The sequence below is a fragment of the Melanaphis sacchari genome, unplaced genomic scaffold (assembly GCF_002803265.2).
Source record: "Melanaphis sacchari strain LSU unplaced genomic scaffold, SCAv2.0 Contig4_pilon_pilon, whole genome shotgun sequence".
NCBI classification, from domain to species: domain Eukaryota; kingdom Metazoa; phylum Arthropoda; class Insecta; order Hemiptera; family Aphididae; genus Melanaphis; species Melanaphis sacchari.
The window spans coordinates 4,924,405-5,068,583 of NW_020271335.1; the positions used below are offsets into that span (position 1 = coordinate 4,924,405).

The following is a 144,179-nucleotide window of genomic DNA, read 5'->3' on the forward strand; positions in this document are numbered from 1 at the left end:
TCGGTCACAATATGAAAAGGGAACTAGAAATATCGATCTACCATTCTTTTGTAGCCTCTTTGATATACTTTATAGACGTCTCAACTAGCTACAGATGTTTACCCAAGAAAATACCGTATTTTTCATTGCGATTAATATAATTTTAATCAACCTATCAACTAACTTATCTTACCCTATGAAAATATTCAATATATAACTTATAAAATTATAAAACTAATATTATCCTGAATATAATTTATATATTAAGCCCGATTGAGAAAACATAATTTTATTTGGTCATTGCTGCCTGCAGTTAATTGAATTATTTATAGTAATTAATATTGCTGGTATGAAAATGTTAACTTCCATTCTATTGTCATCCAATATCAATATAAAACTATTCGAGATAACGAAGGTTTTAAGAAAATATTTTATATGCTATATAGTAAATAGGTATTATTTTTAATTTTTTAAGTAGTAATACTATGAGACTTTAAGGGGATTTTCTAAATACTATATAATATATTGTGTACATACCTTCTTTATGTATACAATTTTGTACCATAAGGTAAATGTGGATATGTAATAAATGCATTAAAATAATACATGCATAAACGACCCCCACGACATATGTTACATTATATATGATGTTTAACAGATATACGGTTCATTGGTTTTTAAAAGTATTAAAATGTATTCCAGTAATTTATTTATTATAAGTAGCTAAAATTGGTTTATTTTCATGGATAATAGATTTAACTATATTACTATAGAACATTACATATTATACACAAATGTTTAATATGTTCTGTATAAGCTTGTCAGCCTTCTATATGTATATATATATATATATACAATTAATTATATAATTAATAATATAATTATTAATACAATTATATAATTGTATATATAATAAAAATATCAAGGAAATTACAGTGTCCATTTTTAATTTTGAAAAAAAGAAGAAAGCGGTCACCATTTTTTTTTTTTTTTTTTAACTAAAACTTTTAAAATATGTTGAGCTACGTACATATTCTGTACAATTTCTCATAACTCGTAAGGGTTAAAATATAAAATATAAAAAACTTTTGATGTAATAACATATTTTTTTACGTTTTTGACATACTCCAAACACTTTCAGTCCGAAAAAATCGTTCACTATATTGAACATCATATTTCTATTTGAAGTTAGTTTATCTATATAATATAGGCACACAGAATAAAAAAAAAGATTCATGTTGCTATGGTCAATGTTACGAACGAATTTAAAAAGTAGTTAGTAAACCCAAGAGTTAATATTTTTATCAATCCCTAGATACATGTTAGGACCAAGTATTTTTGGTATATATTAAGCACGAAAAAAAGTGAAGTGAGTGATCTAAAAAATTACAATTCACATGTCATCCGAAGTTCAGTTAGGTACGTGTGAATTGTGACGCAGCATTCTCAGCTATAGGCAAGCAATCACGTCGTCGAAATTTTTTTATTTTAAAAACTATTATGCAAAAAATTTAGTTTGCTATTTATTGTGAATTGATAATTTTTATTTAGATAAATCTATGATAACTTTTTAATCATTTTTAAATCATAACAAAATTAAATTAATCAGTAAAATTAAACAGGCTGCGTGAATTATAACTAATTTCTCTTTTCTATTACCTATATCTATATTAACAACAAAAACCAAATAATATAATAATTAAGACATTATAACATTATACAAATTCGAGTTTCTTGAATTTCTGTATTTTAATTTATTAATATTTAGTATTGAATTAAAAATGAAATTATAAAATAAAATTTGCTGTGTGGCTGTATATATTATAGTGTATCCGTTATATTATCTTATAGATTTATTCGTAAAAACTCGAATGTTTAAATCAAAATGCACCGCCAAAATTCTACATGGTTTATTATATATAAATATATATAATACACATGCCGATCAATACAAATTATTTGAGTCTAGACGCAAATATTACCAAATAACTGCAAGTATAAGTATCCTTTCCAATAATGTAGACAAACATTTATTTTACAGTAGAAAATAATTCTATACCTCACCCCATATACACGCGAGTGTATAACGGTAACTACATTATGATTTTGTTTTTAAGAAGTTTTGGAAATACGGGGCCAGGATATCCGATAGTGCACGCAGTTTATTGTATCAAAAGCCTTCGTCAGCATTTAGTTCACGCCTTTTCCAGTCGACCGAACAGCTCGACGGATTTCCCAGAGCTGGTTGATTCAATTTGCCGTGCGATTTGCTCAGAATACGGGATTGCCAGCACACAAACTCTGGGGTTGTTCTCTTTCTCATCCCTTTTCACGGGGTTTTCAAACGGGGCACAAAACTTTACGTGCGCGCGCTCCAGTGTGTGTCTATATATATATGTACACTATATACGTATAATACATGCTCACTGAAGAAAACAACGCAGCAAGAAAAAAAAGAATCGAGAGAGGGAAAAATGGTGACTAAAAATTTCACAAACAACCTCACGACGTACAAAGGATACATTATATTATATATACGTGTATAGCGTATAAAGTGTGAGTGTGCAGCAAGATTGTTTTTTTTTTTTTTTATCTCGGAAAATATACAAACAAAGACAAAAATAAGTGAAATTACATAAATCTGTAGTTTTTAAAATTATCCCAACAACATTTAAACAATTTACTATTAAATTTAACATTTAAATGACAATTAAAAATAAAAACTTAAAAGAATGATACTATTAATTATGTTTTACTTTATTCTTATCCGTATAAATAACTCGAATCAATTCATAATATATTCGTAGTGCTACACGTGCTCTACATTGATATATTAAAAGTTTTAAATATATCATAATACACATATTACCTATAATATTAAAACACATTTTTAATCAATAAATTGCTTATGTTTATAAATTTCCAAGTATTTTCTAAAAATAAATTTTATTATAAAGTATCTATAATATAGGGTTGTATTAGAAGTTTTTAAATTTATAATAGATATTATAGATACTTATATTATTTATAACTATGTACCTGACTTTTGATATGTTTAATTTTGTATTTATAAATAAGTAAGTTCAAGTACCTATTCTTATTTCATCACTAAGACAAACAAATTTTCAAATTATTAAACTAATATTAAGTTTTTGTTTTTACATATATTACATATACTTAAAGGTAAATAAATTTTAAATACATACAAAATTTATTAGATGATCAATTTTTTCCAAATGATTATATATTCGAATTTTAAATTTCACTAATAGCTAGGACGTCACATTTTAATATTATCTCCGTCTTACAAATATACAATGTAGTAAATTTATCTTCTAAATTCTCGACAATTAAAATTTTGTGTGGTTTAGTAATAAAATTACCTATCACTAAACTTAAAATGAAGATAACAATTTGTGTTTTCACGTGGATTTTCACAATATTTTAATATTAAAATTAGTTATAAGAATTTTCAAATTGTAAAATTTTACATATCTATTACTTACTTAAAAATTAAAATATAAAAAAAATTGGAACTAATAAGCAAAAATTTGTTGTTGTACTTTTTTAAAACGAAAAAGACACTCACTAAAGAAGTCCACTAAAGGTTTTATTTTAGGATTGTACACTTATACCTAATCAGCTATACGTATAATATATATTATATAACAAAATAAATACAAGAAATAACAGTAGCGCACATATACTCAAAACTGTAAGTTTATACCTTTATCTAAGTTTATAGTCAAGTCTATACCTATATAACAACCAAAATACATTTTATTTGCTGTCTAAATAGACTAAATTTATTTTCTATGATAAACACGTTTGTTCTGGCAACAAAACTGAATAACAAACATCCATCCTAAATAATTGAGTTTAAAATTGGCGAGTCTCTAGGACAACTTTAAATTCGTTTCTAGTAAATTGTATATCCAAGACCTCGTTTGCACAATAATAAAACGTGACAGGAAAATTTAAAATTTAATAAAATATCAATAATATACCTATACGTAGTTCAACTATAATAATAGTGTGTTACCTATATTATAAGTATAAAAATTGATAATTAACTAACAAGTTTATATACCTAGCAGTTTTTATCAATAAAATTTTATTTTCAGTTTTTTACGTCATAAATTATTATAAAATACAAATGAATATTTAAGATATAAATGCTATAACAAAACTCAGTTTTTAATCATTAATAATTTATAAAAGAAAATTAAAGTTATACAGCTATTTATAAAAAAAATGTCAATATCATTAAAGATTTTGAGTAAAACGATTAATAAATTCGTTTTATAGTGAATAATTAAATTTATATATATTCACTCATACTTAAAAAAATTGTTAAAAATGTATTCAGACAAAATTGCAAGAGGAATACTCTAAAATGTCCATATAGTTAAAAATTAAAGTAAAGAGGAACTTAAAAAAAAAAATATTTATTAATAAACCATTGACTAAAATACTTAATTCTCGACGTTTTTGGTAGTTTCTTTTCAACAAATATACAACAAGAAAATTAATTAATTTCATCAACCACAATCTTATTAGTTGCTTTTTAATATTACAACACTTATGTTATGAGTCTATCTTAAGTCTATTCAGTTTTTAAATTAATACCTACTTTACTTTAAAAACTATAATATTATTGTCCTAAAACATACCTATATTATTTAAGTAAATCGAAAAAAAAATTAAAAATATAAATATACCTAGTTAAAGAAAACCATTATTATAATTATAAAATAATATAAATAGTGTTCATAATAATATTTACTTTAACTTAACTAAACTATATATTATAAAAAAGTAATTTTGATTATGAATAGAAAGAAATTATTTAAATTTAAAAAAAAACATGGACACATATTGCTATAATACGTATTTTCTAATACTTTAGATTCAAAACCGAGCGATGAATGTATTGATATTACAATTATGTGTGTTTTTTTCTGACTATAATCACCTTTTAGAATAGTAAAAATGCTTCAATTTCCAAAAATAGAATTGGTTTCTTGTAGCAAAATAGTTTTGATTGGTACTTAGGGAATAGTTAAAAGTAAAAATTCCTAATACTTTTCATATAATCGAGGAATTTTCACATAAATCTAATTTTTAATAAAATGTATTCTATTTTTTTGGTATTGAATTCAAAAACAAATTACCTTAGATATATTTCAATATTTAATTTTAAGATTAAATTTTCACCAAATTTTTATCTGTATTACATTTACTAATTTCAATTTAATACAAGATCCCACGTAAGTTATTTTTAAATTTACACAAAAATATTAGCCATATAAAATAATAAATTTAAATGTTAAAAATACATAAGCACAATTCTTTGTTTGTTTACATATTTTAAATTGAGATTTTTTACGAAATACGTCAAAATCACGAGAGATTGTAAACTATTTTGTAGTTGGGAATTAGTTAAAACTTTACAATATCTAAGTTATGAAAATTAAACACAAGATTCCTCAAAAGAAGTCCATAGTAAATCCATAAAATATAAAAATATATATGAAGGCAATTATTTTTTATTGATATGTTAAATTCAAATTTAAATTAAATTACTTATTTAAAGATCAATAACAATAGTAATTTATAATTTTATTATAATTTATAAACATTCGTGTGACCTAAAACATTTACACATATTTTTATTACAGTTATAAATTCTACTATACGCAATAGACATTTTTAATTTATTTTAAGATATTATTTATTTATACTATGAAGCTATTTTACTATTTTACGATATTTACAGAAATATTTTGTTAAGTTTTGAGTTTTATTAATAGTATATAGATAATTAATGGTATAGATATATATTATTATTGTATTTAAACACTAATAATAAAATAAATACAATATTTTCAGAAAAAGTTATATAAACCTACCACAATACTAAAATTAAAATGAATGACTAATAGCTACCTATATCAAAAAAACATATCACGAAATATACTTAGTTATGTTGACCAACACAGACCATTTCCATTCAAGATCGTTTTTCAGCTACAATGATACACCACTGAGTTCAAATTTAACACATCCATAATAGTAACCCACTCATCATGTAATATACAGCAGAAAAGTATTCACTTGTCAACCTATTTTCTTTTGTTTCAAACCATATTAATAATTAATAATTATATTGTTTAGTAGGTGTATTATGCTTATTTCAGATAAATTCGAGATTTATTTTACAACAAAACATTTTATTTACTAAAAATTTTAAGTTAGTAAAAAACATTATGCTTGTAAAAGCAGTTTTTAGTCGCTATATCATTGTTTTAATTTATATTCAAGTGTATATAATTATGCGGTTTATAGTCTGATTACTGCTGCAATGGCAAAAAAATTCCATGATGTGCGTTTATAGGTACTAATATAATTATAACATCAAGCGTACGATAAGCACCTTTATGGTTTGGGGTGGACGCCGAACGGGATGGTGTGTAAAAGATAAGCAGACTAAATTATAATACATGCATTATACTCATATTCAGTGTACATTAATAAATTATACATACATTGTAACATTTACGGCATTATTGTGACGTGCCTTTTGAAGAGAATAAAAAACCAAGCGCGTATTATTATTAATCGTCATATTATTATTGTAACTCCTGTTACTCCTGTTATATTATTATTATATATATATATATATATTGTATACGGCGATTGCGTGGCGCACGTGTCCGTTCGTGCCGGGAAGCGCTCATCGAAAGACTCAGGTCAGGTGGAAAAAGTCTCTTTTTTTCTCCTCCTTCTCCCTGCTCTGTCCACTGAATATGTATAACATGCACACACATTTATAATATTATACGTATAGTGTGTGTGTGTGATGTCACCGTACTGGGAAACTGTCAGCGGACTGGAATGATCGCGTTATACGCGCGCGCGCAAAGGATACAGCCAACAAGGACAACGGCGGCGGCGGCTATATACGACGTGTGCTGGCCGCCGACTGTGGAGTCTACGTCTCCCGCACGCGACTCCTCGGGGCACAGCAAGAGATCGCCTGCGGAGTCTATAGAATATAATATAATATTATTATGCAATAGTCAAAATAATACGTTCCCACGCGCATTGCAATGCGTCACGCGCGCAAAAACGACACAGAAATAAAATTATAATATAAATCTCCGATCGATGTGAACGCTATATAAAAAATATTATAGGTACTTATCATACTAAAATATATACGTATATATAGTGGTTATTATGATTCTGGCTACCGTGCGCGCGTAATCCAAGTCCGAAATCGAGGTTAGATATATTTTTTTCCCAATTTTTATTGCCGCGTGTGTGTCCGATCAAAGTATTTATGTATATTCTTATTTAGCGTTTAACATCGTAAAAACTTCTTCGTATATACAATATACATCTATAATCATACACACAGGTGCACGTTTACCGTATACATTATGTTATATTTTCGACACGCAAAATTTAAACGATTGTGTAAGAGTATAATTTATATTCTATTAAATTGTAATTATGCTCGTACGTGCTTATCAGAGTAACTTACCGAGCATAATTACCCCCTCCCCCATTTTTCATGTGATGATGCATTTATTCAAATTCTAATTTTTATAACTTTTAAATATACTTTAACTTTGTATTTTTGAATTCTTAAGAATTTGGTACTAATTGAAGAGTGTTTTCTGGCAATACTAACTTCTATTTTTCAAATAAGAACCCTGTTTTTTTTTAATGTGAATTATTTAGTGAATACATTTTTAAAATTTTGATTTACGTAAATTAAATTTTAAACTAATTACTTTTCAGTTATTAAAATATATTTTATACTATTGATAATAGTCTTTAAAAATGGTTTTAATGCAAAAATATAAAAATAGATGTAATACTGGATCTAATAACTATTATACTTTGACCGTTTTTATAGATTATAAATGTCATAGATTAATATTAGTTATTTAAATCCCCATAACCCCCATACCTTCCAAATCCATTATCATGAACTTACTAGCCTTAGAGAACTAAGTTAAATAACTCAAAACTAATCGAGTTTGATTTTGTAACGTAAAAATTTCCTGAAAAAATATCCACTAAATAATTTACAGAAAAAAAGACGAGCTCTCATTTCAAAAATAGAAGTTTTTATCTTCTTAGGATCCTTAGGTAGTACAGAAACTTCAAAAAAAATTAAAATATAGTCTTAGATTATATTAAAAATTCAAAAAATTAAATTTTGAACATCTATTTTATTAAAAAACAAAAAAGGAATAAGCGTACTTAATGACAATCATTCTGTATATAAATGCAGTATAAATAATTGTATTCCACTTCACATCAATGAATACGTTTTAGACAACTATCTTTTTTTTTAAGTTTACTTAGTTTGTACAAATACTACTGGTTGTTTAGACACAAAGTTGAAAAGATAATATCAATGCATGCAAGCCGCATCAAGAAAAGTTATAAAACAATAACTAGTAGGCATACTCGTCAAGTTGGGTGGCGTATTATATGGTATGATTAATCATTTGGGATCGATAACTCTAATAGAATAAATAAATAAGTATTTTTTCGTGATTTTGCAATTTAATTTTTCCCACATCCAACCTTGTACCTTATTACTATTTACGTATGTATATATTATATAGCCTATACATACCCGAGACGATTCAGCTTGCATTATTCGGTGATCATATCGAAATAATAATTTTATGCTCACTAATTTTATTTACCTCGCCATCTAAACATGCGTATTTTTAGAAAAGTCATGACATATATTTCTTTATATAGCTATTACCATACGTGTGCTCACTCTGACTACACCGCATAATGCATATACTTATATAGCCTCTTCAAATTTATCAAAATATTATAATCGTACATTATACGTTCTACGGTTTCTGATGACCACATACAAACGCGTAATTATTACTGTATGTGGTGCAAGAACGATAAATTTCGATCTATAAAAATTGATGATTCGTCTCTATATAATATAATCAACCCGTCGAAGCTAATGAAAAAGTGTGACCGCAGGGTCAATCGAAGCACCATGATTGCGCTCCCTCTCGTGTATATATGTATATATATTTTGTCTGTGGGGTCGATCGCTATACATATATATATATATATATATAACGCACACGTCGTCCGAAACTCACACCCTAATATGCACATAATATATAATATTGTATTTACTATACCTACAGCCTATACACATCAGTACGCAGTCGGATATATTATATTATTATGTACATTACACTCATTTGGGAATACCAATTACACCACAGGTTTTCAGTTTGTTTTCGGGACCCTGCGTGTTTTTCAACCCATTCGCTGAGGTGCCATCACGTATAATATAGATATACAACTTTATAATATGTACATATTAGCAATCACGTTTTATCGTAATTGAAACTTATATAAACGAATCTATGTTGGTGACAATCCGAAAAGGCACGTCTTTGTAATAAATATATCATCGTTAGCAACCCCAATGCGTATAAGAATATAAATAATGTTTGTACATATAATATAGTAATGTTTCACCATTATTCTATTCATAGCAGAATCGGTATAGCGGTATAGAGAATGATTCTGTAGACTATCACAAAAACGTGAAGATTTTAATCACTGCTAATATACATGCACTATGGATGATTTCGCATGGTTTTGTATGAAACTTTATCATTACATTTGTTTGTTATAGTTTTATAAATTATATGATTTATATTATAATTTAAAAATAAAAAGTACAAAAAATCACAAGAGCCCGTGTCGAGTATATTTATTAGCTATGCATAACATTAAAACAATAATTTAAAAATAGATATTTTAAGTTATTCATTATAATTAAAGCCTATAATATTTTTTAAATAAATCTCTAATCTAATTTGATAAGCATAATCATTTTTAAAAATAACTTATGACATTAAACAATAATTTTAGAAATTTTATTACTCATTTTCTGTGATGAAATGTTTATTATTATTTTTATATAAACAAATACTAATTTATACATATAAGTAATACTAATAAATAAGTAATGGTTTTAATCATTAATTCTATGTGATATAATAATATTGAAAAAAATATTTATTCAAGTGAAAATTTACTATATAATAAATATTATTATAATGTACTATATTTTACTACTTTTCTCAAAAAAAATATAGATATATAACCGAATTTGATTTTTTTTTTTTAATATACTCTGGTGTCTGAATGGCTAATTTATATGGTCAAAATTATTTAAAAAAAACTCCAAATAAATGTACAAATGTATTATACTTGCATATATTATGTAGAATTTATATTCATATTTTCCTGCGATTTTATGATGTAAAATAATGTTTTCTATTTCTTGAAAAGCAAAAATGTATATTTTGTTATTGTATGTCATTTTAAAATTACGAAGGAGTGCTTGCTCTTAATTTTATGTAATAATATGTAATTTAGCATATTTTTCCTACAGATTATAAAACGGTTATTTTTTTTATTTATCCTACAAAAAATTAATGGACTCTTCTGAATATGTTCAGCTATTATAATCAAATTTTCTAAAAGGACTGACAATCACAAAAATGATAAGAATTATATAATTATTTGTTTCATATTACTATTTTAGTTATTTATTAAGTAAATTAAAATAAACTAAGATTTAATATAAACTCATTAAAAGTAATACTAATGCAGTGCTGAAATAAATTATGATTAAGTACCTACTAAAAAAGTTCAACAATAATACTATAATATTATATAATAAACATATAACTAACAACTAACAAGAATATTATATTATATTTTATAAGTATACTGCAGATAGTATATTAAATATTAAAGTGAATCAATAACCCATTAGAAATATTTTACCAAAAATTATTATTATTTATGATTGATTACTCATAGATCTAAAAAAAAAAAAAAATAACAACATCCATTATAGTAAAAAAATATACCTATATTTTATTTATAACTATTTCAACAAATCTTAATGAGTACAATATTTTAGTTAATAAACTATAATATTTAAATTGGATGCATATAGGTACAAAAATTAAGTATTATAAAAAAATAAATAATTTTCTAATTTTGTTTAAGCTTTTTATATCATAATTCATAGAAAATGTATTCAATAAATTCTTATACTTCTTAACATTAAAACATACTTTGTACAACTTTTGTATATTATAAAAAGTATGCCGTGTGGCCTGGTGTGGAGCAATAGTTGGCCTCAGTCATTAACGTGTTCTAAATTCTAAGGTCAAGCATCGGCCGACGTCACTAGCTCTCAGATGGATGACCACCCAGTTTATTAGCAACGAATCCATAGCGCACACATACATACATGTGTTCCATAACCCTACAAACCCAACAAAAACAAAAAAACTCCATAACCAACCGTACCTTCTCACAGCTAATGGTCTTAGTCACTCAGCTTAAGATTAATAAAAAAAAATTATACATACAAGATATTCAAATATATAATATGCACACTTAATTACTTCAGATTTGTATTAAAATTTGAATTTTTTTTATTTATTAATTTATAGCAGACGTGAGTAATCATAAAATTAAACAAATAATTTAACAGAAAAAAATAGTAAGTTAATTTATGTGTTAAGTAAACTTACGAGTTACGAGTAAGTTGATATTTTCGATTTAACTTTAGCGATATTATTTAAGTACTTTATTATATTTAGCAATAGTAAATTTTAAGTAATTTGATGATTAAAAATGATCAAGTTATAAATTATACATAATATATAGTATTATTTACTATTTACCTATATATTATTAATAATTTCTTATAATCCAATTATTTCCTATGTAGAAACAAAATAAAAAAGATAATCATATAATTAATATATATTTTGTCATATATCAAAGGAGCTATTTATTTGACGATACTGATTTTCATTGAATACAAATTATAATAATGGTATGGTTTTTAAATATATTTCCGGGAAGTTAAACATGTGAAAGGGGAACACCGATTAACTATCGTGATCAATTGATGAATAATGAGTACGTCGAGAACGCGCATATATATTTTTAAAGTGTTGCAACTGTAAAATTCGCAAATCAAATTCCATACATAAATACATTCACAAATTATCATTACTATAAATTATTGTTATTTATAAATACAAAATTATTGTTATTATAATTACCTACTAGATATTTTCTATCACGGCAGTGGTGGATTTAGATTTTTGTCATGGAGGGGGGGATATTACTTTATAAATGAAGATACTAATGAGAATATTATACAATATATTATAATATTTTAACTCTTGCAAATTTAATTAATTATTGATAAAAAAAAAATAATAATAATTTTTTAAATAATACGATGACTATAATTATTTGTGTATACAGCCTATGGGGAGGAGGAATTTATCCCCTTGATCCCCCCCGTAAATACGCTACTGTATCACGGTTTATTGACTTAAATTTTTAGGTATGGCAAGTTTACGAAAAATTGTGAACGAAAACCAATAGTAACTCTGGTTGATGGTCTAAGAGTTTCGACGATTATTTTAATAGCTCGAATAAAAACAGCAAATTAGAATGTTATTTATTCGGGGGTTAACACAAAAGAAAAATGAAAAAATTCAAAGACGATGGCACAATTATCAATAAAATATTAAAATCTATTCGTATAATTATTATTCTTTTCGCAAAAAAAATCCGAGGATTTTCTCTTTACGCGAATAATAACGATTGTTCTTTTTTTATGCAACAAACGTTAATTCTTCAACAACAAAAAAATTGGTGGAGGAAGGGTCGTTTATATTAAAATATATTTATTTTTTACTGCCACGTCGCAATATTCATAATAATATAATATGTGTAGGTATATATGCGTTTTATGCATGGAGAGAGAAATAATTTCGAACGGAAACAAAAACGGTGCTATATATACTTTACCGCAACGATTGATAGTTTGGGGACAGTGGAGGGGATTACGGTTTGTTCGTATAAAAACAATAAAACTAAAAAACTACAATTTCCTCGGCCCCTTGCCATCCTCTTCCCGTTCACAAACGCCAATCGCCGTCGCGCCCAGAGGTTTGGCTGTTTGCTCGCCGAATATATTATTATATTATTATGAATTTTAATCAAATATATATATATATATACATGACAAACGGTTGAAGGGCATGCGGAGTCACGACGACGATACACGACGATGTGGTTCATTTACATTTGCATCGCCGCCGCGCGCCGTCGCGGTTTTTGGCATGTCAAACACCGCAGCCGACGGCGTCAGACGACCGAATACGCTCGAATCATCCCTCTCACCCTCCTCCCATAACAACCGCGAGGTATATATATTGGTGTATGTACAAAGTCATTGTGTCGTTACCACGGTAACTTTGTCACCGGACGATGGCCACTCCCACCTTGGTGGTTTTATTTGGAAAATTAAAAAAAAAAAAAACAATCCACCGAACCGCCCCCTCGAACGCTTATACGTATACCTACTCATGACTTCTCTGAAAATCTGAAGGTAGGAAATTAGGTTCCTTTCTTCCTACCAGCGGCAAACTTTTCATAATACGTGTAAGCAATTTAATAAGTACCTATAAAATATAAAACAATAATGATATAAAGAACATTTCTATAAAATTGCGCACAACGCAACTATTTTACCAAAAGCTTAACTAAGTACAATTTAGATTTTTTGAAACCCACAAATACTGTTCGTCATGTATTTTATAAAAATAATTATTTAGATATACGTATGTATGTTTATAGTACCCAAACAAATCATGATATATATCTCACTTTTATATAATGTACTATAAGGTGTATACATGTAAATGTAATACTAAATACTTAAAAAAAATTCTGCATAATTCAAAATATTCTAATAAATTACAATTTAATAATAATTAAGAACCTTTGAATAATACATGTTTGATTTTTTTTATAGCTATGTAAAATATAGAAATATTATGTGTTATATATATTTTATAGGTATAAATATATAATGTAAACTAAGCTAAATTTATCACGAGGAACTTGTTAAAGACTCCACTGCGACAAATATACTTCAAACAGGTAAAAAGCATGATTTCACGTTTAAAATAATATAATAATATGAATCTTTCATATAATTTTAAATTTGAATTGTATATTATAAATCTCTCCTTTCTATATATATTAAAATAGCGTTTCCGGCTAATGGTGCATATGAAAAATATAACAATTCACAACATAATATCTATACTACCATTATAATTATTTATAAGATGGAATTATTTTCATTCAAGTACTTTGGCGTAACTTTAGCATTTACTCTTTAGTTTAAAACAACCAAGGGCTCATCTATACAAATATCTGAGAGATCATAGGGGTGTTCGTATATTTACTAAAATTGTCTTAAACACTTTTTAATATTAGTTAGTTCATGTTAAAATAAATATATTGTTCCGTGAAAACTAACCAATAAACAGTAATAACAGTATAATAGAGTATTAGTATTTACTATTTAGTACACATAGTATTTTGAGTAAAAATTCATACGGCATCGTACATATTGCCTATACTGATGAAAGAGCATGGTTACAAAATCTTCGCAAAAGTATCTAACCACCATGAAGTAGTGTTATGAATTATAAATTATTTTAAATAATAGGTATAGAAGCTATATATGTTCATATTCGATTGCGCCTTGCTGCGGGGTCTTTTCGGCTAAAAAGTAAAAACCATTCAATCACGACCACACGCCGCGTTTACTTTTATAATAGATTTCTGGTTTTGTTTGTTTGCCCTGGAACAGCGTGACATGCGTAAGACACATTATTTTTTACAAAATATAAACACTGCCCATAAATCATCAGAAACACAATAAAAAAAAAAATTTTTAAAAAAATGAAAAATATTTGAAAAAATCACCATGGGATGATATCTTCAACCATGCCTACCTCGTTCGGTACTAAGAATTTGCTGAAACTTACAGAAAATACACAATAATTATATTATTGAATGCGTATATACGTACCTTCAATCGCTTTGCTATAATTATTATTAAAAAAAAAATAAATAAAAAAAAAAAAAAATAATTGTATAAAATAAATTATGAACTGTACTATTGTTTTTATTATTTTGAACTTTTTGTTCATTAAATTCATCGATTTAGATCATTAAATAATTGAGAAATTTCAATAAACAATTTTTACAAAATAATACATTTTTAGATTCTAAGTGGAGTAATGAATGTGTTAATTTTACAATTTACAATATTGAGTTTTTTTTCTTACATAGTATTTTGAAGCAGTAAAAATTCTTGAATGTCAACTTTAAGGGCAGAAAATTTGATCTGGTTGGTACTTTTGACTGTAAACGCCCAGTATTTTTATATAACTTGTATATATTATGCTAATTTATTACTGAACTTACTAAACCATTTAAACAAATGATTGTCCAGTTATAACTAACACAATTATATTATACGATACGTTTTATTATCAATGTTTTTTCTTACACAAAATAATACGGCATATCCTATAAAGAGTTGCAGCTCCTTCTCTAAGCTGTAAATTTAAAATATTAAACCCGTTATTATTTATTTTATCTGCGAACATATTAATTGACTTACTTAATTTAATTAATAGTTTTATACAAGCATATTATATTGTATACTACCACTATGTTTTTTCAAAAATCAAAATTTTTATTGTAATTCATTTTTATTCCGTGTTATGTATCAATAGATTATGGTTTATTTCTTAAAATTTCACTTTGCGACAGATCAAAATAACAACAATAAAATGAAAAATATCACCCGTAAGCCCATATTTCCCCCTATGACTATACTATTTAGATACAGTTACCCTCGTCGTGATCTACGATAAATCGCCTCCGTTACAGCAGAAATAGCTGTTAAACACGATAATAATACGGCGTACTCTGTTTTTGCTGTAGTCTATTATATTATATAGGTATAATTTATTTATATTATCATCCCTGTCCACTGCGACTACTGCGCGACACACATGTTATTTGGCTACCGGTTTAAACGTCCTCTCGCTGTATATGTAATACCATGTACATACATATTATACAATATTTACATGACGTATGTATTTTATACAGTGACGAACTTAGTATTACAGTATTACACACACACACAATATCATATACATAATACTGTCGAGGTATAGTCTATACAATATACATATATATATATATATATTTGTGTGTATGTGTGTGTGTGTGTGTGTATATATTTGTAACTGTGTCCGTACTCGGCTACTGTGTATAATATTATGTATAGACAATAGGATTACACGGCGGCGTCGGCGGCTCGCGTATGTCGTGCGCGTTGGTCGAGCCCAGAAGGGTCGGCGCACCCTTCACCCAACGCGCTCGTAATCTCGTTATAAGTCCCACGTGCTTACACATTATTATTTTTATTACTATTATTATCATTATTCGTATTCGTATTATTACGTCTGCCTATGGCGACCGCACGATATCGATACAAAGTTTGATAAACCGATGTACCTTTATATGTGTGTACACAATACACACACACACACATGCATATTTCTTTATAATATATAATACGAGATGCGTATGATATTATATACCTCAAAATAGTCACCAATATAAACAATATAATGTACCTATTTGAATTTACAACGATCAATCTATACAACCTGAGTTCAGTTGCACATGTAATACATACACCGGTGCGGTTTTTTATTACATCATGACTAAAACATATCGCAAGTCGATCGACCTATACCCCAATGGCCAATACGCACCCCATACCCTGGTTGTATAGTTGTCACCTGTCATACAGCAGCTTTTAGATGTTTGATATTTTATTATTAGATATATAGACGGACCGAGTTTATTGATGCGAATATGACGGACGAAGAAATAAGTAATTACGGCGAGGGAGGTAGGTATATTGTGGTAATAAAATCGCATATGTCATGTAACATGCGTAGTCCTGGGTGGATTGATCGATTTACATTTAAGTTTTTTTGTTTTTTAAATATCGATAAAAAATTATCAACTCGATCAAAAGCCTTGAAAGTTTTATACAAGATTTCTCACGATTTATAATTATTAGAAATAAAAACAACACGAGTGTAAACTTACGTAAAAATGTTATAAGCGTTTGAAGTTAGAATTTTAACAAATTTCACAAAAATCGTTCAATAATTGTTATTATAAAAAATATTATTATTATAGTTATTATAGTTACATTCTAGGATTTTTATTCATACCTAATACATAAAAATTAAAAACTAATGAGTTATATTATAGGTTTTCACCTATATTGAAAATTAAATTTCTACCGGAAAATAAACCGATAAAATAACACAATAAAATTTTCTAAATACGTGAATCAATTTTAAAATACTAGGTACTAGTGTATAATTATATTCCATGAACCTACTTACACTGTTTTACGGTAAAATATTATCGACTTAAAAGTTAGTAAGTACCAATAATAATATAATACAATATAAATATTAATAACATAATAAATACAATGTTTTTTGGAAAAAAATTTAACCTACTGTACTACTAATAACACAAGTAATATTAAAAAACATAACACAAAATATTCTTAGCTAGTGATATAGGCTAATAGACCGTCTCCACTCAAAATCATTTTCGTATACAATGATATTATGTCACTAATTTAAAATTTAACAAATCCATTTATGTGACCCTCTCGTCACCTATAGTACAACAAAGCGGTACCCACTTATCTGCATTTTTTTCATAGTAAAAATATTGTAATTTAAAATAAGATGTAATGCTTCCACTAAATATTTTGGTAAACTTGATATACATTTAAAACATTCGAAATACATCTGATCTATATAGTATAAATAGTGCATGATTTTAATCTATTAACTTTTTTGGAGTTGAAATAATGAGCGTGCAGTTTTTTAGATGCAAACCACTACAATCTATTGGATCTTGATCTTCATGTTTGTCATTCAAAGCAGGTGCCAAAGGCGTATCGTGATTTCGTTAAAAAATAAATAAATAAAATGATAAATAATAATCATCTCCGTCGTCGATAAACGCGTATCGTCTTATTTGTTAAAAACACAATGTTTTATAATATAGCGTACAATACAACGTTATCATATGTTATATATATATATATATATATATATGCGATTTAGGGTAGGACTGGAGTACGCACATAGATATAGTATATTTTGAACGCATAATATATTATACACGCAGAAGAAACAACACCCGAAATGCGTGTTGTAGCGTGTTGGCCTCGTGTATATACAAATATTGTTTATTCATATCTAGTTAGGGCTCGTAACGCAAGTATTTGTGCGTAACATTTTCTGGTAAAGAGAGAGAGAATGAGAGAGAGAGAGAGAGCGAGAGAGAGAGAGAGAGAGCAAACAAGGTTATACACAGTGTAACAGTTCCTTTGGTTGTTTGATTTCAGATTTGCACAGTATCGACGAATCCCGCATGTATACATAAATATATATGTGTGTGTGTGTGTGTGTGTCTATGTGTGTATGTGTCTTTGTCTATGTCTGAGTGCGTAAACAATGAGTAGAGAAGGAGATACGTAATAGTAACAAAGACAAAACTTTCGCGCTCAAATCGCCGTGTGTATTCACGTTCACGTATAAATGTGTATTTTGTGTATGTGTGTGTGTAAGCCCGGTACAGTTGTTACATTTCAGAATGAACACAATAGGGCCAGCTCTCCCAAATGGGCTTATTTACACAATAAACTTTGGTAGTAAGTACATAAGGATATCGTTTACTATATGAAATTAAATCAGTTGATATTCTAACGACGAATTACTTTATATAAAATTTTAAAAACGCGAGCCATGAAACGGAAATAAACACACAATAACATACATCACTTTTACGATGCATTATACTTGAGGAAAATCGCAATAAGTTTTATCAATTCTATAGTGTTGTGTAATTTGTACAAAATATCGTCTTGTTGCGCAGTATTTGAACAGTGTAGGTATGACTCAGTAGTCTGTACTCAGCTGTAGGTACCTATCGTATCTTTGAAATGATGATACCGTAACGATAAAGGCAAATCGATTGTATCGTAAAATTCGAAACCAAGAGATATGTTAATGTACATATTTAGTGTGAAGTGAACAGTGGAAGATAATTAAAGCAGTTTTCATAAGATTCGTAACTTCGTAAGACACTTACTATGAAAATCAGTATATATAAATTTTAAAAAATATATATATTATGTGATTATTAAATAAATCGTCTGACATGCACTTGACATTATCAAATACCGTTCAGTTGCTGTTTTAAAAAAATAAATAAAAACCGAAAAATTATTTGCTTCTGTCACGGCGCAGTACATATAAGCAAGAGGTGCATCTCTCTCTCTCTCACACACACACACACACACACACACACACACACACATATACACACACTATGTCAGCATCTTCCTCTCTATCTCGGTATATGTATAATATGTAAAGCCAGTTATACGCGTTTGCGGGGGATGGTGTATTTTTATTTTTTTTTCAACATCAGTCGGGTCAAAATATTTTGTAGCTAATTGTAATAAAGGAAACGACGAATCGATATTCGACGGCGGCACAGTAGGATTGATGAATACGCGGGCGCGCGCGTACGGTTGAGCGGACTATAAGTAAAAAAAAAATAAATAAAAAACGAAAATCCGCCGACTATATGTATGCTGACGGAGGGGTCTTTTTTTACGCGGAGTTCAAAGGGCTCTGGTAACACAACGCCACATATATACACGCCGGTAATAATAATAATCCCGTTTTGCGATCCCCCGCCCGCACTGGGGTGCATACCATTTCGATTTTGGACATTTGTAAAAACTCACTCACACTGCACCATGTACAATTGTGTACAATGACGTACACATACACACGTTTGTATATATATAATATATATTATATACCCAGGCGATTATTACTTCTATATTTGCTCTCTGCCGTTTGCCTTCCGTCTGTCGATAGGCCGACGATCAAATCCTTTTATAGCGCAAAGTTCCAAATAAACGATTGACGACGACATCTGCCATAATATATATCACATTCACATGCATATACACCGGCAACAATAATTATTCCACTCGCGCCCTGCAGAACTAACATCATCATTTATGAGACACGACAGTCGATATAATAACGATATAGGACTTGGTAGTTTATTTATATAACCTACATGCGGTTAGAGTCAGAGATGTATTTAGAGGGGTTGAGGGTAATTTTATATTTAATATAAACAGGTACACTCTAAAAATCGAAGGACTAATATTACCATTCTATCAAAGTCCAAAGCTTAACTAAAAATTTATAAATGTATATGTTATAATATTATGAAATAATAATTAATATAATATAAAATAAACGAAGCGATGATAGTCCATCATATTATTTCATATTTATATTTTCTATATTTTTCTAAAAATTGTCATACAACTCGTTACGCCAACATTTTAACAAGATTTAACTTGAATTCTAATGTGTCATATAAAATAAAAATACAAGAACTACTTTATGTGAATTCGAGTAAAATATTACAACCAGAATTATCTCAATCAAATAATACAACTATTATTGATATATCTACCTAGCATATTTAGTGATTCAGTCAATGTCTTTATGTGAATCCAAAAAAAAAAATATTAATTAATAACTATTATATATGAATGATAGGAAGAGTCTTATAAATTTTAGTGAGTAACGTAAACTTTGAATTTTCTTTCACCAACTTAACTCTAAATTAAATTGACATCCTCTAATTTATGCATTAGGCTAGATTTCTGCCACAATACTTTAGATTGCAAATTTGAAATCTAAAAAAGTTTCAATAGAAGAGAACGTTACATCAATGGATTTGGTCAATTTAGAGTAGTGAATTACAATTTTATGCTAAAATGTGCACGAATACGTAGTATTACATTTTTTGAGTATTAAAAAAATATAAGTAGTTAATACATATCATTTTTAAGGCCATGGATTAAACAAAGATCTTGGGACAACTTTTAAACATCAACACGTGAATATTTTCTTTATGCTGCAATAGTTTTATTACGTAGAAAAACCAATCAATAATCATATATGCTATAATATATATTGTCGTTAAGATACATAAATTATTCACCTATTCTGATTTAAATTTTAATGATCTCCAAAGAAGAATACAATTCTTCAGTTCAACTAGGCAGAGTGTGTACCCTCAGATACAGACACGCTGAATCGTTAACACGAAATCAATAGTTTGTCAAAATCGATATATCTTCTTGTTTCAATATTCTGAGGGAATAAATTTTGCCGATTTGCAAGAAATATCTTCTAATGCTTTTATATTTAAAAAACGACTCAAAATTTACCTATTTAGGAAATTGATATCGGTTTTACTCTACTTGTAATCAGTGTTACTTTCAACTATTTTATTTGAAGGAGATAATTTTAAAAATTACTTACAATTTTTGACATAACAAGGCCATCGCTATACTTCGTTTTTAAGTGATTAATGAAAACGAAATTTGTAGCCTTCATAGATAATCTAAGACTTCGGTTTTAATTAGGTAGTAACAAGCTTTATCATAGTGATTGGTGATACAAATACATACATACCTGACTTTGAACTGACTGTGTAAAAATCGAATAAAATTAAATAAACTAATCTAAAATATCATGAAACGTGATTTTTAATATAATAAATAATAACTATGCTAGCGATAAAAGTTTATGATAAAACCGGCGTTTTCGAGTAGCTTATTTTAACATTATACCTGTATCATCAACAATTACTCGAGCCACAAACTCATCAACGGCGAAAAAGTAATCAAGCCAGAATTCAGCGGTCTCTGTTATCGAAAATCACAGGCCGAGTTGCAGCTCAGATAATATTTTTGATAATACCTTTAAAACACAAAACTTTACAACATATTTTTGTAAATATCGTAAAATAGTTAAATAGCTTGATAGTATAAATAGACAATATCTTAAAATAAATCAAAAATATCCATCGCATATAAAAAAAATTTTAATAACATACCTAAATGTTTTAAGTTTCATATGAATATTTTTAAATCATAATAAAATAGGTAATCATTATAATTATTTATCTTTGAATATTTAATTTTGTTTACATAAAATGTCTATGAAATATAAATAAAAAATTAATTTGAATTCCAGGTATAATTTTTTTTTTCATACAGATTGAAAAGCTTATGAAAAACCTCAAATTAAATTTTCAAAACATAAAAATAACTATATAAGTATAAAAATTTTATGAATTTTTAACTACAAAATTATTTATTTATTTTCTCAATTTTCATGAATTTTTTCAAAATTCTAACTTTAAACGCTTATAAAAAATTATTGTCACTATAGATATTCGATATAGTTTTTAATTAAGAAATTAACAACTTATTAGGAACTCAGTATCAAATTTTCAAATATTTCTACCCAACAAATAATTTTTCATCAATATTTATTGAAAAAAAAAACTAAAATAAAATTAAAAATTTTTCATGTTTATAAATAATTTAAAAAGAGTTGAAATATTTTGTAAATATTTTTGTAAATAAAAAATTACAATATAAACATTTTATAGTATCTACAGTACTTTAATTTTATCAAAAATTAAATTAGCATAAAAATTTCAGTTTTTCCTTAATTTTTAATTTTTTTTTTTTTTTTATATTTTTTCCGATTATAAAAAAAGTATTAAAATTTTTTTTTATTTTGATTCCCTAAACTACTAACTAGATCTAATTTTCTGCTAGAAACCACCCCCATTTTTAAAGTTTTACTATGATTACATACAAAAAACACATATAGTTAATCCAATGCATTGATCACTACCATACGCTCTGAACCCAAGACATTGATTAAATAACAAGTTATTTCTAATATTAATCGTTATAGGTATTCATATTGTTTTTCCCTATTTAAATGTACTTACTTTAAAGTGTAATTTATCTTTTTTCTGTCTATAATTTTACAAGACTTATCTTAGGGCATAAATGCAAATAAATAATTAGATATTATTAATATTGGCTAACTTTCATCTAGAGCCGACCGATTAATAGGCACAGTCTATTTGCACATATATTATGTCGAGGTGGTAACCACGTATACAATTATTTTGTATCAGTACTTCTAAATTATAGTTACAGCACTAAAACTATAATTAAATTATAATACTATTTTTAAACAATATTAAACAATAATTTAGAACAAACTAAATTATGTCAAAAAAATTTACCATTCGGCATTCGCATTTTTTCCAGGAAAATAGACAAAATAGCCTTGACAAATTTTAGAACTCCTAAGTATTTTTTTTTTTTTAATTCTATTCGATATTTCCCTTTAAGTATATAAATTCTTGCACATCACGGAATTGTGAATCGTATAATATATCAAATCATATAATTATATTATTTATGTATTTTCAGATGTAATACACAGAAACGAAAACCTCACTGTGTACAGTGTACATGGAAGGAGAAGAATCACCCGTGTAAAAAGTTACCATGAAATAAAAAATACGAAAGAGATATATAATATACGATTATATACATATATAATAATAATACCTAGGAAGCCACTGCAGTCAGGGGATTATGGACGATGTTTGGAGTGATTGAATAAAAGGCGATGGCAGTGGTTTGAACAAGAGCGACAATCAAGGGACGACCCTCAGTCCCGGCCGCGCGTACCTTTTTCCCTCTCCTCCCGCGAGTGTCCTGTCGCAGTCATCTACCGCTCCCCTATCCATCCTCCTCTTATACTCTCGCCAACGCATTTTGCTGTGCGGGTATGTATATATATTATAAGTCCCGAGGGAATATCGCAACGTCCTTCGTCGTCTTCAGCCAGCGGCGACGACTCGGCGGGTGGCATTCGTTCGTTTTAGATCGCGAAAGCGGTAGTCTATAATATATTATAATAATATATATTAACATATTAAACTAAATAATAGTTTCGAAATACTATGCGCAACACCCTACATTTAGACGTTTGTAGTCGTTATCAGCGATTACACATCCTACTATAGTACTGTAGTTCTATATTCATTAGTTATGGTCGGTTCATAGTTATAGCTTTTGTCAAACGTTCCGACTAACCATTTGGCCACGGAAAAGTAATAAATCCGATCTTCTTCTTTTTTTTTTTTATTCGAATACTGGTCACGATGATGATCTATGAATTTGTGGCATATAGTAATAATTATTGTAGCGTCTTAATCGTCAATTGAAAACAAATTTGGACTAGGTCATTGGGATAAAGGTAAAAATATATGTTTATTATATATATTATATACCTTAATTATTAAAACTCTCTCTACCTACAGGTCACAATTTATTTTTTTAGTCGCCTAAAAAAATTGATCAAAATTAAGCTTACCTACTTTCTTGATTTATTTTTTTCACGAGATACTAAAAGAATTTCTTAGCCTAAAAATATCTGTACAAGAAAAATTATTGAATACAATTACAAGATTTCACTCCCATTTTTAAAAAATGCACATTCCACTAATTAATCATTTAAAGTTTATTTTAAAATGTAAAAGAAAAGAGTATAAAAAGTAGCCAGAGAAATAGTTTTTCAACGAAAAGTGAAAATTGCAAAGCTGATTGAATTCATAAACCAATATTATAATTTTTATACCACAAGCTCGAATATTTTAAATATTTAATTGTAGGCAATTCTGAATTACCCAAACCACAAAATTTATCAAATGCATCATAAATTTTATACAAACTACAAAAATTATTTGTAAAATATATTTAAGTTATATTAAAAATAAAAATAATTAACGTTTTTAGTGTATTTTATGGTTTTTTTAGTATACATGTATAAAGTGTAAATAAGTGGTATGTTAGTGTGAGTATGGCATATGTTTATTATATATTATATCTATAAACTGAGAGTACATGCAAATTTTTATATTGATTTTTGAATTTTATTCCGATGAAAATGTTTGTTTGCCAGTTTACGAGTAGGTACTTATGCATATAGGTACCGCGAACAACCCAATAAAATAAACAGTCGTACGAAGAGTTAATGAACAAAATCGCCGAAAGCAAATATTCAAAATTTGATATGATAGATACATATACATGTTTGTGTGTGTGTGTGTGTGTGTGTGTGTGTGTGTGTGTGTGTGTGTGTCAGTAACTAAGATACAAACAGAAACGACAACAGACTGGTAAAGATTTTTCAAAGAGCTCATACATAATATACATAATAAATATATATATATATATATCCGCAGGAAGCGGAAAAACTTTGTCCTTCGTCACACGGAAATTATTTGTAAGCTGAAAAAGTGGCGACGGGGCGTAAAGTCCACACAAACGGGCGAATCGTCGTCGTCGGGAAAAACCGCTTCGAGGCGAGAAACTCGTGATGTATATAATATGCAAATCGGCACACCAACCCTTCCCACCGAAAACGCCAACATGGATAGAGAGATTCGCTTGCACAGTTGCACAGCCTTGTACAGTCTTTCTCTCTCTTTTTCTTTTATACAATATTATACTGCGTTATTTACGTAAATAAAATATACGAGCCTGTTAATGACAAACGCGTAAAGAGAAAAAGTTACGCTCGATTTAAATATTTCGATTGTTCCCCACTCCCCGAGTGAGTGTGGGGGAGGGACGTATATATGCATAATAAAATATAGTTGGAGCGGTGGTGAGAAAAGTGTAGCGGTCGTCGCGATCTCTTTTCACGATATAGATGAACGGGGCTAAAGGAATAATATTAGTCGGTCGAATCATCTGCTGCGGGGACGTTATTCAAGATGACTGTAAATACTATATAATATTATAACATTACTAAAATATGCTGTAAAGAGTGTAAAGTAAGTATATTCACCAATCAACATAACATTGCTGCACGAGCTAAAATATTACATAGTAGTATTTGAAAAGATCTCATACTTATTGTCTGCTGTGTACAACCCCATAATGGCCTGCACGAGTATTTATAGTTGAACTTTGATCGGAATCATTTATGTTTTTCAGTTTTTGTCAACTATGACGATATAATAATATTCATATCATAAATTAGGTACTTATTTCAATTATCATACAGTGAATTTTTTTTTGAAAAATTGTGATTTAAATGGGAAAAATATACTAGAGACGATTAAAATGAATTACAAGTTTTCAGTTTTTCTTATCGTAAAGTCAATTTTATATTAAATAGAGGCATTTTTAAATTTAACGAATAACGAGGTATGTACGGCAATTACGCTCGTGTTAATACTCATCAACACAGACTAATAAGTATCGTTATTCATAAACACGTTTTATGTACATAGGGTACTGCGCAGTCACGGAGATTTTTACAGTTTAAAGAATCTGTCAACATAATAATAGTTTAACTTTGATGATTTTAATTTTTAAACAAAGATTCTGTTAATTTGTTTAACAGAAATCCGTAATTACAGGCATAGATAAATATAATTTTATATTAAAAATATGTAAAAAGCAATATACAGTATTATATTCTAAACATCATACAAAGTACAAAACTAACTATAAAAACAATAATAATTATAGTAGATTGACTTCTGCGAAGAACTGAATAGATACCTATAAGGCTTAAAAATAATTAAACAGTCGAATTAGTACAGTATCTGTTCTTTGAATAAATTTAATCATTAAAAAATTTAGATTAATTAATTTGGAACACCTGCAATTAATATACGAACTGTTCATAAATATAACAACAAATCTACTAAAGAAATAAATTTAATGAATTAAATAAAAACATAAAATATATGAGTAGCCTAAAAATTCTATCATTTTTAATTTTTATGCTTCATTTTCAACTGTGTATATACAAATTTAAAATAAACGTTTAATTTTTTATGTCTGTAAAGCCATCAAGGTTATAATTTAAACACTTTATTTAATAAATATACACATATGCCAATGATAGAAAAAAACTAGAATACAAATTCTATAATCTATAGTATTATAAATATGCTACATCTAAAAAGATTACTTTTCAAAATTAACATACCTATATTTTTTTTTTATAACTTATGTACAATGACTTAAAATAATAATACAATTAATATGGTACAGTAATTACATTGCATTTTACATACTGAGGAAGACATTCACGAGGAAATCCTAAGAATATATTTAAGATACAAACGATATTTATACACATACCTATATACTACTAGCTATTGGTTATTTCATTATTTTATGTTTCTGTGTCATTATGAAATTGTATATATAAATCAAAGCAAATAAAATACGATTACCTACTTATTATTTTTTAAATTAAACACGCTTAGATAGTAGATACAAGTTACAATTTTTGAAACAGCTAAAATAGTGATAAAATATATATTGTTTTTATTAAATTACTATGTTATGTAAATTACATAACTAGAAAATATCTATTATGATTTACTCCCATAGTTCAATTATTATACTCATAAATCATAATTAACAAAATGTAAATGGCGCATTCTACAAAAAAAAAAAACTTTTAAAAGTTCACACAAGAAGCGTTTCTATTCACAATAAATATATACCATTAAACCAATCTACAATTCCTAGACAATACAACAAATATTCGTATAAGTAGGTATATATAAATATAAGTACGATAAAAGTAATATTCGTATTATTGAATCAATGATCACATATTGGCATCGTTTTCGTAACGGTACCTAATAGCTACTACCTTTACGCTAACCACGTATACGCACATATATCAGCAGTTAGTTAAAAGTCATAAAGAGAAAACTTTTCATAATGGTCTACGTACATATAATATAATAACTGTCGATCAGATTTGGCGATCGGTGATCGGAAACGTACGATGTATATTATTTCGTACATGTCATGATGGTTTATGTGTAAAAACACTGAGAAAAAAAGTAATAAAAAAAAAAATACGATCGTTTGCCCGCGCGCCTATACCGATATCGATGATATCGTAAAATATACGCGCGCGTCATTTAAATATAATATGTAAATTCGATTTCGGATTGAGATCTCATCTATTTTTCGTATATAATATACATACAACGACGACGTAACGATAAAAATAGATACATACCATTACTCGAACATATATTATTAAACTCGTATATACAGGTACCTAGTACCAATTTATATAAATATTATTAAATAGAATATACATGTACAACAATATAAAATATTATATCCGTTGGCCGAATAGTATTATTGGTATTAATCTGTTCGTCGCGTATACACCTATGTACGATATATGCATGCCGGTCATGTATAGTGACGAATAGTAAAAAATCATAATAATAATAACAACAAACAGCTGCATCACCACATAATATGTATATACAGAGTGATCCACTTATAGCATGCTCACCCCCATTATTAATTTAATAAAGAATTTATTCAAACTCTGACTTTTGGAATGCTTAAATATATTATAATATATAATACTTTATTTACAAATTCTTGACATTTTTTTAAACTTGAGTGTTCTATGGTAATAAAAACATTTATTTTCAAATGAGAACCCCCTTTTTTTACTGCAAATTATTTAGTGGAGAATATTTCAAAAAACTGTATGTACCTAATTCAAAACAAGTCTTTTAGTTATTAGAATGTTTACATTAAAAATGGAAGTTATTAAAAATTGTTTTACAAAAATATAGAAAGATATATTATACTAGATCTAATTTTTAGACCATTTTGATAAATTATAAATGTTGATAGATTAATATTATTAATTGTTATTAAAATTTTCAAGTCACCACAGCCTCTAAATCTTTCAAAGTCGTTACTATAGACCTAATATCCTCAGTAGTAGTAGTAGTAGCCAAACTACATAACTAATCGTTCGAATTGTGATTTTAAAAATAAAAAATATGGTCGGTGAATAATTTACAGTAAAACAGGAGAATTCACTATAGAAAAATGGAAGTTGGTATCTCCAAAATACACTCCTTATAAGAATAGTACAAAAAATTTCAAGAATTTAAAAACATGATCTTAAAGTAGGTAAAAAATTCAAAAAATCAAATACTTAATTATTGTGTTATTGAACAAGAAAAGGGGCGAACGTGCTTGGTAAATCACCTTATGTTATATATATAATATATACACACACACACAGGTACCTACGTATAGCCGCCACATGAAGATGTAAATTATTTTTACATTCACTCTGTACACGCGTATTCACATTTATATGTATACATATGTGTTTGATGTATATGTATAATAATATACCTAATAATATATAACCGGGTCCCGCGTCGTAGTGTCGCATTCCTAAAATATTCATACGGTCATGGTCGGAACATCAATCATATGTGCGTGTGTGTGAGCGCGGCTTTCGTATTATAATTCTATATTATACACACCTGTTTGTATGTGTGTGTATGTAAAGTGTAAGTGGTGCAGCGGCGAGCATTTGTCATCGCCGCCGACTGCCGAGAGCTGGTGTTCTTTGGGCGATCCGCGCACACAAAGCACGTACGTCAATCAAAACGTATAAAATAAAAATGATAATAATAAAAATATAAACGCATACATCTAATCCGCGTGTCCGTCGTCGTCTTGTGTTGCGTGTATTATATTTTCCCCAAGTACCCATAAGCGTTTTGACGATTCGCTCGTGTTTTATACTCGCGACATAAATCCCTACCAAACAAATTGATTAATATAGACATAAGGAGACCTTGGCGTCGGAAAAAATTTCCAATCAAAATACGATTGTCCAAAACAGAAGTGCGTTCAAATTCAAATCGCGTTTATGCTTATATAGCTAATAGTCATCTGGCATAATATATGTATATTATGCATTTATCTTTTAAGTGGCGTGCACACTAAAATACAAATCTATGAACCGAGAAAAATATTTCCGTATAAGCTTAAGTGTCTGTTCAGTGAGACTTTTGACTTACCAGTTGCACCGTTTTTGGACCTGGCAGATGTCTAGTTTTTTTTTTTTCAATATATCACTTGAATATAAATAAACCATTATTCGATTACAATGTTTTATTGTTTACCTGTTCAAAAATGTTTAATATATTAATATGCATAACACACTTATATATACCTACAATATGAATGCAATTACTTACAAACAAAATCAGAAACATAATATAGACTTATGGTTTATTCACAAATCACAATAAATATTGATAAAGGCGAGTTATCTCGATTACAACATTTGTATTTTGACATGGGTTTCTCATGAACTGGATTTCTCTAGATAACAATGAACTACCTATGATGATAATTTGTACAACCAAACCGGGTACAAGACGAGAAAATAATTAATTTTATTAGTTGCTTCGCAATAGACTGGATATTGAAGAAAAATAGGTGAAATAAAGTTAATATTTTCTGAACAATAAACATGTAATTTATTTCATAAAAAAATGACGATATAAAGCCTCCACTTCTTTTATACTAAACGGTAAAAAATAAAACAAATGCAAAAAACAAGAAATTCAATATAAACAATCACCCTTCAACCTGTATCATTATATATTTATGTGTATTAATAAAATTGCAAAAAATGTTCAGTCTGATTCCAATATTTAATCAAGAATATTTTTTTTGGAAGAAAAGTGAGAGTGCACACTGAATTTTAAATACCTACCTATATTTATAATTATAGTAAACACAGTAAGTACTAGGTATGCACAAATATGAAAATCATATAACAATCTATACATAAATATAATAATACATGGTACGTTGATAGGTACACACTTTATAATTGATTGGCACAAAAATATACACTCGACACTTTTTAAGTGTGTCCAAATTATAATTTAATACTAAAATGACGCCACACGACAGTTCAATATTCACCATCAACATGAGCGAACTCAAATAATATACAAATTATTAACAGACATCTTCGTGTAGTAAAGTAATATTTTAAATATATTAATAATTATTTTAGATAGATAACCAAATTCGTCTTTTTTATGAATATAAAATATTGTTGCACAAATTCTCAGACCACCTGACTACACAAAACGTACACATATGGAATAGAAACCATTCCCTGGATAACTAATATTTTAATAAAGTTCCTCCGACCACGTTACAATTTTTATATTAATCTATATTCAATATGATTTACAGTAAAGGTACTATAGAAAAATAACAATGTAATTATTGTTGTTTATATATCTTAAAAAAAAAAAATTAATAATTTACCAGCCATAGTGTTAGTGTATTGAATATGACAAGACTATATCAATGTTGGATAAACTAAATGGATGAACACAAAAATCAACAATTATGAACCATCAACGCTTAAATCATCCTTGGTAAATATATTAATTACTAGGTACATATATAATAAGTGGAACTGTGGAATTGAAAATGGTACCAAAAATATTATTTAATATATTTATTTCTTATATTATGCTAGTAACATAGGATAAACAGTGATACATCAACCAATTTATCACTTTATCCGAAGATATATTGATTAATACGATATAATATGAATAAATCACCTAGATAGAAAATTAATTTTAACATGTAAAAGTAGATATATACGAAAATATGGAACGATAATGATATAAATCCCATGTACCTATAGGCTATAAAAGCCAATTATAGAATATATACATAATCTATTAATTTATACTAACCATTTTGCTATACTTACCTATTATCTTAGTAATTTTTTAACATTTATTATGAAAAAACTAACAAGAAACAACTATTTCATTTTCGACGATGTTTGGGTATAGTCAAATCTTAGTCAGAGCTCAGAAGCTATAAGCTTCCTTTTGGTTGCACCATTGTTCTCATGAAAGGCTTAAGTTTTTTTTTGTACTGTATTAAGCTTAGGAGTGCACTTGTGCTTTAATTACATCATTTATGTAAAAATAACTATGAGCATTATCTACCTATCACAATAATGATGGCGCATAAGTGCCACGTTAAAAATGTGACACGATGTGATTTTTATGTCCTATAAAATATGCATAATGTCATTATATAACTAAAAAAATGTAGGTACATACCGTGTTTTAATGCGCATGTCCATCATGAGTACTTAACATTTTATTATATTGTACCTATCAGAAATAAATGTACGAATAAAATTTCCTTTGGCTTTTTAAAAAAAAAAAAATCTAAATATTATATTAATAAGTACCTATTAAGAAAGTACTAATCTAACGTTTGCAAAAAAATATACTTTAGTACGTTACGTCACCGTAACGGTACTTTGAAAGGGTGCCAGGACTCGTCGAGTGTATTATATACACGCGATTAATCCGTTCTCCGGGTCCTACACTATTGTTTCGTCGATGACTATATAATATTACAATATAATATATTCGTATATCTCAGGACAAAACGATTTATACACAGACTATACTGTTGTATAGTTATAACTCATAAGTGTATCGAAAAAAAAAATTATAACACAATATTATATCGTCGTATACCATTACGCGCGAGTATAAGCTGTAGGTACTAGAAAGAATTAACTCTAGTACGGAGAGATTTCACATGTTACGCCGCATGATACTTGGTTTTTTTTCCGTGCGTGTGCGTCGAAAGAAAAGAGGGTTTTACTTAATTGTTTCTGTTTAGACGGATCAACGAAAAGAAACACCATCTATACCGCTTTAAGTATTTCCATCTACTATATATTATGCTATTGCAGCGAGATCGATTAAATAATATTGTCTAGAACAAAAAATAATTCACTCAATATTATAATACGTTTATATCGCGATATGCCGATATAGATAACCTATATATTTATTGTCAATATTCGATCCATGACAGTATGATATGTTCATTTACGGAACAGGTTTCGTAACTAAATTAACTTGTATTGAATACAAATTCATACCTTTAGACTATAGAAACGTTTCGACTCAGCTAAGTCTTACAACTATACAGTATCTATACGCCTACATAATACAGTACAGGCTGAAAAAGTTTTTGTTTGTTTGTTGTGCGATAGGCAGATACCTATATGGCCTGATCTACGAAATTTACATTTATCATTATTCATTAGGTATATGGTTCATAGTTTGGTGAATAAATCCATGTATAGTTAGGTAGATAATCTTTAACGTTATACATACACGTACATATAGCCGTCATATTTTCGATTCGCGTACCGGACACTTAATATGTAGGTGAATAAATGTCTGTATTGTATGACACTAGTTGTATTCCACTTAACACTGAAACCCGATAAAATATTAAAAACTAAACACAGTAATGCGATGATGCGAACAGTACATTCGAAATTCGTATTTTTCACCATTCCACTGAATGTTATACTTGTACAGTAGTCACTCACATAATCACATCACTTAAAAACTAAATTTTGGTACCTTACTTCAGTCCCTGTAATAGAATACATAATAACGAAAAATGCATATCAAAAACTTATAAATAATATTTACTTACTAATAAGTAGTACCTATTTACCAAAAAAATAGGTAAGTCAGTCATCATCTTCAAATCTAAAATATACCTATACCAAATAACTGAAAGACAGACAAGGTGCACAAACTGAAATCGTCAATGTTGTATCTTAGTTTTGAAAACTGTATAAATATATCTATGGCCTACCTACCCCACAAACCCATACACTTATACATAAAAGCACATACTAATCTATGACTATAAAACAATCTGAAATGACCAATTCATATTATATTATTTTAGAATCATTAAAACAACATTACTTGCATATTTAAAAATTATAGGTATGAAAATATAGAGTAATTAAATACAAAACTCTGTTAATAACACATGGAACATAAGTATAATTTTTTTTTAATAAATATTGAAAAACAATCATTTTATAACACTTAAAAATAAAATAATACAGACATTACACAAGGATAAAGACATATAGAAATAAAAATTAAATTAAATTAATAAGTAGTAGAGAGCTTATAATATATAGTATAAATAATTAATGAAAATAAATAAATATAATTTAACTTGTTATTAAGAAAATTGAAAAAAATCACAAAACAATGTTTGATCATTTCTTAGAGAGAGCTAAAAGTTGAAACACCTTGTGACTGATATCCAATCATTTTCATATTCCACTTGATTCCTCACTGAAAACCATAACACTTTAATGGTTTCATTAACTTAAATATAATATTATTATAGTAAATTATAAATGTATTTTGTACGAAACTAATCTCAGATGTTATTGCAGATAACCTATTGACTCATATAGAAAATTAAATATCTAAATACTCAATTATAATTTTTAAATGAAATCAAACAGATAATACCTCGATTAAATGTGAAAATTTGTTTAAATTTTAAAAGAATAATTGTTATTTACATTATTTAATAAAAATGATATGACGTGTTTACTAATATAAATTTGTTTACAGTATATTTTTTAATTCTCTGTAATTAATTAATTTTTCCCAGAATTTCATTATGATGTTATATTTAAACAACGTCTAATTATAAAGTGTTGTAATGAAATGTAAAAAATATTTTGAAGTAAAAATAATAAGTGAAATCAATCATTTCATACTCTAGTTTTTATTTTTTGCAATACACAAGGCATTATGATTCAGTTTATCTCAAACCTCAGCATTAAAAATAATAAAAAATTATTTTAATTTTTACTTACTCTCTATTCTTAACACTCAATTCTGCAGCTTTATTCAATATAACACGTGTTTCAACATTGGGATAATTCTGTAAAAATTATAAGAATTAATATAAAAAAAGCTAAATATACTAAAGTATAATTATTAATAATTAATTATTAAACAACCAAATTACTTGTAAAAGTTTGACAATTGTCGAAAAATCTGCTGCTAATATTTGTTCTCTGACTAAACTGTAAAAAATTGAAAAAATATAAATAGTATAATTAATTAAGAATGATTATTTAAAAAAATTGTCTCCTCATAAGAAATTCTCGAGAACCTTAGAATAAAAAACAACAACAGTCCAATATTTTTAGTCTCCTCAAAATGGAAATATCAGTAAGTTCTAAGTGATTCCATTATAAGTAGATTTTACTGTATATTGTTTAAATAATTCAATATTATTATTAATAGTATTATAATCAATGAAAAAATTTAAACTAAAAATATAATTTATTTATTTTCATATTTTTATTTACTTTTAGATATGAATTCAAATTATAATTTATAACTTGATACCTTCTCAATATAGAAAATGAAAGTTCAGCTAAAAATAAACTAATTCATTTTCAAAGCTTCTTTTAGCAAGTTTTTAACAATCTATTATAGTATCAGTGAAAAAAATGAAATCATATAAGAGAATAATCTAGTATTGTACACTATTATACAGGATTTAGTAAAGTTACTTTCCTAAAATCCTCTAAAATATGTGTTAATACTAAATAACTAAATATTATTGTAATAACCAAACAAAACATACACTATCATTGCACAGCAAATATCAATGAGAAATGAAAATCGCTGTGAGTCAGAAAATAGTGAATCCCATATCCTTAAAACTTCTGGCAGAGAAAATTCTTGAGATAATAACAGAGTCAACCACCTAAAAAATAATATAAATTAAAGACAAACAGTAAAATTAATTAAATAATAGAATTTATGAGACAAAATAACCATATTAGAATAAAAAAGCCACTGAAAAAAAATCCAATCCACAAATAAAAAAAGCACCAAATAAAGCTATACAAAATATCTCATTACATGAGTTCCACTTTCAACTTTTTTAATCACCACTCTATCCACCATCAATGAGGAATATTCATCAAACCAACAACCAAACAAAAAGGTGAAACCATTATTTTTCAAAATTAGTAGGTCACAATCACCCTTCTGTTAGAGCACTAATTAAGAAAATGAGATTAAAGTTGTCTTCTGACAAAAAAAAATTGGCCCAATTTCCAATGGACAAAATTCAAAAAAAAAAGAAAAAGCCTTAAGAAAACAAGAACAATTTTATAAAATATGCTGTAATGGTTTAATGCAACAGACAGTTGATGAATATTTGACAACTATTACATAACACAATTATTTTAATTATTATTAAATTAATTTTTTAAATTTTTTGTTTTCATTAATTATTATTATTTTTGTAAGTCATGTTAAATAATGATTATAAATTTTAAAATAAATAATAATACATTGCAGAAAATTGTTTTAGAACAAAAATAAATTAATATCTTTTTTATCCGTGGCTTTTTTGTCAGTGAATTTTTTATCCTAAATTTCTAAACAACTTACCTAAAACTATAGTACTGAGGGTAAATTTCATTTTTGACTAAATAATTTAAAACAACTGGGTCATTTTCTTTTAACCTGTCCGTGACTTTACGCATCATGTTCACAATCCCAGAGTCAGTTTCATCTAATGTCTTTATGAAAAAATCACGAATTTCAGACATAAGATTAGTAAAGACAAAAAAACAGTCAGCCTCGGCATGCTCTAAAAATGATTAAAAGTAAAATAAAATTATATTTATTTTTCAAAATTTACATTTGCACAGGATTTATGTATTTATTTATTATGCTGCAAAATCATAACATAATTTTTTTATCAATTAACAACACATTAGAACCTTACTAAACAATAAATAATTAAATGTGTTCAACATAGATGATTAATAGAACTTCTATACTTAAAAAATTATATTTTGTCAATTTTAATGTTATTATTATATTATACATAATAACTCATTTTAAATACCAGGTGTTCAATAAGTTTGGAAACTCTTAATTAATATGCATATTTTAGTATTTACATGGATCAATAACAGACAACACTGCTGCTATATATTTATAATGTGTAATATTTAATAACCTCAATAATTATATTATATTATAATTAACAGAGTGAATAATCTAATATCATTTTCAAGCCTATTAAAAAAATTAATATTTTGACTGGAAATTAAATAAAAAAATATTTTCAAAAATGAAAAATGTTAATAGGTTTTGAAACAATGAGTGTAGTTTAATAAAAAAAATCACCTAATATACATATAAATAATTATTAACCAATATGAGATTAAATATATTATATGTTATTAGAGTATTAGACTAAAATATGTATAATCAATGCAGTAAGTTACATACAAATACCTACATCAAAAGAATATAATTTAATATTTTTAATATTTATACCTTTCATTTTAATAATTGGATCAGTAGCAAAACAATAATAAATTGGACCAATTATTTCATTCATTCCTTGTACATAACCCTGTCCTGGGTTTAATTTGCAATAAACAAACAATATCCTCTCCACCACCTCCCAATGTGCTTCAGATCCTTCTTCAAGTGGCTTGAATTCAGAAGTACTAGTTTGTTCAGCTTTTGGGGATATTTTAACAATACCAAGACCTTTACGTACAACATTTGCACTATTTAGAAAATGCATACCCACTCTTCTGTTCAACCGTTTTGTACCACAACTGTATACAACATTAGATAATGGATAATCAGTTGCTTGTTGGAAGAAAGATAATTCAGGATGTAATCGTCTAAAAATTTCAAAAATAATTTTAAATCATTCCTTCGCATTCTGTGAACTAAACCTATGAATTATGATACCTACCTGACATCTTTATCTATCTGTGTAAGAGCTTGATTATCTTTAAAAAAAGTATTCCACTTGCTGTTAGGATCCTCATTCAATGGATGATCACATTCTTCATTATCAAATGAACCTGGAGTGACTAATATTTCATCTAATAAAAAAAAATATTCAGTAATTGATAAATCATTAATTATATTTTCTAGTTTTAAAAAAAAAAATTAAAAAATATAAATATATACTTTTTTTAGTTTATAAGTTTTTTTTAATTTGAACCTAATTTTACAGTAATGCATGTTTTTTTTCATGATTCTGATGCTTTATAATTGTATTCTTTGTAACCTTCAATACATATTATAACACCCAAGTTATAAATATAATAATTTGTACTTAAATTATTTGAGTATAATAATCTACTTATAAATATTTTCAATAAATCCACTCAAAGATCATAGGTAGTATATGTATAGATGAATAATCATACATAATCAGAGTTTTAAATTCAAAGTCTTAATACCTAATAGAAACATTTAAAATGGTTAATTTACAGAAATTATTTAACAAAATTATTTAGCTAAACCTACTTTAGCAACAATAAGCAAATAAATAATAATATACTAACATTATATTTTACACTACAAACATTCTGTTAACTTCATAACACATTTAACTTTTATCTTTAACATAAAACAAACTATTAAGAACTTTTGGTTAATTCAAAATATAGCAAAAATTGTAGTTAAAGTATTATTACTAAACTCTTATGCATAATTCATTTAAGCAGAAAATTTATATTTTTGTCGACTTTTTCTTTCAAATCATAGTGATTGATTGATTCAACGATTTTTAGAATATGAAAAGATTTAATGTTTGCAAATTTATTTTTTTGGACAGTTGAAACTTAAATTACCTAACCACTGCTGGTATAATTTTCTATGGTGGTCTAGTTGTTCATCCCACTTATTTCTATCACATGGTAAATAATTGAGCAACAATCTCCAACATAACGATCTGTAACCTTTAACATCAGGAATACCTATAAAAAATAACACAACATAGAAGAATACTAGAATAACTACAAAGAAATAGTTACATTGAATAATAATTACCATTGAAACAGAATTCTCTAAGTTTTGAAAGATCGATCACTTCTGATTCCAATACTTGGTCAAGATCCTTCAACCTAAGAAAAATATATTAATTTCATCAAGTCAGTACTGTTGAATTATTAAGTCCAAACTATCTTAAAATTTACCTCAAATCGTATGAAGACATTATGAACAGCGATTGTCGAAAGATTTTCTGAGGACCTGAAATTGACCCAATTAAAATTTAAACACATACCAGACGTCAATTGATTATTATTATTTTTTGATATTAAAGAGGCCGCTAAAGATTAAAAAAACTCTGGTCTGAAATGGAATTCAGTTTATTAATTTTACCAGGCATTGCCCGTTTAAATCGTTTTATATTATCAAAAGTTTCGAAATAATAACACGGTTATCTTATCATAAATAAGAAAAAACTATAGTCTGTTTAATGTTTATTCTTTGATTTTTTTGAATTGGAGGCAGTGACCATAATAATATAGCGAGGCATCTACTATAAATTTATTAAATTTTAATTTTAAATGTTTTTATGAAATGTACATAAACTATAAATTGTTATTGCTCACCACCTAATTTTCGGTATTCTGTTCCTATACATAAACCTGTCAAATCGATATTTATCGTGGATGGCAATGTGGTATTAACAAAATCGACTACGAAATAGTAAAAACAATAAAACGAGTTTTTTCATTTTTTAACTAAAATGGACTGTGATAAACAGAACGATATACTGTTGTATATACCGACGTTAATGAATGTAGAAAGTAAGTTCACCACAAATTTGACTTAACAATGTTTAATATATATATATATAATAATAATACTTACAATGTTTGATATACTATTGTATTATAGCTCAGGAATGCTATGATATTTTGATGAAAAAGACTCACATGATTGGTCGTGCTGGATTTGGTGCTGATCTAGAAATATCAGATGATACATCCATTAGTCGTTGTCATGCACATCTCATTCTTCTTAAAAAAGTATGAATAGTATAGTCTTATTTTATTGATATTTGCCATTTGATATTCTAAATGACTTTCAGTATTAATTCGTCATTTTAAATTCTAGATATTTGGCAGTAAAGCAAAACTTTTTTTGATTCTTGAGGACAAAAAATCTAAATATGGAACATTTATAAATGATTTTGATGAACGAATTATAAGTGATTGCCCTAAAATTTTAAAGTTTGGTGACAAAATTCGTTTTGGCATATTGAATAGCATTTGGACGTAAATAAATCTCAATAATTAACTACTATCTACTAAGGTGTATACATAGACCTAAATCATCAATACTTATTTTATTACAGTGTTGTGAAATATCCTTTAATTGTTTGTCCATCAACATTAAAAATGGCTGATAAAGAAATATTGAAAAATTTAATGGAAAAAATTGGAGGACAAGTTTCACGTGATTGGTCTGAAAAGTGTTCACACCTCTGTATGAATTCTGTTACTGTTACAGAAAAGGTAAATTACGCCTATTAATTGTACCTACCTAATTTATATTTTTATTTTATTTTATTAAATTTTAATATTATTTGTACCAAATCAATAAGTATTAGGTATAATATATCAGCTAGATTAAAACAACATTTTGAATGGATTATAGAAGACTTATGCATTTGTGGGAAAAATATTGTAGTTAATAAAAATATGGTTGAAATTGAATCAATCTAAAAATGAGTTATACTATATTCTGACCATTTTTTTTCATATAAAACACAAGAAAAATATCTGATTAAAATTTTGACAGAAAAATATATTTTAAAAATGAGAGAAATATCTATATGCTTATTGTAATGCATATTTATTCTACTGTTGTAATTTATTATAACTTATCTATAAATATTTTATAATCATATATATGTATTGAAGTATAAATTTATCAAAAATTATTGTAAGACAAATCTATACTCTATCCAGCAAGAAAACACAGATTCTATACATCCTCATTCCTCACATTACACTGGTATCACATGGAGGCGTTCAGAAAAACTAAATTTCAACAGTCTGCTATGTGTTTTCTTGCTAGCAGAGTTTAAAACTTCATAATATTAGTATATCTCCACAATAAAAAAAAATCAATAACTATTAAAATAGACTGTCTAAATTATATTAAAAGTACCACAATAAAGAAGTGAATATAGAAAATGTTTTTAAAGGAATAAATTATTTAAAAAAATATATATATATTTCTTTTTTTTTAAAGTACAACAGATATATTTTTCCTTTGACCATACTATATACATATATAGTATATTAAACATTTTTTTCTGTTTCAGGTGTTATTATGTTTAACATCTGCAAAATCAATAGTACTCCTAAAATATTTTATTGATTTACATGAAGCATTATCACCTGATTCATTGTCAGAGTTACCATTCTGTGTGGATTACAAGCCTAAATTGGTCGAAAGTCTTTTAAACCCGAATTCGTTGTCATTAGATGTGAATATCAAACGTAAAAAATTATTTTCTGGAAAAACATTTATATGTTCTACGATTAATCAATTAAATCGTATTTCAAAATTAGTAAAATTAGCAGGTGAACACAGTTTTACAACAAACGGTAATTTGTAAGAAACATTATATAATATTTTGTAATTTAGGTGGAGAAATAATGAATTATTCTGATAAAACGTTATCTGATGATGATATCTTAAGCTGTTCAAACTATATTCTAATGCAACAAGACTCACGAAGTACGGAAGTTAATAATACCTATCAACGGATTCTGGGTAATTTTTCTTGATGTCTATGAAATATTAGTAGCTAATCAATTATGTGTGAGATGGTTAAAAATAACAAATAATATATTTAATCAAATGTGTTTTTCAGAACTAAAATGAGGTTTTAGCTATTGTAATTTCTACCAAATATGAAAATTTAATTTATAAAGCTGTATTTTATGTAGTTATAAACACTTTGAAAAGATTGAATGAAAACTTGTTTTTCTATACATATTTCTTATTATTTACACATTAATTGTGTTAAGTTAGTTTTCAAAAGCAAAAATATTTACTCTTATTATTGTGATATTTGTATTCGTAATTTATAATAAATTATATAATATAAACTTGATAATATTAATTAACTATTATAATAAATATTAATATACACTATTTTTCTCAAAATTTAGTTGTAATCTATAATTACTAATCTATCTAAGAAATTTTAAAATGTTGATGTTTTAATTTATTAACAATTATTGTGTTACATTATTATTAATTTTAGAAAAACTTAGGATAATGAACAAAAGATCAATACCAGAGAATGAAATAGGATTTGCCATTATTTTTTCAAGTACTGCAAGACATTGTAATGTTGATTTCAATGTTTCTTTAGTTAATCTTGAATCTCAATCCAATGTGATTAAATCGCAAGAATCTATTATCTTAGCTCCTGAAACTGAGGTACTTCAATAGTGTAGCTCTATTTATATAAAAATAAAAGTTATTGGGATATTTATTTTTTTGTTCTTTTTGTATTTCAGGTTTTAACTGTTAATGATAGTGAAATATTTTCAGTTAATACCATACCAGATTCTATTGTAGACACACAATGTGCCTTTAAAAGGTATTTTTTTTACCTACTAATTTAGATTTGGTATGTATTTATTATTTTATATTTTTATTAATAATTTTTTAGACCATTAGAAGTGGTAATGGATTCTGAAGAAATTATAATACCAACAAAACGTCCCTTATTGGCAGACAATGAAGAAAAAATGAACAATATTAAAACACTAAGAGTTGAAGAAGATTTACATCTGTCTCAACGAGTTATTGAACCAACTCCATCCAGTAGTAACCATGATATGCAATGTCCTGCATCTAAAACCTCAACAGTTGATAACGTTTTTACAAATAATAATTCGTGTTTAACCGCAGTACCTAGCTCACTCTACATTTCAAATTCTAACCAATTGTCAACTTGGCTTAAAGGCACTGTAGCTGAAAATAGTTTGAACAATGCTAATAATTTACTTTCGAAGACTACTGAAAACGAGGCAGTTTCTACTGTTCCTACTAAAAGAAAGATATCAAATAATTTCTCAATCTTTAATAACGAAAATGAAAACCCGTTTGACTATTTGGATATCGACGAAATTGAAGAACACCCAAAAAAAAAGCCAAAAAAAAGAGTGTCAGATTCATTATTTCTTTCTGTTGTTGACTCATCATCCAATAATAAAGATGAACCATCTAAAACTGTGAAAAATAATGTCAATGACGAAGCAGTAGATCCAAATTTCATAATGAATTTACTCTCTGAAGCTAAAGGAACTGGACAGTTCATAGATGCGAGTATACTCTCTGAAAAATCGGTAAAAAAATATATAAAATTAGTAGTGACATAGTATGTGTTTATAAATATAATACCATCTATACCATTAGTTATAAATGCTACTAGTATTTACTGTTTTATTATATTAACCTGTTAATATTTCAGTCTGCTGATAAACACGAAGATACTGAACATGATTACAATTCTATCATTGTGGAAACTAAAAATATGGTAGTGTCCAAAAATACACAAATTACAAACTTCAGTCAACAAAATAACACTAATCTTAAAAACTTCAAGAAATTCAAAAAGGTAACTGTTAAAATTTGTTCTAACTCTTCAGAGATTGAGGGAAAAAGCCCCTTGGTAAATAATTATTAAGTAAATTCAATTATATGTGTTATTACATTACATAATCTATATAATATTATTATATTTTTATTCCTAAGGATTTTATTTTAAATTAATATTATGTTGATAATTTTTGTTTTAGAAAGGACCGATTATGCGGATTCCATATATTGTTCCAATGGAATACACACAAATCGACTAAAACAGCTTTAAGTTTTCCTATTAAAAATTGAATTATTACGCATTTGAGTTAAGTTTTAGTTAATCAAAAATTTTTTATTTGTTTATTTATATATAAAAATATATTTGTATAAATTAAATAAGTTATACGTGGTTCATATGTTAATGTTTTGTTGAGTACTACATAAAATAAAAATTTATTTTGAATTATTAGTATTTTTGACACTTATTTCAAGTATAATTTCATTTAGTACAATACTGGATTCTATAACTTCGCGTAAGGTATTATTGTCACAATTGACAAACTCTATTTCCACACCAGGAGCTCCTACATAAAAATATACATTTATAACTTAATTATTTTTTTAATTAAAAATATTTTTAAGTTATTTAATTCATACCAATACTTATATTTTTGTAGACCCTCTTAATAATAATAACTGTGATAGTATTTATTGCCTTTTTTAATTACTAAAAAAATTCATTTTTAAGTTAAAACTGAAGAAAATTAATTTTTTTAAATCATTGGTAATCTGAAAGATTCTTAATCCCTAACTTGTTCAGATTAATAAAACCTTACTTTATATATTAAAAGCCTAAAAATTAATTGCTCATGTCATAACAATAAAATTATTTATTTTTAATGGTTTATAAAAATAAAAAATGAGTAATTATTTGCATCGATATATAAAATTAATTAAATTAGACTTCTGCATATTATAACAATAAATTTATGTTAAGCATAAACTACTTTTTTTAACTACTATGTAAAATATGTAATACTAAATTAAAAAAAAAAAAAATTGTTAAGGTTTCTTATTCTACTAAACAATCAAAATTGAAATGGAAATACATAATTTTTTTATAAATTTAATTAACTTACAAATAATCATAAATTAAATACACAAGTACATATTTTAGTAAAATACTGAATATTAACAAAATAACTATGATTGGTTTAGACATACCATAGTTTTGAAAATGATCCCATTGTTCTAGAGCTAATACCATTGTTTTAATTTCTTTATTTTTGTTTTGTTCAACTATGAACTTAAGATGTTTACGGTTAAAATTATCCAGAGTCAACCAATTAAAAAACATCTCTTTGAGTTGAGAAACTAAAAGTTAAATAAATTAAATTCATAATATATTAAAGAATTTAGTCATGTATATTAGATTGTCTTACTAAAAGGTATAAGATCTGTTAATGAAACAACATTTCGGTAAGCTGACATCTTTACTCCATAAATTGTTGCAAAATTAATCTTTTTATTTTATAACTTTAATTTAACAAAAATTATCATGTAAAACCCCATTCCATAGATTGCAAAATATTTGTAGTCTTTGCAAACAGTTATTATCAAATCATAAAAATATTAATATCTATGCAAAAATAGCTATAGATTTCAAAGTAATCACAAACACATGGTACAAACTATAAACTTTTAAATACTGTATTCATAGAATTATTAAAAATCATAATCATAGTTTGATTGATGAACAAAACATTCGTATAATAAATTTAGATCAATATTTTTATAAAAAAGTGTGATTTAAAAACATTAGGAACTTGAATTAAATATTAAGCTACCAATGTGATAAGAGTAAATACACCAAGATAACTTTGATATAAATAAACTTTACTATAGATTTTCATTAGGATAAATAGGAAAATAATGTATTACCATTAAAAAAATTTTGTTGTTCATTAAATCACTAAAATGACCAACATAAAATAAAAAACAACATTTACATAAATTCAAATTAAAATTTATTACGCTTTAGCAACTTTAACAGCGGTCTTTTTTTTTGGGCAATAAGTATTGTTAAAAAGTGCTTGATAAACATTAGTCCTGATCTTGTTTCTGATTTTTCTTGCTCTCTTGAGCTTGAATCTTTCAAAATCACCCAAAGATGCACGCTGAAATTAATAAAATTTTCAAAATTGAGTCCAAAATACTATAGTACATAATATATTGAATAATTTAAAATGTTAACCTTCTCTCTGTTGGCAGCTTTTTCTGCCCATCTGCTTTGAACCCACAATTTGTTTAAATCAGCTTTTTTCCAAGCTTGACGCACAGTCCTGGTTGATCCATTGTAAGGGAAATTAATCTTAAACTTTGTCAAATGAATTTGGCTGATACGCATCTTTGACCTGGGTACTCCAGTTTCTGGTCCATCTACCAAAACCTATTAAAAATAAAAATATGTGATAATGCCAAGTGATTAAATAAATGAATTTAAATACTCACAGTTTTTTGATCAATACAATCAACAATGGAAACTATTTTGCCTTTGTAAGGACCATCAACAACATAGGCCACTCGGCCAGTTTCAACAAACCTCTTGAAAGGCTATAAAAAAAAATATATACATATGTAATTCTATTGTAACAGTATTACCTTAACACTCAATTAAATATAAAATCAAACTCAGTTGAGGTATTCATCAATTAAAATACAGTTAAAAATATAGAATAATAAAATGAGATATAAATTGACAATAAATAGTGCAATAAATTAAGTTTTCATATAATTAATATTAACATGTTAACCACCATGTGACTGCTGGCAATCATCTGTAATTCTCAAATTGTATACATTTATGACCACCAGCGCCCATAGTTCATCATTACTATGCCACATGATTGCTGGAGACCATAAATGAATTTAGTTTTATATTATTAACTTTTCTATGGCACTACAATAAAGCACCAAAATAAAGGACTAGGAAGTATCAGGCACAGCAGGAATTATAACGATTTTTTTTGATATAGGTATCTTATTTGTTTTTTTTCAATTTTTTAAAAATATTTAGTGTACACAAATTTGAAAAACATTGAAAAATGTTTGATGTATAACAAATACTTATTAAATGACTGCCGGCGGTCATATGGCAGTTAACGTGTTAATATATATAAAATCAGTAAGTCAATGATGTAAGTTTAGTTTTGGTTATCTCATAACAAACACAATAAAATTACTCCAGAATTATACATGTATATCATATATACTAATAGCAATGATTAAAATAGAGGATGTTTAAACTTGAATAGTTAAATTTATCAAAATAGCTGACATTTTGCTCCCATCATTTTGTTCCCGTCAAAAAAACTAGTCCACGGACGTTTTATCCTCGGAAGACTTTGATAATCTAAATAATTTTATTTAATGTTTAAATAAAAATACTACAAAATATACTAACCAATAGTAAGATTTAAAAAAATCAAAATGATATCAAATCAACACAAAATGTTGTGAAAACAAATAAATTAAAATTAAATACTATGGTCTATGCCATTAAAATAAATTAGATATTTATTTTTCGTCCTTACTTATATTTTTTTTAATAATATAAAATGTCTCTAATACTTAACTATAGCCTATACACTACCTATATTAGACATGACAACATTTTTCATTAAAAAAAAATGTATTAATTGTAAGTAAAATAATGAACTTTGAAGAAATTAATAAATAATAATGATTTAAAAAAAAATCTGAGAACCTAATATTCCATTATCAAAGTAAACCGAGGACGAACATCCTATGGCTTATAACTCCGGGACGAAACGTCCCATCTTAATAATTATCGGGGACGAAACAGCGGAGGTGAAATATCCGTATACCATATAAAAATAGATCCCAAAAATACAAAAAATTGTTAACTGTCTAAAAATCGTACTGTAAATCGAGGTAAAAATAAACAGACATGTCATTCACATGATACGTATAGTACAAACATGTTATACTCAAGTATGTTATATAAAAAAAACATATAGAAAATCTAGTTATTAACATGCAAACGTCGTAATCTTATATAGAAATTAATACATAAACGATAACTTACCATTTTTCCGAAATTCGGCTCACTTACACGTCAATTGTCGAACCTAAAAGAATGAAAAACTAAAAGTCTGGAACGGTGGTATTCAGTAGACAATCATAACCTCACATTAATTGTAATAAAAAAATAAATACAACACAACTTTCATGGAACATAATTCAATATTTATCGTTTCCGCCATGAAGTTAACAAAATAACGGAGGCAAATGGGTACCACTCGACACTCTGCAGCCTGCTTGCTGTGCAGTATCAGTTGCCGCAGTGCAAAGCAAAGTTAGTATATCTTATTAGTTATTATTATCTTATAATTTACTATATAATATTATTATTATATAATGAATTATAATTTATATTATTGTTATTATTGAGTTTATTTATAGTGTCATTATACCATAAAACAGTTTGAATAGTAAATAGATTCATAATATAAAAGTATAAAACTATAAATAGATAATGTTTTAAAATTAACATACCTACGAGTTGTGTAAAAAAAATAAAATTCATAATATAAGTTAAAAACTTAAAGTACCACAAATAATATTTTTAAATTAAAATAAAATAAATAAAATCATTACATGTCGTTAAGTACATAATTTCATCCATATTTGAACTTAAAAATGTCTATTAAAAAAAACTAGTATGTAATGAATACATTTAAAATATTTTGGTTACGGTATTAATTTCTGATAAGAAACTTTGCATTTAATTTTAATATCTTGACTATAAAAAGTAAATATTCTATATATTTTTAACTTCAATATAATTTGTTAATTTTTGTGATTTTGACGAAACTTGAACTTCAAATACTTATAAATAAAAATTATGCCAATGTGTCTTTAATAATTTTAAATGACTACAATTAAAATTTATAAAAAACTTTGTATCAATCTGTTTGATTCCAGCAAAAATAAAAAAAATTTATAATTTACAAAAACTAAAAAAAATTAAAAATTTCCATGTTTCTATTAATACTTAATAACTTAAAAAAAAAACCAAAATATTAAGAAAACTCTATTATAAATTTTTGATGAAAATCTCACGTATAAATACAGTTACCTGTTCGTTTTTTGATGCAATTAAAAAACGAAACTAATTTTATTGAAAACTAGTTTTGTGTACAGATTTTTTCTTATTTGTTTTTTTTTGTTTTATTTTTTCTCTTTGTTAATTTTGTAAAGTACTGTGAATTATGCTAAATCAAACTACTTAATAATAATTTTAACCCCTTAAAGTATCAACTAGATTCTTTTTCCTATCATAAAATGTATTGATGTTAAAAATCTAAGCATTTTTACTGAAACAATAAGTGACATCGATGACAGACTAAAAAAAAAAAAAGAATCATTTTTAATTACATACGTTGATTACTCCATTTAGAATTTTAATAGAATAATTTTTTCAAAGTTAGAAGATGATATGGGGAAAAATGAAGACGACTTACTATATAGCTACTAAAAAAATTAAATATTTTAATCAATAACAACATACTGCAGCAATTATTATTGTGAATAAAGCTTACACGTGTTTAGATACTTCATACTAAACAATGTGTTAGATACATAAAAAATAACAAAAATAAATCCATTATGAATACCTAAATAATATAATATAATCGTATTCAGTTATTAACAAATTACAATTTGTGAAATTTATTTTTAAAAAAATAATTGGTCGAAATTAAATAGGTTCTGCGTAGCACTTAACGCGCTTTCAAAATGTGTATCATGAAAAATTACAAAAAAGTGGTATGCTATAATATGCACCAAACTGACACTATTTGTATTGTTTAGGTACTGTTTAATTTGCATATCATGGTCATTTTGAACAGTGAGATAAACTGGGTAATATATATTAAAAGATGAAATAAAATTTTACTTAAAATCTAAGATCAAATAGCGTTTACGATCAGTATTAGTTTGGTGACATTTAAAAATATACTATATATGATGGACAATTTTAAAAATCAAAGAAATACCTAATTGAAATAGTTAATATATGTATTCAAAGTTTTCTTGAGATCATCTACTTCTCTTGATTTCTTATTTTGATTATACAAGAATTAGCAGATTAGCTGTGTAATATTTATCTATTACTAATTTATTTCTGTATACAATCTACAATCAAATTATACATATGATTAAATCCAACTAGGTACCTATTAAAATTTTTAGTAGCTAGTAATTATGTAAAATATACATTTATCTTTACTAAAATAATAAAAACTGTCTGTGTTTTTCATTTTTTCTATGTGATAAATTAAAGGATCTCACCACCATAATTTTAATCTTCTATCTGTGGTACTGCAGCGGACGAATTTAGAAAAAAGTAGCCACGGTAAAATTTCCATGAAAAACAAAGTCGCATAATTATTTTAAATAAATACAGTCACAAAATTGTCACGAACCTTACGTTATGATATATTTACATAAGTAAATGTCTATCTTGTAATCTTGTATTTACTAATTATTACCATCTGGCATCCATAATTAATTTCCACATATTACACACAAATTATAGTCCTCGAAGGACTGCAGCTTCATGCTGTCTGTTATTTTGTGAAAAAATTAACCATAATGAATTTGTTTTAAACAAAAAAATCACTCGCATAATTGTATACCGGTATGATACAATAAACTATGATCATGGACTTGTTAACTCTATCTTAAAGACCTAATACATGGTCAATTTTAGTGATGTATCAATATAGTATTATTAACTGTATTAAAACATTCAAGACAATTTTGATATTTATTGACGAATCATTAATGATACGATTAAAAATTGTTCGCGTGTAAGGGGCTCTTTAATTATCCGTGACTGACTAATCAGTAAAAACTGGACACACCAGTACACCACAGAATATACTTTACAAATATTTTTGTTATATCTGTAAAGCATACAGAAACGCCGCGCTTTTCCGTCCACGGATTACTTATCGATTTTTCCTCCAAGGACAAACACGTATCATCATTCATCGTTACAATTGCTTATCGCGGAACGGGGTGGTGTGGTACTGGGGCGGCGGATACACAGTTTGTAATTTGTGTTTCGTTGTTGTTCGAGGCCATTTTGCTAATGTTTATTAGGAATTAGGAGTTTCTAACGTTTGTGTTCAATCACCCCGTTTCCTGGAGCTTCATATCGGAATCTTCACTCTTCCGTCATCCGCACGCGCATTGATAATCAACACGATGGCTTACAGATCTAGGTAACTATGGACAGTAAACAAACTGCGATATTTTGAATGAATAGGAAGTACAATAAATTGTTGTTGTTATTTGTTGTTTTACTGTGCATTGGTGGCCAAATCGAAATACTTTGAGTATCTTAACATTTCTCTGTGTGCCTTGAGGTCGTTATCCATTAATTCATTGCTTGAAACTATGTACATTTAATTATTAATTAATTAATTAAATTTATTTTTGTGTTAAGTCGTGGTGGTTTTAGCAACACGAGAGGAGGAAATCGTGGGACTTCTTACAACTCGAATTATGGCAGTCCAAGAGGTAGTCGTGGGGGAAATAATTACAACGACAGTTACAGAAGCAGAGGTAATAATTCATTTCGTGGATCTCGGGGAAGCATTCGAGGAAATAGTGGATCTTGGTCCAGTAGTTCACCATCAACCGGTGGTTATAGTAGCATGAATCGCAACAGTGGATCTAACTGGTCATCTCAAGGAGACTCTAACTATGAATCAAGAAACCGCTATTCTAGTAAGGATTACATCTTAAGTTATACGCATAAATGTTATTGTAAAATAATCTTACCTACCTACCTACTTTCTTTCATTGTATACTTTTGTATCATGGATAGAACTAAATGTTTATTTTAATTTAAAAAAAAGAGTAGTCATTTTGTATAATTTAATAAATGGTATATTATAACAATATCATAGAACCTAAGTATCGAGGGTTTTAAGATTATTGTCATTCTTTAATAACAATTTGTAATTAAATCAATAGTTAAATTATTTTATGTTTGTTTCAATTCCATTAATTTCATTTTATTGGTAGGTAGATGCATTCAATTTTATTTAATTTCAATAGAATATTTTAATTTTGATTATTTTATCTATTGTTTTTTTTATAATTTAATCAGAATTTAAAAATAATAAATACATATTATTTTTTTTTATCTGATAATTTATCAGGTTTGACTAAATCTTAATTTGTTACAGTAACTATATGTTAAGGTAGTTTTCAACAAATTAGTCATTAAAAAAAATATTACTATTTTGTACCTAGCCATCATAATAATTTTAACTAAATTTTACTTAGTATATTTGTTAATTTTTTATATGAAATGAATTTAATCAGACTATTAATTATTATATATAATATATAGGTACTTATTGTTATTAATATTTTAAATTTTAGGTAATAATGATCGATATTCAAGTAGTCATAATGATGACTATAGGCGGTATAAAGAGGTATGTTAATAATATAAAATAACTATTCGTGATTTCAATTTACAATGTATTGGATATCACATAAAAATACTTTGTTTTTCTTAGTAAATCTATTTCTTGCATTTGTTTTAGTAAAACATGTTAAATGTAATTTAAAAGTATAAATAATAATAAGTTTATTACATAGAAATTAATGATTATAATTGTTTATTTTAGTACACAATATCATTTTGAAAATTTTAACAGAATTAGTAAATTCTATATTCATTATATTAATGTAGTATTTGCAATATGTAAGTCAGGTCATGTATATATGCATATTGCATTTTAAATATAAACCGAAGTTAAATATATGTATATTTAAAGTCCTATGTAGGTATTTAATGAGAAAAATATTTAACCTGATAAAAAAAGAATTATAGTTTCATACATATTTTATTTAATGGCACTCCAAGTATTTTCAACTAAAATAATTTTGTTTTTCTGTTACAACCATTTTAACATTACTAATTTTTGTTTAAGAATATTAGTAAAACATATACAGTCATGTTCTATTACAATTTTTAAAAATGCTATAGAAACAGAATAAATAATATAATTTTTTGAATTATTTGAAATACTGTTAATACTTCATGTTGTATTGGATCTGCACAAATACTTTTGTATGTTGCTACTACAAATAAATAAACTGAATTGAAGACCGCCCAGTATCTCAATATCAATCTGTTTTGCAAGACAATGATTTTAATATCAGTAAACAACTATTAAAGGGTTTATATTTAAATACATTTAATGAAATTCTTATGATAATTCTTATTTTTATTGTTATTGATCTGTTTTGAAATGATATTTGATGTTACAGACATTTATATAATATATAATATATTATAAATAAATATATAAATATGTAAAATAAAAAGATGAGATTGACACATTGATTGAAAATTGCACGCAGGGTGGAAGAAGTCACAGAGACTCAGACATGGGTGGATATTCAAGTTCCGGAGATGACTTTGGCCGTTATAGTAGTGGTGGTGGTGGTGGTGGTGGTAGCAGCAGTTATGTAGAAGAACGTAGTAGCAGATCATCCTATGTTCCTGATAATAACTATGGAGGAAGTAGCAGTTACAGAAGCCGTGAGAGTTCACGAGATTATGGCTCAGATTTTCGTAAGCCATTGCCTCCTGATGATGATCGTTCTTCACCACCATCCCCAAGATATTCTGGCCCATCAAATAGAGGCAGGGGTACTAGAGGATTCCGTGTAGCTGAAAGACCTGGTATGAGGGGTAGATCTTCTGCTAATGTGTCTTATAGAGGATCATTTGGAGGTAGTGCAGGACTTATCAAACGCAAACGACTTGAACCTACACCAGCTTGGCGCACAAATCCCATTCGTAAGGGATATGATATGGCCAATAGAAGGATACATACAGTCAAAAGGTAATTAAATGGCGACTGTCATGTTTATATGAAGCGTTACAAAAGATGATGAAAACAATATCATGTCTAAGTAAATAATATACATTATACATATAAAATATTAAAAAACCAACATGAAATTATCTAATAAGCCATTGGGCAGAATGAAAAAGTATTAAACAAATATTGTTGAATAATCACACAAATTACTTTAAAGTAATTGTTGGTATTTAGAAAAAATAAAATACAATTGATGGTCATTGTTCTGACTAAAATTCATTAAAGATTATTATGTTCACTTATACATGTACAATGGATAATATTTAACAAAGAAGTTTTTGAATACACTATTGAATTAAATTTGGAATATTAAAGATGAAATACATAGATACAGTAAATTATTCATTCAGATGTCAATATTAAATATCAACACTTAACCATATACAATATAATGTTTAATATAAATAATGTGTTTATATTGAGTTGTACTCTATGAATTAATGAAACAAACTCAGTTGAAGATGTAATTTATGGATGAATTTCAGATGAAATAATAATGTCAAATTATAATGCCATAACAATTATTATTAGCAACAAAATAACATAAATATAAATATTAATTTTGAAACTACCCTATCTTAATTGATTAGTATTTTATGACAAAAAAAAAAATATATATATATATTGTGTACACCACTGGGTATGCATTGAAATTACAAACACCAAAAAGTTATAATATTAGTGATAAAAGATAATTTTGATATTTCTGTCTTTATAATCATATAAAAAAATGAAACTTACTGTCTTGTTTCATTCATTTGAAATTCAACGTCAACAACTGTCTGTGTACTGATAAACAACTGCAATTTTTGTGTTGTATTTTGGAATTAGATTTTTTGACTTAAATGTGCATCCAGTTCCAATGGTTTTATTAAATAACTACAGTAATATAGAAGATTTTAGATTCTTCTATAAAGTTCATAATTTTTCTTAACATAGTTTACATAGTAATCTATTTTTGTGTTTAATCTCATTTTTTAAAAAGTTTTGAGCATTTTGATACTTAATAATTGAAGTACATTCATACCTAAATAATCATAAGTTATAGTTAATCATACTTTTTTAACTAATTAACACTTTGTTTGAAATTGAATTTTTAATATCAAAATAATAAGTATATTCTGCTACAGCATATGTAATTAAAAATACAAAATGTTTATTTAAAAAGTTAAAACTTCAAATTTATTATTGTTGACACTTAAATGAATTACCTTGTTAACATAATAAATAATTTAGTCAAAACATCTCCTCAAAGAGTATAAAAATAAATTTAAGATATTGTATTAAGTTAAATTTATTTTTGAAGATTCTATGAAAATAATTGTTGAATAATATTTGGTGTGAAATTAAAATGCATTTAAATATTGTTCAGTGTATTGCTTATTATTTATTACTATTCCAGCTACTTAATTTTACATTTGCGATGAAAAATACTCAAAATTATGATCTCTGCCATTTTAGCATGTTCTTATTTCAATTGGAGTAAAGTGAATATTAATATTAATTGAATATTGTTATTTATTTCTATAGGTTAAGCAGTTGTCATTAAAATATATCAATAAGTTATAGATTTTTTAAGCAAATTAATTATACTGATAACATTAATTTTTATATTATAGTTATTATAATCATTTTAAAATATTTTTTAACAGAACCAGTATGCGAGATCATGATGATTATCGTGCAAGAAAAATTGCAGAATTCAGGGAAAAAACTCGGGTATGTAAAAATAATATAAAATATTTTATTTATTTTTAATTTTGTACATATTTTAGCAACTCCGTGAACGTGTAAGATCTCCATTATCAGATGAAGAAGAAGTAGAAGAGGAAGTCGAAGAAGAAGTGGAGGAAGAAGAGTCAGTTAATGATGATGATGGAGAAATACCTGAGGATGATGCTGAAAAAAAAGATAAATCACCCAAAAAGAAAAAGAAAGTTATTAAAAAAGTAATGAAAATTGTTAAGAAAAAAGTGAAAAAACCAAAACTAAATGGCGAAGTATCTAAATCTGGTTCTGGAGATAAGACTTCAGTAAGTAATTTATATGTAAATCAACAAGTATTTTGATGTATTAACATTTTATTAATGTTGAATCTATTTTCTATACAGCCTCGAAAAAATGAAAACAATTTGTTAGATTCTAGAGGAGAACCATTTATTAAACTATTGTGTCCACATTGTGAAGTAACCTGCAAAACTTTTAGAGTATGTAGAAATTTTAAGATATAGTCACATTACATATTTAAAACATAATACTTTCATTTGTGTACATTTTAGGAATATGAAATACATTTACTGAAAATACGTCATCGCACAGCTATGTCCCAATTAGCTCGTAAACGTAAACATGAATTATTTATGTTTCGCCAAGATCAACGCAAAGAACAAAAAGAAATTGATGACAAAGCAACAGAAGAAGATCCAAAAACTGATATTAACTATTGCAAATTATGCCAATTAAATTTCAAACAACCAAAAAGCGATCACTTTAGCAGTATTTTGCACAAAGTAAGTGTTAAATTGCTAAAAATGTGATTAAAATATATATATATTATTAATTAAAACTAATAAAATAACCATTTTGTTTCAGAAAATTAAACAATTTCTACAACCAGCTTGTAATGTTTGTCATTTGATGTTTGCCTCGCCAATGCGTTATGAACATCATTTGTGCAGCACTAACCATTTAAAAGTAATGATTTTTTTTTTTTTTTCGGGTATCATGAAATTCAACCAATTATTATGTATTATTTATAATGTAATCATTTTTGCTTGTTTCAGAAAGTTGATATTTATGATCGCCGTACTAAACGAATGGCTGCTGTTCCGAGTGCAGATGAAGCTGATGGTGATGTAGATATGGACAATTTTATGGTTTTGGACTCAGTTGGATCTGGTGATGGTTAGTCATCAACCTATAAAAATAAAACAAATAAAAAAATAATTATTTTTCATATTTTTAGACGAGGGATCAGAAGAAGGTGAAAATGCTCAAGATAGTAAAGATGATGGAAAAAAGAAATCTAAATCTAAAAAAGAAATTAGTCTAGGTAAGTTTTAAATCTTTAAATTTTTTAATTCCATACATTTGCTATTGTTATTTCTTCTGATATTATTTATTATAAAACAATATATTAGATTCATTTTTATTGTGTTCAAGTTACTAATATTTCCTTAACTACTTAAATACATAAAAAAAAAAATAGAAATACAACTTAATTCATATTTCAACTAAAAAGGCGTTTATTTAATGTATTTAAAAATCAATATTTTAAGTTTGATTCAAAAAATTCTGTTTTTTTTTAATGTTTTTAAAAGTAATTTATTTTAACTTTTACTGAATTAATGTAAAAATACTTATGTATTTTTTCTATAGGTAAAGAATTTTGTAAAAAAGTTGAAGTTTATTATTGTGAACTGTGCAAGTTCAATTTACCGCCACATGATGATGTTGAACAACAGTTGAGTTTACATTGCCGAAATCGTGTGCATTTGCAACGATATGTGCAACATTGTGAAAAAAATAAAGCTCAAGAAAAGACAGCTGAAGTGGTTAGCAAGGAATGTACTGATGAAACAAAATCAGACAGTGATTCTTCTAACAAAGTATAATCTTTTAAAACAAAATATAAAATATTCCAATACTCATTGACCCTACTCTTAATTGCACTTCCAGGGTGTTGGAAATGAGGATAAAAATGAAACTTCAGACAACGGTGATGATTTATCAAGTCTAAATATTCAACATGATGAGGAAATGAAAAATGAATTTGATTGGGCTTCATTGGACACTGTTATTGAAGTTAATAAAAGTATAGATGACTCCGATAATGAAAAATCTATTGGTGATTCAGAATCCAAATAAAAATTTTCAAAGTAATGGAATGTAATCGCCACATAGAATTGTTTAGTACTATTCAAATAATTAGTCATAAGTTTATTGTTTATAACTAATTTTCTGTAAGACAAATATATTGTGACAATTGTTTCCTTTTAAAAGTTTGTGAAGTTTAGTTGTTTTTTATATTCATCAAAAGTAATAATCTATATATTTTTAATAGTTTTTATGTTAGTAGTATTAAAGTTATAAGTAATTTTCTGCTAGTTATTAATTAATATTAAGCTTTTTATAATTTAAAGTAATAAACTTATAATTGTAATTTAAAATATTTATGGATAATAATGAAAAAAATAAATAAAAATCCATATTCTTGTTTAGAAAACTAATGTTTTGTTAACATTACTTTAATAATTTTAAAATAAAAACATTTCCATAAGCACCCTTGGTTCTCAACCAGTATATCCTTGAATTATAATTATGTGATGTGCAGTTAAAAAAATGTTTAATTTAATTTTAATATTATTTATTTTTAATGTAATAAGTTAATTTACATTTTTTTCAAGAAAATGTAAAATGAATGTAGTAATTTGTATTAAATATAATTTTATTTTCAAAATTAATTAATTAATAAAAGTGTTGTAATTTATTTAGATATTAGTTCTACAGTAAGGTTGAAAACCGCTGAAGAAATAATTTGAATCTTTATTTAAAAAAAAAAATTAATTAGATGATTGAACACATCTCTTTTCAGGACTTTTCGACAAAAGCCCTGATGTAAACATAAAGCAAATTCAAAAAGTTCCCGAACTGTCATTCCTATAAATGGACAAATTACAGCATCAGAAATGTATATTGCTGTCTAGCCATTTAGTAAACACATTTAATGTAGATTCATGTGTATCATTTTATTTTTAAGATAACTAATATTCACAAACAATGAATAAATATTAAATTTTGTGATAATCTTCTACTGAGACTCATTAAATGATAAAAAATATTAATAGTGATCACTGACGTTCAGAATTCAAATTCAACTTTAATTTCACGCACCTTTTAATATAAAACCATACCATCATCTACAGAAAAAACATTATTTCCAAACAAAAAGAAATTAAAGTTCAAACTGCAATTGTAATTAATATAATTTATATAAACTGATAATTATTATAAATCTATTATGTGGCAATGCGACTATAATGTAATTCGAATGTTTTGCTTTGTTGACAAATATTTTATTTTTCTAGGTTGATACATTCCCACTACTCAACTACACAAACTCCTCTGCATTACGATTAATATACATATATATATATTTAAATAACTATTAAGTATTAACCGTTGATTAGGACGTCATGTACCATGGTGGCATTAAGTCCATTTGTATAGTACACTGTTCATTAATAATCGTTTTACGTGCTTATAGCACACGTTTTTTTTGTTGTACATATATTTAGGTGACGTCCAGCTCGGCGACACTCAGCATTACCTCATTTCTAAAAATTTTTATTCGAGACTAATAACATTGTATTGCTTATATTCAACCGTGTGCTTCTGGCCACCTTACACACCTTAATTACAATAATTTCAACCTTTTGCAGTCTCTAATTGGGTTATTAATCGCTTATACTCGTACGTGTAATGTGTAATTAACTTCATACATTATTACCCTATTCTTATTCAGTTACCTACCGGGTAAATTCATTCCTAAATAAAACAATAATGTTTATCATAATACATTGCAAAATTATTGCATTTGTTTATAATTAAAATACACAATGAGTAAAGCATTACTCGACTTCCTGGCTTGTCCGGCGCAATGTACAGGCAATTTGACTACGTTGATGCATAGATCAACAACATTCTAATGTCTATTCTAGGTGTTATAACCAAGTAATAAATTACTAGCCGCTGATCATTTAAATTAATTATACCATAAAAATATTAAGTGAAATATTTAGACTTCATAACATAATAATGATGATAATATGTGTTCGATTGTCATTGTATTAGATGTAAAAAAAAAAATAGAAAAATGTTTCTATGTTATAGCGTTAAATCGAAAGAAATAAAAGTCAGAATGTTCGTTAAAATATTATAAATCCCTAATATTATATCTAAATTTATATCTAATATAACATATAATTAGCAATAATGGTCTTTAGAAAGATAAACGGACGAACAAATTGAAGTGATTTAAGTTTTAATTTACCACGATTTCAACAAATACGTTAATGTTAATAACTTGATATTACTTGTTATAAATATAACGATATACGTTTGCAATTACTTAAAAAATGACACGCATGCGAGTGTATTATAAATCTTGACGGATTTTCGTCTTATGGTTCGTGTGTCGCGATCTTGAAAATTTAGTCCTATAGCACGCGTATAGAAGTTTCACTTCAAAAAACTTTAAGTACATGCGAATAAATAATAGCTTGTTGAATAAAGTGACCAACTTCGTAATCAATGTTTAACATAACTCGATAACTTATAATAATTTAAACAATAAGTGATTTAAATCCCTAATTATATAAATTGTTTAAATGCTGTATTTATTTTTAACTAGTATAAGTAATAAGGACATTTATAACAGATTGTTTATTTATTTATTTAATTATTTATTATAATATATAAATTAATTGAAGCCAGTTCAAAATATGATGAAACTAATTACAGATCACACATCACACTAATATACATTTAATTATATTGAATAGGTATACATTTTGACATTCAATATATTTTTTAGTTATATTTACAATATATATATATATTATATATAATTATTAATTACGATAAGTATAGATTTTATAAGAGAATGAGAAGCACGTAATAGATCATGAGACTTACTCTTAATCGTTATTTTGAATGTTAATTCCAAAAAGGTTCCTCATTCGAAAACTCATAATATCAATTTTTAGATGTTGTGGTTTCAGCGTGAACTACTTATGAAGAATCTTGTACAAAATTTCAAAACTTAGATATAAAATGAAAATTGAAAATTATTGGTACTTTTCTGACTGGTGAAAAAAAAATCAAATATTTTTAAAATTTTAGCAGTATTAAAATAATTCATAGGAGACCTTGCAGATTTAAATGTAAAATCCCCAACTATCTGCAGACCTGTAGTAGTATTAAAACAGTTACTTTCTGAAATAAACCGTCACGATAATTTTAAGCAATATTTCTTCTAATTTTTTTTGCCTTGTACATGGTAGTCATTAAAAATATTTTGACACTTCTAATTTTAAATTTTTATAACAATGATATTATTATCCTGATATCATCCGCTGCAATGACAAATGGTACACCTATCGATTTATCTGATGTTTTTTTATATTATATTTATATATTATTCTGTTAATATGTTTGGGACCTGTGAGATATCGATGATATCGTATATCAGACATGCCCAACCTTTTTCAACTGGCGGGCCACATTCAAAATGTATATTTGTACTGCGGGCCGTATATGCTTCATGGGTTTTTTTTTTGTTAATTTCGATAAAATATAAACTAGTCACAGGTATATCTATTGTACATTTTATCGGATATAATATTATCTTTGTTCACTTATCGAATTTATGACTCAAATCATATGTGTTTAAAGTTCTCAATATTTCCACGCTATAGTTGTTAGTTTGTTTACGTCATTAAAAATTATTTTAAATTCTTAAAAACTTAATAAAATACATTTTTTTTAAATAATAATTTTTTTTTACACCTATACAAATTTCTAATTTTTATAAAATGATTATGGGCCGGTTGAAACACCTTCGCGGGCCGAATTTGGCCCGCGGGCCGCGGGTTGGGCATACCTGTCGTATTCGTTCCAAACTCCTCATTTCACCCGGTAAATGAGCCAAAATCTTGGTAGGTAATATAGCTAGTATTATTTATCTAATGCAGACTATAATAGCCTATTTTATTTCTAAAATCGTTAGAAATGATTAAAAAAATATCGTCAAATTTTACTATTAGTTTAAGAGGTGATTCCGATCAAACAAAAATACAGAATTTTTAATATTATTAAAGTTTTAAAAAATAGGCATGCATTGCGTAGTTCCGCTGAGAAGACAATAGTCGTGATTACGAACGACCACAAGATGGAATTTGACATTTCAACGCCATCTCTTGAGCGTTGTAAACGTTTCACTTTTACTAAAAATGCCGTTCACGCAAATGTTTGACATTCATTATAATTTATAATTTATTTATTTATAATAGTTTAATAATTTTATAAAGGTAACATTATATTAAATATTTAATAATTTGGAATCTAAACTTTAGAACGTATTACTAAATAGTATTTATTACATAGATACTTTATGTCTTTATTACCTCGATTTTTAGTTTCAACATTTTAGTATCGAAAAAAATTAATAAATATCTTTGCATTTGAGATAGTTATACATATTACATTTAAAATACATTCACAAGACTTTTATTTATGATCATTTATTTGTTTATTAAAGTCAAGAAGAGTTTCCCCATAAATTGGAATAACAATATCTAATTACTCAATAAAGTATGGTATAATATATTTTATGGACCTATTATACAATATGCGGCATCGTGTTGACAACAATTATTCTAAAGTACTTATTTTACAGTGGCGGCATCAGGATTTTTGGAAAATATTTAATGCATTTTTAACATAAGAACACAGACCTACACATTTCCATATTGCTTGTTGTAAGGACATAAGTATATAGGTGGTATATATGGTAAGTATAATGGATAATAATAATAATTTAAAATATGAGTAAAAAAGGTAATTTACCTAAATCATAAAGCAATATCACAATATGATTAACTTAATATCTTATTTTATGATTTTTTTTTTTAAGTGAAAAATTAAATTGTTATTAAACAAAATAAGTTTTAAATACAAAGTATTTATTAAAATAAATTAAGTTTTTGATTTATTTTATAGAAATATTATTAATGGTCAAGATACTTATAGGTTTGGTTGGATAAAATCATATGTATTAGATTTAAATAATTTATTGACTAACTAGTAATTATTTAACTTGTTGGTACTGGTACATATTTTGATTTACAAATTAATTTAAAATCAACATCTATAGAAACCTAATCCATATAAATTTTACAATCATACGGCAAATACCTAATTGAAAATGTGATACTTCATAACATCATTTATAAACATTATTAGTATTTATAATCAATGTTCATAGGTAGCAATTCTTTAACTTTTAAAAGAATATATGTGTACTGAAATAAAATATTAAAATGTATTAATAACTATTGCATATTTACAATTTAGGAATAATCTTAATAGAATTTAAATAATAATCATTAAACTTCAATGTGTAAACGAAAAATCATTTTATTGTAGATAAAAACATTTCTAATTGTTTACGTTTAGAATTGGTAAGTTTTTTATGTTTTTTTAAATCACTAGTACCCATTCCTCTTGGTAATTCATCTTCATCCAAAAGTATTTCCATTTCTTCAGCAGCTTTATTAAACCAATTAGTGGATGCTGTTTCTTTCTTTGCCTTTTCTTCCAATGAAGTTATTTCCTGGGCCAATTTTACACATGCATGAAACGTTTGCAACATTCGTAGTTGTACTTCAAACCTTGGCAATTCTTTTTCTCTTTTCATGGTTCTCAATACGTTCAAGTATACATTCTTTTTATCAGGAGTACAAATTAATAGAGATAACCCAATATTTGATGCTCTTGCAGTACGGCCACTACGATGGATGTAGATTTCAGCCGTTCTTGGGACATCATAATGTATCACATGATTAACACCAATAATGTCAAGACCTCTTGCAGCCACATCAGTGGCGAGTAATATGCCATGGTCATTAGCTCGGAATTTGTCTAAATTTTTAAGTCTTTGTTTCTGAATCATATTTGAATGTATAGGTAATGGATTTAGTTTAAGAATACTTAAGACACTAGCGAGTCGTTTCACACAACTTATACTATTGCAAAACACTAAACTTCTACCAGGATTTTGTTTCAAAAAGTAATACAAATATCCATCTTTTTCCTTAACTGAACAAAATATTTGCATTTCTTTCACTGTACTAGTAACACAATTTACAGTTGTCAAGTTTACAACATGTGGATTTTTCATACCAATTAATTGAATTAAACTTTTCAATTTATCTTCAGGAGTTAAATTTTTCTTAATTTTTTTCTTATTCTTAATGTTCATTCTGTATGGAGCTTTATGCACCATAGTAAGTGTTGCAGAGAACACAAAATTTTGTCGCTTATTATTTCTTTTTAAATTAATTTTTTCAAGCATAAGATGTAATTCAGGAAAATGTGCAGTCTCTACCATACGATCTGCTTCATCAATCACAAAATACTTTACTTTATTCAATTGCATTAAATGTGGCTCATTTCTCTGTACTAATTCCCAAAGACGTCCTGGTGTAGCGACAACAATTTCTGGACCTTTTTTTAAAATCCTTTCTTGTTTTTCACTAGACAGTCCACCAACAATAGCAGCGATACTAATATCTGTAAACTTGGCTACATCTTCAATGTGATTTTTTACTTGCATGGCTAGCTCACGGGTAGGTACAAGTATGACTGCCCATAATTTTTTATTAGTTCTTATATAATTATCTGGTGGTAAGTTAACAACTGCTACGCAACCTAGTCCGTTTTCATCAAGTTCTTCCAAGACTTCTGGTTCAATGTCATGTTCTGACTCTGAATCAGAGGCTGATTCTGAGTCAGAATTTGAAGCATCTGATATCGATTCCGTAGATCTTGCATTGAGAATGCCATTTAAAATAGGTATTGCAAAAGCTAATGTCTTACCACTTCCAGTTTCGGCCGCACCAAGTATGTCTCTTTGATCTTTGATAGCTGGGGGAATTGATTCCGATTGAATTTTGGTGGGTTTCGTGAAGTTTTTCAATTTAAGAGCGTTTAATATTTCTGTCCGGATGTTCAACGACTTCCAATCCTCCATGGCTGTTGGACAAAAACCTAATGAAATAAATCGGAATTAACAATACATACTCATCAATAATATTATTCGTAGTATATTTTAAAAAGTTAGTAGTTACCACTAATAGTAATAGGTCTAGATTAAATAGAAATTAAATGAAAATTACTTGACTATTTGATATTTCGCATTTGAATTATTTGATTAGGTAGCTACTTCATTCATATATTGATAAATGATAGTACTTATCTATATTATAAGCACGTGAATGTTATCCATAAAGTAGCAAATTTTATAGTATTATTTGAGGTTATGTGCAATTTTTGTTAATTTATAATTAAAATCTGTATTTTACATTTTTACACTCTAGTCTCTAGGATTTTACTACTTTATAGAAACCTCCTGAATAACCTAAATTGCAAATATACTCAATTTATAAATCCTGTAGAAGGTTGAAGGAGAAGACTAAAGATTTGACATTTTTATAGATGGCCTTTAATTTTGTACCAAAAATGTATAATATTTTAATTTTTACTTAATAAATATTGTGTATAAAACAAAATAATACATAATTATCATATCCTTAATACGAATAAAAATATTTATTTAAAAAAATTTTAAATTATATTTCAATAACATAAAAAATGTTGTACAAAATACAACAATTCGCTTCAAAAAAAAAACTATAAATCGTTTTAAATTAAATAATTTGAATTATATTTCATATATTGAGACCCATCATCCAATAAATTTCTTGATAATCCTTCTTGACGTCTTAAAACGAAATGGTATAGAAACTTCTTAAACAATAAAATAATTAATAAAAAAAAAAAATAAAAAAATTAGCAACAAAATTCAATAGAAGGGTCATTAATGAGAAGCTTCTTCTATCAAGTATTTCTTAATATTGTAACTTAATTTATATTCTTGTTGTATCTCAGATTACAGGTTGCATACATCTCTTTTAAAAATAAAAAATATTAAAAATATTGATATCTATAAAAAAATTTAGCTCAAGGATTTCAAAAATCTTATCTGGTCTTGATGACATGGAATGTCCTCCATAGAATTCCACCATGGCTATATTTTTATAATTCAAAATACCTGTACGTACTTCAATTTATGAATACATTGGAGTGTTTTTTAATTCTTTGTGCACTATTATTGTAATTGACAAAATATAATATACAGTTAATGATAACAATTTTCGATTTATTTTCATTTCCTATATTATTTATTAAATATTGACTATTAGGAAAACTTGTGATGATTTACCTTAAATCCAAACGTATTGCTGAACCAGGAATTTTAAATGGAAAGAGAGTTATTATAATCATAACAATTTATTACAGTCAATTAAAGAAAAATAACACATTATTTATATTTTTATAAAAAGTAGGTAACAATTTCACTGCTAGTATCTCCAATGTCGATAATTTAAGTATAATAATTCGTTAAAACACGCTTTTTTATTTTTTCGTTTGGTGAACTAAAAATATGACATGCAAAACTAAAAGAATCGTAAATGTTCTGTCGGTTTATCTCTCCTTCAAAAAATGTACGCTTATACTTTACATTTTTTATGTATATATGATATATCTCATCACTTTATAGCTTAAATCAAGATTAGAAATAGAGATTTAATAGAGACAAGTATTAACTAGAGGATAGAGATCATGATTTATGATATATTTTTAATCTCGGTACTTGCCGACTACTTGGTAGAGACTAGAGATACGGCAACATTTTTTTATTACTATTTTTATAATTCGCTTCAAGATCAAATCCGACTGTCGCTTATTTTAAACTATAGATGGCGGTGTTGTATACGTTTTTTGTTTTTATTTAATTTTCGCATATTATTACCTATTATCATTTTCCTATTTCGAGATTCGAGTCAACTTAGCCGGTTTACCTATGCCATTTTTTTTTTTTAATCAATTAATAATAACAATAGAAAGATATAAGTTTAAAATCATTGAATAGTGCAGTACCGGGTATGATTTACCTAATCCGATCTAACCTAACAGCTCAAACCTAGAGACATCGTATATTATGTTGTTCTTTTTTCTGATAAATAAAATGTTGACCACCGAACATTATTTACAGTGGAATGGTGATCCAAAATCTTATGAAGTTAAAAATGAATTTCAACCTACGATAATTGATCATATTATATTTTTATAAATTGAGATATAAGCTAAAAATAGCTGTGTTATGTATGTACGAATGCAGCACTGCAAATTACAATATAGGTACTAATTCGGTATAATTTATTATTATCGAATACCTAGCCATGGTTTGTTAGGTTATTTCCTCAAATTATTATTTATCATAAGATTTTTTTAAGTTTTTTAACTTTATTAACAACCGAGCATGGTAACAATTTTTTTATTTTATATAAAATGATATAATATCGTCTACGTTTAAAACTAAATTATAAATATAATATGTATTTTTGTTTTTCTCATAGTTAATTATAACAAGTATACGGCGTGCGTGAATTTTTATATTAAGACTTATAAAATTAAATTAAATTTTAATATTTTATTGTTTGGTAAACATAATTTGAATTCCGGAGAGTAATATAATTATGTTTATATACCTATAGACTATAGTCTATACTTTATAGTACCTTAGATAGATAAGTTTCAATCGCGTGCATTAAAATCACTTACCGAAATTACGAATCCGGAATTAATAAACTGGTAATTTTGTAAAGAGTACGACGCAGTAATCAATATTTAACAATTTGTTATTAGGCTATATATAGACACAAGTAGTTGATATTTTTGAGATGACTATAATCCCTCACGTTATTCCTCCAAAAAATAATTTGTATTTATTTATGCAATTAATATTATTATGTATATTTCATTAACTTTAGAAATCTATTTAGTCCGTAAATTTGGTGTGAGGTTGGGTTGGGGGTTAAAGGTAAAATTAAAGTACATCCCAAATTAAAATTTTGGCCATTTGCGTGTGTATTATAATATTTATAGGTACATTTCAATAATTTTTATTAATCAATTTAACTCAAAAAAAAAAAAAAAAATTTAAAAAAAAAATATTCAGAATATAAATTTTTATTTTTATAATAAATTATGAAAAGTCAATAGATAAAAATAGTTTAATAAGGAGGGATATGGCACCCTAATATCCCTTTCTCCCGTGATCACACCACTGAATTCGACTACAACAGTGACGTACGAAATATGTGTGGCGGCGGTATTGTCTAAGATGAAACAGATGCGAATGCTAGGCATATATATCGTCGTATGGGGTTACTAACTACTGTTGCACATTAAACTTGCATATACTAACAGATGACGTGTTAAAAATACAATATATATTATGTATTGTACAATGTGCGTCATCGTGGTGATGTATATACATCATATTATATTTACTTAATACATATAGACGTAGTCGTTCAATATTGTAGTTATTGTACACGTACGGTAATATTAATAGGCATATAGATAGTATAGCAAGTAAATATTATGTGTCTCGGTACTCTTAAATATATTATCAATTATCACAACTTAAATACTTAATTTAATTTTATAATTTATTATATAAATAAAGATATTTAGATATTAAATTTAACGGATATGGTACGATATGGTAAATTAGAAGTGTGAGTGTTTGGTACTAAGTCCCCTTCCATATTTTATTTTTTAAGATTAGAGCTAATCTGTATATTTATAAAAATATAGTATAATATAAGGTCTATAAGTATTATGTACATAATATAATATTATATATGAATATGATAGCAATATACCTATAAAGTATAAAGTTTAAGTGCGGTGGTATTGTGGTAAGAGTGGTATATTTATATGGTTGTAGGAGGGTGGTAAATTTTGGATGAGCTCTAAATACAGAGTATAAGTACCTACTTCTCTGATTTGAGGGAAATTGGTACTTATAGGTTTTTAGGTTGTACATTCGAACAGATTCGAATAGCTTACTGTTGTAATGTTTTTATTATGTTTTAAAAGTATTACTGACTTCCGTACGCGTGCGAGCTTTACAGAGATACACACTCGTTTTTATTATACATTCATTTATGTATATTAGGTATATTAAATTTGTTATTTATACCAAACACAGCCGGCCGACGTTTTCTATTTTTAGCAAATGCTTTATGTTGGACGGACACGCATCCACGTATATTTTCTATGTTTTAATAACTGTAAGCAATTCCCGTAGTAATACTGCAGTTTTTATACTTCTACTTTATTCTTACTTTATTCTATAATGAGAATGTCGTGTACTCGACACATTTAATGATTTTACCGTAATCGTGACTACATCAATATTAATGCTAAATTGTCTAGCCACAAAAACCATTACAGTAACAAAAATGTTTTTTTAATTTTTAAATAGTAAATACTAATTACTTGCATAGGTAATGATAGGTATAAAAGACAGTAGCCGGTTGGATCCTCGAAATATAATTAAAAAACCATTGTGTTGACTCTTTCTCCTTGACATTTGTACCTACTAATAAAGCTATAAATTATAATTTATAAATTTATAATATCTTCATTAGTAGCTATCAGTGGCGTGTTGACCGTGATTTTGAAGGGCAGATGCCCGATCATTTTTAAGGGGTGGGTGCTGGGTTGGTGGGTACTGGATTTAGTAAGAAATATTATTATACAAGACTACCTGACTACATCATCTGAATTCATTTGTTATTTAATAAGAATAATAACTTCAATAGTTATAATTATGCTAAGAAAAGCTATCTAATAGTATACCTACATATTATTAATTACACATTATACTACAGTGTACATTCTACGAATAAGCAATAAATTAAAATAAGAAATTATAGTATTATGCTAGTGACTATGAGGGCATCGGCATAGGCATTCCGGCATAAGCATCTTGAGAATATTATATTATTGCGATATAATCTATTTTTAGAATCATAAACTCGGAAATATCCAGGTTTCAGCCGTTTGTAAAATAAAGTAATTTATATTGATTTAATAAAGGTACTTTTTTGTTGTATATAGTATGGCACATGGGTCATGGGTAGCGGGTACTGTGTAAGAATTAAGGGGTGGTAGGTTATTCAAAAAATGAATTGCCCGATAAAATATTTCACTTCGCCACGCCACTGGTAGCTATTACTCAATTCAAAAGGTATTTATTTTTTAAAATAGCCAAAAAAACTAAAAAGTTCTATCAAAACAAAATTATATAAAGTACGGTATTTTAGCAACCAGCGAGAACGTCTGCAATTGTCCTCGCCTAAAACGTTAGCGATCTAATTCTATGGTATAATGCGCGTTATGCTATATTATGTATACTTTGCATTTAAGTAAACTTGGGAATGATTTGCTGTTATAAATGTTATTATTATTAGAGCTAATACTTGGATGAATTTGGTAATTAGATCAATTGCTGGAAAACTGGAAAAACTATAAATTAAGTACATGATTAAATCTTAACGGATGATAGGTAAGTATATCAAAAATTTTTTGTACTTTTTGTTTTTTGAATAATTTAATTTTTTTTAAATTAAGTATATTTTTTAAATTTTACGATTTAACATCGCACCTCTTTCACGATATGTAAACCACCTACATTATTAATACCTACTTGTTGTGCAAAATTGTATATAGTTGTATATTTCTTTTACCTAATAAAAAAAAAAAAAAAATTACGATTTTAGATTTTAAACGTATTGATTTCACAATGTGTGTTTTTTTATTTTTGTTTCTATTATTATTTTTTAGGACTTGAAAAATGCTTAGATTTTAAACTTTAAAGATGGTTTTTACTAGCAAATTGGTACTATAAGAAAATCAAAAGTAAAAATTTTTAGTACTTTTTTTTAACATTTTAATGTACCACAAAAATAAAAAAACTGTAGACAATTGAAATTTTGACCAAATATACACTTTTTATATATAATATTATTTTTCAAATATTTTCATTTCTTTTTGAGTTATGAAATTTTCGACATTTATTAAAAAATAAATGTTATCACTCCATTAAAAAACTTAAAAATTTAATACAAGATTCCTCACAAGTTGTTTGTATACTGATCAAAATATATCAAAGTACCTTGGTATTGCTGGTTTTTTATTTTGTAAGAATTTAAAGTTCAAATTTAGACGAAATTAGATATTTAAATTACGAATAACAATGTTCTATATTTTGTTATAATTCAAAAAAATTATTTAACTTATACATATTATTACGAAATTTACTATACGCAATGCAATTTCAAGATAAGCAGAATAATTTATAGATAATATCTATTTATATCATAAACGTATTCACATTGTCTTATGTGAACAAAAATAGAATATATATATATATTAATGCATGAACAGGTAGTGCTATCACTAGATGGCTTTTTTTCTGACATTTTTTCTATATTTCTTTTTTTTTTTGTAGCACTTATTCTTATTGTTTCAATGGTATCATACATTTTTAATGAAAAAAAAAATTGTTTTACATAAAAACGGTATTAACTCGAAAGTTAATGACAAATTACAATAATACATTACCGTATAAAACATATATCGTTAAAATAATTAAATACTAATGAAATAGTAAATTCAATGTTTTCGTAAAAAGTTAAATCAATCTCCCACAATACAATTTTTAAAATAAATTTCTTAGTTAGCATTATCAATAAATATATCGCGAAATATACTTATTGATGTAGTGACGTAGTCTCCAGAATCGTTTTTCGTACACGACGATAATATATCATTGAATTAAAATTTAATACCATCACAGTGAACGATTTTTTCCCTTCAATAAAAAATTAATTAAAATTCTAATCTTGCGAATTTTCAAATTACTTTAAAATTCTTGAGATTTTTTTGTGCCTAGGTACTCGTCTCGGAAAACAGAAGTCCGACTTCTACGTAATACTCGAGGCTGAGACGTGTATTATTGTGCGGACAAATCTCAATAATTTGAAAATCCTATCCTCAAACGGGTGTATACCTAGCTGTTTGATAAATTCCGTAAATCGGATTTCGGATAACGGCATCATCGTGGTACCTACCTAGCAAAAGCCAAAAAGCGAGTGATCCGCGTCCGCCGCGGTCGGTGAATCATCCTGTATAATATTATTACGATAAAGATAATCGTGAACCGATGTGATACCGAGTGCCGACGACCACTTGCCGGGATCGCCGCGCCGCACGTGTTGGCCGACGCTGGCACGCGTTGCCCGTCGGTGGTGCAGTCTCGAGTCCACAAGTCGCCGGTATTTATTTTTAAACGCTGACCACCGGCCCCCGCCCCGTCGACCGAAGTACGCGGGCCGCGCGTATAAATACTGACGACGACGCCTCCGTCGGTGTGTTTACGGCGCGCGTGTGTGTGTGTGCGCGAGGCGCGCGTGTTCGCTAACCGCAGTTGTTCGTCACACGACGCCGCGTCGCTTGTAGACGGGCCCACTGCGAAACGCGCCCCGCACGCGACTGCCAAGCGACGGAACGCTACGCACTTGGGGACCCGCGGCCGGCACCACCGACCGATAGCGAGAAAACAATTGTTAAAACGGCATCGTCGATAGTAATAATATATAGTAATTAGTTAACGATATTTCGCCGTTCCCGCGCTACGACGACGACGATGCGATCGCGCCCGGCGGAGCTGCGCCAGCGGTGAGCTTTTCCGGCGATCGTCGTACCCGAAGAGTGCCTACCTACCTATCTACCTACGAACAGCCACGGAGCGAGCGAGCGAGCCGTCGGCACGAAACACCCGGTAAGGCGGAAGTTTTTCCGATATATTAATTACTTCAACGTCACGACGTCGGCGTGCCGAGACGATTCGATAGAGAAAAAATAATATTAGTGTTTAGTACGAGTAAACAATAGATTAAATGTCGTGATTTGTACAGTGGTAGGGTTCGTACGTAATATGCAATATTATGGTCAGCCCGAACACGTGCTTGTCCGACATCGGTGTACAGAGCGATTCTTTAATCTTGACGTCATTACTTTTTCGGCGAGTTCCACGACGTTTCCTAGTTAACTATAAAAGAATCGCACTCGCGGTATCTCCTAATTCAATGGACTCCTGATTCTGTCTGATGGTTTTTTGTTTTCCTAAAACAAATTACAAATACTTATCGTTATTGAACATTTATCAATACGGTTGTGCGCAGTGGAGAAAATAGTGTAGAGGGTTCCCCCATCTACTTGTTGACTCCCCGTTCAAATTGATGGTCCCTACTCCCCTACACTCGAGTTGTGTAGCAAATAGTGTTACGATCGTGTACTCGGATATCGTGCGAATTTTCCAGAAAAGTTAATATTCGTAGACATTTTTCTTTTATCAATCACGCCGTCGCTTGGATATTATATTTTTGATTATGCTATTTTAAACATTTGTACGTTCGAATTAAACATATTATAAATAGCCACGTATTATTATTTATTAGTACCGACCAATTTTTTTTTTGCAACCGTCCAGCATTGTGACATCAATCACTGGCGTTTTCTCCGTCGACCGCGTATATCAAAATGTCCAAAATTTGTTTCTTCTCGTCTCTTGACTCAAGTATAAATTGTCAACGCGTGCGCATTAAATATGTTTGTGTGTATTTTATACGTCACAAAATTTCTAAGATTTTACGTTCTATTAATTTATAATAATATCCAATATTTACTCGAATATCTGTATCTTTTGTTAATAATTTCGAGAAAACGAGTCTGCTGCAGATTCGCAAAACTGATTCGTTCAATTATTCTCAGACTCGCTCGTCTGATACCACATTGATCGCTGACAAAGTGACAAAATATGTATTATACCTATACGGTCTTTAGGACACGACGTTATAGGACAAATCGATATCAGACGTGGGTATAGTTCCAGTACAATAATAATTATCTTGCGAGTTGCAATGTTTTTTTGTTTATCTGTTAAAACTTAAAAGTGACATTCTCGATTTTATTGTCGGTGTAGGTTGCGGGGTGTCACTTAAATCACTTGGCCTATTCATCTCCGATGAACCATAATTCATATAAACGTATGATCAGAAATAAGAAAAATAATGCCAAGTTTAAAATATAGGTTTATTATTTATTTATAATAATAAAGTATAAATGCGTACCAAATTGTGACAATGTGGCAATAATCACTTTGGTCGGTTCATAGTGCTGAAAATTTTAAAATCCATCTTTTGGCCAACTTGTTTCAAAATTTGAACACCTTTTAACAAATTGTCACAGGAAAAATATTGCTTCAGATCAGCCTTATTGATATTCTATAAACTTTTCTATCTATTTATCTAAACATTTATAACTTAAAGCTAATTTATTGCAAGGAGTCACTGATGATCACAAATTATGAAAAACCGTATTTCGAAGAAAAAAGTCGTATACGTCGTAACTTGCGAGTGAAAAATCAAAAACATTTATACCACGGGCCGTGGTTTAGGTTACGGTAGGTATATAAAGCATGTATGTGTATTTCAGCGTTTATGACAAAATCATTTGAAAGAAAATTTTTAATTATACTTTATTGTGGACTCGCGGTATTTATAATTATACTGCTGCTGGTTTTCCGATTGTAGGTATTAAAGTATGTCATGTTCTGCAGTCTGCAGATGGACAAGCGAAATTCATCCAATTACTACTTATCTATATATCTCTTGTTTAAAAGTATACGCTTGATTAATTTACGCATCGTTGATAGAAGAATATATTTTTTAATCGCCTGGTTATTTCTTGATTTTTTTTTTCATTTAAAATACATCCAATGTGTACGCAGACCGTGATCGGAATATTATTAACGGGTTTGTTTTATTTTGTTAATACCTTATAATTGTAAAAAGTCGTGTAGGTATATAGTCCTACTATCGACCAGAGGTATTTACGTTGGTATATATTTTGTATAATATTACTTACAGTGATTTAGTGATTAGTTACGGCCGTTACGGGGACAATGTAAAAAGCGAATAATTGAAAGTCATTAACGAAAAGTATATCAATTATCTCCGTAACTTAATGCACGCATTAATCGTTTTTTTTTTAAACATTTTGTATATTGTTAAAAGCTGAAGTTTGTTAAGTAAATATGAAAAAATTTTAATACCAAATTACCAAACAAAATAAACTAAGCAAATATTCGATCACAACAATAATATATTATAATTTTTTGTTCAACTGAGAGCATACTAAATATCTACCTAATAATATTAATACATTTTTGTCATACTCATAAATATTTAGCCCATTATTATTATTATTTTGAGAGTAGATATACAACCTGTATACAATTTAAATATTATAAGTATTATTCAATAGTAATTAAGTTCGTTTCCAATTTTGGCTGGTTTGCTATTACAGGAGATGTCAATAAGTATATGATATATAATATGTTCTAAACATTAATCAAGTATTTACTTAATTTGATTAGAACATTTTTAATATTACAAAATAAGAATTTTCTCATTTCCTATTAAATATATATTTTTTAGTTGTGTCTATATTCGATGAGTACTTTGACCTTATACATAATGATTTTGTAATTTCAAATAACACCCATTTTAATTGAGGAGGGAACGTACCAACTAAAACAAAAAAATATGGTGATAATAATAAAGACAATTATGTGGGAGTAATAATAATATACATAACTCAGCTTACGTATATAGGTTTAGGTACTAGGTACTATATATATTATTATATACCTACTATAAGCAACAGCAGCAGAACTAAAATCAAATTATTTTAATATTTTAATTATTCTTTGCTATTAATATTTATATATTTTCAAATTAATTTTTTAAGCAATTAGTGCACCACTTATGAAATTGAATTTTGAATAAATTATTTAAAGTTTTGACTTCTTATCAAATATTATCGTGCAGTTCAATCAATTTTACATTTTTTTCAAAAGATATATTAGTTTTGACTAGTAGTAGTCAAATAGCGCTAGCAATGAATAATTTATAAAAAAAATATTATACCATTTATACCTAGTTACTGAGTTTAGCTCATAGTTGTCATCCCAAAACACTGGATACAGAAATACTTTAAAACGAAAGTAAAATTACACGATTACGTAATAATATCAATTGTAATCTTAATAAACATTTATTGAAATATTTTTGAATTTGAATTTTAAAAAAATGGGAAAGTATAGGTAACTGTTGTGCTCTACAGTAAAAATCTAATACTCTAATGTATACCTTGTCATATTGTAAGTTATTGTGATGGATGTGTTAAATTTGAATTCAATGATAGGAAAATTATTCTGAATGAAGACAGTCACCTATATACTATAGTTCTACATATATAGGTACATGGTACATATTTATATTGCTATTATGGTATCTCATTTTCGGTGAAATCTAATAGCGTAAATTGTTGATTATTTTCGATAGACCAAAAGCACAAATTCATTTTACATTTTTGTACCTTAGTAGTGGGATAAAAGCTCAAAAATAAATATTGTACCCGTTACATTATTAGTTTCATTTTAAAATTGGTAAATATTTAATTAAAATAAACAATTTTAATTACATTTTTAGTATTTTTATAATCCAAAAATACATCAACAGTAATCAAGTTCAGTTGAAGTTTAATTTCATAGTAATGAATTTCAGTGAAGATTTATAATCATTTAAGATAACTATACAATCTATTATGTCTAACTTATAAAATACACTTTATTATTGTAAAATTTATTTCCACATATTATTTGTTAAAAATGTTTTTTTGCGCTTATGTTATATTAATTTTTGCGTTTTTAGGTTACGTTTGGGTCATATTTTGCGCTTATGGGCTATAGTCATTATTTTTCATAATATTGTAGTTGTACCTTTATAATGTATATAAAGAATTAATTTTTAATTTTACATGTATAATTGATATTTAATATTATTAATAAAATAAAATACAGCTACTTACAAAAACTATTAAATGTATTTTACCTATAAAAATGTATTATAATTTTAAGTACATAATAGTTTGTTGATTTTTTGTGATTTATACTTATAAAAAAGATACCTATGTATTTTTAAAGTTAAATAACTTATGTAAGATCTCTTATTAGATTTCTTGTTTAAGATTTCTCATCAAGTCTAAATAATTTTATCTAAAATTTAAAAAAATTATAAAACTTAAAAATTTCAAGTTTCTACGATTATTATTTTTTTTTTTTGTTTTTATTTGTTTAAATAAAAAAATTTAAATTGCTTAATGAAAATTGTCAGTTTATCCATAAATCTCTAATTCATCAAAATTTAAGTTTAGACGCGTATAAAAAATATTTTTGGAATTGAGCTCAACTTTTTTTTTATAATTTTTGTGTAACTTATATGTAACCTTTCTTCACATTTCCGAATATAATAGTACCAATAATCATAATTTTATGATTTTTGTACTTTAAATGATTTGTAAATTTTAATGATTTTCATGAATTTTGTAAACATTTTAACTTTAAACATTTAATGAAAGTATAGTGACTTGTATTCTCGATATTTTCAAATTGATATAATATGAACAATTTACGTGTATTTTAAGTTCTAATAAATTAAATGTTCAATCTTTTTTACCCTAAAATAAAAATAAAAAAGTATGTAAAATCGAAGAAAACTGCAAAAAATGAAAAGTCCCGACTAGCAGTGAGACATACTGTAGAAGTGTAAAGTGATTCAACAAGCCATTTTATGTTTACTAACTTACTTCTATTTTACCTATTAATACAAATAAAAATATTCTTATTTTTAAGTTTTCCTACTTAAAAATTATATTTTCAAATATATTTTCTTTTAAAAATTAGTCTAGTAGTGATTAACAAACTCATTTTTATCAAATGGGAAACGTTTAATTTGTACTGTACATTATTATATTGATATATGATAATCTTTTATTTTTGAAAACATCATTGCAATCTAAATCGAATTTCGAATAAATAGTTTTTTTTTAGTTATTAATTATTCTACATTATTTATTATGTGGTTCCAAAATCTACAAATTTAAATTAAAAATATCAGAATTAAAATAAACTAAATAATTAAATGAAAAGCGGATGTGTGCTTCAAACATTTAAAATGTTTGTAAATGAATCATCCTGTTTAAACCTGCAACATTTATAATAATATCATGTATTCCTGTCTTATAATATATAAAACCAAATGTGATATATTTATATATATATATATATTATTTACTATAGCTGGATAACCACCGGTTGGCAGGGGAGCTAAGTAGAAAAATCCACGCGGTCGTTATATGCATTATTATTATTGTTAGCGGATGCGCGTGCGCGTTTCTCTCTAAAAATAATCTGCACGCTACTGTGTTCATCTGTAGTGTGTGCGTTTAGAGTCTGCAAGGCAGCAACGCATGTATATTATTATGTAATAATATGTGTGTAATACTTGCTAAGTATTTTAATACTTTTTTATCTAATTAACATCGAAATACCTTATGATACGCTTATTTTAAGAACTTTTAGTTCAATAATAAAATCAATAAATTAATATGATAAACACTTTCTTATTTTTAAAATCAGTCGCTTTCGCCTTTCAGATTATGATACCAAAAAAAAAAAAATGTCTGAAATAAAGGTAGAATAAATAATACTATAAAACAAACTATAATTAAAATATTATAGTACCTAGTAAATTGGCGTTAAAGAAAATGTGTAAAAATGTATACAGCAGTTAGGTTTCAATACCCTCTGTTTCTCTCTATCTTATATGTCATATGGCTGTACCTAGAAATGTTTTCAAAAGATATATAAAATTAATCTTTAAAAGTACTATAGGTATATATTTGTGAATTATTAGGTATTCATATTATGTACATACATAATATGAATAACTTATTTTGCATTATTAGTTAAAAGTTACCAATAATAAGATTTTATTTATTTATTTATGATTTTTTTCTGTGTAACCAGAGCTTGAATGAATTGGTAAATTAAAAGAATGGGAGCTTAAGTAGAAATTTAAAAAAACAGTGTTCCAACTGAACATTTATTTAACACTAGCCCGTGAGGGGCTTTTCCCTCACACCCCCTTAATTTTTACCATCATATTTTAAATTAAATAAATCCTAATGTATATTTTTTTTACTAAGTGTGTTAATATGTTAACAATTTTAATCACTTCAAACTTTTAATTTTTTTTTCCTAGTTGTATTAAATAGAGAAAACCCATTATAGGTAGGAAATTCAATTAAAAAACGTATAGGTACAATATACAAAAATAATATTTCATTGTCGTTTATATTTTATATTTCCCGATTGCATACCCGTTCGTTCTTATAGAAAAATGTAGTATGGGAATACTAATTAATATCAAAAGCTAGTTTAGGAGCCGAGTCCCATGCGTTCCCTCTCAATTCAAGCACTGTGTGTAACGTACCTGATATATACTATATAGTATTGGAAACAAATATGTCAAATTGCTTTATTTTGTATTTATTAAAATAAATCTTTTGGAAACCATTAGAATATCGAATTTGGTAATCTAAAGATCCAGCTTATTACAAATAGGTATTAAGTGTAATAATCGTTCGTGGTAGGTAGTTGTTTATAAGTAATTTTCATTGAAACATTTTGATTTTGCTTTTAGTATAACAAAAATAAGTGTTAAAATATTAATGAGTGTCCCTTTTTCCTCAAATAAAATAAAACTATCTGACTATGGTCTTGCACAGATCCTGTTTAAGAATGTAGTCAGTCGTGGTGCAGCTATAGTATAATATTATGCTGTCGTCAGAAAAAAACAATTTAACATCTGCGCGTGTGGCAACGCGTGTCGTTATTATTTTTGACTTTTCACCAATTTCCGGTTAATCCCCACCCACTACACAACGCACTCAAAGGTATATTAATATAAATTAAGTTAAGTTTTGTACATTTGTAGTTTTTATCCAATCTTTGGTGAGTGTGAGTCTGCAACACTACCACACGCGTTGTCTTTTAGTCTTGTAGGTATCATCTCTTGTCAACCGCACAGTTGGCCCCATACCGAGTGAATTTATATCATTATGTACAACATACGTAATTACTAATAAATGTTATATAATATATTCTCGCCGCCCAATAAATTTGAAAATTTATTAGATCAAGAGTATGTCTAAAAATGTTAAACAGTATGTTGGAGATAATCTTGAAAATTTTATTGGGTAAAATAAAATAGTGATAAAATAATAAATCATTGAAGATGTTTTTACCTTGTGTATGATACTTAAATGTTATTTTATAAACATGGACAATCGTCATATTGTATTTTTATCAATTAGGTTATTTTAAATTTATTAAACAACGAAGATATTTTGAAAATACTCTTATAGAGTGATTCAACTAAGCATTTTCATCCCTATTCTTTCCTTTATTTACCTGGAAATTTATTTTTAAATCCACTTATATAATTTATAGGTTTAGATAGTAGGAGACACCTGAGTTAATAATAAAATAAATAACAATCACTTATATTTTTACGATTTGGAGAATTCTCGCATATAATACTATAATAATAATCATTAGAACAAAAATAATAAAATTATATATTTCAACGAAGATTAATTGCTAACACCGTGAATATAGTGATATTAGAAAATAATAATAATAATAATTTATTGTGATGATAAGTACGTCCACTACTACTGTAAATTTATAATACTAGTTTATTTAATTTTGGAATAGTTTACTAGGTAGTTGGTACAATATTTAACTGAGAACTTAATGAAATTAATCAAATTGTTTACTGTGATTCTAACACAACACATACTATTTTAATTTAAGTAGTTTCTCTGGGTTATGTTCTGTTATTTTATTGCAAAAGAAACGAACTTAGAATAATATTATATAATATTGTGTAACGTAAATTATAATATAAACGACAACGACCACGGTTCCGCGTGCAAGTCGGCGATTGTTTTAAAAATAAATCACATATAATTCGAATATGAAGGAGATCCAGAGCGGTAGGGAGGAAAATGTCACCTGCGGCGGCGCCGAGCCATGTGTCCTCCGAAGATTGAGTATATATATGTAATACGTATATAGTATATTTATATATACTCGAACGAAGTATAATATATTTATATTTCAATGGACAATGTGCCACGTGCGACTGCCGTATAATAATATTATATTATATTCAGCTACACAGCGCATCGCTAATTATACAGAGTGATCATACGTATGTAAAGTTACTTCTTTCTCACTTTATGGAACAATTATGGCTGTAATGAAGTTCAAACAAATTATTAGTTAAAAAAAAAAATTGGAGAATTCGCTCTTCTACTATGTATTTGGTTTCAAGTACATTTCGTACTTAAATAACGGTCACTGTTATCAAGCAAATGTATACAAATTATACGAGTATCTATGCGAAAAACGTTTTTGAGTGACAATAACAGACAACAATCTGAATTTCGATCGCTTGTAAAAAAAATAAAATCTGAGATTTCTTCTCTTTAAACAGTAAATACTTATTTGAAAAGGACTTTACCATTTTTCATAAATCAAATAAATTATTTTTATCATAAAAAAAAAAACAACTTGTTGGTTTGTATTTCCGCTATTGATTTACGATAGATGTAAGGGATCCCTCTGTGTATATTATGTTACGTATTAAACATTAAACTAGCGTCTATAGGACTATATATGCAGCACGTCGGTGAGGCTGTGAGTGCTGTGACGTTGATGTATCACGATGAAGTATTTGCGGACGGTATATAATATCACGAGTTTCCTCCGATAAGGTCAACGATTTGGAAACCAATCGGTTTCTTATTTTAGTCCACTTTGACAGGTGGTCGGCTTGTCAAGTTATAAAAGACACCTGGAACATTTTTTTTAAGAGGCGCCCAGTATCTGCATAATTAGTTTTCAAATCGAGTTTTTAAACTGATTTTCAAACTGATTTCAAAATAATTTTATTATAAATTATGACTACGAATTAATTTCATCGTATCCACCGTTTCATCGAATTTGTTATAATAGAATTAATTTTTATAATTTATATATAATTTATCAACTATTACTAACTATTTACTATGATTACCGGGTTGATGCGTAAAATTGTTTTGTCTTGAAAGTACCCCTCAGCCAGCACACTACTGGTAAATTGCGGTTATTCTCATATCTTAATTGAGCCTATTATTCTTAAATAGCTAAAGTCTAAAACAAAGATTTATTTAATATGTGTTTGTTTTACGTCAATATCGACGGTTTTTTTCTTTTGGCGGTTTCTAAATACACTCGAATGGTATAACGTAAAATACCAAGTAAAACACCCACCGATGCTTAAATAAATGTTAACACTAAAATGGTTTTTGATTTTAATACAATTAAAAATTGTTAACATGTTTTAAGTGTCCTCGGATTCTAAACAGTTTCTTTTATAAGTAGTTTTCCTAATTTTTTCACATTCTAATAATATTACTGGTATTAACGAATTTAATGCAAAATATTGCCGGGACATCATTTATGAATATTTTATTTTTTACTTGTAAGTACTAATATAATTATTAGGGACTTCATGTTATAAATAAAATCTATACTTCTCAACTCCGTTGTGTATCCAAATAACTGAGTTCCTCCCATCATGCAGTCGCTGCTGTAAGTTTATGACGGATGACGTGAAGACAATAGACGTTTTTTTGTTGTCGGGTTGCGGTATCTCATGACACGGAGTATAATATACGAGTACACAATACTCACTACACGAATTAACCAAAAAACCTGGACAGGTGATATTATTTTCGTTATTTATTCGATTCTTAAAGTTCGTGGATGTCTGCCACCGTAATATTGTCGTTGAGAAAATACGTTTGCAAGGGTTCGTCTGAACGTCAAGCAAAATGTCGATTGCTATTTTTCTCGGTTTATATTATATCTATTATCTATAGATAGGAATTCCCCGTGGACGGGTTTTTCATGAAAGGGTTACCGTGTTAGTATGGAATAGAACACGGTATCGGTCTGACTACCTGGTACCTACCGTACCAACCGCATACATTGTAACTGTGTCTTTCACTAAATCTGAGACCAGCCGGTTATAAGCTAATAATAATAAATGATATACGATGAATGATGATTACGATGTATATTTATATAAATACATACTGATAAGAATTTATGATTTACATTATTTACTTTTAGAGGCCTTTCTAAATTGTCCACTTAGTTGTACTTGCCTTACTATCTGGTCTTGTGTATTTTATACCTGTTGATTGTTAATAACACGAAATATTAAATTATTTTTTTATTAATATTGTCTAGTGTCTTTTCATAGACGTACACTCTAGTTTTTATCATTCGATCATAATATTTAATCGTTATTCGCGTCACAATCGTCTAAAAATATACACGTTTTTGTACAATTATTTATATTATATCATATTATGTGTGTATATTATAAAATGGGTAAAATTAAGTACAGATAGCATGGTATCTATTATTATCATTTTTGTTTCCGAGTACTTTGACTCGATGAGTGAGGAAACATCATCAACAGATGAATCAATATATTATTTAATATCATTTCATTATTTATTATTATTATTCGAACTTACAATTTTTCAACAGGGTCGTAGTACTCGTAGTCCGTAGGGAGTACGATGCATGTACGTCCAGCAATGCGTGTTCTTTCTATAAAATAATAACGTATTATTATTGTAAATATAGAATAATTACACTGTAATAAAAATGACCGCCGCGCATATCATCGTTTAGCGATAAATGTTATTATTAAAATTTATAATATTATATTAAAATGTCTCGTTATTTTTAATTGTTGATAACATGATTACTAACGATAATAATACCGTACACAATATTATCATGTAACATCAAGTGTTGAATTTTTGTAATGCTATAATACTCATTATTCGCCAATATTATTATAATTTGCACTCGGCTCGCAATGCGGAGGGTTCTTCCGTTCATGCGTCTATTCGTTTAAACCCGATCACCACTCGTCAATCGTCATTGATCGCAATCACTGTTACATTTTATTATTATCTATCGCATTAGTCTTGTCTCTTGTAGATTCGTTGCGTGATTTAAAGATATTTTAATTACACCACCATAACTATTTTGTATATGGCCAGCTAATGAAAAATGTACCTTTTTTACCCCATAGAAATGCTACACTCCTACGAACACATCGTTGACGCTCAACAGTCGTCGGTCGGAGACGAGCTGTACAACCTGACACAGTTGGCCGAGGTCAGCATAGTCTACTTTAGACAACACACGGCCACGATCATCGACAGTTCAAGTGCCTACGAAAAGGACATCAAGGTAAGCCAACGCACGCCGTTATACGTGCTTGCCATTTCTAAAAAAGCCTTACTTTATAGTCGTATGTCAATTTACTTGGTGGATATATTGACGTAACATCGTATTACTGGTCATAAAAAAATGTTTAAAATTAATATTATTATTTTTTAAATATCATAGTAGTATTTATTTTGTTTGACTTCCTTAACTGACTAACGATGTAACCGGTCTTAATAAAATCTTAAAATAAAAACATTTAAAAATGTAGATTTAATTTTTTCTAACATAGTAAGGCTTTAAATCAAAATGAATATTTTTGATTTAACTATGTATACTAAATACTTTGTGTTGAGATATAGATATAATTACACGCTATTAAAAAATTGTCAATTTTAATAAAAATATTTAATTGAATTAACATTTCTTTGTGTTTTGTAAACTTAAGTTTCAATAGAAAATAGTAGCAATTCGAAATTTAAAATTTGATTATAAGTATAGCTTATTATGCGTGAATATTTTTCTAATAATATTAATTTGAGTGGGCATTACATTTAAGTTGGTACCTACTAGTGCATAAAATAACTAAAATAAATATATTAAGTAAAACTCTAACATAAAATAGTACACACTTAGAGGCGTACATATAGTATTAAATTCTAACTTGTTTATATATGTTTGGTTTATAATTCGGATGCCGTGGTTAAATGTACAGCAATTTTTTATTTATAAACCACTTTTTCAAATATATTTTTATAGCCTATTCGATATTATTTTATATGCCTACATTATATTAGTGTTTAAATATAGAATACGTATAGCTTTTTAAACGAATTAATTACTAAAGTTTTAAAGTATGTTAATTATTCAGTTTTTGCATGCGTCAATACATTTTTGAAAAAAAATGTTGGTAAGTCGTATTCTGTTGTTGAATATGAAATAAACTTTGAGTCGATGTTTTAAAAATTTAAAGTTGGTTGTAGTGGTAACTTGAAGGTAAACATTAATTGCCACACAGGGCTTTAATTTTCCGAATAAGTTTTTACTATAGTATCTTGTCTTTTGTTATTGTAGAAAAACGATGTTGATGACAACAACCATAATACAATAACCACGGAACAAACAACAAAAAAGACAACTAACAAGGAACGTCAGTGTCCGGACTGTGGGAAATGTTATAGCACGTCCAGCAATTTAGCCCGACACCGACAAACGCACAGGTCGCTAGCCGACATCAAAGCTAGGCACTGTCCCCACTGTGACAAGGTGAGATCTTAATAATGTTCATATTTCTTAAGATGTCATAAATCTTTATAGTAAGGTTTGGGAGTTGACATATTAACATGTTTTTTTTTTTTTTGGGTTATTAGATTTAATTATAAGTTATAGTTTGAAATTAGTTTCAAGAACCACCAAAGTATATTAAGCTTAAAGTGCATATTTTGTAATTTTTTATTAAAAATGTGTTTATTTTAATGACAATTTTCAATCTATATACACATTACACGGTATAATAAGTGGTAATACGACATGAGGCGGTTAAAATATAATATTGAGTAAGTGTTTTACATTAGAAAATCCTGAACAAGAGTGGTAATTTTAGGGAGAAAAGCAACATACACGTTCTGGGCCATTCAAATTTCAGGCGTCTGGCTGTATTGAAGGATTGAAGTTAAGCAATGTGATTGTTTGAATCGTGTTCGATTTTGGAGTGTAGTTGTATGTAATGTGTGGTAACTAGTTTGCCTTTTAGTGGGTAAAAGAAAGTAATTAAGCAGTGCGATATTTGTGACGTATATCAAGGGGTTTTAGCAATCATGCAAAAGCAGATGGCTTGGAATTCTTGAATGATTCTAGTATTTGATGGTTTGGCGGTACCTCAAAGAGCGATTTTGTATAAACAGGTAGGTTGCAACTGATATTTGTAATGTAGTAGACGATTAGAGATGTATATAGGAGATTTGAAAAAAGGTCTAAGGACATGTAAGCGACTGTTCTGTTTTCCTTTATTTTTGAGGTGAGAGGCCCAGGTGAGTCTTTTGTCGAACAGTAGCCCAAGGTATTTGATTTAATTTGCATGTGTAATGGTTGCGTTCTTGAATTTTATGTGAGGACAGTCACCGAGGTGAGATGATTTGGTGGTATTGATCATGATTTTCTAAGATTAGAACCAGTGAAATAAGGTGCTTAGATGATTTTGGAGTAGGTCATTTGAGGTTAGCAACTAACTTAACCTCGCAGCGACAAGCATAACTTTGTTATCTGTAGTTGATAAGTAGAGAACGATAGAAATATACGTGTGGACTGTAGTCGCAACTTGAACTGATCTCAGATTTCACTTTTTATAGAATTGTGTTGTTCAAATACCTAGTCGGTATATCTATGTAAAAAAAAGAATATTATTTATATATAATACGTATTATGTTATGATTTTCCAATTACAATGTTGTAAATACGGTAGTAATTTAGGCCTGAATTTTTCTTTTTGGAGATGGGGATGAATTTTTATATTAAAGAAATTAGATGACCTGAACTAAACAAAACATACTGTAAACTTTAAGTACAAATGTCTATAAAATAAGCAATACTACTGTGACCGCAGGCCGCAGACCACGTTCTAGGTACATTAAAATGATAATGGAAATACTCAAATAACCTTAAGTATTTACATAAGATAGCGTTCAGTTGCATTATTTAATATTTATAATCAGAGTTATATAAAATAACGCTACAAAGATGTTTAACAATGTAAATCATTCGTTTTATTAAGATGGACAATTTGCTATATCAAAGTAAAATACAATTAACTCAAAAAGGTATATGTTTTAGTTTTTCGTTATTATTGACCAAAAAAATATATGTCTTATAAAAGAAATTTTTCCTAAAGATTTTGGAACATATACACATGTGTACCTAAAAATTGTATAATTATCTAAAAGAAAAATATTATTCAAGGACAATTTTTAGAGCTATTTATTTTCGGATGTTTTTTCTAGATATAAATATATAATATATTTATTATTAAATAATTTTGTTTTTCTTATTTGAAATGTTATAACTCATAATAGTTTCCTTTGCAATATTTTTAATATAACTATTTATAGAACAGTTAAACATTACCGAAAACCTTTAACTATGTTACAATCCTTACCTCATAATTCATGAGTTCATGACTAACTTGTTGTGCGATAAATGATAATATATTATTATTATATCACCACTGTTTGATATGTTTTTTATTTTGTTTGTTTTTGTGTAGGTTTACGTATCGATACCAGCCTTTTCGATGCACATGCGAACACATAGTCAATCGTGCAAATGTGACATTTGCGGTAAATGCTTTTCCAGACCATGGCTGTTGCAAGGGCACATTCGCACCCATACGGGTAAGCAGCATATCGAAAATAGACGAATTATATAAAAAATGCCTACTCAATGGGTCGGATATAAATAATTTTCAATAGTAATATTAAATTAAACTAAGTACAATTGCTAATTTTAAAGCACAAAAAAATGTTGCAATTTATTTAAATCAATTCCAATTTGAGATATTTATGAATTTCAGATCTATTCACTTCCGTTTGGTAAATTAATTCCTTTAAGAATAGATTATCGATACATTGAAACTTAGACTTGTCATGTGTTAAATAATATATTTGTGTATTTGATAACAAAATATATATTATATATAAATGTATAATTGCAGTATATTTTATCTTTATGCAAACCTATGTAATAGATGGTCTCGCATTTTTTTCCATAGACTTGATTGAACATGGAAATATGTTAATTTCTTATTCAATTTTTTAGGTGAAAAACCTTACGAGTGCGAAAAATGTCGCAAAGCATTTGCAGATAAGTCAAACTTGCGAGCGCATCTTCAGACCCATTCTACAGAGAAACCACACGTCTGTCAGAAATGCAAAAAGGCATTTGCACTCAAATCATACTTGTACAAACATGAGGAATCTGCTTGTGGTAAAATTACTTTGTTGAACAACAATAACAACAACGATTAGGAACCCTTTTTTTTTTATTAGATTTAAAATCAAAAGTTCTAAACAATTGTGTTTTTTGTATATATTTATATTATGAGTTTTTCTTTACTATTTTTCTTCTCAAACTGTTCGAAAATAAGCTATTACTTTTTGGTGACCATTTAACATTTGTGCTAGAAATGTAAAATACATTTTTAACGTTATTATATTTAAGTACAATTTAAAATACTTGAACAATTTTAACAATTATTACAACAACAAAAGTTTTCTTATTTTAAACACATTTAATTACAAAATAATAGTAATAATAAATTAAATAATAAATAATACAAAAATAAGGAAAAAACAATCTAACACAATAATTTAATTTTTTATAAATTAGATATAAAATGTTTTGTTTTACATAACAAAGATCTGAGCAATATATGTTTATGATTTTTAGGCATTTAGTTATGACCAGAAAATTTTATATTTATATAATCAATTTATGTTTGATATACTTTGTTATTGATTGATTTTTGGACAGTGTAATTTTGAGATTAAATAACTAAAGTTTATTTGTATTATGATACAAAGTAGAATAAATAGTTCAGGTAATATTTATATTTATTTTTTTACAAATTTGTTTATATGTTTTGATATTTAACAAAAAAATAGAAACTAGTTTATTTTAAGTAAAACTTTAGAATATATATATGTACGAGCGGACGAGTGCTACTAGTCACATTTATTAATTTATTTTTGTATACAACAGTTTGTTGATTTAAAAAATATTTATTAAATTTGTAAATACATACATATATATCATATGTATGACTTTTTTTTATATTGTAAAAAATATATTTTCAAATTTAAAATTTTTAAAAATTATTTATTTTTTAATACATTTTACATAATCTATATTTAATATTATTTATTAATTTTTGTATCACAGATAAAAATATTTAAACTAGAAAAAAGAAATTTGTATTTTTAATGTTGATAATGTACACAAAAGATTAATATGAATCTAAAGAATTTTGTAAAATTAACAGACAAGTGTTTTTTTTAGGTTGTAGAAAATTAAATTTTTTTAAAAAAAAAAACAGATTAAAACAAGTATTTCAAACTTATTTTTACCTCCTCCAGTAATAAATACATTAAAAATTTACCAAATATTAAACAATACATAGTATGTTTAATCGTTATTCATAGTATGTATTCTTAGTGAACGCTCTTTGCGTTGCCTACGCCATTTGCTTGGTGTTTCTTTGGTGGATGTGTTTTCTGCATTACTATTTTTAGAAAGTTTAATAAGAAATTAATTATTGAAAGAAAAAATGAATTTTATAAACATTATATAAAATTATTAAATAAAATATTTACATACCGACAGTATAAAATTATATTGTCGTCAGACAAACTAAACGACCAATTGAACACGCTTGTTTTCCATGTTATTTCAGTTGAATGACCATACATATAACCCATTTCTAACTGATCTTCAGGTATGTTAAGTTTCTTGGAAATCTAAATTACATTTATTTACATTGCAATTCAAATTCACAATATATTTAATAAAGCAGATCCTGATGCTAGATACTTACTTCAGTGCCCAGCTGTGTGTTGGGAGACGTTGTGGATGCTATATCAACAACAAATTCCATTTCAGAAATAACACGGTGTGGACTTACTTCTTCTATATGATTGACAAACATTAGTCGTTTGGTTTTATTTAATTCCAATTCGGAACGATCTTTTAAATCCAATATGACCATTTCCCACCCTTGACCGATATCTTCATTCCAAATTTCTTCATTAAAATAGCATCGCATCAGAGAGTCTTTTTTCTTCTTACGCAAACGACACCTATGACATTATTATATGATACAAAATCAACATTAAATCTTATACAATCATCTAATAATTATTTACCTGTTTAAAGGTATTTCAATATTGTGTGTTTTACTCAATTTAACCAATAATTCTTTTTTAGTTTCTAAGACGGAAGTTCCCTTCTTAATGATCCAATCAAACATTTTCTTAAACAAAATCTACAAGCAGTAAAAATAAATAACTAATATATATTATATATATTATTTGTTTAACTAGTAGCATTTTTTTGAATAATTATATACTTGTGTCTGTTCTTGAGGTTCAATCCAATAAATGATGCCACGATATTCACCGTCATGTAACGCTTGACCCATAGAGATTTTAATTGTATCCGAGTAAGCCAAATCTTCTAAAGAACTGCTAGGTAATGCCAATTCTTCTACTTCTGTGTCTGATTTACATCGATTCAGAATGATAAAATCAGATGGTATGTTGACGTATGGCACTAATTGAGTTTTGAGTTCTTGGACAGTCATGCGTTTATCGACATATGCATAGAGTTTTTCTAAAATGTTTAATTTAAATACATGATTTAGATTCAAATATGCATATATACACGATTTAAATCTAAGGAAAAACAGGGTATCACTTAATTTAAATAAACTAGAGTAATAATGGTTGAGTTCACTTGACATAGATTAACTAAATACTAGCCAAATTACCTGTCACTGCCTGGTTACAGTATATATATATATAAAAAAAAAACAAGATTTTTGAAAGGGAGCTAATATGATAATATATATCACCATATATTAATAACAATAAGTTCCATACTATGATGGTAGTGTTATTTGAGAACCAAAAGAGACAAATGACATTGCACTATTATATTAATATATATTTTCTCTAAATTGTTAAGACTTCATTTTTACCAGTAAACAAATCAAATATTTCATTAGGCCAATAGAATTTCAGTTATAGCTGCTCAAAAAAATTACCTTACATTTTAATATTATAAAGATACTATAGATGGGTAATGCCAATGCAATTATTTATTGTTCATTATTCTAATAATTTGAATTCAGTTTACTAATGATGCATTGCATAGGAGGAAGTGGAAAACGAGTACTAATTTCATGTTACCATGTGCCACTAGTGAGCAAATCAAAATTAAAATGGATAAGCAATAAATTATTGTATTGGTGTTGAATATCTATAGTAGTATTTATTTTATGGTTTTAGTAAAAGTTAAAACTAAAAATTATAAGCAAATTATGTTTTTATAGTTTACCATTATCGTCTTCAGATGTCTTATCTGATATCTTTGTTGTTTTGAAAAAATATTTTTCATTTGACTGGAATTCGTTATCATCGTCGTCATCTTCAGTCTCATCCCAGTTTTCTTCCAATCTGCCTTGATCATAAACCTGAACATATTTTTAAATAATAATATATGTTTTACTAGTTAAAAAAAAAATTGATATACCTTTATCGGGTCATGTTCAAAAGTAGGAGAATCCATATGATAATCTTCGATAGCATCTCCTTTGATTGTCCTGAGAAAGAAAATATTTAACATATTATATTTAAATTTAAACAAAAAAAATCATTACCTTTCACTGTCTGTTATACTACTGTCCTCGCTCTGATCTCCACTTCCACCACCAATAGCTACTACACACATGTCCTCAGGATTGGTAACCAAATTATTGTCTTCATTCGATTGATCACAATCCACTAAATAATAAAAACATTTATTTATAATATACAATTTAAAAAAACTAATAATAAAAATTTGCTTATGCCTACCTTCCAACACACCTGGTTGTTTTTCTAATGGTAACATAGACTCATTGTCGTTATATCCATTTACATAGTTTTTATTGTATAATGACATCAATTTATGTAAAGTTTCTGAAAATAATACTGGAAATTACTTTTGAAAACCATCAATTACAACAGAACACTAAATTATGTAATAGTTTAACTATTATTAATATTTAAAGTGTGTTTACCCTTAATATTTTAGTAACTATTTTCTTTTTTTTAATCACGTAAGACACAGTATGAATAATATGTATAATTAAACTTATAATTTTAACAAAAGTAAAATTAAATGTCAGTTAAAAGTGTGTTTTAAATGTAGAGATAACTTACACTCATATAAATTTTTGACAAATAAATGAATTAGTATATAAGTTATATCATAATATTTTAGTCATAAAAACACTACCTGTATCTTTAGTTGGCATGATGAATTGTAATAAAATTGTATTGTCGTACCGTGTGATTATGTTTTTCATCTTGTGTCCCAAGACTGATTGTTCAATTGCATGACGTTCTATGAACACAAAAACCTGTTGGACAAATACTGAAGTAGTTAAATGGACCAAAGGCACAATTGTGTAATGAAATATGTATTAACAATACATACATAATTAGTGTAGATAGATGAACATGGTGCACTTTCTTCGAGCAATGTTGGTTTTGAACTGCTTTGAATAGCAAAATGCAACACTGATTCTCTTGAAATATCATATTTTGTATATAGCAGATTACTGAGGTCTTTTATTTCTTTGTTTAGTTCAATTTCAATTTCTACCGGCTGACTTACATCAATATCTTCTTCATTGTCATCCAAGTTTATCATGAATAATTTCATCAAGACATCTGATAAAAAAACAAATTAGTATATGTAACATACTATTATTGCTATTTTTTTTTTTTTAGCTTAGTTGTTATTCTTACACCCTGGAGTAGACACAACACTTCTATTGTCTTCCGTATCAATCATTTGAAGTAACAATACAAATGTCAATGAATATTTCAAATGACATACCAGATAGTTATTTTTATCTTCCAAGTTTTCAACAACTTTTTGATCTTGTTTATTGAAAATGACTAATCGACATGGTTTGGTGACTCTGAAATGCTAAAATTGAAAATCATTCCACTTACAATCTAAAAATATTGATTATTATTTAACATAAATAAATCGATCACATTATTACCTCGATAGCCATAGCCTTTAATTGTTCAACAGTAGTGGTCCCACTACAATCGAATTGCCAGCTTCGCACACCACATTCCATAAAATCAGCCAAATGGACAGGCACCTTGTACATATCTCGTTCTCTTTCTCTCATCTGTCTGTCTTCTTCAGCTTTTCTCTCCAATAAATTATGAAGTTCTTTTAAATGTGGGGGAAATTCTTCTTGAGTCATTGCATTTTTATTTCTTCTGTGATCAATTTGTCTGTACATGAGCATATATGCATTAGTACTAGACGTATATTGTCCTGAATAATATCCTCGTATAGGTCCGCCACCAAAACTTCTTTCGATATCATCCATTGTAATCTAATAATATTTTGAAAAATCAGTAAACACTTATTATACACACAATAAACACTTACATATGCAGAAACATATATGTTGAGAATCTACTCAATATTATGGAAGTGATTAATTAATATTACACTTACCACTGATACAGATTGATCATTAAAACACAACCATTGATCAGTTTTAAAGTCTTTAATATATGCATAATAATGCCCCCCTGATGCACTGCCAGAGTGTATCATGATAGCATACAGTTCATACATATATGGCCCAATTGGTTCATTTTCTGAATTTAAATCTACTCCACGTTTATCTTCATGTCTGTGCTGGCTAAGGTCAATACCTTCATCTTCATCCTAAAATAATTTTATTGAAATAATTTTTTATAACTATGATAAATTAACTTTTAAATTACTTGATCAATTTCATCTAATGCGGATGAACTGTCTGTGCCAGTATAACTACTGTCATCACATTTGCTTCCTGATCCAAATAATTCTTCAGGGAATCCTTCAGATAGTGCTTCTTCTTTGTCTAGACCGTTTTTATTATTTGATATAAAACTATTTAAGTTGAGTTTTAAAGGAAACACAACTCTATAAGAAGAAAATAATTAGAAAATTTGTATTTAATTTAACACTTATAAGAATTAATTATTACTTGTCATTTAATTTAATGCGATACATAGTGTTATAATCAAAATCAAAACGCATCAGGTGTAGGGTCATGATGTATGGAAACTTGCTAAATTTTAAACCTTTGTGAGCATTACATTTTTTATTACAGCGTTCACAAAAATACTGATTATTTCCATCTAATGTTTCAGGCTGGGTAAATCCTTTTAGTGCTTCTGTCTAAACAAATTACACATTCAATTTCACTCAGATTTAAAGTATTACTAAAGAAAATATTTATCTTACTATACACCCATACGCATTAGTACTTCCAAATGGACGTATAGGTAAAGGTATGTCTAAAAATGTATCTTCTCTGGATTTTTCAATTCCACATTCTTGACATTTTACATAATCAATCATTTTGCCTGAAAAAAAAAATGATTAAAATTCAAAATGTACATAAATAGTATCTTGTATCTATTTAAAATAACTATGAAAAATATGTATTCTAAAGATAAAAAGTCCAGGAAAATACTTTATACCTAACAATTCATTATAATTTTCTAAATGCTATATTTTTTATAAATATTATGCCTACATTTGAATACAGTATATACAAACATAAAATATATGTATATTAAAAAATACCTTGATAAAGCTGGTTTATGAGATCAACATGAGTGGTATTTTTAAATTCTTGTTCTAGAGCATCAAACATAACTCTACAAAGTTCTTGAACATCATGCTGTTGCCATGCTTCACTTGAATCCCAACCAAAACTACGTGTAAGTTCTGTTGTTTCAACACTGTGTCGCGGTGAAGTCTTTAAATAGAATATTTTACATCTTTATAATAATATTCAATGACATATTATTTATAAAATATTTACTTGTAAGTTTAAGAACAATTTTTGAAGTTGAAATGGAATAGATTTCGACTCGTCAATGTTCGCATCAAAATCAAATTTCCATTTATAAAGAGCATTTCGAAATTCTGGTGTCATATATAATGCTTGCAATAAACTATTTAGGTAACAAGTCATTGCTTGGTTTACTAAACCTCGGTAACCTGTAATAATACGTTTAAAATTTGCATTTCAAATTATTTTAAATCTAGTTTTTAGTTTTCAAATGAGGCGTCTTCCAAGGTATATATTATTAAATAATTTTATAATTATCAATTCTTAAGAGAATGCCATGATTGCATGTATTTTCTTAGTCTTTCAGACGAACAACATACTAAATTTGCATTTTGTAAAGTTTAGTTTCAATATTAGAGTGAATTCTATGATTAAACTTAAAAGGTAAGAAAATTATCTGTGATTTATAATTGACTTTTTAAAAGATTTTATATTTAAAGCAAGTAATGATGTTAAAAAATTAAAACATAAAAATGCCTATAATTTGCTAAAAAATTAAAGTACATTTGAGTACATTGATAATGTTATAACCTTTAAATTTGATGATAGATTAATTCATTCTACAATTGAAGCTAACAATATAAAGTTCTGAATAGATACTGAATTTGATTTGATATGTTTTATGTTAATAAAACAGATACAATATATGAGTGTGAGATATTTTTAAAATTAGTAAAATTAGTTGATTCGCTTCATCTATTTACACTCTAAACTATTTCTAACTTGCTCAAAACAATTGAATAGTCAATTTGTGTTCACTGTAGACTATATTATAATTATAGTATTTTGGTTTGTATATGTTTGGCTTGCACAAACAATAACAAGATTGAGTGACTGTTGATAAATTACATATTATAATACATTTTGATACTTTATTAAGCCTAGTAATCTCAATACGTCTTCTCACATAACTTGCTATTTTGAAAATCACCTTTCACACATGATTTAAAATACAATTTTACTTTGAATTTCATGGATATAAAATAATCATAATCATATTCAGACCTGTATTTGTTCTTTCAGTTGAACGGTTATACATCATACGGGTAGAAGGTAATGCAAGCATTGGCATTGGTGAAGTTGGTTCTAATACATTATTTTCTATTACGGATGATGAATCCAGACCATTTCGTCGAACTGAAGGATGAATTTTTGAATATTGACTTTCTATTTTTTGATCTTGAGTAGGGGAACACGATTTTGATGAATTATCATTATCCATACTATCTGATAAAGTGTTCAGTGATATTTCAAAACGATTCTTCACTCCTTCGCGATACACAATCCCAATATCACTTAGCAATCTTGTATCATCTTCTTTTATCATAAGCTATAAATTAACAAAATATTTTTTTTTAATTCATCAAAATTTAAATATTTTAAAATAATTGAACATACTTTAACCAATTCAGTATTGACATTATAGGAATTAAAAGTTAAAACAAAATATTCTGTATTCAAATCTTCTGCTTGACATAGTTCTAATACACGTTTATACAGTTGACCTGCAGTTTCATTTTGATCTACAGTCAATGGAAATACTTTCATATCCTTAGGTATGCGTACAATACATTCAGCCTGATCGCTTTCTTCGACTTCATTTTCTGATAGTACAAAACGATTTTGAGTACCATCACCAAATATTACACCAACATCTATCAATAAACGGTCATCATCAGCTTCCAATTTTGGCTGAAAGATTAATAAGTTATTGATCAAGAAGAAAAACACAAATTTTATGAAATAGTGATAAACACCTTATTATTGGTTCCAGTATCCAGTGTAGAATCTGATTTAAATGAACTAAATGTCAAGGAAAAAGAATCCAAATCTAAATTGTAATGGTGTGCAACAATATTAAGAAACTGGCGAACAGTTTGATTCTTATCAACACAACATTCCAATTTATCATCGTTAGTAGACTTATCATGAGGGTTATTGAATTTGCGCACTAGACATTTTGCCTGATCATCAGCTTCTGAGTCATCAATAACACTCACCATTTTCTAAATTCAAATAATTTTAATGTTATTAAATTATAATTTATGAATCGAGAACTTACAAATAAAAACAATAACAATATTAGAAAATTTAATAATAGTATATTTTACATATACTTAAAAATAGGGATACTTACGCTATAACATACAACAACTATGCCAATAACGAATAAAGATGAAAATCTTTATAGTCACCAAAATGTTTCCTTACATGTTTCTGTAAAATATCAAAATATAAATTTGATATCAAATTACATAGTATTTCGAAATAATACACAAGCTACATAACATTGTGCTTCAATTATGATAGCCAACTGCCGCTATATTAAAAAATGCTTCCCACCACTACCACTATTTTTATCTCATTTCTGATTGGTGAAACTGTTTAATGTTGAGACTGTAATGAATGACTCACTACTTACTTCAGTGTTAAATTTATACTTTGAAACTGAAAATATACTTATTACATAAATGGTAGAAATTTAGTTTCTTTTCTAAATACTAACACATAAATCACTTAAATACTTAAATCATACTGTGGAAATATTTACATTTTAGATATCTGATAAATTTAAATTATACAAAAAAAAAAAAATTTATTTATTTTATGATAAAATACATATTATACTTAGTAATTTGTGACAAACATTTGATAAATTTGTTAATTTTTTTTTTTTTGTTGTTATAAGTTTTTATTTAAGATCACCTACTATAGTAGACATAAATACAAATTGTTGGGAGTATAGCCTGATTTATTTCTAGGCGTTTGTCGCAGTGCCAAATACTAGAAGCAGCCAGTGACGTATTATAGGGTCAGAAGGAGTGTCAAAATTAGACTGATCTTCCACTCCTGCATATTATACATCTGTCTCTCCTCCTCTACAATTGCACTCTAGTGTGAATTTTTATTTTTAGATTTACAATGTTTATGTGAAATAAATGAGAAAAAATTGTGAAAACTTTAAAATTTATTTATGATTTTACTAAATATGGTTATTAGTATGGAATTCAAGGACAGACTGAAATTTTGGGAAAGGGACAAGCACCATTATTCAATGTTTGTTTTTAGTTGAATTTTATAAATATTTTAGAAAATAACTTCATTATATTTTAAAAAATATGCAAAAGAATATTTCCCTCCATTATTTTCTATACTGTCTTAGAAGCACTGACAGATAGTAACTATTATTAATTAAATAACTAGAATTTTATTTTAAGGTTTTAATGTAATTACAATAAATTATTAGGTATATTCAAATTTAAGAACAAAATTTAAAAACCTTTTTAGACGTTAGCACCTATAAATTCATTTTTAGGCTTTTTGTTTAAAAAAAAAATCTAGTTATATATTCTCTTTTAGATAGAAATACTCAACTTTAATTAGTCAGTATAAACTCACTTTAATAGAATTTTGCACTTTCACTTTTTATGAACAATAGTAGATAATATCAATTGATATCTAAAGAATAGAGACAAATAAGGCTTAGAATATTATTTCTGATACCAGTTTTATTCATTGTAATTGCTACTTATTACTAATGACTATATATGGCATTGCAAATGAGATAGAATTATGCATCAACTTTCTTTAATACAGATATATTTATTGTAATAAATGCAATATTTATGTTTTATTAGGTAACATATCATAACATTTACCTACTGTATATTGGGAATTTCATATTTTAATATGGACTATATACTAATTGATTGTGTTAATATTTAGCGTAAAAATGTGCTTCAAAATCTGTAGCACCTAGTAAACAGAATTTGTACACTGTTAAATAAAAATTTTAAAATTAATCAAAGCATTAGAGATAAATAAGTTGTTTCAACCTAAAATTCTACCAACATTTATTTGGCATGATTCAGTTATGATAGGATTATTCTAGATATAGCTGTGGTTCTTGCACATACACAGTCTATTAGGCAGTTTTAGTTAGTAATTTGCAAATTAAACCATGCTTTATGCTATGAAAAAAAAAAAAAAATGTCCAGCTGAGAAGGCCAATGCCAATTTTTTTAATTTTAATTTCTATGATCAATAGCTTTAAAATTATACTTACAGATGGTTAAGCGATGAACAATGGTAAGAATGTAAGATACAAGTAACAATTGAATTAATTAGTTTTAGCTCGTTGAAATCAAAGCACCGAGTTAGACGCAAACCTTTTTTTTGGTCAATCATCAATGGATCGTTGGGATCAGAAAGACGGGGGAAATTGTCTCATTGAAATGGATGGAATACATTATTTAAGTTGTATGTTTTGATTTTTATCAAAATCGTGAATGGCTTATCAACATAGTCCTGAGCGGCGGTGACCTTCACAAATATTATGGAAGAATGATGACATTTTGATTGTTCCATGATATTAGTTCAGCTACTTTTTAAATGTCAGTTTTTTCAATAATAAAATACTTAAATTTAGGTATTAATAAATTATGTACCATGTAGATAGGTCCTAGAAATACAGTAATAAATACTTTAAGAAACTTAAATGCAAAACACATGATAATTGCTTTTTATAGAAAATGAAACAAATTTTGTGCTCATTTAAAATATAAATCAAGCAATCCTATTAAAACATTATTAATGATTTTAATTTAGTCTTTCAAAATCTTATAATAAAAATATTTATTTAGATATATTTTAAGAATAACTATACTTATCTTGTGTAACAATAACTATAAGCCTATTATACAAAACTAGAAAGAAAATTCTTTTTTATTATCATTTATTTGAACATTAGATAAAATTAGGTAGTAATATATTATATTTCAAGATTTTATAAAATTTCTATGTAGGTACTAGGTACCTACATGAACATGTTAGTTCTAATAATGATTCATACATTTATTTAAGTCTTACAAGTTATATTATTCGATTATTGCAATAATGAATAAACTGTTTAATAATATAGCATCTTGGCAAATCATATACTAATAATTACATTTATAACAAACTTAAATGAATAAAGATACTAAATAAATTGCTAAATGTAGTTAATCTTATACAAGTTGGTAATAAATAACTTTAAGAAATATGTTTGGCTGAAGCTTGTTTATAATATACACTTGCTAATAGTATGCTGGTACTTAAAGAAGTATTTAGACAAAAATTTGTAAGCATTATTTTATCAGCTGAATCCATTGATATTGTATATATCCTAGCTGGAAATAGAATATAAAAATTATTGATAAAATTAAATTTTTTAATTACTAAATAGAACTAAGAATAATATTATGCACATAGGTATTAAGTACCTGATTGTAACATTTATATTTTTTGAGAAATATTATGAACTGGTAAATATTTACTATAATTTAATTTAAATGAATGCGCTTAAATTAATTATTTGGACAAAATAAATATTTTGTGAGCCGACATTTGAAAGAATTTAGTTTAAAAACATTAAATAAAGATTATTATAATTTAAAATTATTAAATCTCTAATTTTTGAAGTCATTAATAATGATTAAACCTTAGATGTTAGATATTAGTCAATTTATTTTTAAATGTTTAGAAGATCAAAAGTAATCCTTGTTGAAAATGAAACCTTACCTCCATTTGTATATGCAGAAATGAACCAAGAAGTCAGACTTATGCTATCAGCATTTTTTAATTTCATTATAGTATACAACTGTAAACATTTACTTGATAATGATATAGGTGTACCAAATGGCTAAAATAATACAAATTAATTATATTCAATAACTTTGAACATAATATTATGTAATAATTTAAATTCTGAAAAATGAACATACTACTAATATAGTAAGTATAGAGGAAGGCAAAAGTTTGCAAACAAACGCAGAAAATATTCCAACATACAGTACACTTAAAATCAAAACCTTGAGATTTAAGCGATTATTGTAATATAGAACAATACCAATGAGAAGATACTGCTGAAAAAGTATTATTGGATACTCCATGTATGCCATTAGAGAATAATTGTTTGTATAATTGTAACAAGTTGTTGTACTTAAACTGAAAAAGGGGTAACACATAATACAATTACTAATAACAATTTATTATTATCTGAGACCAGTATTTGTTAAACATTATCAGTACAATTGTATAAGCATGCAATATTAACCTTAAAATAATTAACAAATTTTATAATATGAAAGCTTTTTTCAAATATATCGAATCGTAACAAAAAATATGAGATGTTATACAGAATCTTAAACTATGATTAACGAATTTGAATCTAATGAGTGAAATATGCATTATACCCATAAACACAAATTATAAATTTGTATTTAATTTTATAAATTGCGATTCAATTTAATCAGCTATTATTTGACTATTCAATATGAACATGCAAATGTATGGACTTCTGAGTATTAGATTTAAGTAGAACTAATATAAATGTTAGCGCAGATAGACTAAATATTTACTAGCCAATTTATACAAACAACTACTAAATAAAAATAATTGAAAAGGTATACAATTTTTAACGAATTGTATTATCAAATCCTTACTTTTTAGTTGTTAATTTACAAGGCTTATACATTTATACATTTATTTTTATAGATCAAACAGTCCAAACATTAATATATAAATTTATGTGTTTATATAATTTTACTTGATTAAATCCAGAAGTAAAGAAGTTAAATTGATACCGCCTGTTTGCTTTTGATTGTAAATCTGAATAATTTGTGGAGCCTTCATGATAACACTCAAAATAATTGTAGTAATGCTTAATAGGTAAGAAATCATTGTTTAGAGGTGTTTACTTGATACACAATACCATGTATATGTATGCATACAATATTATATATATATATATATTGGGTTTTGATACAATTCCTATCTGAAAATAAAATAACTCAAAATGAATAATTATAATAATAAAAATTGACTCCATAGTATAATATTGTGTAACAAAACTAAAATACCCTATGAAACAGCTGATGGGGTTTCAAGATGCATAAATAATTTTCAACATATTTCCTAATATAATAGTTTTTAAATATTTTATTTTAAGGAATTTTACCCTTGAATGAAAATAATTAAAATTCGTCAAATTACAATATGTGTTAACAATTTAAGTTCGAGTTTTGTTCTCTGATTGATTGCGATCTTTTTTCATAGAACGGAGAGAAGAGTTGTTCCTGGAAGTGGTTGACCGACCTTTCCGTTTTCTACTCCACAGTTCATGACAATCTTGCCAAGTAGGTAATGAAATGCAAGTATTGGTGTCTATGTTTGCCAACCATGAACATGTTAATGCATTCTCAGCAGTGATGCGTTTACTGGGATCTAGAGTTAACATTTTGTCTAACAGCTCAAATGCATCATTTCCGATAAAGTCATATTGATCATTAAGTTTTCGATTGTGCAGTTTTTTTTGACTTATAAATTTCCAGTATGGTAGTTTTATAACTTCTGGCCAGTTTGCTGGACAAGGACTACCACAAAGCTGAGATATTAACTCTAGTTGATCAAACTCATCTTTGCCATGAAACATATTTTTTTTGATGAAAAGTTCTCCTGTAATAGTAAATCAAAGTTTTATAAACTATTATAAGGTACCTACATTAAATGTGTAACTTACCTAAGATACATCCACAAGACCAGATATCTACAGATGGGCCATATCTTTCTTCTCCTAATAAAAGTTCAGGTGGTCTGTATCGTAATGTAACTACTTTGTTTGTGTACAAACGAACTTGCTCGTTATCAAATAACCGTGCAAGACCTAGATCAGCTAGTTTCAGTTCACCTTTATTATTGAGCAGTATATTACTGCATTTAATATCTCTATGAATGAAATTCTGCTTGTGACAATAGTTTAAACCTTCAAGCAATTGACGCATAATTATAGCATTATCTCTCACTGAAAAATCTACCATGCCTGATTCTATCAGGCCAGTAAGATCATGATCCATATACTCAAACACAAGATAAAATGACCCACCACCTTTTTTGAATTCGTATGAATCTTCTTTATCAGTAACCACTTCTTTTAAACTAACTACATTTGGATGATTCAGCTGTCGCAAAATTTTTATTTCCCTTATAGCTGTTATTGGAAAGCCTTCAGATTCATGTTCTAATCTTACTTTTTTTAGTGCTACAAAATTATTGGTTTTTTTTTCTTTGGCTTTGTAAACTTGGCCATATGAACCTTCACCAATTTGTGAAATTATTTCATAAAGATCTACAGTACGTAGACCGGTTCTAGTCACATTAACATCAATGAATGATTTTGAAGAATTTAAAACAACAGGTCTTTTTGAAATAGGACTTTTTGCTCGTTGTCTAAATGTATGGATTAAATCAGTTAAAATAATATTCTTTGGAAGACAGTCGGACAAGAAAGAATCGTGATTTTCAACTAGTGTAGTGTTCTCTATGCTTCTTGGTTGTCTGATTAATGGTGAATCGCTTGGCAATGGTATATTTTCGATACCATTTTGCGTTTCCATCTGTTTTGAAAAATATACTAGCAACCTGACTTGTTCTATTTGTTAAGGTTTTGCAAAAAAATAATGTTAAGGAACTTTTAAGATTGACGAAATTGTGTCGCAGATGATATAGAATGTCTTCCATCGACTTAGTAGTAGACAAGAGACGTTGATTGACTTGAGAATACTTTAATGTAGACAGTTCTACTTTTTGTACCGTAACAAATTCCGATGGCATATCAAATAATTAACATTCATTTGATATGTGGAATCCTGCAAAAATTGTTCACAATATTTTGTTTTTGAATGTCGAAAAAAAAAAATTCTACTTCAAACAAATTTAAAATGACATTAAATTGAATACATAAATAATTGGCAAAGACTTGGTACAGGAAATAAAAAAAAATTGTTGAAAGTAATAATTTAAAGAAATGAATACAACTAAATCATTGAAAATTTATATTTTACAAGTAATGCACTTATTTTATTTATAGTAGTTTAAATTTTGAATATTATTATCGACAACTATAAACATATAACACAGTAAAGTAGTCCATCATTTTGAAAATAATTTTTTTTTATGATTAGTAATTTGACAAATTTTATATTTTCATTCATTTTTTTAACACATAAAATTACATAGTAATGAAATTTACCTTTTAAAATTCAATTTTTAAAAGAAGTGTTATTCTTGGTACTTTAAAATAATTTGTATTTTAAAATTATACAAATATCTTGGTTAAAATGCTTAAAAATAAATGGAGAGTTTAATGATACTTGATAAATGGACATATTCATTTAAGTGTAGTATAAAAATTACTATCTAAGCATACTAATTGAAAATATTTTAACAAAGCTACCCTAATCATAAAAAAATTTACCAGTGTCTAAACAATATTAAAAATAAATAGAAGACGGTAAGATGAATATTTGCACTAGAGAATTGATAAACGTCATTCATAGATAAATGCAAAGAAAATGATTTTTTTGAATACCTTAGTCAGTTACCAATTAATTAATTGCAACGTACGTATGCTTTTGTAGAAAAGATTACTTAAAAATGGTAATCATTAATAAATTACTGATTTTACTTACTCGGTAATAACGAGATAACAAAATAGCAATATACGACCACGACGACCTGACAGTAATTCTGAACACCGTATACAGTACAGCGGAATCGTGGTGAAAGATTTAACTCTTGATTATTAACCAGAGAATATATCCATAAATGAAAATAAAAATAATATTATTATTGACAAAAAATAAAATGACGTAAAGTTGTGATGAAAAAACTATATGATAAAAGTTTGAAAGAAAAAAGTTGTGGATAAATACAAAAAAAAAAAAGATCTGGAAAATTCCGAAATTGATAACAGGGTATACATTATACATCGTACGGTATCAGTCGTGCTCACTCACAGATTACTCAGGCCTATAGGAGGGGGTATGTAGAAGAGGCCATCATAACCATAATAGATTGTGTGATCATAATTCATAACCCGTCAACGTGGGAACCATTTTTATTTTATGTAGAACTGAAATTTTCCGCCGAATTATGTTTTGGATATCGATATTCACGAGACTCGTTGTGAATTTTACATTTTTTTATCGTTAATAAAATTATTGTCCTATTTTACTCTTACGCCACAGTACATTACAGACACGATGATTCTTCTGTGACCAGTGCCAACAATTTTTACTCTATTTCCTTGATTTCTACGCTGATAGTTGAACAGTTAATACTTGATACATATAATGGAGAAGAGGCAAAATACTTATGATTTTGAAATTTTAAACTTTGATCTAAGTAATCCAATAAGCTAACAATTTCAATTGTTTTTTGTTAATTTATTCGCATCCGTTACTGGTCACACTGCTGTTAGTTAGCAATTATTGTGACCATGGTAATTATTTCATGGTTGAAACCAGTGAAAAAGATTATGATTGTGACATAGAACCATAGACCCTATATAAGGTCTATGCATAGAACACTATTGAAGCAACACTCTTGGATAGCCGCAGCCAATGATCAGGTGTTTAGAATTCTAGACGGCCTTGAAATGGTTCGTAACTTCTTGTCTTACCGCCAATCAGCTTACAACATCATTCTTGTTGTCATGACTAATCATACAAAGTATAATCTAAGACCGTGGTATATACAATAATTAAATATATGATAAAACTTATTATTATGTATTATGTATAACACTTTTATCATAAAAGTGTTATACTGTTATATATTATAATAAATTTTAATATAAAATATAACGTCAATATTTTTTCGTTACGAATATTACGATTATACGAACATTGAATATATTATGATGACAGCAGACGGATCACGAATAGTATATTTTTTTAAATGTTTATTAAGTAACATTGCAAATAGTTTGTTTATTGGATATGAAATTATTAATGCATACTTATTTTTATAAACAATTAATTAACTTAATAATCTATCTTCTATAAGCTAAGCTTGTGTTTAAGGTAGAGAGTTACAGTTAACAAAATATACAAACTAGTAACTACTAACTAGATTACTAGATTATTATTATTTGTATGATTGAAACACTGGCAGCCTGTCCGCGCGGGAGATAAATAAATACTATACAATAATAATAATAAATTGTGATAAGTTTCGTGGTGAAGAATTAAATAACTGATAACAATTTCAATGTCTATGTTCAATGTTGTTATAAGCTAAGTCCTTTTAAATTAAAATGAAGTAAAAGAGAGCTTAACACATAAGTACGATTAATAATAATTTATGAAATTTTACTGAACTATGGATTCAAATTCACAATCTAGCAGGTAATGGTTTTAATATTTAACAACTTATTATTAATTGTATAGTCAATACACTTTTGATCTGTACTGCATTCTCTAAATAATTCTGAATATACATTTTGTGAAATTGTTTGACTATAAGCTTATAATATGTAATTTTTCATTGATTTCCACTTTTAAAACAATTATACATAGTATAATAAATATTTTCTTTATTTCATGAAAGTGTATTATAAAATAAATAAAAAGAATGTTTGTATATAGATAAAAGAAAAAAAAAGACCATTAACGTTTAAGATGGTTTTTAAATTTTGTTTCTAAAAACATTAAGAGGAATCTATACCTGTGTGTGTTATATTCATCTTACAAATGTATATTATGGCAAACTTTATGGTTATAATAATTTATTTTACTTTGTTTTTAAAATTTAAGTGTATTAATCTATTACCTATACAATTTAAAGGTAAGATAATTGTTTTCAGAATTTTGGGAAACATTTAATGATATTTTAATCATAAAGCAAGTTATAAGCATTTTAAAACTAAATGTTTTGTGAATTTTTAAATGATTTTAATTTACTCTATAGTTAATATAAACTCTAGACAATAATTTTACCTTTTAATTTTATGATAGGTTTATTCACTCTAATTTTAAAATAATAGAATAAATTTGATTATCGTGAACATAAAATATTTTGCTATATTGTACTTGTGTTAGACAGAGATGACACATGTAGCTATAGAGTCTTCTTAAATAGTATGTAAGTATTATATTTATATTAGTTATATTTAATAATATAATATTATTGTATTGTTTTGCTAATGTATTTTCTAAATATTTTAACCGTGTAGGGTTATTGAAGGAGATAAAACCCGAGAGGATAAACTGCATGCTAAAAAAATGTAAAAATTAATAATTTTTTTTTGCTTTTATTAATAACTATTATACTTTGTTCAAAATAAGAAACCTTGTCGCTAGTTAGGCAACAGCTATTTGTTTTCACCCCTTCGAGTCAACCATTTGTATGTTTGTCGAATAATTAGTGCATTATTTGACCATTTACTAGGTTTTTATTTTAAGCAGAGTATAATGTAGTATTTATTTACAATTGTTATATTAATCAAACTGTATAAAACATTTTAGTAATGCAGCAACTGATGACGATGATGTTGCTCTAGATCATACATTAACAATAAAACCACCACAAGCTAGAGTGCACAAGTCAAGGCATAAAGTAACAAGTCATCACAAACACTCAAAAGTAATTATATTTTATTTTATAATATATAATTGATGAAGCTACAATTTTTTTCTAATTCATATGCAATTTATTTAAATATTCAGGATCTTACAAAAAAACATCATTCCAGGCATATGGAAAAACGAAAGCACAGACATAATCGGTAATGCTTTTATGTTATAATTATTATCTAAACAGACTTAACAGAATTATCTATATTGCCCATATTAGAAGGTTTAATAATATATTAAATAATGTATGGTTGTAAAATATTTATAGAACGAAAATTGCGTTATTCTGTTTGATTATACAAAGACAAATTAATTTGTATGACATTATTACAATAAAAATGTACAGTTATATTTTCTATGATTTTAATTTTTGATTGTAATAAATTATAATTTAATAATATGAGTGATATCAAGTTTTAATAGTATTCTTATTTTCAAACTACTCACTATCTTGAACGCTGACTCATGGCTGAGACTAATAAAAATACATTTATTGATTAATTTATTTTTATAGCGAAGACGAATTTGTCCTGAGAAGCAAAAGGTCAAAAAAGGAAGATGATTATTATAAAGTAGAATCTAGAGGTGAAAATGGTGATTGGGATCGTTATAAGAAAAGAAGTAATTATGGTCATGATAAACATTCAAAACTTGAAAAGCCACATCGAGATGAAATGCTTAAGGTATAGGATAGTACATAACTGTTAAAACAAATAAATTGTTAAAATATAATACAATTTAATATTTTTAAATATAATTTATTGTTTTAAGAACTAAAAATGTTTATGAATATATTTTTTTATTAGTCACTAAAATATTTTTTTATTAGTTTAAATGAACAAAGTTGTGATTTAATATTTGTATGGAAGGTACTCATATGGAATTCCATGTCTTCATTCTGCTTTTATAAATATTAAATAATGCTTAATTTTTATATACTAATTTAAAAATTTATTATTAACTTAAATAATTTTCAAAAGATATTCTGCTTTGAAATAAGAAATGTAAGTTCTATTAATATCGTCATTCAAAAAATTGAATTATTTAAAAAGTAATGATAATAAAAAATAGAATACAAATGTTTGTAACTTTAAATTATGTTATAAAAAATACATTTCAAAAATGTCAATAGATTAGTATATATATATTTCTAAGAATATTTATTTTTAAAGGAAAATGATTTGAGAAATCTTTTACAAAAAAAGAAAATGGAAAAAGAAGAACGGTATCGTATAACAGATTACAAACATAAAAAAAAAGAATCTGTTGATACTGATTCTAGAGACTCTAATGTAAAATTAAAAAAACGAGAAGAGGAAGAGGAAAGAGATAGTCGTAGATCTCACCGAGAAAGAGATCAATATATTGAACAATACTATAAGACATTGGATAGACCCCGTAAGTTTTAATTATTTATTTTTATTATAATACATAATAATAAATATTATGTAGTATTATACTTAAAATATATCATTGAAAATTAATTTTTTTTTTTAAATTTATTTAAGAAGTAGCAATGGAACAAGGTAGACATATTTTTATATTCATACATTTTTTTTTAAACTTAAATTTGTTAATTTATTTGTTATTTTTCAATATATGATTTTGTTTACTTAGTTTTTGTATCAAATAATGGAAATTATTATTTGTTATTTCATGTATACACATTTTGTTTAGGGCCAGATATGGTGCCTGATTTGGTAGTGTTGTCTAATGATTCATCTTCATCTGGTTCTGAAAATGAAAATGAGGAACATGAAGATGAAAATATTAAAGTTAAGACTGAAGAAAACTCTTTAACTCCACCATTAAATCAAGATAAATCGGAAGGAGAAGCATCTGAAGAATCAGGTCAAGATTCTGGTGATGACACTGACAGTTCTGGTTCAACAACTTCATCTTCTAAAAGTTCTCAATCTAGTGGTATGTATGATTAAGTGTAATTAGTAAAATACTTAGAGCTAAATGTTTCTCAGTCTAAAAAAATATTGTTTTTATGTATAAAATTATATTATTTACTCATATTTTATTTTATTTATATTTAAATTAGTATAGAATAAATTTGAGATATTTTGTTCTTTTATTATGTATTGAAAAAAATTCATTTTGTACTAACAAGATAATTGTTTTTATATTGTCTCTATTAACTTTATGTAACCAGAAACTCATCACTAAGTATAAATTTATTTTGTTATTTTTTTAGAAAAGTCTAGTAGCAGTAACTCAGTTAAAGAAGAATCGAAGTCACCAGAAGTAGATACTGAAATTCAAATGGATATAACATTAGAAAAAAATTCATCCCCACCTTTGTTACCCAAAGAATATCTACCTGCTCTACAAGGATGTAGAAGTGTAGAAGAATTTCAATGTTTAAATAGGTAAATAGATAATGGCAGTGCTTAGGGTACAAATTTTAAATTATATACAATAATAGAGCCATAACATTGAAGATTAGTCTCTCGTGGGTGATGTTCATATGTGTGTATTCATTATAGTAATACACTAATACCATAATACATTTTTACCTGTTTATTTAATTATTTATCATAGTTTTTACTAATTTTTATCAGTATTTAGATGATAGATTATTGTGCAATACTAAAATTCAAGTTTGCTTAATTACCTTGACTTCAAATGTTTAGATAGATTGTATTCATTGTAAAATAATTTAAGGCCCAAATAATTGACCAGATTTTTTCATTATTATTGTAAACAGTCTGTGACGTTTTTTGCTAGTTTTTTTAGTTATGGCTACCTACCATGTTTATTGTAAATTTGTTTGAGTCTTTATTGTTTTCATTCAATTAATTTGCTTATAATATTTAGAATCGAAGAAGGAACATATGGAGTGGTTTACCGAGCTAAAGAGAAGCAAACTGATGAAATTGTGGCTTTGAAACGATTGAAAATGGAAAAAGAAAAAGAAGGATTTCCAATTACATCACTGAGAGAAATCAGCACACTTTTAAAATCACAACACCCAAATATTGTGACTGTGAGAGAAATTGTTGTAGGTAGTAATATGGATAAAATTTTTATAGTGATGGATTATGTTGAACATGATATGAAGTCATTAATGGAAACAATGAGGCAAAAAAAACAATCATTCACAGCTGGTTGGTCATTATGTCTTCTTTTCACTTTGATACAAATAAAATTGTATTTAATATTTACATTATTTGGTTTTCAGCTGAAGTAAAATGTTTGATGCGACAACTTTTAATGGCTGTTGATCATTTACATGATAACTGGATTTTACATAGAGATTTGAAGACATCTAATTTGCTTTTAAGTCATAAAGGTGTTTTGAAAGTTGGGGATTTTGGTTTAGCTCGAGAATATGGTTCTCCATTAAAAGCTTATACACCAGTTGTTGTCACATTGTGGTATCGTTCACCTGAACTATTATTAGGAGCTAAGGTTAGTAAAATTACATTTTGTTACTTATATAATATGATCATATTATCCATTTGAGTTATTAAATTTATTTTTCAGGAATATTCTACACCAATTGATATTTGGTCAGTAGGATGCATATTTGCTGAGTTTCTTTTAATGGAACCATTGTTTACTGGTAAATCTGAGTATGACCAGCTGAAAAAAATTTTTACTACCTTTGGTACACCCAATGAAAAAGTGTGGCCAGGATATTCAAGTTTGTCATTAGTTACAAAAGCTTCTATGCCTGATTGTCCTCCAGCTAATTTTAAAGGAAGGTTTACAAAAGAAGGTATTCTTACAGATATTGGCTATGATCTTCTAAGAAAGTGAGTTTAATTAAAATTTTTCTTAATTTCATTATTGATTATAATTACTATTTTTCTTTACTTACATTGTCTTTTTTTCTCACTAGAATGCTTACTTATAATCCAAGTGCTCGTGTTACGGCAGAAGAAGCGCTTCAACAAAAATACTTTTCTGAATTGCCATTAGCTATAGACCCAGCAATGTTTCCAACATGGCCAGCAAAGAGTGAAGGGGGTGCAAGAAAAGTTGCAGCAGCTAGTCCAAAACCACCATCTGGTGGTAGGGATTACAAACAACTTAAAGAAGATGAAGGATTTCATATAAATAATTTGGCAAGAGCTACTGCAGTACCAGCTTTTAGTCTTAAATTTTAACATATTTATCTTAATATTACAATTTGTAAATAATAAATGTCTATTGCTTTATACTTAGTAATGACATTATTTTTCTTTAAAAATAAAATTTATCACATATAGAAATGTTTTGAATTACTGACCTGATTTTAACTTCAGCCTTGTGAAAATGTTACCATACTCAGCTTAACCTCATGATTTTCTTGTAAGTTTTCTCAAATGGGGGAAAAATTCATTGATGTAAAGTAATTTACAGCATATCCATTTTAAAATCAAAATTTAATTAAAAAAATAATGTGATCAAAAGTGGTTTGAAAATTAAGTAACTATCCGGAGATAATAAATATTTTGAAAAACTATGTAAAAAAACTTGTTTTTATGCCTTTGCTGTAGCCTGTAGGCTATCCAAGTGTACTCTATTTTAATCTTGTTATACATTAAAACTTATAACAATCACTGTTAATAATTATGATGAATTATTTTTTTATTACTTTTTGCTGTTTACATCATAAAAGAACTTAACTGAATCCAATTTTTCCATATTAACCTTTTATGTACATTGTTTTTGGATTAATTTTGTTAATTTTGACTTTTTTCATAATATGGTTATAGACCGTTTGAACTTTGGATTATGTACTAATGCACTCATATATCGTTTGTGTATTTTTTGTTTATCTTGCATCGAATTATCTTGTAATTTTAATGCCTAGTTGATTCAATGCTCGTAAAATTAAATTTTTAAATTAGTATCTATTTTTGTTCAGAAATATATTTGTATGTATTGCCATAGGATTAGAGAGTTAAACTCGAAACCATGATCAATGATTAACCTATAGAATTTTTATTTTTACTTCAGTATATATCTTATAATTAGAACTAAATTATTTGAAATTTAACAGATAAACAAATTTATTTTTAATTTTATATAAATTATACAGTATACTTATTTTTTATTATATTCGAGTTATTATAATTATTCAATTTTCTAGTAGAGCCAGAATTTAGTATTAAAATTTAAAAGTTCTTTTAATATTATTTTGGTATATTTCAATATTTTTTTTATATTCGCAGACGTTTTTATTAAATTAACGATGTGCGATTGAGGTTTGGGGATTTCAGTTCTACGTCGTCCCACTATCAATGTAGGGTGATCACTTCTATAACTCCCCTTAAAACCAACACTGAATCCAATAGGGGCTTGTGTATATATATTATTGTTCAAAATAAATATGGTTTGTTTCTTAGTAAAACAATACCTAATCAAAATTTAGCTAAAATTATTTTCAGAAGTATCTTAAGTTCTAAGCATTGACCACTGTATTTATTTTTTGAAAATGTATAATGTTTTATTTATATTTTCTTATTCTTTTCGCTCATTTTAATTGGTCTCAAGTATTATAGTGCAGGTACTTCAGGACACAGGTATACATATAAGTAAAATTAAATCTATTGTACCACTATGACACAGAAACGTCTATAGACAATTTGCTCTTCCATCAGTGGCGCCGAGTTATATAAATTTAAGTGAAGAAAAATCAAAATATTTATACACCCACTCACCACTGAGGATGTTGTCCACCTCCAATAACTAATAACTTTATTTATTTATTTATTTAATTATTTAGTATAGGTATTATGTAATGTAAAAACAAAAACTCATATACACATGAAATCACCCTACACCATAGGTTCTTAACCTTATCGGGGTCGTGGACCCCTTTGATTTATAAAGTATAAGCACGGACCCCTCCCCCACCAAAAAAAAAAAAAAAATTAAAAAAACTACAATTTTTATTTTAATTATTTTTAATGATAATAATACTAAGAGTTAATACATTATTAAATTATTTTAAATAATCACTTTTTTATAGTTAAAATTTATACATACAAGTTTTAATGTGACATTTGCTGTTGTTTTGACTGCAATATTGCTTTGAAATCTGGGACCGTATTAGACAAAGCAACTCGCATATCGTCCTTGATGTCCAATCGATTTCTTGATTTTGTTTTGATTGTGACCATTGTAGAAAATCCTGACTCACAAAGATATGTAGTGGCAAATGGAATCAAAAATTGCATTGCCCTGGATACAGCTCGCGGATAAGCCTTCGTCAACGTACACCAAAATTCGATTAAATTTTTTGTTCGAAAATCATGGTGTGCCATTTCTTTTGATCTCAGATCAATTAATTCGTCTTTAACGAGGTCTGAATCATCAATTGTCTCCAAGTCTACGAGAAAAGGATTTCGGAACCATATTTCTGCTTTTGAATATGTAGAATCAAAATAATTGCTAAATGAATTTGTAAGCACGTCAAGATGTTCACAAATTTGTGTTTGTATGGAACTAGACAAAGCAGTATTATTTTTTGAAAGTTCGTGTTCAAGTGTTGGAAAGTTTGCTAAATTTTCCGATTGAAATCTTCTTTTCCACAGAGGAACTTTATTCACAAATGCATTTATTTTTTCGGACGCGTCCATAATCGTCACTTCTCGTCCTTGAATCGAAGTATTTATTTCGTTCAAATGACTAAAAATATCTGTTAAATAGGCCAATCCATGAATGAACTCAATATTATCAAAATGTTTTGAGAGTGAGCTTTGCCTTTCTATTAAAAAATAAGAAATTTCATCTCGTAGTTCAAACAAACGTTTCAAAACTTGTCCTCTGGAAAGCCAACGTACTTCTGTATAGTAAAGAAGAACTTCATGTTCAGCTCCCATTTCTTGGCATAAAACTTTGAAAAGTCGGTGATGTAAGGCTCTAGATCTGATGAAATTAACAACTTTGACTGCAGTCATCATAATCTCTTTTAGATCGGTTGGTAGAGTTCTTGATGCCAAAGCGTGACGATGCAGAAAGCAATGAGTGATGACGATATCGGGAATTTCATTTTTCATCAAAGCTGTAAAACCAGATGATTTACCAAGCATCGCAGGAGCGCCATCGGTACACAGCGAACCAAGTTTTTTTTTATAATTTATTTTATGCTTCGAAAAAAAATTAATAATCATTTCAAACACGTCTATTGCCTTCGTAGTTTTTAAAAGTGGTTGACAAAATAGGAATTCTTCTTTACTACTTCCAGAATGTATGTAACGTACAAAAACTAATAATTGGCTGCATTGAGAAATATCTGTACTTTCATCCAACTGCATACTGAATGGAAATTGTGTTGAATCTAATTCCGCAATTACTTGTTCCAAAATGTTAGTTGACATATCAGAAATTCTTGAGTGAATTGTGTCATTTGACAAAGGCACAGCTTCAATTTTTTTGCGTTGTTCCATACCACAAACCAGTTCTACCATTTCTAATGCACATGGTTTTATTAGGGATTCGCCAATTGTATGTGGTTTTTTATTTTTAGCAATACGGTACGCTACTTTGTAAGATGCTTCGAGACATGGTTTTTGTGGAGGTACAAATCCAAGTTTAGGCAATGTACCGGATTTTTCAAAACGGGCTTTTTTAGTTTGAAAGACTTCCAAACCATCTGATGTATGTTGAGGATGTACCGAAACTAGGTGTTCTTTAAGTTTGGTTGGTTTCATGCTCGAATTTGCTAGGATTTTTCCACAGATAAAACATTGTGGTTTTTGCGTACCATCGCGTTCGGTAGTAAATGTAAAACCAAATAACATATATGATTTATCGTATTTTCTTTTTTTTCGACATAGTAATATTATTAAATTGTAAGTAAAATTAAACTTACGGTGAACGAAAATTTGAGTGAATATATTATGACGACGGAAAGGACAACGAAATTCAACGACACTAACACACACACTGTACAACGCGACGGCGATGTGTCAACTGAAGAGATAAGTTTCCGTGTTCAGTCGAAATGCTCGTTAAATTGTATTTCCATGTAATATTTATTATTTATAAAAATCGTAATCTAAGTTTGTAATAAATAATAATCCATTAGTCTTGTTGTATTTTTTTTAAGTAGTGGAATACGGACAAGAAATTATTATTGTTATCTTGAAAACATTATCGGAAATTTTAATAAAATATGAAAGACCGCTCGTGTATACAAATATAATACCTACCTAGAAATAACCATTCAATTAAGTTCACAATACAGTTTCTATTTTAAACCGATCGTCTCAATTCATCAAAAATTTTGAATTATTTTCAAACAAATTTAATTTTGGGTTATTTAAAAAAAAACTTATAGCCAATCCGTGGACCCCCGAGTAACCATGTACGGACCCCCAAGGGGTCCATGGACCACCGGTTAAGAACCTACGCCCTACACCCTCTTTATTACAAGTATATGAAGCGATCGTTTCAGTTCATGCATAGGTTCGGCGCCACTGCTTGATAATTGACATGAACTGCAATAAAGATTTCTTAAAGTACATTTTAGTCTTCTCTTCTAGACGCTAAACCTCTTACTCATAAGATGACTAGTCAAAATACCGTATTGCAGTGATGTATTGCTAAAATAAACCGTGGGTATACGCCTTATTCACGAAGTATATGAGTATTTAATGGAGAGATCCAGATAGGGTCCAAAAAGATTTTTCTCACTCCGCTCGAACTATGACTTTTATTTCTCTTAACAATATGCTACATTAAAAACAATATAATATGTTATCAATTAATAGGTATTTTAAACAAAAAAATTAAAACGTAATAATTTTATACACATTAGAATCATATTGTGATACCACAAAAAAAAGTATTATACAATCGACTATCGAGATATCGTAATTGCAAGGTTATTGATGTATTATACCATTGATTAAATATTTAATCAATGATTATACCTAATTAATAATATTTATCTATAACCGCCCATAACCGCCATAGAATAAACAATAGATACAGCCGTATACGGAGTTTACCCGCATATCATTAATTTGTCCTAACCTAAGCTATACGCCATGGATACAAATAGCGTGTGGGTTTACAGCGTATACCTCCCCATCTACAAATACACCACTACTTACATCGTTGAAAGTGCAACTGAGTTTGGTGAGATAGATTTGGTAGGGTTCGCTGTTTTATCCGATTGTACAACTTCGTCTTCAGCCCAGCTACCACTTTTAACGGCTTTTCTGTAGTGGCTGGCCGAAAGTCCTCATTTATTTTGATGTTGCAATCAGTTGAAAACGAAATCATTGCTTATATTTGTAAATTTTATATTAATTTTATGATGTGCGCTTATTTCAACTTACATCGATCGAAATATTTCGTATGGTCTTTTCCATTGTTCTAACAAATTTAAACAGGTATACAATGATTAATATGTTCTAATAATATTATGTATAAATAGTTTTTATTTAATATTAAAATGATTAATTATAATTTTTTTTTCGTCATCAATTATCAAAATATAATACACCTAGGTATGACTTACTTCCAACGAATTGAAATTTAATAGTTTGGAATTCTGATTACGTTTAATTTTTATGATTTATTCTTTATAAATCCTTATTTGTGTTGTTTTCCAGTCTAAATATACTATTTAGTAATGCCAAATGCCAATCAATTTATATAAAAAATTTTTGTTATATCGAAGCGTAACTATAATAATGTATATACTTCGTTTGTGTTCAGGTTTTTCGGCATGTGTAATAACATTTTTGATGCCACCTTAATCCCCAATTCCAAAATTTTGTAGACTAAAATTTTTGTTGGACTAATTGATTGGCTGTTATCATAATTAGAACAAACCCCATAGCGGTGAAGTAACAATCGCATTAGCTGTTTGTAGACGATCAGAGATTTTGAAAAAATCTATAATTATGAATGTTATCTTATTATACACATTACACATTTCCGCATTACTATTCGTCTACTGAATTTTCGCCTGGTCGATATCGATTGCTATAACTAAATTATATAAAGATTTTAATAACTATTATTAAATTCTTACATGTTCAAAAAAAGCTTAATATTCTATTTCAAAAGGATAGAAAACAACGAAATTTACACTTAGAAAATAATAATATATTTTTATAGTACCTGAATCGCAAGTTATGGCAAGTTGAATTATATTTCCACCAGCTCCACAGAATGGGTCTATAACTCCTTCATTTCCATACATTGGTTTGCAGTATGCTTACTAATAATTTCTGGGCAAACCAAGCAACAATTTTTTACAAAATATATTACATACAAATATACAAGTATTATGAACATATATATAGCAAAAATACGAGATTATAAAAATATATTAATTTTAATTTATTCTCGTCCAAAAGGATTTCGTCGTTAAACCTATCAAATAGATTCATTCGCATCTTGTACGAGTACGTCTCGTCACTAGTTAGACAATAAGACAATACATTAATAATTAGAAAAATGCAATTCTGCTCGATAATAATCACTTATTTAACTTTTAGGTACTTACATCGTTGGAAGTGTGACGGAGTTTGGTGGTATTGATTCCGGGGTTCACAGTTTCATCCAGTTGTACAATTTCGTTAGTCTGAAATTTGGTATTTGAACATGTAATGCGTGTTGACAATAATTAATTACTTTACAAATGCTGAAAAATGCACTTACGTCCGGAATTGCAACATCGTTTGCTATGGCGATGGCTTCATCTTCAGAAAAAGACCTCGGAGGAAGATTATCCTCTTTAGACAATGATGACAAGAACGGCTTCTTAGCTGTACTGTCTGGCCGATATGTTTTATGGATTATGATGTTACAATCTGTTAAAAACGAAATCAAATTATTGTTATTTAATCCTCTAATATAAATATTCAACTGGTGTACCCAAACATTTTCTCGTGATCTTAAATCGAAGACGATGACACACTTGATATTTCAGCACATTCTTATTTCTTAAACATGTCAAAAATAGATGGTCGTTTCAGTTGTTTGTGACTGCATTTATAAAATGGAATATTATAAGCAGTTATTTTCAAAAACCCGAGTTTTTAAAGTGTTATAGCATGATTGTTCAAGCAAAATATATGTAATTTTTCAATGAAAGTGTCAATTTGAATGGATTGCTAGCTGTGGCGTAACCAAGGAGGGTTTTGTGTGTTGTAACCTCCCCCATTGATTTTTATTTAATTATTTTAATATTTTTAATTATTCAGTAAATTAGCGAACAAAAAGACTATAGTTAATGTAATGAAGTTCAAATACTTTTACATTATAAACAAAAAAATTTTAATATTACATATTTAACATATTTTGAATCATCCCTGTTATATACATAAACCACCTCACCCCTTCCCCCCATTCAAAAATTCTGTCTACGCCACTGATTGCAAGCATGAATATAATATTATGTAGTGAATATTTAAAATATTTTTCAACTATATTACTCTTTACTACCATATAAAATAATATTTATACTAGGTAATTATTTTTAATTAACAAGCAACGGTGATTCCATTCGTAAAACGTTTTCTGCGTTTTCGCAGTGATCCCGAATCCTCGGAAACCTCTTCGATTTCTTAATTGAGACGTAATATTGTCTTTAGGTAATATAAACTATTAATAGTGAATAAGAAAAAAAAATAATCAGTGTCTTCTCAACTAAGTTTCAGAACTAACTAAATGCTTATTAAATTAAATTAAATTTATTAACTCGTGATGGTTACTATATGAAAATAATCTTTTGTACTATGTAGCTAAGTTACTTTAGCCAGATAATTACTTATTTTCAGAAATATGAAAATCATTCTGAGTTCAATCCATAACAAAATAAATCTATATAAAAACAAAGTTATTTACACGATAAGAATAGTAGACCTTTTTTGATAAGCTATAAAATCTGGTTTTGAGAAATAATCCACGGTTACCAAGTATAAATATAATTTTTTTACACACTCAATTATTAATCTATATTTACTATTACATTAATAAAACCAAACTTAGGCTAATAGGAGGGCGAGGCCTATCGGACCTCCCGTTAAATCCGTTACTGGACAGATATAATATGTATAACATATATTTAAGTATTTAATTGTTTAAGTAATAGGTATAACTAATATTTTTATGATTTTAGCCATAGCCCAGTGGTTAAAGTGGGCAAAATGTCGAGGAGGACTAAAGTCACTAAAAATTGTGGAGCGTTCTCGAGTTCTTTTTCCTAAGTCTATGTCTAACCAATTTTTTTTTAAGAAAAATTATTTTAAACATATAATGCTTGTTAAGTAAAAAATAAATTGCAATTCATTGCCTGAAATTAAAAAAAAAAGTATCTAGTTTTTAATTTTAAACACTTCATTAAAAAAAAACAAATGAAAAATAATTTATAATAAATATCACTATTCATATTATTTTAGTTTAATAATTTATTTTAATTTTAATTATTATGCTACATGTCATAAGCTATATAAATATTATAAAATCATATAAGAATATATTATTTAAATTATAAAAGTCCCCAATGGCTCAATAAAATATTATATCTTATCAATTTTTAAATACGTTTGAATTCGGTGATTAATCAATGTGTGTGTCTGCGTAAGCCATTTATTAAATTATCAAAAATTAAGATACAACTTAAATTTACAATACATTTTTTTTAAACGTCCTTTTGGACTTAGGAGACTTAAATTAAAGGAGACGCATAATCTTACCGTAAATAAATAGGGATACTCCTATTATTTATAATATAATACATATTATAATGATTTTGTATACTCCTACAGGTCACAGACGATACATAATTATTTTTTGTTTCTTCGTACATTAGTAAAACTCGTACAGCCGAACCTGTTACCTTTTTTATAGAAACACCGACACGCGTGTTTTGATTATTCGATTCCGCTTGTAATTACTGTCTGAACTCCGAAATATTACCTCAACGATTGATGACAAACGATAAGACCTCATTGACATAACAATCTGAATTGCCATCGCCTGTTAGATATCGATATCATGTACTTAATGTAAAATATCGACGTGCGAATATAATAATTAGTAATCGCGTACACGGGAGATTACCTACACCACTTACCTTGTCGCCATTTGATGTGCCTGACAGTAGTTAACGATTAATAATGATTTTTTTTATATATAGTTTGGTACGTATACTCGTATACATAATTACTATATGACTTGTACATAGTGTTTGCCACTCGCTATCACAATATCTACTCAATAATTTACAGTACTCTACTGTGGTTGCAAGTGGTGAAAACACAACGTGTCTGCAGATTCGTATCAAATTTATATTCCCAGATTTGGGATTTTATTGTATTATGCATGCCTATTTTTAAAACCTTTAATAATATTAAAAATTCTGTATTTTTGTTTGATCGGAATCAGCTCATAAATTAATAGACAGATTTTACGATATTTTTTAATCGTTTCTTACGATTTTAGAAATAGTATAGGCTATTATAGTCTACACTAGATAAATAACACTTGCTATATTACCAAGATTTTGTCTCATTTACCTGGTGGTGTGAGGACTTTGGAACGATATACGATATCACCGATATCTCACAGGTCCCAAACGCATATTAACAGAACTTTATAAATATATAAAAACATCAGATAAATCGATAGGTGTAACATTTGTTATTCCGGGTGATTTCAAGAAAATATTACCATTGTCGGTATTATAAAAGTATATAATTAGAGGTAAAATCAGAAGTGTCAAAATACTTTTACTGATTGCCATGTAGGTACTTTATCACCGTCATCGGTCACGTTAAAGGTAAACTATACAGATATACAGTGTACAAGTACGAATAGTACGATGCATTATGTACTGTGTACAGTCGTATAGATCAGTGCTTCTCAACCTGTGGGCCGTGGCTATATGACGGGGGCCTTGAAATATTTATTTAATTTAAAATATTTTCGATTATTTAGTTATTATATGATATTATAACGTAGGTATATAAATGTAACGCATGTAAATTTAGTATATTATTAAGAAAAAATGATTCTGATTGAGGAAGCCTTGACAGTTTTACATTAAATTTAGAAGACCCTTTAACAAAAAAGGTTGAAAAGCACTGGTATAGATTGCCAATATGAATATCTAATATAGGCACGGACTTACAGTAAAGACGTAAAGTTACCAAAGTCCACAGATATAACTTAGTATAAAAAATAACTTCGTATGGGAAAGATATTCAAAAATCAATTTCGCGATATTAGATATTAGGTACTTGGATTTTGAATATCGAGATACTAGATACTCGATACAATTATATCTAAGATACGTATCTTAGATACTGCCCTATTCTGTATATAAATAATAACAAAATTCGTTAGTTCTAAGTCAAATTAATGTTATAGGAAATAGGCAGTGATAAGGGATTTTAGGATTTTATTACGACAATCTTAAATGATTTACTCCAAATTCTAGTTTTTATTTTATTTATATATATATATATATATATTATACATATATATATAATCACATTGTTTAGTTACCATACAATATATTTTCAGAATGGATAAATTATTATGTACAATTAATAATTATTTTATATTTTTTTTTTTTTTTTTTTTTTGTTTCTGTATAATAATAACCATTATATTATTGTTCCTAAAAAGTTTATCTATAAAAAAGTGACACTTATATATTGTAGCCTAAATGGCTAAAACAATTGAGCACAGAATACTCAAACTGGTAATCTTAAATTTACAACATTATAATATAATATTACTAATATATAATACAACATTATCAATAATTGATGTGTAATATTATTATAGATATTATATTTACAAGTAGACGACGTAATAACCTTACAAACTACTATACGAGAGTTCTGTCTCGTGTATTAAAAAATCAAAATAATATTTAAAAAAAAAAATTAATGCACAATAATATAATTATATATATTTATAATGAACAATGGAACTTTTTTTTATTTTTTTTTTACACATTATCTACAAAACATTTAAATTTATAATATTATTATTACTTGTAGTTATTTCGATTTTGGTAGATCAAGAAAAAAATCAAATCATGTAACATTATATTAATATCCGGTACACCTGAGTCTAATATGTTATACTCGTATTATTAAGATACACGTATTTACATTTTATAATTATTTATTATTAATTATTATATAATTATATATGACCGAGGAAAAAATAAAAAATAAAAATTGGACGTTACAGTGACAATTCGTTTTTTTTGGTCGCCAGAATATTTTTATCCGTCGTATTTTTTATATACCTTTACTTTACATATATTTTTTATTATAATATTATAAACTTATATCTATCAATAATTATTATAATTTTTCTGGGTTTGCATATTATCATAATTATGTATCATTGTAATAATAATAATAATAATAATAATAATAATAATAATAATAATAATAATAATAGTAACAATAATCCTACGATACTGAGAAATTCATCGTCATAATATTATGTATACGTATATATAGGTATTTTGAAAAGAACCATATTGGCGGGTTGTATGAAATATTAGTGTGGGTGGTATATAATATTATAATACGGTCATGGGGTGGTTATTGGAAAATATCGTTTGCGTGTCGCGGCCGGAAACGTCGTCGGTAAGTATGGGGCTGTACCTATGTAGGTACAATGAAGTACCTGATGAATTCGAATATTATGAAGCTGTTATGTGCTGTGTAATAAGACTATTTGGGCTCTGGGTGAAACTATGAAATTGGCGAGTTAAAGCTGTAATGGCCACTGGGGTATCTCTCTATACTTACGAAAAAAAAAACAAGCGAATAACGTACAATTTTATATTAAATTACGATAATTATTGTCGTAACTATAATATAATTTTATAGATTGGTAGATAGTTACTAGTTAATAAAACGTAACATGATTGTATATCAAGAAATATAGAGGTTGTCAATGCAAGTGACCTATTAAAAAAATTCAGCCAGAGTTAATTATTTTACCAGCCCTTAAATTTGTTTTATCCTGTAATTTTATAAAAGGATAAGTTCATGCTTATTTTAAAGTTGAATAAAATGTGTTGCTCTGAAATTAGCAACTAGGTACTGTAAAAAATAATTTATATTTTGCACTCAATAAAAATATAATATAAAATTGAGCTTAAAAAAATGTATCGAATTGTTTATAGGTTTTTTTTTAAATCTTAATAAGCCACTTTCATTTTAACAATATTATAATAATGTCTTCAACATCAGTATTATTCACTATGTTTTTCTACAGTCATAAGTGAGTGAGAATACAATCCCAATATCCCGCCGATATAGTCCGCCATTGGGGGTTGTCCTTTTTATCAATATCATAAATCCAATTCGATTATGCATCGAAAAAATTTATACGTAAAAAGAAAAAAAGAAAAATTGTATCGTTTTTTCTGTACAATAGTACCACATACTTTAAATTATAGATTTTTAAACATTCATATTGAGACATTAATACATATAATACATCGTGGGATAAATAGCTGATTAATATATGATTAAAATAAACTAAGTTTTTGGTAAGAGCAATATTTTCAATTAAATAAGAAAAGGTATAATACTTGGGTAAAAATCAAGAGAGAAAAGGAATTTTAACCAAATACTTTTTTTCGAATTTGAATTATATTATATTTATCAGTTATTATTGCTTTAAATTTTTTTAAACCAATTTTAATTTTTTTTTCGTGTTCTATCATATCATATTTTTGCCTATAATATGATTTTGGTGCGCAGTCGTGATGCGTTTTTTTAAGGTAAGAAAGTAAAAAGTTAAAAATCACGCTGTAACGGGTATATGGGTATAATATACCTGGTATATATAGGGTGTATATAGGAGTATATAGGTGCCTGATACTACTACCTACCGAACTGGTTCCCGAGCCCTTACCTTACATGCTGTATTGGTTTCCGTTTAAAAATGGTATTTTATTAAGATGAACTGAATTGACTCCTGTTTTTGTTTAGGTTAAATAGTTTAAATTTTCATATTTAGTCAATAAAAAATATTGATAGTTAAGTATTAGTTTAATGGACTTATCAGCTTAACAATCTTAAATTTTAAATTATTATATTTTATTATGTTTATTTCATAAACATAGGAACCTGTGATGACTGGTTGACTTCTCCTTCAACGATTGCTAATGCACATTTTTAACCATATCAACTTTAAAGTTGGCAGTCTTAAGCCTATATAATCGGGAACGGAAATATGCATACTTAAAAATCGTGAAGCAACTCGATTAGTAATGGGATCATCATACATTTAAACGGAAATCAATTAGGCTTACATTGATATACATTATAATAGATTTTTCAAACAGGAACTAATTCGGGCAAATGGGAGTCAATTTGGTCACTCCTGAGTAAATGGTGTAAACAAAGGGCTGTGTGACGTGAATGGAACCGGCCGCATCGAAACGAAATTCGAATTGCAGATGATAAAAGATTAAAACTATTTGGCAGCCAATGGAAGTAGGTAGATATAGGTAAACCTTGCAGTACCTAACCACTGTCCGTATTTATCGGATTATGAACGATAGCTACTATTTTATAGTCTGAGCAGTTGTCTAGAGACTATAATATATAATAAATAACGTATCAAGTATGAAGTAATATACTATTTTTAATAAGTGGTGTAGGTCCTACCCTCATACGCACGTCTTGGCCAAATTACTATGACTCTATATGATTACGGGCTGTATAATAACTCTAAATTGTTTACATCGTAATAATAATAATAATTTAAATACCCTGCACACGTCTACGAGTAAAAATAAAAAATGTTAATAAAACAATATCGTAATCATATTAATAATAATTAATAAATAATAAATAATAATTTTAGTAATATGATAATAATATTATATACTAATATTTAACGTACAATATTAAAATATACCAGACTAATAATAATAATAATAATAATAATATTAATACATTTAAAACAATTTTAATTTAATCGAATCATCGTTATACACATTTCGAGAGTATAACAAATGGGGTTTTAAGAGATCAAACCATAACAATATTATATAACACGACGGTGGTGGCAGAAATTACGGAAAATAACAATATAATAATACATATTATATTGTTACTGTCATTTTACGTATACAATGAAAATTATTAATTAAGTCATAAGTGAACGTAGTGGGTTCGCCAGAATATTGTCTACGAATTTTTGAAACGTGGACAAAAAACTACTCCCATGAAAAAAATGTACGTACACTGGTTTTGATTTAAAGCGATATTAATGTAAATCCTCTGTTAAAATTATATTATTACAGTGCAGAGTATTAAATGGGCCAGTTGTTCGATGGTTATAAAAAACGAAACACAAACGTCTCACAGACTTTCAAGTTTCCTCCTTCGAAAGACCATCCCACACTGGCACCGACACTACACATATCATATACGTATAAGGGTATTATAATAGTAACAGAATATTTTAATAGCTCCAAGTAGGTTATAACCTTATAATCGCGATAAGTCGACTATATAAATGAGATTCAAATGAAACGTATTTTTAATTTTTGCCTCTTCTTAAAATCGACTAAAACACATATAATAATAATAATATAATAATAATAATAATAATAATAATAATAATAATAATAATAATATATAATATTAGAATATATACCTATAGAAGATTTTCCACAATGAATTTTATTATAATATTAACAACGGACAATAATAATATTACAGGTAAGTATGTAACCGCACACAATTCTTTTATTAATTACGAGCAAAATCACGAATACAATATGATGTTTTTATGCTATGTGTATAATATAATAATAATAATAGTTAACTCAAATTTAGAATTGATTTTTTTTCCACTTAAAGTATAGGCGTACACATGTTTCACGCGCGTGTACGAATAAACACTAGGTATACAATAATAACAGCAACAACATCAACAACAACAAAAGCAACAACAATAATAACAAGAATGACAACGACAATGAAAAAAAAAAAAAAAATCGAGAATTTAAAACGACTCTTGCCCATTTTATATTATTGTTACAGGTGAGGAACGCTGTAACGTCATCGTTGTCTTTTTATATTTTACCTTAAGCAGGCGTTCGTACATTAGTTTGTTATTATTTAGAATATCAATATTTTAGCATAATATAAAGGTGGATATAATATTGTACATAAATCAATACGTCTGAACCGCCGGTCAGAAATTGTAGTTAATCAATTAGATTGTTTTCGCAAGGTATTTGGGCATTGCGTGATCGAAAGTCTATCTCCAAAGGTTACCCCTAAATTATATCTAGATGTCTTATTATAAATTACAGACAGGACTAGTGATTTTTTTTTGGGAAAAATTAAAAATATTGCTGCCTCTATGAATTGATCATAATATTTCAAAATACACATCCTTCTAGAAAAAAGTTTACGTTCTAAACCCGGGTTGCAGATTTAACCTCATTCTCTTTGTTCTCTTTTAATCATATTTCCTTAATTGCAACTCTTTTAAGTCATACAAGTGACCGTGTATGAATCCTTGAGTTGGGGGAAATGGAAAAGAGTCCTTCCTTTTCTGGTGATAATTTTTTACTTTGGAGAAATTAAATTTGTTATTTAATATGCAACAAAGTAATTTATTGATAAAATAAACATATACCTAATATTTTTGATAAATATTTCATACACATATAATATAAGTTATAAACAAAGATACACAAAAAAAAAAATATCTATCAACCCAACTATGATATTATTATATGGAACATAGTCATAGAATCTATATTTCTTAGCAAGATCGAAGTATTGATAAAATATAATATAGTAAGAGGTGAATAATTTTTTTAATATCCATCGGAATATTTGTGATAAGAATATTGTTGCTACTTACTGCAGTAATATCGAGAGAAATTAAAATATTTATTATAGAACGGTTACTCTTATTTTACTCGTGCACGAATAGAGTGGAAATTGGGAACTAGTAATAAATTCTGACAGGAAAAAAAAATATTACAAACACTCGGTCGTCGTATTGTTATTAAAATATTTACGTTAGGTTGAGTGAAATAATAATAATAATAATAATAATAATAATAATAACAATAATAATAAGTATAAATAAAAAAAACGTTACGATTAATGATATACAATTATTTATTCTGTTTGTAAAGTTTTTTTTTTTTGAACTACTGTTTTGTATTCTTTTTTTTTTTTAATGAGTGATGTGACTTCATTCTGAGATAATTGTATTGTAGTGAGAAATATAGTACATAACTCATTATACGTGAATTCGTAATTTGACCTGATATAATATAATATATGACTTTAATGACGGAGTGAATACAGAACACATTAGGAAAACGTAGTCATAATTATGCACTTATGCTGGAAAAACATTTAACTGTAATATACGATTAACGGAAATGTAAAGATGGCATATATTTTTAACTATATGCTCATAGTATAGTAACGATTTCTAATTAAACGGATTCGTTTGAGGTATAGTAAATAGCACATTGGAAATAATTGTTAGCGCTTTCCAGTGTGATGTATTCAATTTCGTGTAATTTCAATTGTTTTTGAATTTTTTTAACTTATGTTTTGCGATGAGTTCATTATACTATACTATAGTTTATAATAAAATAATACAATTTACATTTATAGTAAAATTTAATAGAGCAAAAAAAAAAAAAAACGATAAAAACAAGATTAATAAATTTGTATTTTTCAATAACATATTACATCGTAATAATATAACTATTATATAATAATAAGTCATATTATTATTACAGTTATACAACATTATTAAAAATATAACACTTTGGCAGTTGCGATATCAGATTTGACTTAGGTACGCGTATTTTTAACGAATGCGTTCATATTATTTCATATACACTACGGAAAAAACTTTACACAAGATTATTTTAATAATTATTTAGAAACATACATAGAAGAAAATTTTTTTTATACCACACTAGACACACACATATATATATATATATATGCATTATGTGTATATATACAATTTATAGTAATATTAGTTATATATTTAAAAATAACCCTGGTAAAATATGTACATGAAAACAAAATTTAATAACAACGATATAGGTACATATTTTATTATAATATTATACTTGTATATTGCACCAAGAACTTTAAAACAGAATAATAGAATTCATAATTGGTATATTATAATTATTATTATTTGATATTATATTAATGTTCAATAAAAATGTTTAAAAACATTGTATTCGTAGGTATACATACTAGTTCGAATACATGATATAGACTGAATATTGATCGACTATGATATTTGGTACATAGTAAAATATCACGTGAGTGATGCGAGCGCGACAACGGATGATGTATTATAATGGAACGCGAGAAATACATTTTCTCGTGGCTTCGTGTCCTATACACGTAGTACATACACGATTACGAGACCAGCTTATGACTGCAATAAGAAAAAAAAACTCGGAAAAACCCCAGATGTTGTTTTTATAGATATTTTTTTTTCGTGGCAAAAAATATCTAGTCGTTGGTTGTGCGACAAAAATACGAATAAAATCCAAAAGTCATTTATGTGGTGAAAAAGCGAAAAAAAAATAATGGTAAACGATATTATAAAGTCGGTGTCGGCGAAACTACCGTGTGGCAGAGAGAGAGAGAGAGTGAGAGAGATATTGTAAAAAATAAAAATGATATGGCTAATACGAATACAAAGGAAACGCACGTATTACATTATAGAGAAAAACGTTGTAAGTCGATTCGTTATCGAAAATGCATAGAGAGTGTTGTTCACGTATAATAGGACCTGAATGTGTTGTTAAATAATTTTTTAGAAAATCGGGACCAAAGAAACGTGATTGAGATGGTTTATATGTATGGATAGAAGAAAAAAAAATCGCGAGATGCGTAAAAATTTGTGAAAGAATATTACTCGTGGATACTTATATTGAGGGTCGGAGAAAGATTATTACCATTTTGTTGATTTTATAGTGTGAAATCATGAGTAAAATTTATATTTACTTGCGTTTAAAAAATGAAATACTCGCTGTACGTTCTTTTCGTGTGAGACGATGCCAAACCAATAATAACAATAACAATTAACAAATTTAATTGTCATTTTATTTTGATATACTTTTTATCTCGTCTATAGTAAACGCCAGAGGTTTAATTTAGATGTAAGTACGCATGAAACAGAATTGCAGCGGCTACAATTAGAGTATCGATTCATCGAGATGGTATTGTGTTGAGATTTGATGAGTTTTATAGAGGGGTGGTGGCGTAGAAGGGACTGAGGCTTACTGAACTGGAATAATTAATTATACTGGAAATCGTGTGACGAACGCTAAATGCTAAATTCCGTGACCCAGAGATACGATCCATTACCTTGAGTGTTCTTAGAATGTGAACCTAATAATATATTATTAAAATACTCGGGATGAAGTATTGTTGAGTAAAATTTTGTATGGAAATAATTCATATGAACCGAAACTTTGACCACTGTAATTACTACACTATTCGAAATAATTTCCGCTTATGACCTCCATCTCTCCTCAAAATCGTCTGGATCATCATAATATACTATATTGTTTATTATAAACAGCGATGGTGGTGTATTAATAAAAACAAATACCTTAGAATAAATTTTAGAGCGGAAGGGGTTTGAACCCCTTACCCTCCAGGTATGTAATAGGACTTGCCTATTATATTGCTATTGATTTCCGTTTGCAGTTTTTTCAATATCATAATAATTAAATGATGTAGCGTCGAACATATTATTATAGGCATTATAATTAATAATACTGTTATCATCGATGAACTATTTGAACCCATAGTCATGTATAAAATATGTGTACTTATTATTTACCAACGTATAAATTGTACAAGTTTACATTCCTAATCTAATTATTCAACCAGACGTGGATTCCGAGAAGGGGAATGGGTTTTAACCCCTCCCCCTCTTTTGGAAATGTTGCATAATAAATTCATAAAATATTGTTATTACTGTTATAAAATCTTATTTTTATAATATTATCCTTAGTCTATGGTATACTAAAATTATAATTGTATTATTTCTAAAAAAAAAATGTGTAACCACCCCAAATTTTAGATTTTCTAGATCCACGCCTAAACTTAATCTGACCAGAGCCGGCGGTTGCGACGTCGACGCACATATTTATAATAGTTATTATTGTTAATATATCAAACGACAAGAATAATTAAAAGTATAATAACAATAATAATGACGATGACCTGTTAATATACACGAGCAATTGTCGTCGATCATTCGCACAAAAATTTACTGCATTATCATAATATTCACAATAATAAAAATAATTATACGAGACGACAATCGCGTTACAACAGCCGCTGCTGCCGTCGGACCTTTCACCTCGTCCTGTCCCGTCACTCAACGTCAAGACCTTTCTAAAAGGACGAGTCACGGTTACCGAACGACGGTCCTCCGGCGGCGACGGCATTCGATTTACGTCAGTGTTTGTACTCGGGAAAATGTTTGTTGTTGAGCAGCAAGGTATGCAGTTCGGGGGCTGCGGTCGTGGTTAAGTCGGGGTTGTTTGCGGGGGAGGAGCGATGTTGTTGTTGTTGTTGTTGTTGTTGGTGGTGGCGGTGGTGGTGACAGTGATGGTTGTTGTTGCTGCTGTTGCTGCTGCTGCTGCTGTCGGCGGCGGTGGTGTTGTTGGCGGTGGTGATGATACTGGTTGTGGCGGTGGCGGTGCGGATGTCGTCCGTGGCGCCGTTTCGCCGCTGTCGGCACCGGGGCGACGGCGAATGGCTGATGCCGCTGCTGGTAGCCGACGGCGGGTCGAACCCGAAGTGGTGTTGTTGGCGCGCTGAGGACCGGCGACTGCTCCGGGCGCTGCTGCTGCCGCTGCGGGCTGCCGCCGGCTGTCGGACGCCATTGTCGGCGATGGCCGCGACCGCCGGCATGTCCATGCTAGCCGACCGCGCTATTGGTCGACGAGCTTCCGGGGGAATGGAAAAAAAGAAAGCACAAAAACCAAAACGTTTATTATACACACGAACGGCGGGACAGATGATATTTTTATTGTATGACAACGCGACGAACTACGACGGGTCGCTATATTTGCGAGACATGCACCTGGTTCACCACCAAGTCTATATAAAAGTCGAGATTCTATACGGAAAAAAACAATCTGAAAAAAGTTATTTCCGGGAAATTTGAAAAAAAAAAATTTCGTACTTGTCTGCCTATCGTCTCATCGGCACTTTTGCGTAGAAAACAATTTATCACACGTCATTTCGGGCAACCGTCCGATGATAGTTTTTATATAGGTAGGTACCACTAAAAAACTTTCAAATAAAACTAAACAATAACAATATATTGTTTAAAATGCAAAAGTAGCATAGTAAATTAATCATTAATATTTCATAGTTAGACATAAACAAATAGGTTTGTACGAAAAATAAAAAAATTTCCTTAAGATCATATTTTATTTGTGTTGTCATCTTAACGATACGTATTTGTAGTAAAAATTGAACACGGATATTAAATATTGGGGGAAAAATAATTCATAAAATTAATTCTTAACACTGTCTCAAAATAAGTTAATAACGTTATTAGTAACGATGTAATGATAAATTGCAAATATAAACTACTATCATGATTATAATACGAGTATAATAAAATAAAATTTTGAATATTTAAAAAGTATTTACTATTTTTCTATAATTGTCATACCAGATTTACTTACAAAAAAAAAATCGAGATAGCTCTAAAGAAATATCGATTATGAGTATAGACATTTTAGATTAAAGATTCTGAAGTAAGGTCACGTAGTGGGATGATAAATTGTAACGACTAGGTGGCGATGACAAACAAGTAAAAAAAAACCTTGTTATTACGTCAATCCGATCATAATTCTGATGGGTATAATATATGTAAAAGCTATCAGTCAGCACGTGGTTGATCGTCATACAGCGTACTAATACAACGGTATGTCGCAATGTCGTGTGACCAAAATTTTTATAATGTTGAAATGTGTTTGAAAAAAATAAATCATACTTATACAATTATACGTATAGTAGTTAGGCAGGCTTATATTTATTTATTTATTACGATTATACGGACTTAATCGATACCGAAAGAAAAACGGGCTTGTGAATAGCGATGCATTCGAAAATATTTATCTAAAATGGCGTAATGCATCGCTATCATAATTTTATTTATAAACAATTAAAACTGTTATGAGAATTTATACATATGGCTTTTATATAGAACTTAGTTTTACCGAAAGCGAATTTCATAATTATTATAATAGTATAACTACAGGCTACAGTATGTAATAATACACTCTAATTTAATGTTTATAATATTAAATTTTATAATATAATATAGAGAATGGACCATTGCGTAGTTTCCTGTATGCTTTGTTTTAGATGCATTGCGGATGAACGTTAAAAAAACAGTAGTCCATCCCATACATATATTTATTTATTTTATATAGCAGCTGTGGACGTTTTGTTTTTTTCTTCGTCTTGTTTTATACACATCCGTGAGATTCATTCGAAAACGACACAGTCGATTAACTGCAAACCGATTTATCTGCCAGTATAGTATATATTAAGTTCGAGTTATTGCGGTCGTAGCAAAACAAGAAGTAGAAGAAAAAAAAACAAAACGATCACGCGTGGTTTTCAAAAATCTACTAGTGTTAATAATATTTTTTTTTTGTCATGTATGCAATACATACTATTTTTATTGTATATAAATCATAATTTATCGGTGATGGTTAATCATATTTCTGTGGTCACATAAATATTTCATACACGGATAAATATTGTATGATAGAATTTAGAATATTGTAAGAGTTTATACAATTTTAGTAAGTGAACATTCATCAGCAAACATTTTAGTTATAAATATTAATAAAACGAAAATGTTGTTGCTTTTTAATATTATATTATTTAAATCATATGATATATTATATTTGTATGAATGTAAAAATAGTTAGAAATTTTAATTTCTAAAAACTGTTTTCTAAAATATAATAACCATTACTTTTGAAATGTTCTAAATTGCACGTAAATTATCAGCTATTTAATATTAAAAAAAAACCACCATTGAATTATAAATACATAACGTACATATATACAGGTTGATTTTTTAACGCACACTGCTCATTTTTTCATTTAATTTATAAAAGAGGTTATCTTTATCAGGGTTATTGCAATACTTGCGGATTTTCTAAGTTTTTTCTAGGTAAATCTAATATTTTTCTATTCTAAAAGAATTGTCATATCATTAGAAAAACGATGAAATATGAAATGAAAAATGTTTTATTCAGAATAGCTTGGAAAGTAATGATATTGAGCCAGTGTATAAACTGGAAAGTTTAGTGGTGTTAAACTAATCATTCTGTATATACGTAATATATTAAAGCACTATTACGCTATGTTTCGGAAACTATAAATATTATAATACTTTAAGTACGTGTACGTATTTATAATGATAATATTATGACTTATATAAAATAGTATTTTAGTATACAAAATGATTCATCAAGTATGCTCTCCTTAACTTAATAATGAATTTATTCTAATTTTCATTTTTGTAATTAATAAAATATATATAACATTATTCCATACATTTAATTTCTTGAGATTTTCTGTACAGCTTAAGGAGTGTATTGAGGTGATACAAACTTCTGTTATTTAAACAATATCTCCAATTTTTATTGTAAATTATTTAGTGGAAAAATTTTAAAAATTTTACTTAATTTAAAATTTAAATAAGTAGTTTTTCAGTATTTCAGTTATTAAAATGTTAATATTTTTAAAAATGATTTTATAAAAATATAAAATAGATATTTTTTTGGATCTAGTTTATTATATTTGGACTATTTTTTTATATATTATGAATGTTAATAGATTAATATTAATAATTACTAAAAATTTAGTAAGGTAAGCAAGTCCTAATAACTTTTAAGCTCGTTGCCTAAGGAGCTCACAAAGTTAAATAATTCAAAAACTTCTCGTTGGAATTTTTTGATGAGTATTTCCAGAAAATGTATCTGTTAAATAATATATAGTTGAAAAGAGGAGAGTTTCTCTTCTTTTACAGGACACTTTTTTTTAAGTATATTTTAATATTTCAAAAATAAGATTTTGAAAACTGCATTATTGAAGAACAAAAGGTGTGAGCATGCTTAATGAATTACTCTGTATATTGATGAATTATAATGTTATACAATTAGTGCCTATGACGGGTTTGTGTATGTGGTGCATACCTTTCGCTGTCGGGGGTATTACACGCGTTCCGACAGGAGGGCGGGTGGTCTGCCGATTCATAGATGCTTTCCTCACCTGTTGTCGAGTGGACGGTGGCCGACGACGCCCGGGCTGCCGCCTGTTGGTACGGCGACGCCGAGCCGCTAGTCGCCCTACTCGCCGGACGGTACCAGCCCCTCACGAACCTCGGATCTTCGCATCTATGGAAAACGGTAAGGAGTGAACAAAATAGAAAAACAATTCTGGTTACGATAATTTCACAGCATATCATATCAATATTGACTATCGAGAGCATCTTAAATTGAGAGGGTTGGCATATGTCTTTGAGGCATCCTTACCTAAATCATTATATTGATTAATTGTTATAGTTGTATAGATCTCCTTGACGGCCATGCTATGAAAATTTACAGTATTTTATACAAAGATTTAGGCATATGCTCATAAGGCAAGAACGTCGTATCTCCCTTGGCTTTTTTTTGTTCATTGATTTTTTTATCATTAATTGTTAAAATAAAAAAGTATGTTTTTAATACTTTTTTCAGTGTGATTTTTAATTTTTTTATAAGTTAATAATGATCAAAAACTTACATAATACAAAAAAATTTTTTATACACGATTAATGATATATTATTATAATTCATTAGTTAATAACAGTTTTTGATAATTTGTTTCAAAAATGAATGTAAAATTTTATTTTTCTAATGATGGTCTAAGATTATTGTTTTGTATATGTCGTAATAGACTATTTATAAATTGACATGTTTAGTAATATTTACTAAAAAATATAAATATTTTTTAATAATAAGCTCATGAACTGTTGTATTTTTATTTAATAATCGTTAGTACGACGTGTGTTTGCCATGTAGATACAACGTTGTATACTCTTACGTGGTCTAAAATGTATACAAACAATTTCAAAGAATGTCAAGTTCAAAGTAAAGATGTTAAATTAAGATAATTTGTTAAATATTATCTACTGAAGTTTTCTCGACTATTATTAATCAATTTTTTTATGAAAACTATTTAATGCATGATCGAATCTAAAATATTTTTTGAATATTTTATCATATTTTATTGCATATCAATTTGATTAATTGATTATAATATTATTATACTATAATATATATATATATTATACGACATGTGATAAATGAAAGTAAAAATAATCACCCAGTATGCGCGTCATGTCTATAATGTCTGTCAACTTCTGTTTCGGACATCCTGTTTTCTTCTGAACCAGATGGACTGTGTCTTACGGTGTGTTCTTGAATTTGCTTGAAAAGATCTTCAAGATTCCGTATACGTATTGTAGAGGAAACCTCTTTAGCGGTTTCTTCTTCGTCTTCCGGTGCTTTAATAAACATATATTTTTATTATTACAATTTGATGTAACTTAAAAACATGTAAATATTTATAATACACACCGATATCTGTTCGTCTGCTGGGCCTCCGATATGGATGTCGATGACATGTTGGCACTCCACTTTCTGATAAAACGGTATGACTTTGAGGAAGTCCATGTCCTAAAAACAAATTTTAATGGTATTCATTATAGTTAAAAATATTTAATTTTATAACAAAACTTTAATAATAGTTTAAATTAAAATTTCTTGGTTTTGTACTTAAATTGCTTATTATTAATATACACATATAAAAAAATAAATATTGAATTTAAAGTTCAAAATGTTTAGGTGTAAATGAAAATATTTAATATATATACATAATTTAATTTTACTAACTTTCTTCACACAGTCTTTCTTGACTAGCTGTAATGCGATTGTAAGCTGATTCAGCAGTTTCAGTTAAAGTGCGCCATAATAAGTCTTCACTACTCGATCTGGCACCGGACGATGATCTATGTGCGGCGGTACGAAGTTTTTCCAACAAGTCTCCGTGGTAACCATCAAGTGATTTGATTTTCCGTTCCATGTCAGATATACTTACAGATCCTGGAGCAAGACCACAACTACTTCCACGTCCACTCATGTGAAGGTTTTCTATAATGAATAATTCAAATAAAACTCTCGGAGTTCAAAAATCTCTTAAAAATTGTTCACACTGTCGAACATGTTTCGCGCGATTTGTTAAAAGTAATGAAACTTTTATATTTTAAAACAATATGGTCAAAATAGTTATATTTGTGCTCCTAAAGTTAAATACACATGGGTATTAGATTATAAGAACGAACAGATAGGAAGTTAAAGAAAGTTATATAAATGAGTAATGTCAGTACTCGTAAAATATTGGTGACAATATAATATATATATATATATATATATATGTATACATATAGACATATAACGTTCAACAAGTTGAATTTATAACGATGAAATCTCTAGAGGAGATATAATAATATACAATCATAAGTAAAATAAAAATAAACTTGCCTTGGATGTTCATATCATCTTCGTCGTTAGGGCACAGGCCTAATCTGGATAAGTTTTGTGATTTATGCTCCCTAAAATATATATTTATATAATATGTACAACAATTTTTAAAATAACTGAAATAAATAAAAGAAAGATACGTTTATAAATATTTATGATATGCTTACATAGAAATACCAGAAGTGCTTGGAGACATATGATTTGTCGGATGAAAGAGCATTTTATGGGATCCAGTTTCTGAGCGGCTATAATACAAATGAATTTGGAATACATTATAATATTGTTGTTTAAATGCGCATGATATTGATTTATACAGCAAAAAAAAAAAAATATAATAAAGAACTCTTACTGTTTATACATAACATAGTGTAAAGTTTTAACCATTAAATTATTATGAACTCCCCATAAAATGTTTCAAGATTTATTATTCTAATAATTAGTTAAATTAGTTAATAGTAGGTATGCAATGTGGTAGTTTCTAAAAGAGGGAGTGAGAGAAAGAGGGAGTGAGAGAAAGAGGGAGAAGAGCACACGTTACACATAGATATGAGATATTTAATATCCTTCTTAGGATTCTTTAAGAAATCTAATTAGTTGTAATAACATTTAAGCCATTAGACCAAAACATAATATCAAAGGGGGTGAAAAGAATATAGTATGCATTAGTACAAGTATAATCTCTTAACTATATTACAATTTATTAATATGCCATTTAAGATCAATATAATTTTGACATGATATCAAAAAAATTTTACAGAATTATCAACTGTATCATAACAAAGTATAATATTTTAACATTATTTCTTTGAATTTTTTTCAAAGTTATATTATTATTTAAAGCATATTTACTTGTATGGAGATTGGTTTCCGTATTTATTAATTCTGTTAATGTTAACCATAGCCATTTCTTCGGCCGATTCTTCAGAAGGGGCGTCAAATCTGGACGGTTTCGATACGGGAGTTGTATTGATTGATTGCTTTTGTTTGTCCGTTGCTTGTTTTTCACTACTCCTCCTATACGATTTTTGTACGCAAAAACACGATTTCATCATTGAGCGTATTAATAAGCGCTCGCATTTATAATATATTATTATTACGCATACTTACATAAATAAATACAAAACTACCAAAAGCGCATTGGTACATGCTTAAGTTAATCATACCATGCACAAATTGCACTACTGCGTGATAATTATGTAATATAAACTATAAAGTAACTACATGACTGGTGCTACAATATTTTATTTTAATAATTTAGGTGTGCTAAATTATTTATCGTGAGTTTTTATAAGTATTATCCACTTATGACGAAATTTAGTCAAAAACATCATGGTTTTTTTTTGTTGAAAATTTTAAATATGTCATTATAATTTCTACATGATATGCTTGAAGTCTTTATTATTTTTAACGAGTAATAATATTTTTATACTTATTTAACTGGAATTGAAAAAAATACGAGTAACATAAATAATATGCAGTTTTTAAAATATTGCTATCTATTTTTATTAAAACTTTTTCTATAATACATAAAATATAGTAATAATATTTCATAAACACCGAAAATTAGTACGAATCGTTTGGAGTTCTATTTTTAGTGATTTAAATTCGTGATTGTTTTGAGATTCGATTTTTAAGAAAATATTAATATGAGACGAATTTTATTTAATAAATAACTCTCCGTTTATATAATATGAATCTCTGTGTAAGTGTCACCCACGTGTTGCTCAAACAGTTAATAAATATAAATTTTAGTTAATGCACTTGAGTAGAAAGTATAATAGCTTAAAAAAATTGTTCAATTTAAGTATAAGTAGTTGATAACATTAATCATAGAGTTGAATGCATAAAAGAATCGTTGATTTATCAAACTGGCACTAAAAATAATATTCAAAATTTAAATTTAAAAAGAAAATTGATTAACTTTAATAATGAATTAGTAATTATTAAAAATAATAATTTAAACAGCAACCAAATTATAAGTTGGTTAGGTTTCAATTGACAAAAACTTTATACTTTTATATTGCTAGTAGATTTCGTCAATTAAATAACTTAAATCCGTTTTAAATTTAAATAAATCAATGATTATAAATAACAGATGAAAACATACCTAATAATTTATGAATTAATATTATTACATATATAATATGAACCATTTGCTGCATTCGTGTGTATGCCTATGATATTAATGATTAAAATGTTAAAAAAATATTTGCTTTAATTAGTACTATAAAAAAAAAACTGTTCGAAAATTAGAAAATAAAACGAAAATTGTTCATCCTTAATTATTATATTTTATTAGGATTGTATTAATTTTTTTTTTTTGCTTAAATATAAACTTAATAAGTAAAAATCAATTTAGTTTTTGATTTTACCCAACGATGTAGACCTGTTTTTGTGATTAAGTACAATATTAAAACACATAATAAATCTCACTAAACTACAATAAGCATTGTGATTTATGATAACACTACAAGTCCAGTATATTTTACCTCGCCTGAACCGGTTTAAGTAAACTAAAACTGTTAGCATGCTCAGTTGATATCGGTTATTTTAAAGTCATACAATTTCATAAATTTATATTTTATATACACATATTATTTGATCTATGTATGTATGTATGTATGTATGTATGTATATAGGTTACAGCTAAATTCCGTTAACATTGTACAAAAAATAAAATATTTAAAGAGTATTAACATAATATTTATGTATAATATTAGGTATACATATATTGTTTTATTCATGAAACTACAGGATCAATATTGAGATGATCGGTTACCCTATGCTAATAGGGACCGGTAATATAATGTATTTTGATTTATTTATTTAAATATGTAGGTATTATAGGCATATTGTAGTCATCTATAAAAAATGTATAATTCTGAGCTTTTTGACTAACCTGAAGCAAAAACAGGGGTTCTTTTTGTACACAACCACGTGGCGATAACACAAAGCAGAACATGTGAAAATCAGAAACACCACTCCGACAGCAGTCATGAGTATCATAACCAAGACACCGGTGTTGGTGCTGTGAGCGTTTACTTTAAAACGGCAATGTAACGTTCCGTACAGGCGAGGTGAAGTCGAATTCCACAATGCACAAATTCAAACATAAAAAATAAATGTAAGCGTTGTATGATTTTAAATGAGAAATCCCCAAAAAATATTGCAATTAAACGTAGAAAAGTAACGAGATAATAATTATTATTTTTTTTTTGTGTCACCGATTACCAATTACAAATATATATCGTTTACAATATACTGATCGCATGTAATTTAATGGATTTGTGATTTTAAAATATTTTTTATACTTGGTTCAATACAATTATATATCAATGTTTCAGAACAAGTACGATGCGTGCTCGTAAAACAAAACAAAAACAAATTTGCACACCTCAAACATAAACAAAAACAAATCATATTTTTTGTGTAAAAACAAATCATATATAAATATATATTAATAAAATAAATAATAAAAAAATAAAATTAAACAGTCCAAATTTTCAAGACTTTTGTGTTATTTTGATTTCGCTACCTGTAGCAAATAGCTAGTAAAGCAAAACTTATGAAGACGAATTTTACTGCGACTGATAATATCACGACCATTCCTAATGTGCTGATATGTTCTGAATGGGTGTCTGGAAATTATTTGTTAATTTTTGGATTTAATATTTTATAGTAATACTATAAATTGTACAATTGTAATAAATTTTAAAAATATTCTGTAAAATTAAAAATTCTCCAATTATTACTGCTGAGGACCAATACTTTATACAATTTAATGATAATATGAATTTCATTGTTTTGATTTTCAAATCGAATGATTAGGTGTTTGATTTAATTCGAATATTTTAAATTGGAAACCAAAAACAGCAAAAACCTAAGTTTGGTTTGATTTAGTTCGGTATAACATCATAATAAAATATTAATATCTAAAGACATGTATTAAAAAATCAGATATTCATTCCAAAAACGATTAAATTCGTTATTTTCATAAATAATCCCCGTCCATTTATACAATAAAAAAAATAAATATAATAAATGTTTTGTGTAAACATTGTGCCTATAGGATTATTATTTCTTTCTTTTTTGAATTAAAATATAAAACGACTAAATGTGATTTCGTCGAAAACGGGTATGTCATGAATTCATTGCTGTTATTTTGAGGGTTTTCAAAAGCTCGACAACAGGAAAATTAAAAAAAAATAATCTTTGTATAAAGTACCATCTGTGTTCAATTTCCAATTTATATAGGTAGGATTACACGCAACTTTTAGGGTGATCCATCTACCCACGCGTCGAAGCACATCATTATAAAATATAAAACAAATACGTTTCTAGCTGTGCTCAAAATCTAAAATTACAGGTTGTAACGGTAGCAAAATTAATAAAATAAGTTTTTCAAGTATCTTACGTTATTTTTATACTATAGAAAAAAAAATTTAATTTGTGTGACGAAAAAAATGAGATATTGTAATGCATTAATGTAAAAATCGTTTTCTCGTCTTTCGTGTAATATAATATTATATTTAAGTTCTATAAATTATGTGATTAATTGTTTTAAAAAAAACCCATATCATTCTATTATTATAATTATAATATGCTGTATGATACTTATAGTTTGTTTAATACAATTTAGTTTTAATTTTAATAACTTAATAAATAATAATAATATATTTTAATTTATATTGATTATTTTTTCTTCGCTTTCCTTCAGTTTAGAGAACGATTTACTCGAGTCTTTGACCCCGGGACGTACATTGTGGCACTTAAGAATAAAAATAGCCGACATTTGGAATTAGTCAAAGTTTGTTTTCAAACTAAAGATGATCTCGAACAGAGAACGAGAATTTAGGATGGGGTTGCGCGGTATACTCGTAGGTAGATTAATGACGAGTGGTAACTATTAATCGTGACCAAAACAGGAGAAGTAAAAATGAATACGGTCGTTGTGACGTATGAAAGCGCCTATGTAGTTTTCGTTTGTGAATTTATCTCTATAGACGAGGAAGGTCGCTGGGAGGTAGGTTAACTTGTTATTAAAAGGATTTTGCAAATTAATTTTAAAAGGGAAGCGAAGAAAGAAGTAAACGTGATCAAAAGTAATAGTTTTTACGGTGATGATATGTTTAATGTGTATATTATACATAAGGTTTTTGGATGACTATCGTAATGAACGAAATTGCGAATTTCGACGTTGTTAAAGTTTGACCCAATTTTTAAACTTGTGAATAATATGGAATAGAACACAGAAAATATTTTGATAATTTAATATATATTTTATTTATTTTTATAATTATCTAGCATTTTAATAGATTAAAAAAAAAAAAATTGTGTTGAAATATTAATCAAATAAATTGTATTAGCTTTAATAAAATACATGTAATGGACCTATGAATATTATACCAATAATTTTACATTTTAGTATTTTATTTTGACAGAAATAATGTTATATGTTATGAAACTAACGATATAAATTGATAAACGAATTTATTATTTCCACGTATTATTATAGTGTGATGCCCCTGGCATTATTATTTAATATTAATACCATATTTTATGATTATTAGTATTATTATACGGATTTATAACGGATAATATTTTACCATAATAAAATGTTTGATATATAGATGGTAATAATGGTTTGAGTTCGAAGAATAAATTTTAAATGCTTGATTTTTTACTGATTTTAAACAACCGTGTACATGATTTTTTTTTTTTTAAATAACAGTACGTCTTAGTCGGGTAGAAAAATATATAATCAACAAAAATCTAGTAAATCTTAAAAATGTGAATAAAAAATAAATATGGAAATTCTCAGCACGTTTCGCTGACTTGAAATGCTATATTATTATGATCGACGCTATTTGTTTTTGACTCCCGTTCTGAACATTATTTACCGTCGCTCCGTCGGCTCGTTCGATAAAATATTTAATATAATGTACATTGAGATGGTACTGTTGGGTAATTTTAATATTTTATCGATTATCGGCATACAGCTGACACTAAAAAACGACCCGGATTTGACCATAATTTTAAATAGATGATAGTGAATGGTTAAGTGAGGTGATACGATCAAACATTTCTTCAGTGTTTGCTACTATTTGTAAACGTTTACGAGCAGAGGAGTGCGTAGAAATTGTTTTATTTTCATATTTTCCATTGAAACTTAACACACTTAATATTGCCCTTATTTTTTCACCCTTATTTCCGATGATAGCTCTTCCATTAGTACTCACTGTAAACTATTTATGATTTTTAAGTATCAACCTATATTTTATTAGTTTAAAATTAATAATTTGATGTAGAATAATTAACAAATATTTTTTTTCTTTTGTTAATATATGCAAGGTTTATTTGTTTGAATAATATACATGAGAAGGGATAAGGCATTGTTTGTTGCTTTGTATTCATATTCTTTATTAATGCTTATCATCAATCTAATCTAGTCTTTGATTTTCATATAGGTATTGATTATGAAAAGTAGTAAGTAAATGCGTTTATGTAGTATATATAGTTTATAGTACTTCTAAATACAGTGTTGGATATAGACTAATAATACGAACATAATATTTAGGTAATTTATATACCTCAGTTGTATAGTTTCCATAGAATTATAATATAATGTATAGATTATGTTTGACAACGGGAAATTTCGAAGAGAATAGTTCAGACAATGTAAGACCCAAATGCAATAAAACTAGTACACCATACTATATATTATGCTAAACGATTATAAACAAATACCAACTAGGTATATTATACAAACTATAATATTATAATTTATAATGTATATAATAGTTTTCTCCTCTTGTCTGGTTTGTCCACTTCCTTTTGGTAGTCTCCGTATTGCACTGCACTTCACTGGCACTTCATTATACATTTGTTCATTCGAGTCCGGCATGAACAGTGTTTGATACAATGTGCAAACTATCATTCGATTTCAAATGCTATTGGCTCATCAATAAATTTGTGTTTGGGTAACAATGTTGTAGGAACATGTAGACAAGCACATTTTAATGGTGAGTGTAAAACTCGGATAAGAGAGTAGGTGAAATTATAATAATAATACATTTTTTTAAATTGTTTAATTTCAATGAACTGCAGTATTGTTTACTTATAATATTTGGTTTCTTTTTATCGGAATGTCCTTTCAATCTTTATCTATCGGTTACCGCGTGCAAGGCGATTTTCTTAACAGTTAACACTTATTTGATAAAAAAGTAGGTATTAAAAATTTTGAAAATATTTTTATCAAATTATTTTAAGTCATTATTTATGTATTATTTTTTTTAAATTGTTTTCTATTTTTAATTACGTCATGAATTTTGAATGTAATACTGTAAAAGAGAATATTTTCTGAGAACTATCACACAATACTCGAATTTTTAATGTGTATCTAGTTAATTAGTTAGTTAGTACATGTTGTTTTAGTATGACATTTTATTATTTAAAAACAATATTATAACAGACATTAATACTTTTTGAAATAATAAGTGTTACTCAGCATATTATTATGATTCTGTTTAATATAGTCTGACGAAATCTTTAAAGTTGATTGGATTATCAATTTGTTTTAGAATACGGATAAAGAATATCGCTTCGAATGGGTACCGTCTTATCTCTATTGCTTTAATACTCGTACAATGCAATAAACAATTTAATAGCCTGCGAGCTATAGTTATTTAGTTATGCACTTATAACTTAAAATACGTATAGTATAAATGACGTTTTGTAATTTAGTAATAAATGGGATAATGAATTTAATAAACAAATTTAGTTATATACATGTATAAATAATGTAAAAGTAAGATATAAAAAGTAAACTATAGTTATAGACTAATGGAGATTTTATCGAACGAAAAATTCATAAACGTTGTTCGAAAACAAAATCTTTACGAGCTGACAGTGATTAACAAAACTTGACATTTCTTAAGACGCTGCACAATGCTGTTAGGGTGATCAAATGTATTCAAAAAGCTTCTTTTTCGTGCTCTTTAAGTACCAATTATATACCTTCCTAAAGATACTTAAGATACTTAACACTACCATTGATTTTAATTCGGCGTACTAGCATATAAAATAAGATTAAATCAGTTTATATGAGAACCAATTACTCTTGTACATTTTTTTAAACATTTAACATATTAACAGTTATAAATTAATAAATAATCAT

At 27.3% G+C, this 144,179-nt stretch overlaps 12 protein-coding genes across 17 annotated transcripts in view; 4 read left to right on the forward strand and 8 right to left on the reverse strand.

Moving 5' to 3' along the window:
* Nucleotides 1-33,915: 33,915 nt before the first annotated feature.
* On the reverse strand, nucleotides 33,916-39,005 carry LOC112598972 (TBC1 domain family member 13). Its single transcript, XM_025345653.1, has 10 exons — nucleotides 38,784-39,005; nucleotides 38,638-38,711; nucleotides 38,439-38,564; nucleotides 37,550-37,682; nucleotides 37,117-37,475; nucleotides 36,217-36,418; nucleotides 35,399-35,521; nucleotides 34,772-34,829; nucleotides 34,617-34,684; nucleotides 33,916-34,080 (listed from the first exon to the last, which is right to left on the reverse strand). Exons 1-10 carry the CDS (start codon nucleotides 38,801-38,803, stop codon nucleotides 34,059-34,061), a joined length of 1,185 nt encoding a protein of 394 aa, XP_025201438.1. The 5' UTR covers nucleotides 38,804-39,005; the 3' UTR covers nucleotides 33,916-34,058.
* Nucleotides 39,006-39,121: 116 nt separating this feature from the next.
* LOC112598973 (nibrin) lies at nucleotides 39,122-43,620 on the forward strand. The gene is made up of 11 exons (XM_025345654.1): nucleotides 39,122-39,401; nucleotides 39,493-39,623; nucleotides 39,712-39,872; nucleotides 39,953-40,112; nucleotides 40,928-41,189; nucleotides 41,254-41,382; nucleotides 41,879-42,057; nucleotides 42,138-42,220; nucleotides 42,293-42,971; nucleotides 43,097-43,243; nucleotides 43,425-43,620. The coding sequence occupies exons 1-11, from the start codon at nucleotides 39,341-39,343 to the stop codon at nucleotides 43,482-43,484; spliced, it is 2,052 nt and encodes a 683-aa protein (XP_025201439.1). The 5' UTR covers nucleotides 39,122-39,340; the 3' UTR covers nucleotides 43,485-43,620.
* Nucleotides 43,621-43,692: 72 nt separating this feature from the next.
* Nucleotides 43,693-44,924, reverse strand: LOC112599204 (the record flags this gene model as incomplete). The annotated part of the gene is made up of 4 exons (XM_025346019.1): nucleotides 44,916-44,924; nucleotides 44,649-44,697; nucleotides 44,431-44,580; nucleotides 43,693-43,790 (listed from the first exon to the last, which is right to left on the reverse strand). Coding segments are annotated over exons 1-4 (306 nt in total), but the record flags the coding sequence as incomplete, so codon positions are not given.
* Nucleotides 44,925-45,210: 286 nt separating this feature from the next.
* On the reverse strand, nucleotides 45,211-47,421 carry LOC112598936 (60S ribosomal protein L14). The gene is made up of 4 exons (XM_025345603.1): nucleotides 47,315-47,421; nucleotides 45,718-45,819; nucleotides 45,461-45,655; nucleotides 45,211-45,383 (listed from the first exon to the last, which is right to left on the reverse strand). The coding sequence occupies exons 1-4, from the start codon at nucleotides 47,315-47,317 to the stop codon at nucleotides 45,237-45,239; spliced, it is 447 nt and encodes a 148-aa protein (XP_025201388.1). The 5' UTR covers nucleotides 47,318-47,421; the 3' UTR covers nucleotides 45,211-45,236.
* A 2,886-nt stretch (nucleotides 47,422-50,307) lies between these two features.
* On the forward strand, nucleotides 50,308-57,258 carry LOC112599020 (zinc finger protein on ecdysone puffs-like). Its single transcript, XM_025345722.1, has 13 exons — nucleotides 50,308-50,519; nucleotides 50,744-51,027; nucleotides 51,691-51,746; nucleotides 52,681-53,168; nucleotides 54,860-54,926; nucleotides 54,983-55,240; nucleotides 55,319-55,414; nucleotides 55,487-55,717; nucleotides 55,800-55,901; nucleotides 55,991-56,111; nucleotides 56,173-56,259; nucleotides 56,586-56,815; nucleotides 56,886-57,258. Exons 1-13 carry the CDS (start codon nucleotides 50,503-50,505, stop codon nucleotides 57,072-57,074), a joined length of 2,226 nt encoding a protein of 741 aa, XP_025201507.1. The 5' UTR covers nucleotides 50,308-50,502; the 3' UTR covers nucleotides 57,075-57,258.
* A 5,122-nt stretch (nucleotides 57,259-62,380) lies between these two features.
* On the reverse strand, nucleotides 62,381-64,206 carry LOC112598841 (ATP-dependent RNA helicase DDX24). 2 transcript variants are annotated; one of them, XM_025345473.1, is made up of 2 exons: nucleotides 64,118-64,206; nucleotides 62,381-64,037 (listed from the first exon to the last, which is right to left on the reverse strand). In XM_025345473.1, exon 2 carries the CDS (start codon nucleotides 64,018-64,020, stop codon nucleotides 62,401-62,403), a length of 1,620 nt encoding a protein of 539 aa, XP_025201258.1. In that variant the 5' UTR covers nucleotides 64,021-64,037; nucleotides 64,118-64,206; the 3' UTR covers nucleotides 62,381-62,400. The 2 variants fall into 2 exon arrangements, with proteins under 2 accessions (XP_025201258.1, XP_025201259.1); XM_025345474.1 differs by having other exon boundaries at nucleotides 64,166-64,204.
* Nucleotides 64,207-71,334: 7,128 nt separating this feature from the next.
* LOC112598715 (transcriptional repressor scratch 1-like) lies at nucleotides 71,335-87,277 on the forward strand. The gene is made up of 5 exons (XM_025345278.1): nucleotides 71,335-71,751; nucleotides 83,105-83,265; nucleotides 84,316-84,507; nucleotides 86,501-86,627; nucleotides 87,052-87,277. The coding sequence occupies exons 2-5, from the start codon at nucleotides 83,107-83,109 to the stop codon at nucleotides 87,258-87,260; spliced, it is 687 nt and encodes a 228-aa protein (XP_025201063.1). The 5' UTR covers nucleotides 71,335-71,751; nucleotides 83,105-83,106; the 3' UTR covers nucleotides 87,261-87,277.
* Nucleotides 87,278-87,324: 47 nt separating this feature from the next.
* Nucleotides 87,325-98,237, reverse strand: LOC112598711 (ubiquitin carboxyl-terminal hydrolase 47). 3 transcript variants are annotated; one of them, XM_025345273.1, is made up of 25 exons: nucleotides 98,001-98,229; nucleotides 96,072-96,151; nucleotides 95,692-95,940; nucleotides 95,333-95,626; nucleotides 94,940-95,264; nucleotides 93,905-94,083; nucleotides 93,664-93,838; nucleotides 93,319-93,440; nucleotides 93,059-93,252; nucleotides 92,814-92,994; nucleotides 92,539-92,754; nucleotides 92,066-92,413; nucleotides 91,803-91,986; nucleotides 91,489-91,724; nucleotides 91,288-91,411; nucleotides 90,864-90,968; nucleotides 90,668-90,791; nucleotides 90,541-90,610; nucleotides 90,346-90,481; nucleotides 89,357-89,619; nucleotides 89,154-89,272; nucleotides 88,826-89,087; nucleotides 88,609-88,748; nucleotides 88,391-88,513; nucleotides 87,325-87,412 (listed from the first exon to the last, which is right to left on the reverse strand). In XM_025345273.1, the coding sequence occupies exons 3-24, from the start codon at nucleotides 95,935-95,937 to the stop codon at nucleotides 88,417-88,419; spliced, it is 4,140 nt and encodes a 1,379-aa protein (XP_025201058.1). In that variant the 5' UTR covers nucleotides 95,938-95,940; nucleotides 96,072-96,151; nucleotides 98,001-98,229; the 3' UTR covers nucleotides 87,325-87,412; nucleotides 88,391-88,416. The 3 variants fall into 3 exon arrangements, with proteins under 3 accessions (XP_025201058.1, XP_025201059.1, XP_025201057.1); XM_025345274.1 differs by lacking the exon at nucleotides 87,325-87,412 and having other exon boundaries at nucleotides 88,337-88,513; nucleotides 90,876-90,968; nucleotides 98,001-98,237; XM_025345272.1 differs by lacking the exon at nucleotides 87,325-87,412 and having other exon boundaries at nucleotides 88,337-88,513.
* Nucleotides 98,238-100,887: 2,650 nt separating this feature from the next.
* On the reverse strand, nucleotides 100,888-103,666 carry LOC112598714 (cyclin-dependent kinase 12-like). Its single transcript, XM_025345277.1, has 3 exons — nucleotides 103,444-103,666; nucleotides 101,496-102,621; nucleotides 100,888-101,431 (listed from the first exon to the last, which is right to left on the reverse strand). The coding sequence occupies exons 2-3, from the start codon at nucleotides 102,367-102,369 to the stop codon at nucleotides 100,986-100,988; spliced, it is 1,320 nt and encodes a 439-aa protein (XP_025201062.1). The 5' UTR covers nucleotides 102,370-102,621; nucleotides 103,444-103,666; the 3' UTR covers nucleotides 100,888-100,985.
* A 1,176-nt stretch (nucleotides 103,667-104,842) lies between these two features.
* Nucleotides 104,843-110,567, forward strand: LOC112598713 (cyclin-dependent kinase 11B). 2 transcript variants are annotated; one of them, XM_025345275.1, is made up of 12 exons: nucleotides 104,843-105,162; nucleotides 105,990-106,040; nucleotides 106,282-106,399; nucleotides 106,483-106,541; nucleotides 106,904-107,072; nucleotides 107,562-107,787; nucleotides 108,067-108,312; nucleotides 108,593-108,767; nucleotides 109,216-109,505; nucleotides 109,580-109,809; nucleotides 109,885-110,156; nucleotides 110,243-110,567. In XM_025345275.1, exons 1-12 carry the CDS (start codon nucleotides 105,137-105,139, stop codon nucleotides 110,508-110,510), a joined length of 2,130 nt encoding a protein of 709 aa, XP_025201060.1. In that variant the 5' UTR covers nucleotides 104,843-105,136; the 3' UTR covers nucleotides 110,511-110,567. The 2 variants fall into 2 exon arrangements, with proteins under 2 accessions (XP_025201060.1, XP_025201061.1); XM_025345276.1 differs by lacking the exon at nucleotides 105,990-106,040 and having other exon boundaries at nucleotides 104,848-105,162.
* A 1,815-nt stretch (nucleotides 110,568-112,382) lies between these two features.
* On the reverse strand, nucleotides 112,383-114,044 carry LOC112599205 (protein ZBED8-like). Its single transcript, XM_025346020.1, has 2 exons — nucleotides 113,573-114,044; nucleotides 112,383-113,395 (listed from the first exon to the last, which is right to left on the reverse strand). Exons 1-2 carry the CDS (start codon nucleotides 114,042-114,044, stop codon nucleotides 112,383-112,385), a joined length of 1,485 nt encoding a protein of 494 aa, XP_025201805.1.
* A 16,167-nt stretch (nucleotides 114,045-130,211) lies between these two features.
* LOC112598701 (disintegrin and metalloproteinase domain-containing protein 11) overlaps nucleotides 130,212-144,179 on the reverse strand; it is a 235,438-nt gene continuing 221,470 nt past the window's right edge. Inside the window, exons 20-28 of one of the 2 annotated variants that reach the window (XM_025345244.1) lie at nucleotides 138,903-139,044; nucleotides 136,853-137,017; nucleotides 136,171-136,248; nucleotides 136,004-136,074; nucleotides 135,356-135,613; nucleotides 135,041-135,139; nucleotides 134,787-134,967; nucleotides 133,616-133,816; nucleotides 130,212-130,330 (exon numbers count right to left, since the gene is read on the reverse strand). In XM_025345244.1, the coding sequence (XP_025201029.1) occupies nucleotides 130,303-130,330; nucleotides 133,616-133,816; nucleotides 134,787-134,967; nucleotides 135,041-135,139; nucleotides 135,356-135,613; nucleotides 136,004-136,074; nucleotides 136,171-136,248; nucleotides 136,853-137,017; nucleotides 138,903-139,044 (1,223 nt within the window). In that variant the 3' untranslated portion in view covers nucleotides 130,212-130,302. Of the gene's footprint in view, nucleotides 130,331-133,615; nucleotides 133,817-134,786; nucleotides 134,968-135,040; nucleotides 135,140-135,355; nucleotides 135,614-136,003; nucleotides 136,075-136,170; nucleotides 136,249-136,852; nucleotides 137,018-138,902; nucleotides 139,045-139,538; nucleotides 139,642-144,179 lie in introns of both variants that reach the window. The other variant, XM_025345245.1, reaches the window with a different exon arrangement.

What these genes read in the sequence shown, in the direction of transcription:
- LOC112598973 (XM_025345654.1), top strand. Translation starts at nt 39,341, where the DNA reads ATGGACTGTGATAAACAGAACGATATACTGTTGTATATACCGACGTTA. An exon ending in ATATTGAATAGCATTTGGAC is followed by an intron (nt 39,873 to 39,952) that starts GTAAATAAATCT and finishes ATTTTATTACAG; the next exon opens with TGTTGTGAAATATCCTTTAA. An exon ending in CTGTTACTGTTACAGAAAAG is followed by an intron (nt 40,113 to 40,927) that starts GTAAATTACGCC and finishes TTTCTGTTTCAG; the next exon opens with GTGTTATTATGTTTAACATC.
- LOC112599020 (XM_025345722.1), top strand. An exon ending in ATCAAGAAACCGCTATTCTA is followed by an intron (nt 51,028 to 51,690) that starts GTAAGGATTACA and finishes TTTAAATTTTAG; the next exon opens with GTAATAATGATCGATATTCA. An exon ending in TAAAAAAGAAATTAGTCTAG is followed by an intron (nt 56,260 to 56,585) that starts GTAAGTTTTAAA and finishes TTTTTTCTATAG; the next exon opens with GTAAAGAATTTTGTAAAAAA.
- LOC112599205 (XM_025346020.1), bottom strand. Translation starts at nt 114,044, where the DNA reads ATGAAACCAACCAAACTTAAAGAACACCTAGTTTCGGTACATCCTCAA. An exon ending in ACGTTACATACATTCTGGAA is followed by an intron (nt 113,396 to 113,572) that starts GTAGTAAAGAAG and finishes CTGGTTTTACAG; the next exon opens with CTTTGATGAAAAATGAAATT.
- LOC112598936 (XM_025345603.1), bottom strand. An exon ending in ATTGTATTGATCAAAAAACT is followed by an intron (nt 45,656 to 45,717) that starts GTGAGTATTTAA and finishes TATTTTTAATAG; the next exon opens with GTTTTGGTAGATGGACCAGA. An exon ending in AAGCTGCCAACAGAGAGAAG is followed by an intron (nt 45,384 to 45,460) that starts GTTAACATTTTA and finishes TATTAATTTCAG; the next exon opens with CGTGCATCTTTGGGTGATTT.
- LOC112598713 (XM_025345275.1), top strand. Translation starts at nt 105,137, where the DNA reads ATGGATTCAAATTCACAATCTAGCAG. An exon ending in AAACTGCATGCTAAAAAAAT is followed by an intron (nt 106,041 to 106,281) that starts GTAAAAATTAAT and finishes AAAACATTTTAG; the next exon opens with TAATGCAGCAACTGATGACG. An exon ending in AAAACAATCATTCACAGCTG is followed by an intron (nt 109,506 to 109,579) that starts GTTGGTCATTAT and finishes TTTGGTTTTCAG; the next exon opens with CTGAAGTAAAATGTTTGATG.
- LOC112598715 (XM_025345278.1), top strand. Translation starts at nt 83,107, where the DNA reads ATGCTACACTCCTACGAACACATCGTTGACGCTCAACAGTCGTCGGTC. An exon ending in ACTGTCCCCACTGTGACAAG is followed by an intron (nt 84,508 to 86,500) that starts GTGAGATCTTAA and finishes GTTTTTGTGTAG; the next exon opens with GTTTACGTATCGATACCAGC. An exon ending in GCACATTCGCACCCATACGG is followed by an intron (nt 86,628 to 87,051) that starts GTAAGCAGCATA and finishes TCAATTTTTTAG; the next exon opens with GTGAAAAACCTTACGAGTGC.
- LOC112598972 (XM_025345653.1), bottom strand. Translation starts at nt 38,803, where the DNA reads ATGTCTTCATACGATTTGAG. An exon ending in CCTCAGTACTATAGTTTTAG is followed by an intron (nt 35,522 to 36,216) that starts GTAAGTTGTTTA and finishes ATTATTTTTTAG; the next exon opens with GTGGTTGACTCTGTTATTAT. An exon ending in TTGAGTGTTAAGAATAGAGA is followed by an intron (nt 34,081 to 34,616) that starts GTAAGTAAAAAT and finishes TATGGTTTTCAG; the next exon opens with TGAGGAATCAAGTGGAATAT.
- LOC112598711 (XM_025345273.1), bottom strand. Translation starts at nt 95,937, where the DNA reads ATGGTGAGTGTTATTGATGACTCAGAAGCTGATGATCAGGCAAAATGT. An exon ending in CATAAACCAGCTTTATCAAG is followed by an intron (nt 93,441 to 93,663) that starts GTATTTTTTAAT and finishes TTTTTTTTTCAG; the next exon opens with GCAAAATGATTGATTATGTA. An exon ending in ACAACCAGGTGTGTTGGAAG is followed by an intron (nt 90,792 to 90,863) that starts GTAGGCATAAGC and finishes TTTATTATTTAG; the next exon opens with TGGATTGTGATCAATCGAAT.
- LOC112598841 (XM_025345473.1), bottom strand. Translation starts at nt 64,020, where the DNA reads ATGGAGGATTGGAAGTCGTTGAACATCCGGACAGAAATATTAAACGCT.
- LOC112598714 (XM_025345277.1), bottom strand. Translation starts at nt 102,369, where the DNA reads ATGGAAACGCAAAATGGTATCGAAAATATACCATTGCCAAGCGATTCA. An exon ending in GTCTTGTGGATGTATCTTAG is followed by an intron (nt 101,432 to 101,495) that starts GTAAGTTACACA and finishes TTACTATTACAG; the next exon opens with GAGAACTTTTCATCAAAAAA.